The 124006-nt window shown below is 44.7% G+C and overlaps 4 protein-coding genes and 1 long non-coding RNA gene across 7 annotated transcripts; 2 read left to right on the top strand and 3 right to left on the bottom strand.

The window, feature by feature from the left end:
* Positions 1-10440: 10440 nt before the first annotated feature.
* On the top strand, positions 10441-23975 carry LOC115117719 (uncharacterized). Its single transcript, XR_003861727.2, has 2 exons — positions 10441-10679; positions 23661-23975. It is a non-coding gene; the product is annotated as an uncharacterized LOC115117719 (long non-coding RNA).
* On the bottom strand, positions 17127-89738 carry scp2a (sterol carrier protein 2a). The gene is made up of 16 exons (XM_065013736.1): positions 89520-89738; positions 88608-88662; positions 88326-88397; positions 87733-87864; positions 86300-86364; positions 81775-81901; positions 81538-81601; positions 81283-81369; positions 80912-81062; positions 80670-80817; positions 31546-31653; positions 25424-25577; positions 24478-24571; positions 23895-24024; positions 21504-21583; positions 17127-18836 (listed from the first exon to the last, which is right to left on the bottom strand). Exons 1-16 carry the CDS (start codon positions 89694-89696, stop codon positions 18741-18743), a joined length of 1740 nt encoding a protein of 579 aa, XP_064869808.1. The 5' UTR covers positions 89697-89738; the 3' UTR covers positions 17127-18740.
* A 292-nt stretch (positions 89739-90030) lies between these two features.
* On the bottom strand, positions 90031-92500 carry czib (CXXC motif containing zinc binding protein). The gene is made up of 8 exons (XM_029643252.2): positions 92446-92500; positions 92275-92358; positions 91662-91718; positions 91478-91559; positions 91296-91327; positions 90985-91062; positions 90551-90616; positions 90031-90413 (listed from the first exon to the last, which is right to left on the bottom strand). Exons 1-8 carry the CDS (start codon positions 92449-92451, stop codon positions 90336-90338), a joined length of 483 nt encoding a protein of 160 aa, XP_029499112.1. The 5' UTR covers positions 92452-92500; the 3' UTR covers positions 90031-90335.
* Positions 92501-93532: 1032 nt separating this feature from the next.
* On the bottom strand, positions 93533-108784 carry uck2b (uridine-cytidine kinase 2b). Its single transcript, XM_029643251.2, has 8 exons — positions 108629-108784; positions 99320-99385; positions 98983-99076; positions 96791-96887; positions 96113-96255; positions 95530-95627; positions 95370-95418; positions 93533-95167 (listed from the first exon to the last, which is right to left on the bottom strand). Exons 1-8 carry the CDS (start codon positions 108731-108733, stop codon positions 95028-95030), a joined length of 792 nt encoding a protein of 263 aa, XP_029499111.1. The 5' UTR covers positions 108734-108784; the 3' UTR covers positions 93533-95027.
* A 6006-nt stretch (positions 108785-114790) lies between these two features.
* LOC115114759 (zinc finger protein 236-like) lies at positions 114791-120356 on the top strand. Of its 3 annotated transcripts, XM_029643249.2 has the most exons (5): positions 114791-115385; positions 115978-116550; positions 116762-117076; positions 117179-117589; positions 118195-120356. In XM_029643249.2, the coding sequence occupies exons 1-5, from the start codon at positions 115124-115126 to the stop codon at positions 119139-119141; spliced, it is 2508 nt and encodes an 835-aa protein (XP_029499109.1). In that variant the 5' UTR covers positions 114791-115123; the 3' UTR covers positions 119142-120356. The 3 variants fall into 3 exon arrangements, with proteins under 3 accessions (XP_029499109.1, XP_029499108.1, XP_029499107.1); XM_029643248.2 differs by having other exon boundaries at positions 116762-117505; XM_029643247.2 differs by having other exon boundaries at positions 116762-117589.
* The last annotated feature ends 3650 nt before the right edge of the window (positions 120357-124006 follow it).

Raw genomic sequence — 124006 nt, 5'->3', positions numbered from 1 at the left:
ACTACTTTTGACCAAGGCTCTTGTCTAAAGTAATGCACTATATAGACAATAGGGTGCCATTTGCTACACAACCCAATTCAGTAGTCCTTAAGTGATTCCCTTAGTCTTAACACCAGCCTGCCCTGGTTCTCTTCTTCCCAGATCATAGATCAGATCCCACAAGTTCCCCTTATCCGTTAATCGTTAACATTAAGGTGACCTAAGTCTGGTAGCCTGGGACTGAGAGGATGGACTAAACGGTCACTGAGCCAGGCCACACGGCCACCACAGCTGCTAAATGGCACCAGTTGGCACCATTGGATGGAGGAAGGGAGGGGTAGATATAGGAACGGGTGGAGGGAGATATTAAGAGCACAGGCTGTATCAGGCAGAAGGTGCGGCCCCGGTGGGGTTGGGTTGAGGGTGGAGGTGGGATAAGCGTAGGGGGTAAAAAATAAAGTACGGCATAATGAGATGAACGCACAAAATTGAAATGACAAATGCATTCAAATGTCATTCAAAATGTTTTCTAATTCGGATAATCTAGAAACAGTGTTTTTTTTATTTTGTTCTGTTGGTTTTGCTTTACCAAAAAGCCTGAGGCTTAACCCCAATGACTGTATATATGAATCATAGACGGTTTCTGAGGGGAGAACGGCTCATAACAATGGCCAGAACGGGGCAGATGGAATGGCATCAAACACATAGAAACCATGTGTGTGATGCATTTGATCCCGTTCCACTGATTCCACTCCAGCCATTACCATGAGTCCGTCCTCCCCCGTTTAAGGTGCCACCAACCTCCTGTGATATGATTGGACAAAGCCATCAATCACTTGACACCATTTGTTCCTATGTGAAGACTCAATAGCGCATTGAAGCCAAATGAAGTTGGTTAAGATTACAGCTCATGGAGACATAACATGTGCCGTTTGAGCCGTTTGAGCTTATCCAGGAAGTGATGTTACAGGCTAACTCAGTGCTGCCCCTCTCATTGATTTACTCAAGTTGAAGTTTGACCGTAGTACCACAAGTTGCAATTAGCAACCAAATGATCCTCTTCTGTGTGCGATTTTTAAACAATTGGTTCAAGGACATACATCTGGTGTATTAGAAATAATTATTGGTACCATGATTGTCTTTAAAAAAATAATTTTTATAAACATGAAGATTGACCCCAAAGATGGCCATTCTGGTGAGTATGCAGGCCTGGGACATTTTCAGGTTCCAGGAATTGTGTTCAGAGCCTTGTGACATCGGACCGTGCAATATCATGCTGAACATGAGTTGATGACAGTGGATGACTCATGGCATGGCAATGAGCCTCAGGATCTCGTCACGGTATCTCTACATTCAAATTGCCACCGATAAAATGCAATCGTGTTCTTTGTCTGTAGTTTATGCCTGCCAATACCATAACACCACCACCACCTTGGGGCACTCTGTTCACAACGTTGACATCAGCAAACCGCTCGCCTGCACGATGCAATACACACTGTCTGCCATCTGCCTGGTATAGTTGAAACTGGGATTCATCCATGAAGAGCACATTTCTCCAGTGTGCCAGTGGCCATCGAAGGTGAGCATTTGCCCACTGAAGTCGGTTACGACGGAGAAAAGCAGTCAGGTCAAGACCCTGGTGAGGACGAGGTCAAGACCCTGGTGAGGACGAGGTCAAGACCCTGGTGAGGACGAGGTCAAGACCCTGGTGAGGACGAGGTCAAGACCCTGGTGAGGACGAGATCAAGACCCTGGTGAGGACGAGGTCAAGAACCTGGTGAGGACGAGATCAAGACCCTGGTGAGGACGAGGTCAAGACCCTGGTGAGGACGAGGTCAAGACCCTGGTGAGGACGAGGTCAAGACCCTGGTGAGGACGAGATCAAGACCCTGGTGAGGACGAGGTCAAGACCCTGGTGAGGACGAGGTCAAGACCCTGGTGAGGACGAGGTCAAGACCCTGGTGAGCAGAAATGATTTGGTTGTGCAAATCCACAGTTTCATCAGCTGTCCGAGCGGCTGGTCTCAGACGATCCCGCAGGTGAAGAAGCTGGATGTGGAGGTCCTGGGCTTGCGTGGTTAAATGGGGTCTGTGGTTGTGAGGCCGGTTGGATGTAGTGACAAATTCTCTAAAACCATGTTGGAGGCAGCTTACGGTAGTGAAATTAACATTAATTCCTGCAGTCAGCATGCCAATTGCACAGTCCCTCAAAACTCGAGACATCTGTGGCCTTGTGTTGTGTGACAAAACTGCACATTTTAGAGTGGTGTTTTAGAGTCCCCACAACAAGGTGCACCTGTGTAATGATCATGCTGTTTAATCAGCTTCTTGATATGCCACACCTGTCCGTTTTCTTTATTTACTTTCCCCACAGCCAGCATTAGCATTGCTACTAGTGAAACAATGAGAGTGGTATGGCCTATTGCAGGATGCTCCCAAAAGCATGCCCAAATCCTCATTCACTTCAAACCAAATGTTATAGCACCCAAATACCATAACACGTTGCATGTATAGAACATTGGAGGATATTATAGGAATTCTGGTATTTATTTAACATTTCCCATTTTTTTTTTAAATGTCTTGCGAACATATTTGGCAAATTTTGATATGCACAAAAATAAGGTCATTTGTGTATTGGACAAATCAAATCATATTTTATTTGTCACATACGGCGAATACAACAGGTGTAGACTTTACCGGGAAATGCTTCCTGACAATCCTTTAACCAACAATGCAGTTAAGAAAAATAAGTATTTACTAAATAAAATAAAATAAATAAAAGAGGAACAATAAAATAACAGTAGCGAGACTATATACAGGGGTACTGGTACAGAGTCAATGTGGAGACTATATACAGGGGTACTGGTACAGAGTCAATGTGGAGGCTATATACAGGGGTACTGGTACAGAGTCAATGTGGAGGCTATATACAGGGGTACTGGTACAGAGTCAATGTGGAGACTATATACAGGGGTACTGGTACAGAGTCAATGTGGAGGCTATATACAGGGGTACTGGTACAGAGTCAATGTGGAGGCTATATACAGGGGTACTGGTACAGAGTCAATGTGGAGGCTATATACAGGGGTACTGGTACAGAGTCAATGTGGAGGCTATATACAGGGGTACTGGTACAGAGTCAATGTGGAGGCTATATACAGGGGTACTGGTACAGAGTCAATGTGGAGGCTATATACAGGGGTACTGGTACAGAGTCAATGTGGAGGCTATATACAGGGTACTGGTACAGAGTCAATGTGGAGGCTATATACAGGGTACTGGTACAGAGTCAATGTGGAGGCTATATACAGGGGTACTGGTACAGAGTCAATGTGGAGGCTATATACAGGGTACTGGTACAGAGTCAATGTGGAGGCTATATACAGGGTACTGGTACAGAGTCAATGTGGAGGCTATATACAGGGGGTACTGGTACAGAGTCAATGTGGAGACTATATACAGGGGTACTGGTACAGAGTCAATGTGGAGACTATATACAGGGGTACTGGTACAGAGTCAATGTGGAGCTATATACAGGGGTACTGGTACAGAGTCAATGTGGAGGCTATATACAGGGGTACTGGTACAGAGTCAATGTGGAGGCTATATACAGGGGTACTGGTACAGAGTCAATGTGGAGGATATATACAGGGGTACTGGTACAGAGTCAATGTGGATGCTATATACAGGGGGTACTGGTACAGAGTCAATGTGGAGGCTATATACAGGGGTACTGGTACAGAGTCAATGTGGATGCTATATACAGGGGTACTGGTACAGAGTCAATGTGGAGGCTATATACAGGGGTACTGGTACAGAGTCAATGTGGAGGCTATATACAGGGGTACTGGTACAGAGTCAATGTGGAGGCTATATACAGGGGTACTGGTACAGAGTCAATGTGGAGACTATATACAGGGGTACTGGTACAGAGTCAATGTGGAGGCTATATACAGGGTACTGGTACAGAGTCAATGTGGAGGCTATATACAGGGGTACTGGTACAGAGTCAATGTGGAGGCTATATACAGGGGTACTGGTACAGAGTCAATGTGGAGGCTATATACAGGGGTACTGGTACAGAGTCAATGTGGAGACTATATACAGGGGTACTGGTACAGAGTCAATGTGGAGACTATATACAGGGGTACTGGTACAGAGTCAATGTGGAGACTATATACAGGGGTACTGGTACAGAGTCAATGTGGAGACTATATACAGGGTACTGGTACAATGTGGAGACTATATACAGGGGGTACTGGTACAATGTGGATGCTATATACAGGGGTACTGTTACAATGTGGAGGCTATATACAGGGGGTACTGGTACAGAGTCAATGTGGAGGCTATATACAGGGGTACTGGTACAGAGTCAATGTGGAGACTATATACAGGGGTACTGGTACAGAGTCAATGTGGAGGCTATATACAGGGGTACTGGTACAGAGTCAATGTGGAGACTATAAACAGGGGGTACTGGTACAGAGTCAATGTGGAGACTATAGGGTACAGGGCTATATACAGGGGGTACTGGTACAGAGTCAATGTGGAGACTATATACAGGGGTACTGGTACAGAGTCAATGTAGAGGCTATATACAGGGGGTACCGGTACAGAGTCAATGTGGAGGCTATATACAGGGGGTACCGGTACAGAGTCAATGTGTAGGGGCACCGGTTAGTCGAGGTAATTGAGGTAATATGTACATGTAGGTAGGGGTAAAGTGACTATGCATAGATAATAAACAGTGAGTAGCAGCAGTGTAAAAACACAGTCATAACATGGTATAGAAAAGTTACAGCTTAGGCCGAGTACATGGGGAGCTGTATCTCTGAAGATGATCAGTCTATCTGGTCAAAATCACTGACACAGGTCCCCGGCACAGGTAACTCCTCCCTCTGGTGGTACTGGTACCTCCTCCCTCTGGTGGTACGGTTACCTCCTCCGTCTGGTGGTACGGTGAACTCCACCCTCTGGTGGTACGGGTACCTCCTCCGTCTGATGGTACGGTTACCTCCTCCGTCTGGTGGTACGGTTACCTCCTCCGTCTGGTGGTACGGTTACCTCCTCCGTCTGGTGGTACGGTTACCTCCTCCTTCTAGTGGTACGGTTACCTCCTCCGTCTGGTGGTACGGTTACCTCCTCCTTCTGGTGGTACGGTTACCTCCTCCGTCTGGTGGTACGGTTACCTCCTCCGTCTGGTGGTACGGTTACCTCCTCCGTCTGGTGGACAGTTACTGGTTACCTCCTCCGTCTGGTGGTACGGTTACCTCCTCCGTCTGGTGGTACGGTTACCTCCTCCGTCTGGTGGTACGGTTACCTCCTCCGTCTGGTGGTACGGTTACCTCCTCCGTCCGGTTACCTCCTCCGTCTGGTGGTACGGTTACCTCCTCCGTCTGGTGGTACGGTTACCTCCTCCGTCTGGTGGTACGGTTACCTCCTCCTTCTGGTGGTACGGTTACCTCCTCCGTCTGGTGGTACGGTTACGGTACGGTTACCTCCTCCGTCTGGTGGTACGGTTACCTCCTCCGTCTGGTGGTACGGTTACCTCCTCCGTCTGGTGGTACGGTTACCTCCTCCGTCTGGTGGTACGGTTACCTCCTCCGTCTGGTGGTACGGTTACCTCCTCCGTCTGGTGGTACGGTTACCTCCTCCGTCTGGTGGTACGGTTACCTCCTCCTTCTGGTGGTACGGTTACCTCCTCCGTCTGGTGGTACGGTTACCTCCTCCTTCTAGTGGTACGGTTACCTCCTCCTTCTAGTGGTACGGTTACCTCCTCTGTCTGGTGGTACGGTTACCTCCTCTGTCTGGTGGTACGGTTACCTCCTCCGTCTGGTGGTACGGTTACCTCCTCCGTCTGGTGGTACGGTTACCTCCTCTGTCTGGTGGTACTGGTACCTCCTCCGTCTGGTGGTAAGGATACCTCCTCCCTCTGGTGGTACGGTTACCTCCTCCGTCTGGTGGTACGGTTACCTCCTCCCTCTGGTGGTACGGTTACCTCCTCCTTCTAGTGGTACGGATACCTCCTCCCTCTGGTGGTATGGTTACCTCCTCCGTCTGGTGGTACGGTTACCTCCTCCTTCTGGTGGTACGGTTACCTCCTCCTTCTGGTGGTACGGTGAACTCCTCCCTCTGGTGGTACGGGTACCTCCTCTGTCTGGTGGTACGGTGAACTCCTCCCTCTGGTGGTACTGGTACCTCCTCCGTCTGGTGGTATGGGTACCTCCTCCTTCTGGTGGTACGGGTACCTCCTCCTTCTGGTGGTACGGTGAACTCCTCCCTCTGGTGGTACGGATAACTCCTCCTTCTGGTGGTACCGGGAAACTACTACCTCTGGTGGTACGGCAACCTCCACCCTCTGGTGGTACGGTTAACTCCTCCCTCTGGTGGTACGGCACCCTCCACCCTCTGGTGGTACGATTAACTCCTCCCTCTGGTGGTACGGTTACCTCCTCCGTCTGGTGGTACGGTTACCTCCTCCGTCTGGTGGTACGGTTACCTCCTCCGTCTGGTGGTACGGTTACCTCCTCCGTCTGGTGGTACGGTGAACTCCTCCCTCTGGTGGTACGGTGAACTCCTCCCTCTGGTGGTACGGTGAACTCCTCCCTCTGGTGGTACGGTGAACTCCTCCCTCTGGTGGTACGGTGAACTCCTCCCTCTGGTGGTATGGGTACCTCCTCCGTCTGGTGGTACGGTTACCTCCTCTGTCTGGTGGTACGGATACCTCCTCCGTCTGGTGGTACGGTTACCTCCTCCGTCTGGTGGTACGGATACCTCCTCCTTCTGGTGGTACGGTTAACTCCTCCCTCTGGTGGTACGGATAACTCCTCCTTCTGGTGGTACCGGGAAATTACTACCTCAGGTGGTACGGCAACCTCCACCCTCTGGTGGTACGGTTAACTCCTCCCTCTGGTGGTACGGCACCCTCCACCCTCTGGTGGTACGATTAACTCCTCCCTCTGGTGGTACGGTTACCTCCTCCGTCTGGTGGTACGGTTACCTCCTCCGTCTGGTGGTACGGTTACCTCCTCCGTCTGGTGGTACGGTTACCTCCTCCGTCTGGTGGTACGGTGAACTCCTCCCTCTGGTGGTACGGTGAACTCCTCCCTCTGGTGGTACGGTGAACTCCTCCCTCTGGTGGTACGGTGAACTCCTCCCTCTGGTGGTACGGTGAACTCCTCCCTCTGGTGGTATGGGTACCTCCTCCGTCTGGTGGTACGGTTACCTCCTCTGTCTGGTGGTACGGTTACCTCCTCCGTCTGGTGGTACGGTTACCTCCTCCGTCTGGTGGTACGGATACCTCCTCCTTCTGGTGGTACGGTTAACTCCTCCCTCTGGTGGTACGGCACCCTCCACCCTCTGGTGGTACGGTTAACTCCTCCCTCTGGTGGTACGGCACCCTCCACCCTCTGGTGGTAAGGTTAACTCTTCCCTCTGGTGGTACGGTTACCTCCTCCATCTGGTGGTACGGTTACCTCCTCCCTCTGGTGGTACGGCACCCTCCACCCTCTGGTGGTACGGTTAACTCTTCCCTCTGGTGGTACGGTTACCTCCTCCGTCTGGTGGTACGGATACCTCCTCCCTCTGGTGGTACGGTTAACTCCTCCCTCTGGTGGTACGGTTAACTCCTCCCTCTGGTGGTACGGCACCCTCCACCCTCTGGTGGTACGGTTAACTCCTCCCTCTGGTGGTACGGTTAACTCCTCCCTCTGGTGGTACGGTTACCTCCTCCGTCTGGTGGTACGGATACCTCCTCCCTCTGGTGGTACGGTTAACTCCACCCTCTGGTGGTACGGCTAACTCCAACCTCTGGTGATGCGGTAGATTGAAAGGTACAATCTATCAAATTACTATAGGCAGAATTAGGTGTTTTTGATGGTGGTCAAAATGACTTCAAAGGACTTGAATTTGATACAGAGACTAAACAATGATTTTGATTGTCAAATCATGAACATTTTGAAGAATTGAATAAACCACCTTTGGGCTATGATAAAAAATATGCCTCTGGGGTGAAAATGATCCCAGTTGGTAGTATGAGGGAAAGAGATTCTCCGGCACTTTTGTATACTTTTTAGACAGTAGTTCTGAAAGTAGCGCACATGAGTCAAAAGTGGCCACAGCTGGCCTTTCCCTTTGGTACCTGGGTTCCTAATTAGCCTCTCTGGGATAGGCGGGACGCAAATGTCCCACCTGGCCAATTGCCAGGGAAAATGCAGAGCGCCAAATTCAAATAAAATACTATAAAATTCAAACTTTCATTAAATGACACATGTAAGAAAATAATTAAAGCTACACTCGTTGTGAATCCAGCCAACATGTCAGATTTCAAAAAGGCTTTTCGGCGAAAGCATAAGAAGCTATTATCTGATGATAGCGTAACAGTAAACAAAGAGAGAATAGCATATTTCAACCATGCAGGCACCACACAAAACGCAGAAATAAAATATAAATCATGCATTACCTTTGACGAGCTTCTTTTGTTGGCACTCCAATATGTCCCATAAACATCACAAATGGTCCTTTTGGTCGATTAATTCCGTCGATATATATCCAAAATGTCCATTTATTTGGCACATTTGATCCAGAAAAAAACAGCTTCCAAATTTGCGCAACGTCACTATTAAATATCTCAAAAGTTACCTGTAAACTTTGCCAAAACATTTCAAACTACTTTTGTAATACAACTTTAGGTATTTTTAAACGTTAATAATCAATCAAAATGAAGACGGGTCTATCTGTCAATACAGGATCACAAACTAACGCCACTTTTTTAGTCTTGCGCAACTCTCAAACAGTACACATAACGTTACCCTGATCCAATATGGCCGTACTTCTTCATTGCACAAAGGAATAACCTCAACCTATTTCCAAAGACTGTAACATCCAGTGGAAGCGGTAGGAACTGCAAACAAGTGCCTTAGAAATCTAGTTCCCCAATGAAAACTCATTGAATTGACAGTGACCTCAAAAAAAATTCTGAATGGTTAGTCCTCGGGGTTTTGCCTGTTACATACTCACAGACATGATTCAAACAGTTTTTGAAACTTCAGAGTGTTTTCTATCCAAATCTACTAATAATATGCATATCTTGTATTTTTGGCATGAGTAGCAGGAAGTTGAAATTGGGCACGCTATTTATCCAAAAGTGAAAATGCTGCCTCCTATCCTATCCCAAAGAGGTTTGGGTGATTGCAAAGTACTTGAGGACACCCACATTGTTTGTTGAAGTAGGTAAACATACTCATTCCATTTCTTGTGTGTGTGTGTGTGTGTGTGTGTGTGTGTGTGTGTGTGTGTGTGTGTGTGTGTGTATGTAAAGTTGACTGAAGTTTGTGAACAAACTCATTCAATTGATTTTTCTCTCCCTGTCTGTTACATGTTGAGTGAATTGTCCTTGGTCTGTGGGCGTTGTCAGACTGTGTCCCTTACGTCCAGGGTCAATGTCCATGAACAGACAAGGGCTGATGCCCTTAATACATCTGAAGGCCTTGACTAGACATTTATTTCTTAGGGGAGAGGAGGGGGTGGGGGGTTGAGTGTGTGTGTGTGTGTGTGTGTGTGTGTGTGTGTGTGTGTGTGTGTGTGTGTGTGTGTGTGTGTGTGTGTGTGAGTGAGAGTGAGAGTGAGAGAGAGAGAGAGAGAGAGAGAGAGAGAGAGAGAGAATGCGTTCTGGACAAGGACTAATCTCATTACACTGGCCAATTTCCAAACCTATTTTTAGAAAACAATCAAATCAGATTTGGCATCCTACTTAAGATTGGGCTTCGCTCGCTTTGGTCATTTTGACCAAAATCAAATGAAAAAAACTAAAAAAACTCAAATGAATAAAAAAAATACAAGTTCTGATCTCTACGCATCTATGTAACCATCTGCCTCTCCTGAGGAACTCTATTTGCACTAAGCTTGGTGGGCTACATTCATATTGTCATACATTCTTTCTTATCCCGGGATTCACGGTAATACCAAGGGGCGCTAAAAATGCAAGAAAATACCATTTAGCCTCTATTACCAGAATACAGAAGAAAAAAAATGAATCGAAAAGGAACAAACAAATGGCAGAGACAGACAAATCCAGCTCATAAAGTTATACAAGTATAGTTAGTAGCTACCGGATGTCATTTTCGGTGAGTGTGGACATTTACAAGAGAAAGTGAAGGAAAGCAATTGTGCAAATCATCACCTAATGTGCGCCGCGCAAATGACTCGCCGATAAATATTGAACGCTATGGACTCACCAGCTCACTTTCTCCAGGTGCAGAACTGACCCAGCATCGTACGGTTTTGGCCGGTGTAGGCCGTCATTGTAAATAAGAATTTGTCTAGTTAAATATAGGTTAGATTGAATTCTCCTGTTGTGCTATTTACAAACAAACACGTGACTGGCTCAACTCTTTTGGGGAAGTAGGATTCTAGAATGAAATACACTTATTCATGTTACGATACTAGAATTGGGGAAGTACGGTGTAGGATTCTAGAATGAAATACACTTATTCATGTTACGATACTAGAATTGATTGATTACTTTACATTTAATGAATGTATATATTAAGAACTGGATAAGAACTAGGTGTACGGAAAGTTACTGAGTGAGACAAGGGGGGAAGCAGGAAGTTTATATTCTGTCAAACATGTTATTGTTAAATCTCATGGATCCTATGGAGAGAGGCAAAGGGCAAAAGTCTGGATTCAGCCACTGATAAGGTAGGACTGTGGAGTAGTACATAGTGCCCTGGTCTGAAGTAGTACACTATAGAGGGAATAGGGTGCCAGCCCTGGTCTAAAGTAGTACACTATAGAGGGAATAGGGTGCCAGCCCTGGTCTAAAGTAGTACACTATAGAGGGAATAGGGTGCCATAGAGCACTGGTCTAAAGTAGTACACTATATAGGGAATAGGGTGCCAGCCCTGGTCTAAAGTAGTACACTATAGAGGGAATAGGGTGCCAGCCCTGCTCTAAAGTAGTACACTATATAGGGAATAGGGTGCCAGCCCTGGTCTAAAGTAGTACACTATATAGGGAATAGGGTGCCAGCCCTGGTCTAAAGTAGTACACTATATAGGGAATAGGGTGCCAGCCCTGGTCTAAAGTAGTACACTATATAGGGAATAGGGTGCCAGCCCTGGTTTAAAGTAGTACACTATATAGGGAATAGGGTGCCAGCCCTGGTCTAAAGTAGTACACTATATAGGGAATAGGGTGCCATAGAGCTCTGGTCAAAAGTAGTGCACTACATAGGGAATAACGTGTCAATTGGTATGCAGAAAGTTCCGTCTTTGTAGAAAACCAATCATGTCCTGAGAGAAAGATCAACATGACATTTGACCCTTAAAGATACCTATGTACAACAAATCAAATCAAAGTTATTTGTCACATACACATGGTTAGCAGATGTTAACGCGAGTGTAGCAAAATGCTTGTGCTTCTAGTTCCGACAATGCAGTAATAACCAACGAGTAATCTAACCTAACAATTTCACAACAACTACCTTATAGACACAAGTGTAAAGGGATAAAGAATATGTACATAAAGATATATGAATGAGTGATGGTACAGAACGGCATAGACAAGATGCAGTAGATGGTATCGAGTACAGTATATACATATGAGATGAGTATGTAAACAAAGTGGCATAGTTTAAAGTGGCTAGTGATACATGTATTACATAAAAATGCAGTAGATGATATAGTGTACAGTATATACATATACATTTGAGATGAGTAATGGAGGGTATGTAAACATTATATTAAGTAGCATTGTTTAAAGTGACTAGTGATACATTTTACATAAATTCCCATCAATTCCCATTATTAAAGTGGCTGGAGTTGAGTCAGTGTGTTGGCAGCAGACACTCAATGTTAGTGGTGGCTGTTTAACAGTCTGATGGCCTTGAGATAGAAGCTGTTTTTCAGTCTCTCGGTCCCTGCTTTGATGCACCTGTACTGACCTCGTCTTCTGGATGATAGCGGGGTGAACAGGCAGTGGCTCGGGTGGTTGTTGTCCTTGATGATCTTTATGGCCTTCCTGTGACATCGGGTGCTGTAGGTGTCCCGGAGGGCAGGTAGTTTGCCCCCGGTGATGCGTTGTGCAGACCTCACTGACGTCGGGATAATGCATGTTTTCATGTCAAACATTGACGTCAGGATAATGCATGTTCTCATGTCAAACCATTGATGTTAGGATAATGCATGTTCTCATGTCAAACCATTGACGTCAGGATAATGCATGTTTTCAAGTCCATTTAGACAGAGAATCTAAAGCCTATCAGTCTAATTCAAGTGTTTGAACTTCTAACGCGGCTGCATTGGATTTGTGGGATTAAAGTTGGGTCTGGTTTTGTTACATTATTCACACCCTTGGACTTCTTACACATTTTGTTGTGTTACAGCCTGAATTTAAAATGTGTCAGTGGTCTACACGCAATAACGTCAAAGCGGAATTATGTTTTTATAAAAAAAGAAAAAAAGAATAGCTGAAATATCTTGAGTCAATAAGTGTTCAACATATTTGTTATGGAAAGCCTAAATAAGTTCAGGAGTAAACATGTGCCGAACAAGTCACATAATAAGATACATGGACTCACTGTGTGCAATAAGTGCTTAACATAGTTTTTGAATGACTACCTCATCTCTGTACCTCGCACATACACAATTATCTGACCAGTCGAGCAGAGATTTTCAAACACAGATTCAAACACAAATACCAGGGAGGTTTTCCAATGCCTCACAAAGAAGGACACCTATTGGTTGATGGGTAAAAAAAACATACCTTGAATATCCCTTTGAGCATGGTGAATCAATACACCCAGTCACTACAAAGATAAAAGCGCCTTTCCTTACTCAGTTGCTGGAGAGGAAATAAACCACTCAGGGATTTCACCAGAAGGCCAATGTTGACTTTAAAACAGACTTAAATTGCTGTGTTGGGAGAAAACTGAGGACGGATCAATATTGTAGTTACTCTACTATACTAACCTGAATACAAAGTGTTGTGTTTGGGGCTAATCCAATACAACACATTACTGAGTACGACTCTCCATATTTTCAAGCATAGTGGTGGCTGCATCATGTTATGGGTATGCTTGTAATCGTGAAGGACTGCAGAGTTTTTTCAGGATAAAAAAGAAACGGAATGGAGCTCTGCACAGGCAAAATCCTAGAGGGAAACCTGGTTCAGTCTGCTTTCCACCAGACACTGGGAGATGAATTTACCTTTCAGCAGGACAATAACTTAAAAAACAAGGCCAACTCTACACTGGAGTTGCTTACCAAGAAGACAGTGAATGTTCCTGAGTGGCCGAGTTCCAGTTTTGACTGAAATCTGCTTGAAAATCTATGGCAAGACATGAAAGTAGTTGTCTAACAATGATCAACAACCAATTTGACAGAGCTTTAATAATTCTGAAATGAACAATGGGCAAAATGTTGCGCAATCCCAGAGTAAAAAGCTCTTAGAGAATTACCCAGAAAGACTTACAGCTTGAATCACTATCAAAGGTGATTCTAACACGTATTGGGAAAGGGGGGGTACCTAGTCAGTTGTCAAACAATGTATTCAACTGAAATGTGTCTTCTGCATTTAACCCAACCCCCCCCCTGACCCCTCTGAGGGGGGCTGCCATAATGGACATCCATGTCTTCGGCGCCCGGGGAAAAGTGGTTTAACTGCCTTGCTCAGTGGCAGAATGATAGATTTTTACCTTGTCAGCACGGAGTTTCAAGCCAGCAACCTTCCAGTTACTGGCCCAACGCTCTAACCACTAGTCTACCTGCCGCCCTATTGCCTCAGGAGGTTGAATACTTAATTTATTGACTTTGTGTTGATCGTTGACCCCCCAAAAAAAGACAAATCCATTTTAATCCCACTTTTGGGAGAAGACAAAAAGTGGAAAAAAGTGGAGGGGCGTGGATACTTTCTGAAGGTGCTGTAGACGTGTCAGGAACACGGGGAACTGTGGAGGGGCGTGGATACTTTCTGAAGGTGCTGTAGACGTGTCAGGAACACGGGGAACTGTGGAGGGGCGTGGATACTTTCTGAAGGTGCTGTAGACGTGTCAGGAACACGGGGAACTGTGGAGGGGCGTGGATACTTTCTGAAGGTGCTGTAGACGTGTCAGGAACACGGGGAACTGTGGAGGGGCGTGGATACTTTCTGAAGGTGCTGTAGCCGTGTCAGGAACACGGGGAACTGTGGAGGGGGCGTGGATACTTTCTGAAGGTGCTGTAGACGTGTGAGGAACACGGGGAACTGTGGAGGGGCGTGGATACTTTCTGAAGGTGCTGTAGACATGTCAGGAACACGGGGAACTGTGGAGGGGCGTGGATACTTTCTGAAGGTGCTGTAGACGTGTGAGGAACACGGGGAACTGTGGAGGGGCGTGGATACTTTCTGAAGGTGCTGTAGACGTGTCAGGAACACGGGAACTGTGGAGGGCGTGGATACTTTCTGAAGGTGCTGTAGACGTGTCAGGAACACGGGGAACTGTGGAGGGGCGTGGATACTTTCTGAAGGTGCTGTAGACGTGTCAGGAACATGGGGAACTGTGGAGGGGCGTGGATACTTTCTGAAGGTGCTGTAGACGTGTCAGGAACACGGGGAACTGTGGAGGGGCGTGGATACTTTCTGAAGGTGCTGACGTGTCAGGAACACGGGGAACTGTGGAGGGGCGTGGATACTTTCTGAAGGTGAACGTGTCAGGAACACGGGAACTGTGGAGGGGGCGTGGATACTTTCTGAAGGTGCTGTAGACATGTCAGGAACACGGGGAACTGTGGAGGGGCGTGGATACTTTCTGAAGGTGCTGTAGACATGTCAGGAACACGGGGAACTGTGGAGGGGCGTGGATACTTTCTGAAGGTGCTGTAGACGTGTGAGGAACACGGGGAACTGTGGAGGGGCGTGGATACTTTCTGAAGGTGCTGTAGACGTGTCAGGAACACGGGGAACTGTGGAGGGGCGTGGATACTTTCTGAAGGTGCTGTAGACGTGTCAGGAACACGGGGAACTGTGGAGGGGCGTGGATACTTTCTGAAGGTGCTGTAGACGTGTGAGGAACACGGGGAACTGTGGAGGGGCGTGGATACTTTCTGAAGGTGCTGTAGACGTGTGAGGAACACGGGAACTGTGGAGGGCGTGGATACTTTCTGAAGGTGCTGTAGACGTGTGAACACGGGGAACTGTGGAGGGGCGTGGATACTTTCTGAAGGTGTAGACGTGTGAGGAACACGGGGAACTGTGGAGGGGCGTGGATACTTTCTGAAGGTGCTGTAGACGTGTCAGGAACACGGGGAACTGTGGAGGGGCGTGGAACTTTCTGAAGGTGCTGAGACGTGTGAGGAACACGGGGAACTGTGGAGGGGCGTGGATACTTTCTGAAGGTGCTGTAGACGTGTGAGGAACACGGGGAACTGTGGAGGGCGTGGATACTTTCTGAAGGTGCTGTAGACGTGTCAGGAACACGGGGAACTGTGGAGGGGCGTGGATACTTTCTGAAGGTGCTGTAGACGTGTGAGGAACACGGGGAACTGTGGAGGGCGTGGATACTTTCTGAAGGTGCTGTAGAAGGGGCGGGGAACTGTGGAGGGGCGTGGATACTTTCTGAAGGTGCTGTAGACGTGTCAGGAACACGGGGAACTGTGGAGGGGCGTGGATACTTTCTGAAGGTGCTGTAGACGTGTCAGGAACACGGGGAACTGTGGAGGGGCGTGGATACTTTCTGAAGGTGCTGTAGACGTGTGAGGAACACGGGGAACTGTGGAGGGGCGTGGATACTTTCTGAAGGTGCTGTAGACGTGTCAGGAACACGGGAACTGTGGAGGAAGGTGTAGCGTGTCAGGAACACGGGGAACTGTGGAGGGGCGTGGATACTTTCTGAAGGTGCTGTAGACGTGTGAGGAACACGGGGAACTGTGGAGGGGCGTGGATACTTTCTGAAGGTGCTGTAGACGTGTCAGGAACACGGGGAACTGTGGAGGGGCGTGGATACTTTCTGAAGGTGCTGTAGACGTGTGAGGAACACGGGGAACTGTGGAGGGGCGTGGATACTTTCTGAAGGTGCTGTAGACGTGTCAGGAACACGGGGAACTGACATTAAAGCAAGAGACAGAACACATTGTCCTCAATAAACATGCATAGGTTTTAAATGCAGTATATATCGATATGCAGACTGGAAGAGGCTTACTACACAAGCACAAAGCCATTTTCAAAATGGAACACACTTCCATTTTTAGTGCACAACTTTTTTTGGTCAATCCCTAAACTGTAGTTCCCTAGGTTTAATCAGAGAAGACAGAGGAAAGGGATTTCATTACTATGCATTACACCTTTAACAACAACAAAATGACCTCTGAACAGAAAAATTGTTAAGGAAAACGTAAGACAACTTATGAACAAAGTAAACGGTCTGTGTACATATGTCTGGATAATTGGTTTGCTCAAAACACCTCTGGTCAATCATTTCAGGTTTCAGAAGTTTATTCGCCACCTGCACAGGATACAACAGGTGTAAAACAGTACAGTCAAATTCTTACTTGAGATCTTTCACAACAATGCAGTGAATTTGTGAAGCAAACACACGATTAATAGTTTCATCTGTATGTTAAACGCTCTCTCAGGCTGTACTCGCTCAGCCCTACGGGCCATGGTCAAAGGTAGCACGCCAAATAGGGAATAGGGAGCCACTTGGGATAGGGAATAGGGAGCCACTTGGGATAGGGAATAGGGAGCCATTTGGGATAGGGAATAGGGAGCCATTTGGGATAGGGAATAGGGATCCATTTGGGATAGGGAATAGGGATCCATTTGGGATAGGGAATAGGGATCCATTTGGGATAGGGAGCCACTTGGGATAGGGAATAGGGAGCCATCTGGGATAGGGAATAGGGAGCCACTTGGGATAGGGAATAGGGAGCCATCTGGGAGAGGGAATAGGGAGCCACTTGGGAGAGGGAATAGGGAGCCACTTGGGAGAGGGAATAGGGAGCCACTTGGGATAGGGAATAGGGAGCCACTTGGGATAGGGAATAGGGAGCCATTTGGGATAGGGAACAGGGAGCCACTTGGGAGAGGGAATAGGGAGCCATTTGGGATAGGGAATAGGGAGCCATCTTCTCATTCACATCTTTGAAAGTTAATTAATGAAACACTCAGTCTTCTGGTCAATATAGCTGTTATTTATTTAGTAAAAATCAATTGCATTCATTCAGTCACTCACACACACACATTCTACAGAAAAGCATTTCCTCAAATCAGGTCTTATCGGACTGTCATATTAATCAGAGCTGTCAGTTTCATAGAGACACCAGAGGCACATAAAGTGGTGTTCTGTATTATTATAAAATAGTCCACCATGTTACATTATTATTAAACATTATTTACTACACAAACATAAAATATTGTATACATTTATTTACTGCAATGACAGTGTTATTATTATGTGGCGGGAGAGTCACCGCTCTCGCAGCAAACGCATGGCATATGGGACACAACCACCTGGTCACTGTGGTATTAAACGACTGAACAGCAGTGCCAGAGATCAAACCAGATTAGTTGGGTCTTAAAGATGATCATTTGCTTTTCTTGACAAAGCAACAGCCTCATAAGCTGTTTATAAGATGGCCGTCAAGAGTCCCCCAAAAAAACTTCAATTGCTTTTCACAACCGTCACAATCTCTCTTCCTCCTGTTTGTCACAGCAGCTCAGAGCAGAATATTGTGACATAACAGTTAAGGCATTATTCCAGTTCTGTGTGTGTATGTGTGTGTCTTCACATTGGTTGGTTGAAACATGAGGAACCCATAAATCATGAGGAAAATGTGAATTAAATATAAATATTATCTCATTATCAATTATGTTACAGGACACTTGAGGAAGTTAGAATCTTGGGACATTGGGGTTGTTTTCTCAACTAATTATCTAGTGTAGAATTTCAAAGATAGATAGTGAGAGGGATCAATAGAGAAAGAGAGAGGCTAAATTAAGAGTGAATGTGAAAGGTTGTGGAGGAGAGATGGAATGAGATGATAGAGAGAGGAGGAGAGGTCAGAGAGGAGGAGAGGTCAGAGAGATCAGAGAGAGGAGGAGAGGTGAGAGAGGAGGTCAGAGGAGGAGAGGAGGAGAGGTGAGAGAGGAGGAGAGGAGGAGAGGTGAGAGAGGAGGTCAGAGAGGAGGAGAGATGAGAGAGGAGGAGAGGTCAGAGAGGAGGAGAGATCAGTGAGGAGGAGAGGTCAGAGAGGAGGAGAGGTCAGAGAGAGGGAGAGGTCAGAGAGGAGGAGAGGTTAGAGAGGAGGAGAGGTGAGAGATGAGGAGAGGTCAGAGAGGAGGAGAGGTGAGAGATGAGGAGAGGAGAGAGATGAGGAGAGGGTGAGGAGGGGGAGAGACAGGTGAGAGAGAGGTGAGCGAGGGGGAGAGAGCTGAGAGGAGGGGTGAGAGAGGTTAGAGAGAGGTGAGAGAGAGATGAAAGGAGGGGTGAGAGAGGTTAGAGAGAGCTGAGAGGAGGGGTGAGGAGGGGTGAGAAAGGGGTGAGAGGAGGGGTGAGAAAGGGGTGAGAGGAGGGGGTGAGAGGAGGGGTGAGAAAGGGGTGAGGGGTGAGAGGAGGGGTGAGGGGTGAGGTGAGAAAGGGGTGAGAGGAGGGGTTAGAAAGGGGTGAGAGGAGGGGTGAGAAAGGGGTGAGAAAGGGGTGAGAGGAGGGGTGAGAGGAGGGGTGAGAGAATGTGCATAACTGCTACATATGGCAGGAGTTCCAGAGCTGAGGGTCTATCAGCCAATCACAGCTTGGCTTTGGCTGGCACCAGCTGCAGACTCTGAAGCTTCATGGCCATGCCCATGTTTCCTGCGATCTTCAGCTTGCCCTGGAAGAATGCCTGCAGCGGACAGGTAGGAGAGAGAAATGATCAATCAGAGGACAATGGGTTAAAACACAGGAAAGTCAACTACTGCTCATGATCCAAGTTTTAAAGGGTTCAGATTACCCAGTTGCAGGATTGACACAGTTCACTGAAAACTGGGACACGGGGGGGGGGGGGGGATAGAGCGGGAGGGGCTGGCAGTGTTCGGGAACGGCTCTGCTCTGACATGAACCAACTGGAGGCATGCCTGCCTGCATTTCAGCGGTTCAGATCAAATCCAATGCATAAACGGTGACGAGATTAATGGCCCAGATCTAAACCCCCTAAAACAACCATAACATTGCAGGATTCATCCTTGTGGAAGTATGTGTATGATGTCTGTTAACTGGTACAACAAGAGGTTTCTAACCTCAAGTGTCTTTCGTGGTTAAATAAAGGTTCAATTCAATTTGTTTTCCAACTCCTTCAATTCTGCTCGCTGATGCTGACTCTCACAAATAAAAGCTCTGACGAAGACTAAGAGTCCGACGCATAAGCTTGAATAAAACAAGTGATACTAAGAAGGTTTCTCTTTCCTTTGGGTAAATGAACGAAGGGAAAACCCAAAGGACTGTGTTCAGTGTTGCTGAAAGGATCAATTAAACCAAATGAATCAATGGCCCCAGGTGTGTGGGTGGGAAGTGGGCCTAGATTTAGCCAGGAAAGAAAATCGGCCGTCCACTATCATTAATCACATTCTTCCCTGTTGAATTTCTCCTCCCTTTGTATTACTTTTGTCTCAATTGCGAAATGTTGGATTGGAAAATATATTTCTATATTTCCCTGCTGTGTCATCTCCCTTTCTCCTCAACGTCAGAAAATGGATCATGGGAATCAGTTATAGTCGGATCCTCCAGCCAACCTGGGGACGAGGTTAGTTCAATAACAATACATCTCATCGCTCTCAGGTCTTTGAAGTCCTTTATATCTGAACGGAGGTCTGAAACCACACCTGGCCCCTGTGGTACCTGGGTTCCTAACAGAGGTCTGAGAACACACCTTTCCCTGTGGTACCTGGGTTCCTAACAGAGGTCTGAGACCACACCTTTCCCTGTGGTACCTGGGTTCCTAACAGAGGTCTGAGAACACACCTTTCCCTGTGGTACCTGGGTTCCTAACAGAGGTCTGAGAACACACCTTTCCCTGTGGTACCTGGGTTCCTAACAGAGGTCTGAGACCACACCTTTCCCTGTGGTACCTGGGTTCCTAACAGAGGTCTGAGACCACACCTTTCCCTGTGGTACCTGGGTTCCTAACAGAGGTCTGAGAACACACCTTTCCCTGTGGTACCTGGGTTCCTAACAGAGGCCCCAATTGACCTCTGATTTTGAAGACTTTGCGTGATTGCAAAGTACTTGATGACACCCACACTGTTTGCTGAAGTAGGTAAACATACTCATTCTATTTCTTGTGTGTGTGCGTGTGTGTGTGTGCATGTAAAGTTGACTGAAGTTTGAACAAACTCATTCAATAGATTTTTCTCTCCCTGTCTGTTACATGTTGAGTGAATTGTCCTTGGTCTGTGGGCGTTGTCAGACTATGTCTCTTACGTCCAGGGTCAATGTCCATGAACAGACAAGGGGCTGATGCCCTTAATACATCTGAAGGCCTTGACTAGACATTTATTTCTTAGGGGAGAGGAGGGGGGGTTGAGTGAGAGCGAGAGAGAGCGAGAGGAGACCCACCCTATGCCATAACAGAATGCACTCTGGACAAGGACTAATCTCATTACACTGGCCAATTTCCAAACCTATTTTTAGAAAACAATCAAATCAGATTTGGCATCCTACTTAAGATCGGGCTTCGCTTCGCTTTGGTCACTTTGACCAAAATCAAATGAATAAAAAGAACATTTAATTTAAAAAAAATACTTACAAGATTCATAAAAGCTGATCTCTACGCATCTATGTAACCATCTGCCTCTCCTGAGGAACTCTATTTGCACTAGGCTTGGTAGGGAGGAGGGAGGAATTCAGCTCAAGGTCAGGTCAGATGAAGTGAGAAGGAACAGCCCTTGTTGCCCGCTTGCTCAGTTTGGCCGGGCGGCCAGCTCTAAGAACAGTCTGTGGTTCCTAACTTCCATTTAAGATTGATGGAGGCCACTGTCTTCTTAGGGACCTTCAATGCTGCAGAAATCTTTTGTTACCCTTCCCCAGATCTGTACCTCGACACAATTCTGTCTCAGAGCTCTACAGACAATTCCTTCGACCTCGTGGCTTTGTTTTTGCTGACAAAGATTGTCAACGGTGGGACCTTATATAGACAATTGTGCTTACCACAGTTGCACTCCAATCAAGTTGAAGAAACACCAAGGATGATCAATAGGAACAGGATGCACCTGAGCTCAATTTCGAGTCTCATAGCAAAGGGTCTGAATACTTATGTAAATAAGGCATTTCTGTTTGTATATTTTGTATAAATGTGTATAAAACTGAACAAGAGGACAATAGTATTGGGCTTCATCCAAAATGGCACCCTATTAGCATAGAGATCTGATAAAAAGCATTTTGCTACACTCGCATTAACATCTGCTAACCATGTGTATGTGACAAATACAATTTGATTTGAAAAGGCTGTGCACTATATAGGGAATATGGTGCCATTTGGGACACAGCCTTATTCATTGTTGTTTTAAGGACTCACCGTCTGTGGATTCATCTTGCCTGTCATCAGCTTCATTAAGTCTTCATCTCCCATGGTGATAGTGCAGTCAGCCTTCTTATCTGAATGGAGGAGAGAATTCAATGAAATACTGCCCTACAAAAACCTTCCTTCAATTATACTGCCCTACAAAAACCTTCCTTCAATTATACTGCCCTACAAAAACCTTCCTTCAATTATACTGCCCTACAAAACCTTCCTTCAATTATACTGCCCTACAAAACCTTCCTTCAATTATACTGCCCTACAAAACCTTCCTTCAATTATACTGCCCTACAAAAACCTTCCTTCAATTATACTGCCCTACAAAACCTTCCTTCAATTATACTGCCCTACAAAAACCTTCCTTCAATTATACTGCCCTACAAAAACCTTCCTTCAATTATACTGCCCTACAAAAACCTTCCTTCAATTATACTGCCCTACAAAAACCTTCCTTCAATTATCCTGCCTTACAAAAACCTTCCTTCAATTACCCTGCCCTACAAAAACCTTCCTTCAATTATACTGCCCTATAAAAACCTTCCTTCAATTATACTGCCCTACAAAAACCTTCCTTCAATTATACTGCCCTACAAAAACCTTCCTTCAATTATACTGCCTTACAAAAACCTTCCCCTTCCAACAGCGAGGGGCAACTGAATGTAATCTTCACAAAAAAATGTCATGGTTAAAAACATTTCTACCCTTTATCTATGGATAAGAGAAGAGTGTTGACATGTTATGCTCGACCCCCTCAGTTTGTTTTAACTTTAGCAACCCATCGGGCACAGACATCAGTTCAGTGTTTAGTTTTGAATTCAATGTGAAAACAACAAAACAATGTCACCATGTCATTTGATTTCAATTCAAAAGTTGGGTGAAAAAGACTAAATGCCCTGAAGTTGATGACTTTTTTGGGGAAATCCAATCAGTTTTCCATTTTGATTCCATTGTCATCATCACAATGACTTTTTTGGGGGGTTGAAATGACGTGGAAACACTGATTTGACCTGTTTTCGCCCTGTTGGAAGTCTTTATTCATATAAAATAAATATATGATCTAATTGAATTTTCCACGTGGTCTATATTAACCGGCACATCATTTTGGGGCGGCAGGGTAGCCTAGTGGTTAGAGCGTTGGACTAGTAACCGAAAGGTTGCAAGTTCGAATCCCCGAGCTGACAAGGTACAAATCTGTCGTTCTGCCCCTGAACAGGCAGTTAACCCGCTGTTCCTAGGCCGTCATTGAAAATAAGAATTTGTTCTTAACTGACTTGCCTAGTAAAATAAAGGTAAAAAAAAAAAAAAAAAAAATAGAACAGGATTTTAAAATTCAACATTGTTGCACAATTTCTACTTAAAATATCAAAAGGCATGCAGAAGGCACAACTTTGTAGAACAACGCTGTTTACGAACAGAAAAAGAGGAAGTAAGCTCTATAGTTTCTCCCCCATCTCCAGTTTCTTGTTGATCGGAACCATTCCAGAATACAATCAACTATATACTGCAAAATACATGGGATCCTTGACTTCATGTTAACTTCAATGCCCAACACCTTAATCATTGGGACTGCGCTATTCATGGTTCAATAACATGATAGACTACTGTCCATGTTGTTAAGAAGGGAACAAGTTGTCATTCCAGTACCAGGGACAGGATGAAGTGTACTGTGCTGTGCTCTACTTCACACACACCTCCCACTTCAACCACGGAAGTTGCTTTTATGAAATGTCCGCTGCTCTTTAGAGACCATTCAACGTACTATTGGGGCAATGTCCCAAATGCCACCCCATAGTGCTCAACAGTAGTGCTCCATATAGGGAATATGGTGCGATTAGGACGCTACCTTGCTTTCTATAAAACGTCCTAACAAGTGAGATAGGTTTGATAACAGGAAAGGCTCAGAGGAAGGCCAAGTTTTTAAAGGTTTTTCAACAGAGCTGAGTGGAAGAAAAGGACATTACTCCAGACAGCCATAATGGAAGCAATTTAAAAGTTCTCTGTGTGTGTGTGTGTGTGTGTGTGTGTGTGTGTTTTCTAAAGGAAGCAATTTAAAAGTTCTCTGTGTGTGTGTGTGTGTTTTCTAAAGGAAGCAATTCAAAAATTGTGTGTGTTTGGCATTTGAATAAAAATCCTTCTTTGTCTTTTGCATTACAGAACTGCTCCCTCAGAAGACAGACCGCCCATCCTTCAGTCATTTATATTCTGCAGACAACCATCTCCTCAGACGGAAAGTCCTTCTGTTTTTTTTGTTGTTGTCAGGAAATCTAATATGTCAGAGTCTCAGCCAAGATCATCGATCTCCTCCAATACCTCTAATGCTCACATTGATAAAAACACTGAACATTAAAACACAAAGACCAGATCATCTGATGACAGACAGACACACACCAGCGTCGTTGCTCACGGAGCCGTGTCCATTCTTCGCGTCTACGACCCACAGAGCCTCTTTCCCCTCGGGTCCATCTGTCACCTTGAAGGCAAAAACTCCTCCAATCTTCTTCACAACGTCTACTCCTTCCTGCAGACAAACCCGATGTGACATCAGAGCAGAGAGAGATGGACTGTTATGGCTCTGCGTTCTGTTGGGTTGTGTGAGGTTCATGTGGCAGCGGAGGCTAACGTCGGGTTAAAGTTACCTAAATATATACGAGTTGACGGACTCCATAAATCACATAGCTAGCTAGTGGTACTGGGTTCTGAGACTACCTTGACATTGGTCTCTGGTGACAGACTGTTAAACAGAGATAACCTTATAAAGGCATTATTATAATACAAAAAGCTTTATAGTTAAATAAGTTAAATAACATTCAAATGTGGCACTTAATTGATGCGACAACAAGCAGCAATGACACCGCAGAGTGAGACTGAGGTGAAGCAGTCGTCAGCACCCACACAGAACATGAACACATTTGGACTTTGTATAGGAGGATATAAATGATGAACAGGAAGTCAGTTTGTCCAAGTGGTGTACCTCCTGTAGTTTGTTCTCTATCTCCTGGAAGACAGAATAGACTCTGAAGCCCTCCAGACGTTCTGCTCTGGTGGGGACAGCCGCTATCTGGGACCTAGAAACACACACAGGAACAGAACACGGCTTCAGTTAAGAGTGCGTTCTCAGAGAGAAAAGAGAGGCTAGTAAAAACGCGTGTGTGTGTGTGTGTGTGTGTGCAACATCATCATTGAAGGACAGTCACAATGTAAACGTGTGTGCGCTTGTGTGCAAATGTGTGTGTGTGTACCAATGTTGAAAGGAGTATGGTTCAAGGCCATACTACAGTATCTTTACTTAATCTGTTCCAACACAGAAGATTAAAGTACATGCTGTGGCCACGTCCCAAACACAGAAGGTTATAGTACATGCTGTGGCCACGTCCCAAACAAAACCCTATTCCCTATTAACGGAATTACACCGAGACTCCGATGTGTCACTTTAAAAATGTTTGCCAAAAAACAAAACATTGATTTCAACGTTTAATAAAAACAAACAACTCTATGCACAATGACTACTTTGAACAATTTACACAGTCAAATGTTTTTATAAAAACATTTACTGGAAAAGTTTGATTTTGTTACCAGACTTTTGGATCTGTGTTTTTGTCATATTTTCTGTGTAAATTGTTCTAAGTAGTCCTTGTGCATAGAGTTGTTTGGTTTGTTAAACATGGAAAGAAAGTTTTATTTATTGTACATTTTAAAGTGAGAAATCTGAGTCTCGGCGTAATTCCGTTGCCATGAAATTGCCCCCCCCCCCCCCATACACAAAAAATAAATAAACTGGTTTCTATTATTTTAAACATACGATTTCTGCAAGGATCTGACGGATAACGCCTAGTTATTTAGTTATTTAGTAAATCACCTCAGTTGTGTGTTTCTCACCTAGTCCGTTAATTAGTACATTTGTAGACAGATAGACTCACCTGGCGTCCTGAGGGAACCCCATCCTGTAGAGAGTGACGACCACAGCTCCTCCCAGGCCGATGTTGTGCTGTAGGGCCACCTTCGCCCCCGGGACCTGCCTCCTCTCAGCCTGGCCTCTCAGCTGCCAGCACAGCTCCGCACACTGGGCCAGACCTGAGCAAGCACAGAGAGAGAGAGAGAGCGGGGAGGTCAATGACACATACACAGAGAGATCAGAACAGACAACTGGGCCAGACCTGACTAATCAACCACAGAGAGAAATTAAGGCCAACACAATAGAACAGACCTGAGCAATAACAGAAACCGATAGGGTCAATGCACTGAGTCAATCCCAGAGATCAGAACGCTCAGCAAGACCAGAGTAATCAACAAGAACAAAATGAGAGAGAGAGGTCAGAACACTGGGCCAGACCTGACACATCAACAACCGAGAGGGGAGGTTAATACTGAACCAGACCGGAGTAATACACCACAGAGAGACGAAGGTCAGTCACAGAATTACATGTAGAGCTCTAGGATGTCTGTGAGGTCAGAACACTGGGCCAGACCTGACACATCAACAACCGAGAGGGGAGGTTAATACTGAACCAGACCGGAGTAATACACCACAGAGAGACGAAGGTCAGTCACAGAATTACATGTAGAGCTCTAGGATGTCTGTGAGATCAGAAAACTGGGCCAGAACTGACAAAATCACAGGTCAACGCACTCTACAGCTATATAAGCGTTATATAAGAAAGTCATCATGCTAACAACCAGAGGGATTGGAAAGCCTACTATAATATCTACTTGGACAACAAACTGAACATCACATGTAAGTCTTCATATTTGAAAGGTCTCAATTAACAGATTGATTTCCTATCATAGATTATGGATTTCCCATTTGTCCTTCCTTCCTTCCTTCTGAGCGCACACACACACAACGCGCACACACACACACACAACGCGCGCACACACACACAACGCGCGCACACACACACACAACACACACACACACACACACACACACACACACACACACACACACACACAGCCTGTAAGTGCTAATGCTGGATTGCTAAATCTAACCAGATGGACAACAGGCATTTGAACCCAGAGTGTGGCTGAGGCAGGATGTAATTTCACAAATTAAAAATAACCTTAGGTCCCTGACACAACACATTGCTGGCCCTATAAAAACACAACGACCTTCCATTTTTCTTTTCTAATTCCTACATTGAAAAATGACCACATAGGGCCTCCATTACAGACATTTATAATCCTCTCCGATTTAACCAGGTCGGGTCATCGTGGTCAAAATCTCACTCTCGCTAGCGTTCCAATGCACTTAATTTCCATCAACTCTTGCCTGCCACATCAAAGAGGGTGACAAGTTAACACCCCTCCCTAATCTTGCTGGCCGTGACTCCTAGGTTAACATTCCAGCACATAATAAACCCCAGGAAGAGTAGCTGCTGCCTTGGCAGGAACTAATGGGGATCCAATATAAACCCCAGGAAGAGTAGCTGCTGCCTTGGCAGGAACTAATGGGGATCCAATATAAACCCAAGGAAGAGTAGCTGCTGCCTTGGCAGGAACTAATGGGGATCCAATATAAACCCCAGGAAGAGTAGCTGCTGCCATGGCAGGAACTAATGGGGATCCAATATAAACCCCAGGAAGAGTAGCTGCTGCCTTGGCAGGAACTAATGGGGACCAATATAAACCCCAGGAAGAGTAGCTGCTGCCTTGGCAGGAACTAATGGGGATCCAATATAAACCCAAGGAAGAGTAGCTGCTGCCTTGGCAGGAACTAATGGGGATCCAATATAAACCCCAGGAAGAGTAGCTGCTGCCTTGGCAGGATCTAATGGGGATCCAATATAAACCCCAGGAAGAGTAGCTGCTGCTTTGGCAGGAACTAATGGGGATCCAATATAAACCCCAGGAAGAGTAGCTGCTGCCTTGGCAGGAACTAATGGGGATCCAATATAAACCCAAGGAAGAGTAGCTGCTGCTTTGGCAGGAACTAATGGGGATCCAATATAAACCCCAGGAAGAGTAGCTGCTGCCTTGGCAGGAACTAATGGGGATCCAATATAAACCCCAGGAAGAGTAGCTGCTGCCTTGGCAGGAACTAAATGGGGGTCCAATATAAACCCCAGGAAGAGTAGCTGCTGCCTTGGCAGGAACTAATGGGGATCCAATATAAACCCCAGGAAGAGTAGCTGCTGCCTTGACAGGAACTAATGGGGATCCCAATATAAACCCCAGGAAGAGTAGCTGCTGCCTTGGCAGGAACTAAATGGGGGTCCAATATAAACCCCAGGAAGAGTAGCTGCTGCCTTGGCAGGAACTAAATGGGGATCCAATATAAACCCCAGGAAGAGTAGCTGCTGCCTTGGCAGGAACTAATGGGGATCCAATATAAACCCCAGGAAGAGTAGCTGCTGCCTTGGCAGGAACTAATGGGGATCCAATATAAACCCCAGGAAGAGTAGCTGCTGCCTTGGCAGGAACTAATGGGGATCCAATATAAACCCCAGGAAGAGTAGCTGCTGCCTTGACAGGAACTAATGGGGATCCAATATAAACCCCAGGAAGAGTAGCTGCTGCCTTGACAGGAACTAAATGGGGATCCAATATAAACCCCAGGAAGAGTAGCTGCTGCCTTGGCAGGAACTAAATGGGGATCCAATATAAACCCCAGGAAGAGTAGCTGCTGCCTTGGCAGGAACTAAATGGGGATCCAATATAAACCCCAGGAAGAGTAGCTGCTGCCTTGGCAGGAACTAATGGGGATCCAATATAAACCCCAGGAAGAGTAGCTGCTGCCTTGACAGGAACTAAATGGGGATCCAATATAAACCCCAGGAAGAGTAGCTGCTGCCTTGGCAGGAACTAATGGGGATCCATAATAAACCCCAGGAAGAGTAGCTGCTGCCTTGGCAGGAACTAAATGGGGATCCAATATAAACCCCAGGAAGAGTAGCTGCTGCCTTGACAGGAACTAAATGGGGATCCAATATAAACCCCAGGAAGAGTAGCTGCTGCCTTGGCAGGAACTAAATGGGGATCCAATATAAACCCCATGAAGAGTAGCTGCTGCTTTGACAGGAACTAATGGGGATCCAATATAAACCCCAGGAAGAGTAGCTGCTGCCTTGACAGGAACTAAATGGGGATCCAATATAAACCCCAGGAAGAGTAGCTGCTGCCTTGACAGGAACAAAATGGGGATCCAATATAAACCCCAGGAAGAGTAGCTGCTGCCTTGGCAGGAACTAAATGGGGGTCCTTAATAAATACAGTATAGTGGCTATAGCAACTCCCTTGTTGTGTTCCACAGTGGGATTCAAATGGATTCAATTGTCTTTTTTTTTGTCAACGATCTACATACAATCCTCTATAATTTCAAAGTGGAAGAATAATGTTTAAAAGTATAGAATTTATAAATAATGAAAAAACCTTCATTATATAAGTATTCAACATCTGAGTCAATACCTTTGTGATTCAATTGTGAGTTCTTTTTGTCAACAGCTTTGGCAGTGATTACAAGTCATTCTATAATTCTCATAAAGCTTTGGAAGAATAATGTTTACAGTATGAGTCATTCTATAAGCTTTGGCAGTGAAAGCCTGAGTCATTAATGAAAACTTTCAGTGATTACAGCTGTGAGTCACATCTGAGTCAATACCTTTGGCAGTGATTACAGCTGTGAGTCACTCTGGGTAATTCTCATAACAGCTTTGGCAGTGATTACAGCTGTGAGTCATTCTGGGTAATTCTCATAACAGCTTTGGCAGTGATTACAGCTGTGAGTCATTCTGGGTAAGTCTCATAACAGCTTTGGCAGTGATTACAGCTGTGAGTCATTCTGGGTAATTCTCATAACAGCTTTGGCAGTGATTACAGCTGTGAGTCATTCTGGGTAAGTCTCATAACAGCTTTGGCAGTGATTACAGCTGTGAGTCACTCTGGGTAATTCTCATAACAGCTTTGGCAGTGATTACAGCTGTGAGTCATTCTGGGTAATTCTCATAACAGCTTTGGCAGTGATTACAGCTGTGAGTCACTCTGGGTAAGTCTCATAACAGCTTTGGCAGTGATTACAGCTGTGAGTCATTCTGGGTAAGTCTCATAACAGCTGTGAGTCACTCTGGGTAATTCTCATAACAGCTTTGGCAGTGATTACAGCTGTGAGTCATTCTGTCTCATAACAGCTGTGGGTAAGTCTCATAACAGCTTTGGCAGTGATTACAGCTGTGAGTCATTCTGGGTAAGTCTCATAACAGCTTTGGCAGTGATTACAGCTGTGAGTCACTCTGGGTAATTCTCATAACAGCTTTGATTACAGCTGTGAGTGATTACAGCTGTGAGTCATTCTGGGTAAGTCTCATAACAGCTTTGGCAGTGATTACAGCTGTGAGTCACTCTGGGTAAGTCTCATAACAGCTTTGGCAGTGATTACAGCTGTGAGTCACTCTGGGTAATTCTCATAACAGCTTTGGCAGTGATTACAGCTGTGAGTCATTCTGGGTAAGTCTCATAACAGCTTTGGCAGTGATTACAGCTGTGAGTCATTCTGGGTAAGTCTCATAACAGCTTTGGCAGTGATTACAGCTGTGAGTCACTCTGGGTAAGTCTCATAACAGCTTTGGCAGCGATTACTATACTTGCCCTTTATTATTTTCGTAATTCTTCAAGCTCTGTCAAGATGTTGGGGATCATGGCTAGACAGCAATTTTCAAGTCTTGCCATAGATTTTTATGCAGATTTAATACAAACAGGTTACTTGGCCACCCAGAACACTTCACTGTCTTCTTGGTAAGCAGCTCCAGCGTAATTGTGGCTTTGTGTTGAAGGTTATTGTCCTGCTGAAAGATTAATTTGTCTCCCAGTGTCTGGTGGAAAGCAGACTGAACCAGGTTTTCCTCTAGGATTTGGCCTGTGCTTAGCTCCATTCTGTTTCTTTTCATCCTGAAAAACTCCCCAGTCTTTGCCGATGACAAACATACCCATACTATGATGCAGCCACCAACATACTTGGAAATAAGGAGGCAGTTACTCAGTGATGCGTTGGATTTACCCCAAACATTAGGCTTCGCATTTAGGCCAAAACGTATATTCCTTTGCTGTATTACTTTAGTGCCTGGTTGCATACATAAGCATGTTTTGGAATATTTATATGATGTATATTTTTATTCTTCTTTTCACTCTGTCATTTAGGTCATTATTGTGGAGTCACTACAATGTTGTTGATCCATCCTCAGTTTTCTCCCATTACAGACATTGGAACTCTGTAGTGGTTTTAAAAATCACCAAAAGCCTCATGGTGACAACCCAGTTTCCTTCCTGTCCTGCAGCTCAGTTCAGAAGGACGACGGTATCTTTGTATATGGGTGGTTTAATACATCATCGACAGCATAAATATTAACTTGACCATGCTTAAAGATAATCAGTGTCTGATTTGTAATTGTTACCCATCTACTAATCACCACCTTTCTGTATGAGGCTTTCGGAAAGCTCCCTGGTCTTGGTTGAATCTGCGCTTGAAATTCAATACTTGACGGAGGGATTTTACAGATGTTGTATGGGGGACAGAGGAAGGGTTAGTTATTAAAAACTCATGTCAACTCCTATTATTTCACACAGAGTGAGTCCATGTTACATAGTAGCAACACAAAACATGGTACAGACATTATTTGGCACAGACAACAGCACAAAGGGCAAGAAGGTAATGACAGGAATCAACCTAGCACACAGTTCAATATCCTCCTGGGACTACTCAGGATGTCACGTCCTGTCTGTGTGTTACAGGCAAAGCGTGGATAAAGGCTTTTGTGGGAGTTACTGACTTTCTCAGGAGACTACTGCCCTCTGGTGGTCATGACTGAAATACAGTCACATCACACATTCAGATTCCATCTTAATCTATAATGTAGCTTTTTCAACATTAATTTGTTGCATACAAAATTAGTTGTTGGATTAGGAGGATGATGAAGTCACTGGGTCAGCAGGAGATGGTTGGTGTTGTTTACCTGTAGCTCATAGAGGGGTCAAGGGTTACGAGGTCAGGGGTTATGGGGTGACGGCGAGAAGGGTCAGGGGTTAGAGGTCACTTGGTCATAGTTATTATTACCTGTGGCTCCCAGAGGGTGTCCTTTAGAGATGAGTCCTCCGCTGGGGTTGACCACCCACTGGCCTCCGTACGTGTTGTCTCCTCTGTCTATCAGCTCTCCAGCCTTACCTAGGAACATAGAACACTGATACATTAAATAATATAATACCTTTGATCTTTAAAGCACTTTTCATGTTGGCCTACAGGCAGACAGTCACAAAGTGTGGTACAAAGGTAAAACAGAACGGAACGCTAAGGGAACACAACCAGGGGGTAAAACTCAGAATGCTAAGGGAACACAACCAGGGGGTAAAACTCAGAATGCTAAGGGAACACAACCAGGGGGTAAAACTCAGAATGCAAAGGGAACACAACCAGGGGGTAAAACTCAGAATGCAAAGGGAACACAACCAGGGGGTAAAACTCAGAATGCAAAGGGAACACAACCAGGGGGTAAAACTCAGAATGCAAAGGGAACACAACCAGGGGGTAAAACTCAGAATGCTAAGGGAACACAACCAGGGGGTAAAACTCAGAATGCAAAGGGAACACAACCAGGGGTAAAACTCAGAATGCAAGGGAACACAACCAGGGGTAAAACTCAGAATGCAAAGGGAACAAAACCAGGGGGTAAAACTCAGAATAAGGGAACACAACAAAGGTAAAACACAACCAGGGGGTAAAACTCAGAATGCTAAGGAACACAGGGGTAAAACTCAGAATGCAAAGGAACACAACCAGGGGTAAAACTCAGAATGCTAAGAGGGAACACAACCAGAGGGTAAAACTCAGAATGCTAAGGGAACACAACCAGGGGTAAAACTCAGAATGCTAAGGGAACACAACCAGGGGTAAAACTCAGAATGCTAAGGGAACACAACCTGGGGGTAAAACAGAACGGGAATGCAGAACACAACCAGGGGGTCAAACTCAGAATGCTAAGGGAACACAAAGGGGGTAAAAACAGAACTAAGGAAACAGAATGCTAAGGGAACACAACCAGAGGGTAAAACTCAGAATGCTAAGGGAACACAGGGGGTAAAACCAGAAGAGGGTAAAACTCAGAATGCTAAGGGAACACAACCAGGGGTAAAACTCAGAATGCAAAGGGAACACAACCAGGGGTAAAACTCAGAATGCAAAGGGAACACAACCAGGGGTAAAACCAGAATGCAAAGGGAACACAACCAGGGGGTAAAACTCAGAATGCTAAGGGAAACAACCAGGGGTAAAACCAGAATGCAAAGGGAACACAACCAGGGGTAAAACTCAGAATGCAAAGGGAACACAACCATGCGGGAATGCAAAGGGAACACAACCAGGGGTAAAACTCAGAATGCTAAGGGAACACAACCAGAGGGTAAAACTCAGAATGCAAAGGGTAAAACAGAATGGAACCAGAGGGAACAAACTCAGAATGCTAAGGGAACACAACCAGGGGTAAAACTCAGAATGCAAAGGGAACACAACCAGGGGTAAAACTCAGAATGCAAAGGGAACACAACCAGGGGGTAAAACTCAGAATGCTAAGGAACACAGCCAGGGGTAAAACTCAGAATGCTAAGGAACACAACCAGGGGTAAAACTCAGAATGCTAAGGGAACACAACCAGGGGGTAAAACAGAACAGAATGCCAAGGGAACACAACCAGGGGGTAAAACTTAGAATGCAAAGGGAACACAACCAGGGGGTAAAACTCAGAATGCTAAGGGAACACAGCCAGGGGGTAAAACTCAGAATGCTAAGGAAACACAGCCAGGGGGTAAAACTCAGAATGCTAAGGAAACACAACCAGGGGGTAAAACTCAGAACGCTAAGGAAACACAGCCAGGGGGTCAAACTCAGAACGCTAAGGGAACACAGCCAGGGGGTCAAACTCAGAATGCTAAGGAAACACAGCCAGGGGGTCAAACTCAGAATGCTAAGGGAACACAACCAGGGGGTAAAACTCAGAATGCTAAGGGAACACAACCAGGGGATAAAACAGAACGGAATGCTAAGGGAACACAGCCAGGGGGTCAAACTCAGAATGCTAAGGGAACACAACCAGGGGGTAAAACTCAGAATGCTAAGGAAACACAGCCAGAGGGTAAAACTCAGAATGCTAAGGGAACACAACCAGAGGGTAAAACTCAGAATGCTAAGGGAACACAACCAGAGGGTAAAACTCAGAATGCTAAGGGAACACAACCAGGGGGTAAAACTCAGAATGCTAAGGGAACACAACCAGGGGGTAAAACTCAGAATGCAAAGGGAACACAACCAGGGGGTAAAACTCAGAATGCTAAGGGAACACAACCAGAGGGTAAAACTCAGAATGCTAAGGGAACACAACTAGAGGGTAAAACTCAGAATGCTAAGGGAACACAACCAGGGGGTAAAACTCAGAATGCTAAGGGAACACAACCAGGGGGTAAAACTCAGAATGCTAAGGGAACACAACCTGGGGGTAAAACAGAACGGGAATGCAAAGGGAACACAACCAGGGGGTCAAACTCAGAATGCTAAGGGAACACAACCAGGGGGTAAAACTCAGAATGCTAAGGAAACACAGCCAGAGGGTAAAACTCAGAATGCTAAGGGAACACAACCAGAGGGTAAAACTCAGAATGCTAAGGGAACACAACCAGAGGGTAAAACTCAGAATGCTAAGGGAACACAACCAGGGGGTAAAACTCAGAATGCTAAGGGAACACAACCAGGGGGTAAAACTCAGAATGCAAAGGGAACACAACCAGGGGGTAAAACTCAGAATGCAAAGGGAACACAACCAGGGGGTAAAACTCAGAATGCAAAGGGAACACAACCAGGGGGTAAAACTCAGAATGCAAAGGGAACACAACCAGGGGTAAAACTCAGAATGCAAAGGAACACAACCAGGGGTAAAACTCAGAATGCAAAGGGAACACAACCAGGGGTAAAACTCAGAATGCAAAGGGAACACAACCAGGGGTAAAACTCAGAATGCAAAGGAACACAACCAGGGGTAAAACTCAGAATGCTAAGGGAACACAACCAGGGGTAAAACTCAGAATGCAAAGGGAACACAACCAGGGGTAAAACTCAGAATGCTAAGGGAACACAGCCAGGGGGTAAAACTCAGAATGCTAAGGAAACACAGCCAGGGGGTAAAACTCAGAATGCTAAGGAAACACAGCCAGGGGGTCAAACTCAGAATGCTAAGGGAACACAACCAGGGGATAAAACAGAACGGAATGCTAAGGGAACACAACCAGGGGGTAAAACTCAGAATGCAAAGGGAACACAACCAGGGGGTAAAACTCAGAATGCTAAGGGAACACAGCCAGGGGGTAAAACTCAGAATGCTAAGGAAACACAGCCAGGGGTAAAACAGAATGCTAAGAAACACAACCAGGGGGTAAAACTCAGAATGCTAAGGAAACACAGCCAGGGGGTCAAACTCAGAACGCTAAGGGAACACAGCCAGGGGGTCAGAATGCTAAACACAGCCAGGGGGTCAAACTCAGAATGCTAAGGGAACACAACCAGGGGGTAAAACTCAGAATGCTAAGGGAACACAACCAGGGGATAAAACAGAACGGAATGCTAAGGGAACACAGCCAGGGGGTCAAACTCAGAATGCTAAGGGAACACAACCAGGGGGTAAAACTCAGAATGCTAAGGAACCACAGCCAGAGGGTAAAACTCAGAATGCTAAGGGAACACAACCAGAGGGTAAAACTCAGAATGCTAAGGGAACACAACCAGAGGGTAAAACTCAGAATGCTAAGGGAACACAACCAGGGGGAAAAACTCAGAATGCTAAGGGAACACAACCAGGGGGTAAAACTCAGAATGCTAAGGGAACACAGCCAGGGGGTAAAACTCAGAATGCTAAGGAAACACAACCAGGGGGTAAAACTCAGAATGCTAAGGGAACACAACCAGGGGGTAAAACAGAACGGAATGCCAAGGGAACACAACCAGGGGGTAAAACTCAGAATGCAAAGGGGTAAAACTCAGAATGCTAAGGGAACACAGCCAGGGGGTAAAACTCAGAATGCTAAGGAAACACAGCCAGGGGGTAAAACTCAGAATGCTAAGGAAACACAACCAGGGGGTAAAACTCAGAATGCTAAGGAAACACAGCCAGGGGGTCAAACTCAGAACGCTAAGGGAACACAGCCAGGGGGTCAAACTCAGAATGCTAAGGAAACACAGCCAGGTGGTCAAACTCAGAATGCTAAGGGAACACAACCAGGGGGTAAAACTCAGAATGCTAAGGGAACACAACCAGGGGATACAACAGAACGGAATGCTAAGGGAACACAGCCAGGGGGTCAAACTCAGAATGCTAAGGGAACACAACCAGGGGGTAAAACTCAGAATGCAAAGGGAACACAACCAGGGGGTAAAACTCAGAATGCTAAGGGAACACAACCAGAGGGTAAAACTCAGAATGCTAAGGGAACACAACCAGGGGGTAAAACTCAGAATGCTAAGGGAACACAACCAGGGGGTAAAACTCAGAATGCAAAGGGAACACAACCAGGGGGTAAAACTCAGAATGCTAAGGGAACACAACCAGAGGGTAAAACTCAGAATGCTAAGGGAACACAACCAGAGGGTAAAACTCAGAATGCTAAGGGAACACAACCAGGGGGTAAAACAGAACGGGAATGCAAAGGGAACACAACCAGGGGGTCAAACTCAGAATGCTAAGGGAACACAACCAGGGGGTAAAACTCAGAATGCTAAGGGAACACAACCAGGGGATAAAACAGAACGGAATGCTAAGGGAACACAGCCAGGGGGTCAAACTCAGAATGCTAAGGGAACACAACCAGGGGGTAAAACTCAGAATGCTAAGGAAACACAGCCAGAGGGTAAAACTCAGAATGCTAAGGGAACACAACCAGGGGGTAAAACTCAGAATGCTAAGGGAACACAACCAGGGGGTAAAACTCAGAATGCTAAGGGAACACAACCTGGGGGTAAAACAGAACGGGAATGCAAAGGGAACACAACCAGGGGGTCAAACTCAGAATGCTAAGGGAACACAACCAGGGGGTAAAACTCAGAATGCTAAGGGAACACAACCAGGGGGTAAAACAGAATGGAATGCTAAGGGAACACAACCAGGGGGTAAAACTCAGAATGCAAAGGGAACACAACCAGGGGGTAAAACTCAGAATGCAAAGGGAACACAACCAGGGGGTAAAACTCAGAATGCTAAGGGAACACAACCAGGGGGTAAAACTCAGAATGCAAAGGGAACACAACCAGGGGGTAAAACTCAGAATGCTAAGGGAACACAGCCAGGGGGTAAAACTCAGAATGCTAAGGAAACACAACCAGGGGGTAAAACTCAGAATGCTAAGGGAACACAACCAGGGGGTAAAACAGAACGGAATGCCAAGGGAACACAACCAGGGGGTAAAACTCAGAATGCAAAGGGAACACAACCAGGGGGTAAAACTCAGAATGCTAAGGGAACACAGCCAGGGGGTAAAACTCAGAATGCTAAGGAAACACAGCCAGGGGGTAAAACTCAGAATGCTAAGGAAACACAACCAGGGGGTAAAACTCAGAACGCTAAGGAAACACAGCCAGGGGGTCAAACTCAGAACGCTAAGGGAACACAGCCAGGGGGTCAAACTCAGAATGCTAAGGAAACACAGCCAGGGGGTCAAACTCAGAATGCTAAGGGAACACAACCAGGGGGTAAAACTCAGAATGCTTAGGGAACACAACCAGGGGGTAAAACTCAGAATGCTAAGGAAACACAGCCAGAGGGTAAAACTCAGAATGCTAAGGGAACACAACCAGAGGGTAAAACTCAGAATGCTAAGGGAACACAACCAGAGGGTAAAACTCAGAATGCTAAGGGAACACAACCAGGGGTAAAACTCAGAATGCTAAGGGAACACAACCAGGGGTAAAACTCAGAATGCAAAGGGAACACAACCAGGGGTAAAACTCAGAATGCTAAGGGAACACAACCAGAGGGTAAAACTCAGAATGCTAAGGGAACACAACTAGAGGGTAAAACTCAGAATGCTAAGGGAACACAACCAGGGGGTAAAACTCAGAATGCTAAAGGAACACAACCAGGGGGTAAAACTCAGAATGCTAAGGGAACACAACCTGGGGGTAAAACAGAACGGGAATGCAAAGGGAACACAACCAGGGGGTCAAACTCAGAATGCTAAGGGAACACAACCAGGGAGTAAAACAGAATGGAATGCTAAGGGAACACAACCAGGGGGTAAAACTCAGAATGCAAAGGGAACACAACCAGGGGGTAAAACTCAGAATGCAAAGGGAACACAACCAGGGGGTAAAACTCAGAATGCAAAGGGAACACAACCAGGGGGTAAAACTCAGAATGCTAAGGAAACACAGCCAGAGGGTAAAACTCAGAATGCTAAGGGAACACAACCAGAGGGTAAAACTCAGAATGCTAAGGGAACACAACCAGGGGGTAAAACTCAGAATGCTAAGGGAACACAACCAGGGGGTAAAACTCAGAATGCTAAGGAAACACAGCCAGGGGGTAAAACAGAACGGGAATGCAAAGGGAACACAACCAGGGGGTCAAACTCAGAATGCTAAGGGAACACAACCAGGGGGTCAAACTCAGAATGCTAAGGGAACACAACCAGGGGGTCAAACTCAGAATGCTAAGGGAACACAACCAGGGGGTAAAACAGAATGGAATGCTAAGGGAACACAACCAGGGGGTAAAACTCAGAATGCAAAGGGAACACAACCAGGGGGTAAAACTCAGAATGCTAAAGGAACACAACCAGGGGGTAAAACTCAGAATGCTAAGGGAACACAACCTGGGGGTAAAACAGAACGGGAATGCAAAGGGAACACAACCAGGGGGTCAAACTCAGAATGCAAAGGGAACACAACCAGGGGGTAAAACTCAGAATGCTAAGGGAACACAACCAGGGGGTAAAACTCAGAATGCAAAGGGAACACAACCAGGGGGTAAAACTCAGAATGCTAAGGAAACACAGCCAGGGGGTCAAACTCAGAACGCTAAGGGAACACAGCCAGGGGGTCAGAATGCTAAACACAGCCAGGGGGTCAAACTCAGAATGCTAAGGGAACACAACCAGGGGGTAAAACTCAGAATGCTAAGGGAACACAACCAGGGGATAAAACAGAACGGAATGCTAAGGGAACACAGCCAGGGGGTCAAACTCAGAATGCTAAGGGAACACAACCAGGGGGTAAAACTCAGAATGCTAAGGAAACACAGCCAGAGGGTAAAACTCAGAATGCTAAGGGAACACAACCAGAGGGTAAAACTCAGAATGCTAAGGGAACACAACCAGAGGGTAAAACTCAGAATGCTAAGGGAACACAACCAGGGGGTAAAACTCAGAATGCTAAGGGAACACAACCAGGGGGTAAAACTCAGAATGCTAAGGGAACACAACCAGGGGGTAAAACTCAGAATGCTAAGGGAACACAACCTGGGGGTAAAACAGAACGGGAATGCAAAGGGAACACAACCAGAGGGTAAAACTCAGAATGCTAAGGGAACACAACCAGGGGGTAAAACTCAGAATGCTAAGGAAACACAGCCAGGGGGTAAAACAGAACGGGAATGCAAAGGGAACACAACCAGGGGGTCAAACTCAGAATGCTAAGGGAACACAACCAGGGGGTCAAACTCAGAATGCTAAGGGAACACAACCAGGGGTAAAACAGAATGGAATGCTAAGGGAACACAACCAGGGGGTAAAACTCAGAATGCAAAGGGAACACAACCAGGGGGTAAAACTCAGAATGCAAAGGGAACACAACCAGGGGGTAAAACTCAGAATGCTTAGGGAACACAACCAGGGGGTAAAACTCAGAATGCTAAGGAAACACAGCCAGAGGGTAAAACTCAGAATGCTAAGGGAACACAACCAGAGGGTAAAACTCAGAATGCTAAGGGAACACAACCAGAGGGTAAAACTCAGAATGCTAAGGGAACACAACCAGGGGGTAAAACTCAGAATGCTAAGGGAACACAACCAGGGGGTAAAACTCAGAATGCAAAGGGAACACAACCAGGGGGTAAAACTCAGAATGCTAAGGGAACACAACCAGAGGGTAAAACTCAGAATGCTAAGGGAACACAACTAGAGGGTAAAACTCAGAATGCTAAGGGAACACAACCAGGGGGTAAAACTCAGAATGCTAAAGGAACACAACCAGGGGGTAAAACTCAGAATGCTAAGGGAACACAACCTGGGGGTAAAACAGAACGGGAATGCAAAGGGAACACAACCAGGGGGTCAAACTCAGAATGCAAAGGGAACACAACCAGGGGGTAAAACTCAGAATGCTAAGGGAACACAACCAGGGGGTAAAACTCAGAATGCAAAGGGAACACAACCAGGGGGTAAAACTCAGAATGCTAAGGAAACACAGCCAGGGGGTCAAACTCAGAACGCTAAGGGAACACAGCCAGGGGGTCAGAATGCTAAACACAGCCAGGGGGTCAAACTCAGAATGCTAAGGGAACACAACCAGGGGGTAAAACTCAGAATGCTAAGGGAACACAACCAGGGATAAAACAGAACGGAATGCTAAGGGAAGGGGGTAAAACTCAGAATGCAAAGGGAACACAACCAGGGGTAAAACTCAGAATGCTAAGGGAACACAACCAGAGGGTAAAACTCAGAATGCTAAGGGAACACAACCAGAGGGTAAAACTCAGAATGCTAAGGGAACACAACCAGGGGTAAAACTCAGAATGCTAAGGAACACAACCTGGGGGTAAAACTCAGAATGCTAAGGGAACACAACCAGGGGTAAAACTCAGAATGCTAAGGGAACACAACCAGGGGGTAAAACTCAGAATGCTAAGGGAACACAACTAGAGGGTAAAACTCAGAATGCTAAGGGAACACAACCAGGGGTAAAACTCAGAATGCTAAGGGAACACAACCAGGGGTAAAACTCAGAATGCTAAGGGAACACAACCTGGGGGTAAAACAGAATGGAATGCAAAGGGAACACAACCAGGGGTCAAACTCAGAATGCTAAGGGAACACAACCAGGGGTAAAACACAGAATGCTAAGGAAACACAGCCAGAGGGTAAAACTCAGAATGCTAAGGGAACACAACCAGGGGTAAAACTCAGAATGCTAAGGGAACACAACCAGGGGGTAAAACTCAGAATGCTAAGGAACACAACCAGGGGGTAAAACTCAGAATGCTAAGGGAACACAACCAGGGGTAAAACTCAGAATGCAAAGGGAACACAACCAGGGGGTAAAACTCAGAATGCAAAGGGAACACAACCAGGGGGTAAAACTCAGAATGCAAAGGGAACACAACCAGGGGTAAAACTCAGAATGCAAAGGAACACAACCAGGGGGTAAAACTCAGAATGCTAAGGGAACACAACCAGGGGTAAAACTCAGAATGCAAAGGGAACACAACCAGGGGTAAAACTCAGAATGCTAAGGAACACAGCCAGGGGTAAAACTCAGAATGCTAAGGAAACACAACCAGGGGTAAAACTCAGAATGCTAAGGGAACACAACCAGGGGTAAAACAGAACGGGAATGCAAAGGAACACAACCAGGGGGTCAAACTCAGAATGCTAAGGGAACACAACCAGGGGGTAAAACTCAGAATGCTAAGGGAACACAACCAGGGGGTAAAACAGAATGGAATGCTAAGGGAACACAACCAGGGGGTAAAACTCAGAATGCAAAGGGAACACAACCAGGGGGTAAAACTCAGAATGCAAAGGGAACACAACCAGGGGGTAAAACTCAGAATGCAAAGGGAACACAACCAGGGGGTAAAACTCAGAATGCAAAGGGAACACAACCAGGGGGTAAAACTCAGAATGCAAAGGGAACACAACCAGGGGTAAAACTCAGAATGCAAAGGGAACACAACCAGGGGTAAAACTCAGAATGCAAAGGAACACAACCAGGGGTAAAACTCAGAATGCTAAGGGAACACAACCAGGGGTAAAACTCAGAATGCAAAGGGAACACAACCAGGGGGTAAAACTCAGAATGCTAAGGGAACACAGCCAGGGGGTAAAACTCAGAATGCTAAGGAAACACAACCAGGGGGTAAAACTCAGAATGCTAAGGGAACACAACCAGGGGGTAAAACAGAACAGAATGCCAAGGGAACACAACCAGGGGGTAAAACTTAGAATGCAAAGGGAACACAACCAGGGGTAAAACTCAGAATGCTAAGGAACACAGCCAGGGGTAAAACTCAGAATGCTAAGGAAACACAGCCAGGGGTAAAACTCAGAATGCTAAGGAAACACAACCAGGGGGTAAAACTCAGAACGCTAAGGAACACAGCCAGGGGGTCAGAATGCAAACACAGCCAGGGGGTCAAACTCAGAATGCTAAGGGAACACAGCCAGGGGTCAAACTCAGAAACAGGGGGTAAAACAGAATGCTAAGGGAACACAACCAGGGGTAAAACTCAGAATGCTAAGGGAACACAACCAGGGGTAAAACTCAGAATGCTAAGGAAACACAGCCAGGGGTAAAACTCAGAATGCTAAGGGAACACAACCAGGGGTAAAACTCAGAATGCTAAGGGAACACAACCAGAGGGTAAAACTCAGAATGCTAAGGGAACACAACCAGGGGTAAAACTCAGAATGCTAAGGGAACACAACCAGGGGTAAAACTCAGAATGCAAAGGAACACAACCAGGGGTAAAACTCAGAATGCTAAGGAACACAACCAGAGGGTAAAACTCAGAATGCTAAGGGAACACAACTAGAGGGTAAAACTCAGAATGCTAAGGGAACACAACCAGGGGTAAAACTCAGAATGCTAAGGGAACACAACCAGGGGTAAAACTCAGAATGCTAAGGAACACAACCTGGGGGTAAAACAGAACGGGAATGCAAAGGGAACACAACCAGGGGTCAAACTCAGAATGCTAAGGGAACACAAACCAGGGGTAAAACTCAGAATGCTAAGGAAACACAGCCAGGGGTAAAACTCAGAATGCTAAGGGAACACAACCAGGGGGTAAAACTCAGAATGCTAAGGAACACAACCAGAGGGTAAAACTCAGAATGCTAAGGGAACACAACCAGGGGTAAAACTCAGAATGCTAAGGGAACACAAAGGGGTAAAACTCAGAATGCAAAGGGAACACAACCAGGGGTAAAACTCAGAATGCAAAGGGAACACAACCAGGGGTAAAACTCAGAATGCAAAGGGAACACAACCAGGGGTAAAACTCAGAATGCAAAGGGAACACAACCAGGGGTAAAACTCAGAATGCAAAGGGAACACAACCAGGGGTAAAACTCAGAATGCAAAGGGAACACAACCAGGGGGTAAAACTCAGAATGCTAAGGGAACACAACCAGGGGTAAAACTCAGAATGCAAAGGGAACACAACCAGGGGTAAAACTCAGAATGCAAAGGGAACACAACCAGGGGTAAAACTCAGAATGCAAAGGGAACACAACCAGGGGTAAAACTCAGAATGCAAAGGGAACACAACCAGGGGTAAAACTCAGAATGCTAAGGGAACACAACCAGGGGTAAAACTCAGAATGCTAAGGGAACACAACCAGGGGTAAAACTCAGAATGCTAAGGGAACACAACCAGGGGTAAAACAGAATGGAATGCTAAGGAACACAACCAGGGGTAAAACTCAGAATGCAAAGGGAACACAACCAGGGGTAAAACTCAGAATGCAAAGGGAACACAACCAGGGGTAAAACTCAGAATGCAAAGGAAACACAACCAGGGTAAAACTCAGAATGCTAAGGAAACACAGCCAGGGGTCAAACTCAGAATGCTAAGGGAACACAACCACAGCCAGGGGTAAAACTCAGAATGCAAAGGGAACACAACCAGGGGTAAAACTCAGAATGCTAAGGGAACACAACCAGAACGGGTATGGAACACAGCCAGGGGTCAAACTCAGAATGCTAAGGGAACACAACCAGGGGTAAAACTCAGAATGCTAAGGGAACACAGCCAGGGGTAAAACTCAGAATGCTAAGGGAACACAACCAGGGGTAAAACTCAGAATGCTAAGGGAACACAACCAGGGGTAAAACTCAGAATGCTAAGGAACACAACCAGGGAAAAACTCAGAATGCTAAGGGAACACAACCAGGGGTAAAACTCAGAATGCTAAGGGAACACAACCAGGGGTAAAACTCAGAATGCTAAGGAAACACAACCAGGGGGTAAAACTCAGAATGCTAAGGGAACACAACCAGGGGTAAAACAGAACGGAATGCCAAGGGAACACAACCAGGGGTAAAACTCAGAATGCTAAGGGAACACAACCAGGGTAAAACTCAGAATGCTAAGGAAACACAGCCAGGGGTAAAACTCAGAATGCTAAGGAAACACAACCAGGGGTAAAACTCAGAATGCTAAGGAAACACAGCCAGGGGTCAAACTCAGAACTAAGGGAACACAGCCAGGGGTCAAACTCAGAATGCTAAGGAAACACAGCCAGGTGGTAAAACTCAGAATGCTAAGGGAACACAACCAGGGGTAAAACTCAGAATGCTAAGGGAACACAACCTGGGGATACAACAGAACGGAATGCTAAGGGAACACAACCAGGGGTCAAACTCAGAATGCTAAGGGAACACAACCAGGGGTAAAACTCAGAATGCAAGGGAACACAACCAGGGGTAAAACTCAGAATGCTAAGGGAACACAACCAGAGGGTAAAACTCAGAATGCAAAGGGAACACAACCAGGGGGTAAAACTCAGAATGCTAAGGGAACACAACCAGGGGTAAAACTCAGAATGCAAAGGAACACAACCAGGGGGTAAAACTCAGAATGCTAGGGAACACAACCAGGGGTAAAACTCAGAATGCTAAGGGAACACAACCAGGGGTAAAACTCAGAATGCTAAGGAACACAACCAGGGGTAAAACAGAATGGAATGCAAAGGGAACACAAACCAGGGGTCAAACTCAGAATGCTAAGGGAACACAACCAGGGGTAAAACTCAGAATGCTAAGGGAACACAACCAGGGGGTAAAACAGAATGGAATGCTAAGGGAACACAGCCAGGGGGTCAAACTCAGAATGCTAAGGGAACACAACCAGGGGTAAAACTCAGAATGCTAAGGAAACACAGCCAGAGGGTAAAACTCAGAATGCTAAGGGAACACAACCAGGGGTAAAACTCAGAATGCTAAGGGAACACAACCAGGGGTAAAACTCAGAATGCTAAGGAACACAACCTGGGGTAAAACAACGGGAATGCAAAGGGAACACAACCAGGGGTCAAACTCAGAATGCTAAGGGAACACAACCAGGGGTAAAACTCAGAATGCTAAGGGAACACAACCAGGGGTAAAACAGAATGGAATGCTAAGGGAACACAACCAGGGGTAAAACTCAGAATGCAAAGGAACACAACCAGGGGCAAAACTCAGAATGCAAAGGGAACACAACCAGGGGTAAAACTCAGAATGCTAAGGGAACACAACCAGGGTAAAACAGAATGCAAAGGGAACACAACCAGGGTAAAACTCAGAATGCTAAGGGAACACAGCCAGGGGTAAAACTCAGAATGCTAAGGAAACACAACCAGGGGTAAAACTCAGAATGCTAAGGGAACACAACCAGGGGTAAAACAGAACGGAATGCCAAGGGAACACAAACCAGGGGTAAAACTCAGAATGCAAAGGGAACACAACCAGGGGTAAAACTCAGAATGCTAAGGAACACAGCCAGGGTAAAACTCAGAATGCTAAGGAAACACAGCCAGGGGTAAAACTCAGAATGCTAAGGAAACACAACCAGGGGTAAAACTCAGAATGCTAAGGAACACAGCCAGGGGGTCAAACTCAGAATGCTAAGGAACACAGCCAGGGGTCAAACTCAGAATGAAACACAGCCAGGGGGTCAAACTCAGAATGCTAAGGGAACACAACCAGGGGTAAAACTCAGAATGCTTAGGGAACACAACCAGGGGTAAAACTCAGAATGCTAAGGAACACAGCCAGAGGGTAAAACTCAGAATGCTAAGGGAACACAACCAGAGGGTAAAACTCAGAATGCTAAGGGAACACAACCAGAGGGTAAAACTCAGAATGCTAAGGGAACACAACCAGGGGTAAAACTCAGAATGCTAAGGGAACACAACCAGGGGTAAAACTCAGAATGCAAAGGAACACAACCAGGGGTAAAACTCAGAATGCTAAGGGAACACAACCAGAGGTAAAACTCAGAATGCTAAGGGAACACAACAGGGGTAAAACTCAGAATGCAAAGGGAACACAACCAGGGGTAAAACTCAGAATGCAAAGGAACACAACCAGGGGTAAAACTCAGAATGCTAAGGGAACACAACTGGGGGTAAAACAGGGGAATGCAAAGGAACACAACCAGGGGTCAAACTCAGAATGCAAAGGGAACACAACCAGGGGTAAAACAGAATGGAATGCTAAGGGAACACAACCAGGGGTAAAACTCAGAATGCAAAGGGAACACAACCAGGGGTAAAACTCAGAATGCAAAGGGAACACAACCAGGGGTAAAACTCAGAATGCAAAGGGAACACAACCAGGGGTAAAACTCAGAATGCTAAGGAAACACAGCCAGGGGTAAAACTCAGATGGAATGCTAAGGGAACACAACCAGGGGTAAAACTCAGAATGCTAAGGGAACACAACCAGGGGGTAAAACTCAGAATGCTAAGGGAACACAACCAGGGGTAAAACTCAGAATGCTAAGGAAACACAGCCAGGGGGGTAAAACAGAACGGGAATGCAAAGGGAACACAACCAGGGGTCAAACTCAGAATGCTAAGGGAACACAACCAGGGGTCAAACTCAGAATGCTAAGGGAACACAACCAGGGGTCAAACTCAGAATGCTAAGGGAACACAACCAGGGGTAAAACAGAATGGAATGCTAAGGGAACACAACCAGAGGGTAAAACTCAGAATGCTAAGGGAACACAACCAGGGGTAAAACTCAGAATGCTAAAGGAACACAACCAGGGGTAAAACTCAGAATGCTAAGGAACACAACCTGGGGTAAAACAGAACGGGAATGCAAAGGGAACACAACCAAGGGGTCAAACTCAGAATGCAAAGGGAACACAACCAGGGGGTAAAACTCAGAATGCTAAGGGAACACAACCAGGGGGTAAAACTCAGAATGCAAAGGGAACACAACCAGGGGGTAAAACTCAGAATGCTAAGGAAACACAGCCAGGGGGTCAAAAAACTCAGAACAGCTCAGAATGCTAAACACAGCCAGGGGGTCAAACTCAGAATGCTAAGGGAACACAACCAGGGGGTAAAACTCAGAATGCTAAGGGAACACAACCAGGGGATAAAACAGAACGGAATGCTAAGGGAACACAGCCAGGGGGTCAAACTCAGAATGCTAAGGGAACACAACCAGGGGGTAAAACTCAGAATGCTAAGGAAACACAGCCAGAGGGTAAAACTCAGAATGCTAAGGGAACACAACCAGAGGGTAAAACTCAGAATGCTAAAACACAACCAGAGGGTAAAACTGCTAAGGGAACACAACCAGGGGTAAAACTCAGAATGCTAAGGGAACACAACCAGGGGGTAAAACTCAGAATGCTAAGGGAACACAACCAGGGGGTAAAACTCAGAATGCTAAGGGAACACAACCAGGGGGTAAAACAGAACGGGAATGCAAAGGGAACACAACCAGGGGTAAAACTCAGAATGCTAAGGGAACACAACCAGGGGTAAAACTCAGAATGCTAAGGAAACACAGCCAGGGGGTAAAACTCGGAATGCAAAGGGAACACAACCAGGGGTCAAACTCAGAATGCTAAGGGAACACAACCAGGGGTCAAACTCAGAATGCTAAGGGAACACAACCAGGGGGTAAAACAGAATGGAATGCTAAGGAACACAACCAGGGGTAAAACTCAGAATGCAAAGGGAACACAACCAGGGGTAAAACTCAGAATGCAAAGGGAACACAACCAGGGGGTAAAACTCAGAATGCAAGGGAACACAACCAGGGGTAAAACTCAGAATGCTAAGGAAACACAGCCAGGGGTAAAACTCAGAATGCTAAGGGAACACAACCAGGGGTAAAACTCAGAATGCTAAGGGAACACAACCAGAGGGTAAAACTCAGAATGCTAAGGGAACACAACCAGGGGGTAAAACTCAGAATGCTAAGGAACACAACCAGGGGTAAAACTCAGAATGCAAAGGAACACAACCAGGGGTAAAACTCAGAATGCTAAGGGAACACAACCAGAGGGTAAAACTCAGAATGCTAAGGGAACACAACCAGAGGGTAAAACTCAGAATGCAAAGGAACACAACCAGGGGTAAAACTCAGAATGCTAAGGGAACACAACCAGGGGGTAAAACTCAGAATGCAAAGGGAACACAACCAGGGGGTAAAACTCAGAATGCAAAGGGAACACAACCAGGGGGTAAAACTCAGAATGCTAAGGGCAGGGGTAAAACTCAGAATGGAAACAGGGGTAAAACTCAGAATGCTAAGGAAACACAGCCAGGGGGTCAAACTCAGAATGCTAAGGGAACACAGCCAGGGGGTAAAAAGCCAGGGGTCAAACTCAGAATGCTAAGGGAACACAACCAGGGGGTAAAACTCAGAATGCTAAGGGAACACAACCAGGGGATAAAACAGAACGGAATGCTAAGGGAACACAGCCAGGGGGTCAAACTCAGAATGCTAAGGGAACACAACCAGGGGGTAAAACTCAGAATGCTAAGGAAACACAGCCAGAGGGTAAAACTCAGAATGCTAAGGGAACACAACCAGAGGGTAAAACTCAGAATGCTAAGGGAACACAACCAGAGGGTAAAACTCAGAATGCTAAGGGAACACAACCAGGGGGTAAAACTCAGAATGCTAAGGGAACACAACCAGGGGGTAAAACTCAGAATGCTAAGGGAACACAACCTGGGGGTAAAACAGAACGGGAATGCAAAGGGAACACAACCAGGGGGTCAAACTCAGAATGCTAAGGGAACACAACCAGGGGGTAAAACTCAGAATGCTAAGGGAACACAACCAGGGGGTAAAACTCAGAATGCTAAGGGAACACAACCAGGGGTAAAACTCAGAATGCAAAGGGAACACAACCAGGGGGTAAAACTCAGAATGCAAAGGGAACACAACCAGGGGGTAAAACTCAGAATGCAAAGGGAACACAACCAGGGGGTAAAACTCAGAATGCAAAGGGAACACAACCAGGGGGTAAAACTCAGAATGCAAAGGGAACACAACCAGGGGGTAAAACTCAGAATGCAAAGGGAACACAACCAGGGGGTAAAACTCAGAATGCAAAGGGAACACAACCAGGGGGTAAAACAGAATGGAATGCTAAGGGAACACAACCAGGGGGTAAAACTCAGAATGCAAAGGGAACACAACCAGGGGGTAAAACTCAGAATGCAAAGGGAACACAACCAGGGGGTAAAACTCAGAATGCAAAGGGAGCACAACCAGGGGGTAAAACTCAGAATGCTAAGGAAACACAGCCAGAGGGTAAAACTCAGAATGCTAAGGGAACACAACCAGAGGGTAAAACTCAGAATGCTAAGGGAACACAACCAGAGGGTAAAACTCAGAATGCTAAGGGAACACAACCAGGGGGTAAAACTCAGAATGCTAAGGGAACACAACCAGGGGGTAAAACTCAGAATGCTAAGGAAACACAGCCAGGGGGTAAAACAGAACGGGAATGCAAAGGGAACACAACCAGGGGGTCAAACTCAGAATGCTAAGGGAACACAACCAGGGGGTCAAACTCAGAATGCTAAGGGAACACAACCAGGGGGTCAAACTCAGAATGCTAAGGGAACACAACCAGGGGGTAAAACAGAATGGAATGCTAAGGGAACACAACCAGGGGGTAAAACTCAGAATGCTAAGGGAACACAACCAGGGGGTAAAACTCAGAATGCAAAGGGAACACAACCAGGGGGTAAAACTCAGAATGCTAAGGGAACACAACCAGAGGGTAAAACTCAGAATGCTAAGGGAACACAACTAGAGGGTAAAACTCAGAATGCTAAGGGAACACAACCAGGGGGTAAAACTCAGAATGCTAAAGGAACACAACCAGGGGGTAAAACTCAGAATGCTAAGGGAACACAACCTGGGGGTAAAACAGAACGGGAATGCAAAGGGAACACAACCAGGGGTCAAACTCAGAATGCAAAGGGAACACAACCAGGGGGTAAAACTCAGAATGCAAAGGGAACACAACCAGGGGGTAAAACTCAGAATGCAAAGGGAACACAACCAGGGGTAAAACTCAGAATGCTAAGGAAACACAGCCAGGGTAAAACTCAGAACGCTAAGGAACACAGCCAGGGGGTCAGAATGCTAAACACAGCCAGGGGGTCAAACTCAGAATGCTAAGGGAACACAACCAGGGGATAAAACAGAACGGAATGCTAAGGGAACACAGCCAGGGGGTCAAACTCAGAATGCTAAGGGAACACAACCAGGGGGCTAAGGAAAAAAGCCAGAGGGTAAAACTCAGAATGCTAAGGGAACACAACCAGAGGGTAAAACTCAGAATGCTAAGGGAACACAACCAGAGGGTAAAACTCAGAATGCTAAGGGAACACAACCAGGGGGTAAAACTCAGAATGCTAAGGGAACACAACCAGGGGGTAAAACTCAGAATGCAAAGGGAACACAACCAGGGGGTAAAACTCAGAATGCTAAGGGAACACAACCAGAGGGTAAAACTCAGAATGCTAAGGGAACACAACTAGGGGTAAAACTCAGAATGCTAAGGGAACACAACCAGGGGGTAAAACTCAGAATGCTAAGGGAACACAACCAGGGGGTAAAACTCAGAATGCTAAGGGAACACAACCTGGGGGTAAAACAGAACGGAATGCAAAGGGAACACAACCAGGGGGTCAAACTCAGAATGCTAAGGGAACACAACCAGGGGGTAAAACTCAGAATGCTAAGGGAACACAACCAGGGGGTAAAACTCAGAATGGAACACAACCAGGGGGTAAAACACAGAATGCAAAGGGAACACAACCAGGGGTAAACTCAGAATGCTAAGGGAACACAACCAGGGGGTAAAACTCAGAATGCTAAGGGAACACAACCAGGGGGTAAAACTCAGAATGCTAAGGGAACACAACCAGGGGGTAAAACTCAGAATGCTAAGGGAACACAACCTGGGGGTAAAACAGAACGGAATGCAAAGGGAACACAACCAGGGGTCAAACTCAGAATGCTAAGGGAACACAACCAGGGGTAAAACTCAGAATGCTAAGGGAACACAACCAGGGGGTAAAACACAGAATGCAGAATGCAAAGGAACACAACCAGGGGTAAAACTCAGAATGCAAAGGGAACACAACCAGGGGTAAAACTCAGAATGCAAAGGGAACACAACCAGGGGTAAAACTCAGAATGCAAAGGGAACACAACCAGGGGTAAAACTCAGAATGCAAAGGGAACACAACCAGAGGGTAAAACTCAGAATGCAAAGGAACACAACCAGGGGTAAAACTCAGAATGAACACAACCAGGGGTAAAACAGAATGCTAAGGGAACACAACCAGGGGGTAAAACTCAGAATGCTAAGGGAACACAACCAGGGGTAAAACTCAGAATGCAAAGGGAACAAACCAGGGTAAAACTCAGAATGCAAAGGAACACAACCAGGGGGTAAAACTCAGAATGCTAAGGAAACAAGCCAGAGGGTAAAACTCAGAATGCTAAGGGAACACAACCAGGGGTAAAACTCAGAATGCTAAGGAACACAACCAGGGGTAAAACTCAGAATGCTAAGGAAACACAGCCAGGGGTCAAACTCAGAATGCACAAGGGGAACACACAGCCAGGGGGTCAAACTCAGAATGCTAAGGGAACACAACCAGGGGATAAAACAGAACGGAATGCTAAGGGAACACAGCCAGGGGGTCAAACTCAGAATGCTAAGGGAACACAACCAGGGGGTAAAACTCAGAATGCTAAGGAAACACAGCCAGAGGGTAAAACTCAGAATGCTAAGGGAACACAACCAGAGGGTAAAACTCAGAATGCTAAGGGAACACAACCAGAGGGTAAAACTCAGAATGCTAAGGAACACAACCAGGGGTAAAACTCAGAATGCTAAGGGAACACAACCAGGGGGTAAAACTCAGAATGCAAAGGGAACACAACCAGGGGGTAAAACTCAGAATGCTAAGGGAACACAACCAGAGGGTAAAACTCAGAATGATAAGGGAACACAACTAGAGGGTAAAACTCAGAATGCTAAGGGAACACAACCAGGGGGTAAAACTCAGAATGCTAAGGAACACAACCAGGGGTAAAACTCAGAATGCTAAGGGAACACAACCTGGGGGGTAAAACTCAGAATGAATAAAGGGAACACAACCAGGGGTAAAACTCAGAATGCTAAGGGAACACAACCAGGGGTAAAACTCAGAATGCTAAAGGAACAAAACCAGGGGGTAAAACTCAGAATGCTAAGGGAACACAACCAGGGGGTAAAACAGAACGGAATGCAAAGGGAACACAACCAGAGGGTAAAACTCAGAATGCTAAGGAACACAACCAGAGGGTAAAACTCAGAATGCTAAGGGAACACAACCAGGGGTAAAACTCAGAATGCTAAGGAACACAACCAGGGGTAAAAAAACTCAGAATGCTAAGGGAACACAACCAGGGGTAAAACAGAACGGAATGCAAAGGAACACAAACCAGGGGTCAAACTCAGAATGCTAAGGGAACACAACCAGGGGGTAAAACTCAGAATGCTAAGGGAACACAACCAGGGGTAAAACTCAGAATGCTAAGGGAACACAACCAGGGGGTAAAACTCAGAATGCTAAGGGAACACAACCAGGGGTAAAACTCAGAATGCAAAGGGAACACAACCAGGGGTAAAACTCAGAATGCAAAGGGAACACAACCAGGGGTAAAACTCAGAATGCAAAGGAACACAACCAGGGGGTAAAACCCAGAATGCAAAGGGAACACAACCAGGGGTAAAACTCAGAATGCAAAGGGAACACAACCAGGGGTAAAACTCAGAATGCTAAGGGAACACAACCAGGGGTAAAACAGAATGGAATGCTAAGGGAACACAACCAGGGGTAAAACTCAGAATGCAAAGGGAACACAACCAGGGGGTAAAACAGAATGCAAAGGGAACACAACCAGGGGGTAAAACTCAGAATGCAAAGGGAACACAACCAGGGGGTAAAACTCAGAATGCTAAGGAAACACAGCCAGAGGGTAAAACTCAGAATGCTAAGGGAACACAACCAGAGGGTAAAACTCAGAATGCTAAGGGAACACAACCAGAGGGTAAAACTCAGAATGCTAAGGGAACACAACCAGGGGTAAAACTCAGAATGCTAAGGGAACACAACCAGGGGTAAAACTCAGAATGCTAAGGAACACAGCCAGGGGTAAAACTCGGAATGCAAAGGGAACACAACCAGGGGGTAAAACTCAGAATGCAAAGGGTCAAACTCAGAATGCTAAGGGAGACACAACCAGGGGTAAAACTCAGAATGCTAAGGGAACACAACCAGGGGGTAAAACAGAATGGAATGCTAAGGGAACACAACCAGGGGGTAAAACTCAGAATGCTAAGGGAACACAACCAGGGGGTAAAACTCAGAATGCAAAGGGAACACAACCAGGGGGTAAAACTCAGAATGCTAAGGGAACACAACCAGAGGGTAAAACTCAGAATGCTAAGGGAACACAACCAGGGGGTAAAACTCAGAATGCTAAGGGAACACAACCAGGGGGTAAAACTCAGAATGCTAAGGGAACACAACCAGGGGGTAAAACTCAGAATGCTAAGGGAACACAACCTGGGGGTAAAACAGAACGGGAATGCAAAGGGAACACAACCAGGGGGTCAAACTCAGAATGCAAAGGGAACACAACCAGGGGGTAAAACTCAGAATGCTAAGGGAACACAACCAGGGGGTAAAACTCAGAATGCTAAGGGAACACAACCAGGGGGTAAAACAGAATGGAATGCTAAGGGAACACAACCAGGGGGTAAAACTCAGAATGCAAAGGGAACACAACCAGGGGGTAAAACTCAGAATGCAAAGGGAACACAACCAGGGGGTAAAACTCAGAATGCAAAGGGAACACAACCAGGGGGTAAAACTCAGAATGCAAAGGGAACACAACCAGGGGTAAAACTCAGAATGCTAAGGGAACACAACCAGGGGTAAAACTCAGAATGCTAAGGGAACACAACCAGGGGTAAAACTCAGAATGCAAAGGGAACACAACCAGGGGGTAAAACAGAATGGAATGCTAAGGGAACACAACCAGGGGTAAAACTCAGAATGCAAAGGGAACACAACCAGGGGTAAAACTCAGAATGCAAAGGGAACACAACCAGGGGTAAAACTCAGAATGCAAAGGAGCACAACCAGGGGGTAAAACTCAGAATGCTAAGGAACACAACCAGGGGGTAAAACTCAGAATGCTAAGGGAACACAACCAGAGGGTAAAACTCAGAATGCTAAGGGAACACAACCAGAGGGTAAAACTCAGAATGCTAAGGGAACACAACCAGGGGGTAAAACTCAGAATGCTAAGGGAACACAACCAGGGGGTAAAACTCAGAATGAAACACAAGGGGGAACGGGAACAAAGGAACACAACCAGGGGTCAAACTCAGAATGCTAAGGGAACACAACCAGGGGTCAAACTCAGAATGCTAAGGGAACACAACCAGGGGTAAAACTCAGAATGCTAAGGAACACAACCAGGGGGTAAAACAGAATGGAATGCTAAGGGAACACAACCAGGGGTAAAACTCAGAATGCTAAGGGAACACAACCAGGGGTAAAACTCAGAATGCAAAGGGAACACAACCAGGGGTAAAACTCAGAATGCTAAGGGAACACAACCAGAGGGTAAAACTCAGAATGCTAAGGGAACACAACCAGGGGTAAAACTCAGAATGCTAAGGGAACACAACCAGGGGTAAAACTCAGAATGCTAAAGGAACACAACCAGGGGTAAAACTCAGAATGCTAAGGGAACACAACCTGGGGGTAAAACAGAACGGAATGCAAAGGGAACAAACAGGGGTCAAACTCAGAATGCAAAGGGAACACAACCAGGGGGTAAAACTCAGAATGCTAAGGAAACACAGCCAGAGGGTAAAACTCAGAATGCTAAGGGAACACAACCAGAGGGTAAAACTCAGAATGCTAAGGGAACACAACCAGGGTAAAACAGAATGCTAAGGGGTAAAACTCAGAATGCTAAGGGAACACAACCAGGGGTAAAACTCAGAATGCTAAGGAAACACAGCCAGGGGTAAAACAGAACGGGAATGCAAAGGGAACACAACCAGGGGTCAAACTCAGAATGCTAAGGGAACACAAAGGGGTCAAACTCAGAATGCTAAGGGAACACAACCAGGGGTCAAACTCAGAATGCTAAGGGAACACAACCAGGGGTAAAACAGAATGGAATGCTAAGGGAACACAACCAGGGGTAAAACTCAGAATGCTAAGGGAACACAACCAGGGGGTAAAACTCAGAATGCAAAGGGAACACAACCAGGGGTAAAACTCAGAATGCTAAGGGAACACAACCAGGGGTAAAACTCAGAATGCTAAGGAACACAACCAGGGGTAAAACTCAGAATGCTAAGGGAACACAACCAGGGGGTAAAACTCAGAATGCTAAGGGAACACAACCAGGGGGTAAAACTCAGAATGCAAAGGGAACACAACCAGGGGTCAAACTCAGAATGCTAAGGGAACACAACCAGGGGTAAAACTCAGAATGCTAAGGGAACACAACCAGGGGTAAAACTCAGAATGCTAAGGGAACACAACCAGGGGTAAAACTCAGAATGCTAAGGAAACACAGCCAGGGGTCAAACTCAGAATGCTAAGGGAACACAACCAGGGTCAGGTAAAAACAGGGGGTCAAACTCAGAATGCTAAGGGAACACAACCAGGATAAAACTCACGGAATGCTAAGGGAACACAGCCAGGGGTCAAACTCAGAATGCTAGGGAACACAACCAGGGGTAAAACTCAGAATGCTAAGGAAACACAGCCAGAGGGTAAAACTCAGAATGCTAAGGGAACACAACCAGAGGGTAAAACTCAGAATGCTAAGGGAACACAACCAGGGGTAAAACTCAGAATGCTAAGGGAACACAACCAGGGGTAAAACTCAGAATGCTAAGGGAACACAACCAGGGGTAAAACTCAGAATGCAAAGGGAACACAACCAGGGGTAAAACTCAGAATGCTAAGGGAACACAACCAGAGGGTAAAACTCAGAATGATAAGGAACACAACTAGAGGGTAAAACTCAGAATGCAAAGGAACACAACCAGGGGTAAAACTCAGAATGCTAAGGGAACACAACCAGGGGTAAAACTCAGAATGCTAAGGGAACACAACCAGGGGTAAAACTCAGAATGCAAAGGGAACACAACCAGGGGTAAAACTCAGAATGCAAAGGGAACACAACCAGGGGTAAAACTCAGAATGCAAAGGAACACAACCAGGGGTAAAACTCAGAATGCTAAGGGAACACAACCAGGGGTAAAACTCAGAATGCTAAGGGAACACAACCAGGGGTAAAACTCAGAATGCTAAGGGAACACAACCTGGGGGTAAAACAGAACGGAATGCAAAGGGAACACAACCAGGGGGTCAAACTCAGAATGCTAAGGGAACACAACCAGGGGGTAAAACTCAGAATGCTAAGGGAACACAACCAGGGGGTAAAACAGAATGGAATGCTAAGGGAACACAACCAGGGGGTAAAACTCAGAATGCAAAGGGAACACAACCAGGGGGTAAAACTCAGAATGCTAAGGAAACACAGCCAGGGGGTAAAACTCAGAATGCTAAGGAAACACAACCAGGGGGTAAAACTCAGAATGCTAAGGAAACACAGCCAGGGGGTCAAACTCAGAACGCTAAGGGAACACAGCCAGGGGGTAAAACTCAGAATGCTAAACACAGCCAGGGGGTCAAACTCAGAATGCTAAGGGAACACAACCAGGGGGTAAAACTCAGAATGCTAAGGGAACACAACCAGGGGATAAAACAGAACGGAATGCTAAGGGAACACAGCCAGGGGGTCAAACTCAGAATGCTAAGGAAACACAGCCAGAGGGTAAAACTCAGAATGCTAAGGGAACACAACCAGAGGGTAAAACTCAGAATGCTAAGGGAACACAACCAGGGGGTAAAACTCAGAATGCTAAGGGAACACAACCAGGGGGTAAAACTCAGAATGCTAAGGGAACACAACCAGAGGGTAAAACTCAGAATGATAAGGGAACACAACCAGAGGGTAAAACTCAGAATGCTAAGGGAACACAACCAGGGGGTAAAACTCAGAATGCTAAGGGAACACAACCAGGGGGTAAAACTCAGAATGCTAAGGGAACATAACCAGGGGGTAAAACTCAGAATGCAAAGGGAACACAACCAGGGGGTAAAACTCAGAATGCAAAGGGAACACAACCAGGGGTAAAACTCAGAATGCTAAGGGAACACAACCAGGGGGTAAAACAGAATGGAATGCTAAGGGAACACAACCAGGGGGTAAAACTCAGAATGCTAAGGGAACACAACCAGGGGGTAAAACTCAGAATGCAAAGGGAACACAACCAGGGGGTAAAACTCAGAATGCTAAGGGAACACAACCAGAGGGTAAAACTCAGAATGCAAAGGGAACACAACCAGGGGGTAAAACTCAGAATGCTAAGGGAACACAACCAGGGGGTAAAACTCAGAATGCTAAGGGAACACAACCAGGGGGTAAAACTCAGAATGCTAAGGGAACACAACCTGGGGGTAAAACAGAACGGAATGCAAAGGGAACACAACCAGGGGGTCAAACTCAGAATGCTAAGGGAACACAACCAGGGGGTAAAACTCAGAATGCTAAGGGAACACAACCAGGGGGTAAAACAGAATGGAATGCTAAGGGAACACAACCAGGGGGTAAAACTCAGAATGCAAAGGGAACACAACCAGGGGTAAAACTCAGAATGCTAAGGAAACACACAGGGGGTAAAACAGAATGCTAAGGGAACACAAACCAGGGGTAAAACTCCAGAATGCAAAGGGAACACAACCAGGGGGTAAAACTCAGAATGCTAAGGGAACACAACCAGAGGGTAAAACTCAGAATGCAGGGAACACAACTAGGGGTAAAACTCAGAATGCTAAGGGAACACAACCAGGGGGTAAAACTCAGAATGCTAAGGAACACAACCAGGGGGTAAAACTCAGAATGCTAAGGGAACACAACCAGGGGGTAAAACTCAGAATGCAAAGGGAACACAACCAGGGGGTAAAACTCAGAATGCTAAGGAAACACAGCCAGAGGGTAAAACTCAGAATGCTAAGGGAACACAACCAGAGGGTAAAACTCAGAATGCTAAGGGAACACAACCAGAGGGTAAAACTCAGAATGCTAAGGGAACACAACCAGGGGGTAAAACTCAGAATGCTAAGGGAACACAACCAGGGGGTAAAACTCAGAATGCTAAGGAAACACAGCCAGGGGGTAAAACAGAACGGGAATGCAAAGGGAACACAACCAGGGGTCAAACTCAGAATGCTAAGGGAACACAACCAGGGGGTCAAACTCAGAATGCTAAGGGAACACAACCAGGGGGTCAAACTCAGAATGCTAAGGGAACACAACCAGGGGGTAAAACAGAATGGAATGCTAAGGGAACACAACCAGGGGGTAAAACTCAGAATGCTAAGGGAACACAACCAGGGGGTAAAACTCAGAATGCAAAGGGAACACAACCAGGGGGTAAAACTCAGAATGCTAAGGGAACACAACCAGAGGGTAAAACTCAGAATGCTAAGGGAACACAACTAGGGGTAAAACTCAGAATGCTAAGGGAACACAACCAGGGGTAAAACTCAGAATGCTAAAGGAACACAACCAGGGGGTAAAACCAGAATGCTAAGGGAACACAACCTGGGGGTAAAACAGAACGGGAATGCAAAGGGAACACAACCAGGGGTCAAACTCAGAATGCAAAGGGAACACAACCAGGGGTAAAACTCAGAATGCTAAGGGAACACAACCAGGGTAAAACTCAGAATGCAAAGGGAAAACCAGGGGTAAAACTCAGAATGCTAAGGGAACACAGCCAGGGGTCAAACTCAGAATGCTAAGGGAACACAACCAGGGGGGGCTAAAACTCAGAATGCTAAGGGAACACAAAGGGGGAACGGAACTAAGGGAACACAGCCAGGGGGTCAAACTCAGAATGCTAAGGGAACACAACCAGGGGGTAAAACTCAGAATGCTAAGGAAACACAGCCAGGGGTAAAACTCAGAATGCTAAGGGAACACAACCAGAGGGTAAAACTCAGAATGCTAAGGGAACACAACCAGGGGTAAAACTCAGGAACACAACCAGGGTAAAAAGGGAACACAACCAGGGGGTAAAACTCAGAATGCAAAGGGAACACAACCAGGGGTAAAACTCAGAATGCTAAGGGAACACAACCAGAGGGTAAAACTCAGAACACAACCAGAGGGTAAAACTCAGAATGCTAAGGGAACACAACCAGGGGTAAAACTCCAGAATGCAAAGGGAACACAACCAGGGGTAAAACTCAGAATGCTAAGGGAACACAACCAGGGGTAAAACTCAGAATGATAAGGGAACACAACCAGGGTAAAACTCAGAATGCTAAGGAACACAACCAGGGGTAAAACTCAGAATGCTAAGGAACACAACCAGGGGTAAAACTCAGAATGCTAAGGGAACATAACCAGGGGTAAAACTCAGAATGCAAAGGGAACACAACCAGGGGTAAAACTCAGAATGCAAAGGGAACAAACAGGGGTAAAACTCAGAATGCTAAGGGAACACAACCAGGGGTAAAACAGAATGGAATGCTAAGGGAACACAACCAGGGGTAAAACTCAGAATGCTAAGGGAACACAACCAGGGGTAAAACTCAGAATGCAAAGGGAACACAACCAGGGGTAAAACTCAGAATGCTAAGGGAACACAACCAGAGGGTAAAACTCAGAATGCAAAGGGAACACAACCAGGGGTAAAACTCAGAATGCTAAGGGAACACAACCAGGGGTAAAACTCAGAATGCTAAGGGAACACAACCAGGGGTAAAACTCAGAATGCTAAGGGAACACAACCTGGGGTAAAAAACAGAACGGAATGCAAAGGGAACACAACAGGGGGTCAAACTCAGAATGCTAAGGGAACACAACCAGGGGTAAAACTCAGAATGCTAAGGGAACACAACCAGGGGTAAAACAGAATGGAATGCTAAGGGAACACAACCAGGGGTAAAACTCAGAATGCAAAGGGAACACAACCAGGGGTAAAACTCAGAATGCTAAGGAAACACAACCAGGGGGTAAAACTCAGAATGCTAAGGGAACACAACCAGGGGTAAAACTCCAGAATGTAAACACAACCAGGGGGTAAAACTCAGAATGCTAAGGGAACACAGCCAGGGGTAAAAAAACTCACAGGGGTAAAACTCAGAATGCTAAGGGAACACAACCAGGGGTAAAACTCAGAATGCTAAGGGAACACAACCAGGGGTAAAACTCAGAATGCTAAGGGAACACAACCTGGGGTAAAACAGAACGGAATGCAAAGGAACACAACCAGGGGTCAAACTCAGAATGCTAAGGAACACAACCAGGGGTAAAACTCAGAATGCTAAGGAACACAGCCAGAGGGTAAAACTCAGAATGCTAAGGGAACACAACCAGAGGGTAAAACTCAGAATGCTAAGGGAACACAACCAGAGGGTAAAACTCAGAATGCTAAGGGAACACAACCAGGGGTAAAACTCAGAATGCTAAGGGAACACAACCAGGGGTAAAACTCAGAATGCTAAGGAAACACAGCCAGGGGTAAAACAGAACGGAATGCAAAGGGAACACAACCAGGGGTCAAACTCAGAATGCTAAGGGAACACAACCAGGGGTCAAACTCAGAATGCTAAGGGAACACAACCAGGGGTCAAACTCAGAATGCTAAGGGAACACAACCAGGGGTAAAACAGAATGGAATGCTAAGGGAAACAACCAGGGGGTAAAACTCAGAATGCTAAGGGAACACAACTAAAACTCAGAATGCAAAGGGAACACAACCAGGGGTAAAACTCAGAATGCTAAGGAACACAACCAGGGGGTAAAACTCAGAATGCTAAGGGAACACAACAGGGGTAAAACTCAGAATGCTAAGGGAACACAACCAGGGGTAAAACTCAGAATGCTAAAGGAACACAACCAGGGGTAAAACTCAGAATGCTAAGGGAACACAACCTGGGGTAAAACTCGGGAATGCAAAGGGAACACAACCAGGGGGTCAAACTCAGAATGCAAAGGGAACACAACCAGGGGGTAAAACTCAGAATGCTAAGGGAACACAACCAGGGGGTAAAACTCAGAATGCAAAGGGAACACAACCAGGGGGTAAAACTCAGAATGCTAAGGAAACACAGCCAGGGGGTCAAACTCAGAACGCTAAGGGAACACAGCCAGGGGGTCAGAATGCTAAACACAGCCAGGGGGTCAAACTCAGAATGCTAAGGGAACACAACCAGGGGATAAAACAGAACGGAATGCTAAGGGAACACAGCCAGGGGGTCAAACTCAGAATGCTAAGGGAACACAACCAGGGGGTAAAACTCAGAATGCTAAGGAAACACAGCCAGAGGGTAAAACTCAGAATGCTAAGGGAACACAACCAGAGGGTAAAACTCAGAATGCTAAGGGAACACAACCAGAGGGTAAAACTCAGAATGCTAAGGGAACACAACCAGGGGGTAAAACTCAGAATGCTAAGGGAACACAACCAGGGGGTAAAACTCAGAATGCAAAGGGAACACAACCAGGGGGTAAAACTCAGAATGCTAAGGAACACAACCAGGGGTAAAACTCAGAATGCTAAGGGAACACAACCAGGGGTAAAACTCAGAATGCTAAGGGAACACAACCAGGGGTAAAACTCAGAATGCTAAGGGAACACAACCAGGGGTAAAACTCAGAATGCTAAGGGAACACAACCAGGGGTAAAACTCAGAATGCTAAGGGAACACAACCAGGGGTAAAACTCAGAATGCTAAGGGAACACAACCAGGGGTAAAACTCAGAATGCAAAGGGAACACAACCAGGGGTAAAACTCAGAATGCTAAGGGAACACAACCAGGGGTAAAACTCAGAATGCTAAGGGAACACAACCAGGGGTAAAACTCAGAATGCTAAGGGAACACAACCAGGGGTAAAACTCAGAATGCAAAGGGAACACAACCAGGGGTCAAACTCAGAATGCTAAGGGAACACAACCAGGGGTAAAACTCAGAATGCTAAGGGAACACAACCAGGGGTAAAACAGAATGGAATGCTAAGGGAACACAACCAGGGGTAAAACTCAGAATGCAAAGGGAACACAACCAGGGGTAAAACTCAGAATGCTAAGGAAACACAGCCAGGGGTAAAACTCAGAATGCTAAGGAACACAACCAGGGGTAAAACTCAGAATGCTAAGGAAACACAGCCAGGGGTCAAACTCAGAATGCTAAGGGAACACAGCCAGGGGTAAAACTCAGAATGCTAAGGGAACACAGCCAGGGGTCAAACTCAGAATGCTAAGGGAACACAACCAGGGGTAAAACTCAGAATGCTAAGGGAACACAACCAGGGGTAAAACTCAGAATGCTAAGGAAACACAGCCAGGGGTAAAACTCAGAATGCTAAGGAAACACAGCCAGGGGGTAAAACTCAGAATGCTAAGGGAACACAACCAGGGGTAAAACTCAGAATGCTAAGGGAACACAACCAGGGGGTAAAACTCAGAATGCAAAGGGAACACAACCAGGGGGTAAAACTCAGAATGCTAAGGGAACACAACCAGAGGGTAAAACTCAGAATGATAAGGGAACACAACCAGGGGTAAACTCAGAATGCTAAGGGAACACAACCAGGGGTAAAACTCAGAATGCTAAGGGAACACAACCAGGGGTAAAACTCAGAATGCTAAGGGAACACAACCAGGGGGTAAAACTCAGAATGCTAAGGGAACACAACCAGGGGGTAAAACTCAGAATGCAAAGGGAACACAACCAGGGGGTAAAACTCAGAATGCTAAGGGAACACAACCAGGGGGTAAAACAGAATGGAATGCTAAGGGAACACAACCAGGGGGTAAAACTCAGAATGCTAAGGGAACACAACCAGGGGGTAAAACTCAGAATGCAAAGGGAACACAACCAGGGGGTAAAACTCAGAATGCTAAGGGAACACAACCAGAGGGTAAAACTCAGAATGCAAAGGGAACACAACCAGGGGGTAAAACTCAGAATGCTAAGGGAACACAACCAGGGGGTAAAACTCAGAATGCTAAGGGAACACAACCAGGGGGTAAAACTCAGAATGCTAAGGGAACACAACCTGGGGGTAAAACAGAACGGAATGCAAAGGGAACACAACCAGGGGGTCAAACTCAGAATGCTAAGGGAACACAACCAGGGGGTAAAACTCAGAATGCTAAGGGAACACAACCAGGGGTAAAACAGAATGGAATGCTAAGGGAACACAACCAGGGGTAAAACTCAGAATGCAAAGGGAACACAACCAGGGGTAAAACTCAGAATGCTAAGGAAACACAGCCAGGGGTAAAACTCAGAATGCAAAGGGAACACAACCAGGGTAAAACTCAGAATGCTAAGGAAACACAGCCAGGGGTCAAACTCAGAATGCTAAGGGAACACAACCAGAGGGTAAAACTCAGAATGCTAAGGGAACACAACCAGGGGTAAAACTCAGAATGCTAAGGGAACACAACCAGGGGTAAAACTCCTAAGGGAACACAACCAGGGGTAAAACTCAGAATGCTAAGGAAACACAACCAGGGGTAAAACAGAACGGGAATGCAAAGGGAACACAACCAGGGGTCAAACTCAGAATGCAAAGGGAACACAACCAGGGGTAAAACTCAGAATGCTAAGGGAACACAACCAGGGGGTCAAACTCAGAATGCTAAGGAACACAACAGGGGTAAAACAGAATGCTAAGGGAACACAACCAGGGGTAAAACTCAGAATGCTAAGGGAACACAACCAGGGGTAAAACTCAGAATGCTAAGGGAACACAACCAGGGGTAAAACTCAGAATGCTAAGGGAACACAACCAGAGGGTAAAACTCAGAATGCTAAGGGAACACAACTAGAGGGTAAAACTCAGAATGCTAAGGGAACACAACCAGGGGGTAAAACTCAGAATGCTAAAGGAACACAACCAGGGGGTAAAACTCAGAATGCTAAGGGAACACAACCTGGGGGTAAAACAGAACGGAATGCAAAGGGAACACAACCAGGGTCAAACTCAGAATGCAAAGGGAACACAACCAGGGGTAAAACTCAGAATGCTAAGGGAACACAACCAGGGGTAAAACTCAGAATGCTAAGGGAACACAACCAGGGGGTAAAACTCAGAATGCTAAGGAAACACAGCCAGGGGGTCAAACTCAGAACGCTAAGGGAACACAGCCAGGGGGTCAGAATGCTAAACACAGCCAGGGGGTCAAACTCAGAATGCTAAGGGAACACAACCAGGGGATAAAACTCGGAATGCTAAGGGAACACAGCCAGGGGGGTCAAACTCAGAATGCTAAGGAACACAACCAGGGGTAAAACTCAGAATGCTAAGGAAACACAGCCAGAGGGTAAAACTCAGAATGCTAAGGGAACACAACCAGAGGGTAAAACTCAGAATGCTAAGGGAACACAACCAGAGGGTAAAACTCAGAATGCTAAGGGAACACAACCAGGGGTAAAACAGAATGCAGGGAACACAACCAGGGGGTAAAACTCAGAATGCTAAGGGAACACAACCAGGGGTAAAACTCAGAATGCTAAGGGAACACAACCAGAGGGTAAAACTCAGAATGATAAGGGAACACAACCAGGGGTAAAACTCAGAATGCTAAGGGAACACAACCAGGGGGTAAAACTCAGAATGCTAAGGGAACACAACCAGGGGTAAAACTCAGAATGCTAAGGGAACACAACCAGGGGTAAAACTCAGAATGCAAAGGGAACACAACCAGGGGTAAAACTCAGAATGCAAAGGGAACACAACCAGAGGGTAAAACTCAGAATGCAAAGGAACACAACCAGGGGGTAAAACTCAGAATGCTAAGGGAACACAACCAGGGGTAAAACTCAGAATGCTAAGGGAACACAACCAGGGGTAAAACTCAGAATGCTAAGGGAACACAACCAGGGGTAAAACAGAACGGAATGCTAAGGGAACACAACCAGGGGTCAAACTCAGAATGCAAGGGAACACAACCAGGGGTAAAACTCAGAATGCTAAGGGAACACAACCAGGGGTAAAACAGAATGGAAACTAAGGGAACACAACCAGGGGGTAAAACTCAGAATGCAAAGGGAACACAACCAGGGGTAAAACTCAGAATGCTAAGGAAACACAGCCAGGGGTAAAACTCAGAATGCTAAGGAAACACAACCAGGTAAAACTCAGAATGCTAAGGAAACACAGCCAGGGGGTCAAACTCAGAATGCTAAGGAACACAGCCAGGGGTAAAACTCAGAATGCTAAACACAGCCAGGGGTAAAACTCAGAATGCTAAGGGAACACAACCAGGGGTAAAACTCAGAATGCTAAGGGAACACAACCAGGGATAAAACAGAACGGAACAAGGGAACACAGCCAGGGGTCAAACTCAGAATGCTAAGGAAACAAGCCAGAGGGTAAAACTCAGAATGCTAAGGGAACACAACAGAGGGTAAAACTCAGAATGCTAAGGGAACACAACCAGGGGTAAAACTCAGAATGCAAAGGGAACACAACCAGGGGTAAAACTCAGAATGCTAAGGAACACAACCAGAGGGTAAAACTCAGAATGATAAGGGAACACAACTAGAGGTAAAACTCAGAATGCTAAGGGAACACAACCAGGGGTAAAACTCAGAATGCTAAGGGAACACAACCAGGGGTAAAACTCAGAATGCTAAGGGAACATAACCAGGGGTAAAACTCAGAATGCAAAGGGAACACAACCAGGGGTAAAACTCAGAATGCAAAGGGAACACAACCAGGGGTAAAACTCAGAATGCTAAGGGAACACAACCAGGGGTAAAACAGAATGGAATGCTAAGGGAACACAACCAGGGGTAAAACTCAGAATGCTAAGGGAACACAACCAGGGGTAAAACTCAGAATGCAAAGGGAACACAACCAGGGTAAAACTCAGAATGCTAAGGAACACAACCAGAGGGTAAAACTCAGAATGCAAAGGGAACACAACCAGGGGTAAAACTCAGAATGCTAAGGGAACACAACCAGGGGTAAAACTCAGAATGCTAAGGGAACACAACCAGGGGTAAAACTCAGAATGCTAAGGGAACACAACCTGGGGGTAAAACAGAACAGAATGCTAAGGGAACACAACCAGGGGTCAAACTCAGAATGCTAAGGGAACACAACCAGGGGTAAAACTCAGAATGCTAAGGGAACACAACCAGGGGTAAAACAGAATGGAATGCTAAGGGAACACAACCAGGGGTAAAACTCAGAATGCAAAGGGAACACAACCAGGGGTAAAACTCAGAATGCTAAGGAAACACAGCCAGGGGTAAAACTCAGAATGCTAAGGGAACACAACCAGGGGTAAAACTCAGAATGCTAAGGAAACACAGCCAGGGGTCAAACTCAGAACGCTAAGGGAACACAGCCAGGGGTCAGAATGCTAAACACAGCCAGGGGTCAAACTCAGAATGCTAAGGGAACACAACCAGGGGTAAAACTCAGAATGCTAAGGGAACACAACCAGGGGATAAAACAGAACGGAATGCTAAGGGAACACAGCCAGGGGTCAAACTCAGAATGCTAAGGAACACAACCAGAGGGTAAAACTCAGAATGCTAAGGGAACACAACCAGAGGGTAAAACTCAGAATGCTAAGAGGGTAAACTCAGAATGCTAAGGGAACACAACCAGGGGTAAAACTCAGAATGCTAAGGGAACACAACAGCCAGGGGTAAAACTCAGAATGCAAAGGGAACACAACCAGGGGTAAAACTCAGAATGCTAAGGGAACACAACCAGAGGGTAAAACTCAGAATGATAAGGGAACACAACCAGGGGTAAAACTCAGAATGCTAAGGGAACACAACCAGGGGTAAAACTCAGAATGCTAAGGGAACACAACCAGGGGGTAAAACTCAGAATGCTAAGGGAACATAACCAGGGGTAAAACTCAGAGGGAACACAACCAGGGGTAAAACTCAGAATGCAAAGGGAACACAACCAGGGGTAAAACTCAGAATGCTAAGGGAACACAACCAGGGGTAAAACTCAGAATGCTAAGGGAACACAACCAGGGGTAAAACTCAGAATGCTAAGGGAACACAACCAGGGGTAAAACTCAGAATGCAAAGGGAACACAACCAGGGGTAAAACTCAGAATGCTAAGGGAACACAACCAGAGGTAAAACTCAGAATGCAAAGGGAACACAACCAGGGGTAAAACTCAGAATGCTAAGGGAACACAACCAGGGGTAAAACTCAGAATGCTAAGGAACACAACCAGGGGTAAAACTCAGAATGCTAAGGAACACAACCTGGGGTAAAACAGAACGGAATGCAAAGGGAACACAACCAGGGGTCAAACTCAGAATGCTAAGGGAACACAACCAGGGGGTAAAACTCAGAATGCTAAGGGAACACAACCAGGGGTAAAACAGAAGAATGCTAAGGGAACACAACCAGGGGTAAAACTCAGAATGCAAAGGAACACAACCAGGGGTAAAACTCAGAATGCTAAGGAAACACAACCAGGGGTAAAACTCAGAATGCTAAGGAACACAACCAGGGGTAAAACTCAGAATGCTAAGGAAACACAGCCAGGGGTAAAACTCAGAATGCTAAGGAACACAGCCAGGGGTAAAACTCAGAATGCTAAACACAGCCAGGGGTCAAACTCAGAATGCTAAGGAACACAAAGGGTAAAAACACAACCAGGGGTAAAACTCAGAATGCTAAGGGAACACAACCAGGGGTAAAACAGAATGCAAAGGGAACACAACCAGGGTAAAAAACAACCAGGGGTCAAACTCAGAATGCTAAGGGAACACAACCAGGGGTAAAACTCAGAATGCTAAGGGAACACAACCAGAGGGTAAGGGAAAACTCAGAATGCTAAGGAACACAACCAGAGGGTAAAACTCAGAATGCTAAGGGAACACAACCAAGGGTAAAACTCAGAAGGGAACACAACCAGGGGTAAAACTCAGAATGCTAAGGGAACACAACCAGGGGAAAAACTCAGGTAAGGGAAAAACCAGGTAAAACTCAGAATGCAAAGGGAACACAACCAGGGTAAAACTCAGAATGCTAAGGGAACACAACCAGAGGGTAAAACTCAGAATGCTAAGGGAACACAACCAGGGGTAAAACTCAGAATGCTAAGGGAACACAACCAGGGGTAAAACTCAGAATGCTAAGGAACACAACCAGGGGGTAAAACTCAGAATGCAAAGGGAACATAACCAGGGGTAAAACTCAGAATGCTAGGGAACACAACCAGGGGTAAAACTCAGAATGCTAAGGGAACACACCAGGGGTAAAACTCAGAATGCTAAGGGAACACAACCAGGGGTAAAACTCAGAATGCAAAGGGAACACAACCAGGGGTAAAACTCAGAATGCTAAGGGAACACAACCAGGGGTAAAACTCAGAATGCAAAGGGAACACAACCAGGGGTAAAACTCAGAATGCTAAGGGAACACAACCAGGGGTAAAACTCAGAATGCTAAGGGAACACAACCAGGGGTAAAACTCAGAATGCTAAGGGAACACAACCAGGGGTAAAACTCAGAATGCTAAGGAACACAACCAGGGGTAAAACAGAATGCTAAGGAACCGGAAAAGGGAACACAACCAGGGGGTCAAACTCAGAATGCTAAGGGAACACAACCAGGGGTAAAACTCAGAATGCTAAGGGAACACAACCAGGGGTAAAACAGAATGGAATGCTAAGGAACACAACCAGGGGGTAAAACTCAGAATGCAAAGGAACACAACCAGGGTAAAACTCAGAATGCTAAGGAAACACAGCCAGGGGTAAAACTCAGAATGCTAAGGGAACACAACCAGGGGTAAAACTCAGAATGCTAAGGAACACAACCAGGGGTAAAACTCAGAATGCTAAGGAACACAACCAGGGGTAAACACAGCCAAAACTCAGAATGCTAAGGGAACACAACCAGGGGTAAAACTCAGAATGCTAAGGGAACACAACCAGGGGTAAAACTCAGAATGCTAAGGGAACACAACCAGGGGTAAAACTCAGAATGCTAAGGAACACAACCAGAGGGTAAAACTCAGAATGCTAAGGGAACACAACCAGGGTAAAACTCAGAATGCTAAGGGAACACAACCAGGGGTAAAACTCAGAATGCTAAGGGAACACAGGGGGGTAAAACTCAGAATGCTAAGGAACATAACCAGGGGTAAAACTCAGAATGCAAAGGGAACACAACCAGGGGGTAAAACTCAGAATGCAAAGGGAACACAACCAGGGGTAAAACTCAGAATGCAAAAGGAACACAACCAGGGGTAAAACTCAGAATGCTAAGGGAACACAACCAGAGGTAAAACTCAGAATGCTAAGGGAACACAACCAGGGGTAAAACTCAGAATGCTAAGGGAACACAACCAGGGGGTAAAACTCAGAATGCTAAGGGAACACAACCAGGGGTAAAACTCAGAATGCTAAGGGAACACAACCAGGGGTAAAACTCAGAATGCTAAGGGAACACAACCAGGGGTAAAACTCAAACTAAGGAACACAACCAGGGTAAAACTCAGAATGCACAAGGTAAAACAGAACTAAGGGAACACAACCAGGGGTCAAACTCAGAATGCTAAGGAACACAACCAGGGGTAAAACTCAGAATGCTAAGGAACACAACCAGGGGTAAAACAGAATGGAATGCTAAGGGAACACAACCAGGGTAAAACTCAGAATGCAAAGGGAACACAACCAGGGGTAAAACTCAGAATGCTAAGGAAACACAACCAGGGGTAAAACTCAGAATGCAAAGGAAACACAACCAGGGGTAAAACTCAGAATGCTAAGGAAACACAGCCAGGGGTCAAACAGAACGCTAAGGGAACACAGCCAGGGGTAAAACTCAGAATGCTAAACACAGCCAGGGGTCAAACTCAGAATGCTAAGGAACACAACCAGGGGTAAAACTCAGAATGCTAAGGGAACACAACCAGGGGATAAAACAGAATGCTAAGGGAACACAGCCAGGGTCAAACTCAGAATGCTAAGGGAACACAACCAGAGGTAAAACTCAGAATGCTAAGGGAACACAACTCAGAGGTAAAACTCAGAATGCTAAGGAACACAACCAGAGGGTAAAACTCAGAATGCTAAGGGAACACAGCCAGGGAAAAACTCAGAATGCTAAGGAACACAGCCAGGGTAAAACTCAGAATGCAAAGGGGAACACAACCAGGGGTAAAACTCAGAATGCTAAGGGAACACAACCAGGGGTAAAACTCAGAATGCTAAGGGAACACAACCAGGGGATAAAACAGAACGGAATGCTAAAGGAACACAGCCAGTCAAACTCAGAATGCTAAGGAACACAACCAGGGGTAAAACTCAGAATGCTAAGGAACACAACCAGGGGTAAAACTCAGAATGCTAAGGAACACAACCAGAGGGTAAAACTCAGAATGCTAAGGAACACAACCAGAGGGTAAAACTCAGAATGCTAAGGGAACACAACCAGGGGTAAAACTCAGAATGCTAAGGGAACACAACCAGGGGTAAAACTCAGAATGCTAAGGGAACACAACCTGGGGTAAAACACGGAATGCAAAGGGAACACAACCAGGGGTCAAACTCAGAATGCTAAGGGAACACAACCAGGGGTAAAACTCAGAATGCTAAGGAACACAAAGGGTAAAACACAACCAGGGGTAAAACTCAGAATGCAAAGGGAACACAACCAGGGGTAAAACTCAGAATGCTAAGGGAACACAACCAGGGGTAAAACTCAGAATGCAAGGGAACACAACCAGGGGTAAAACTCAGAAAACTAAGGGAACACAACCAGGGGTAAAACTCAGAATGCAAAGGGAACACAACCAGGGGTCAAACTCAGAATGCTAAGGGAACACAACCAGGGGTAAAACTCAGAATGCTAAGGGAACACAACCAGAGGTAAAACTCAGAATGCAAAGGAACACAACCAGGGTAAAACTCCAGAATGCTAAGGGAACACAACCAGGGGTAAAACTCAGAATGCAAAGGAACACAACCAGAGGGTAAAACTCAGAATGCTAAGGGAACACAACCAGAGGGTAAAACTCAGAATGCTAAGGGGACACAACCAGAGGGTAAAACTCAGAATGCTAAGGAACACAACCAGGGGTAAAACTCAGAATGCTAAGGAAACACAACCAGGGGTAAAACTCAGAATGCTAAGGAACACAAGCCAGGGGTAAAACTCAGGAACACAACCAGGGTAAAACTCAGAATGCTAAGGGAACACAACCAGGGGTAAAACTCAGAATGCTAAGGGAACACAGCCAGAGGGTAAAACTCAGAATGCTAAGGAAACACAGCCAGGGGTCAAACTCAGAATAAGGGCACAGCCAGGGGTCAGGCTAAACACAGCCAGAGGGTCAAACTCAGAATGCTAAGGAACACAACCAGGGGTAAAACTCAGAAACTCAGAATGCTAAGGGAACACAGCCAGGGGGTCAAACTCAGAATGCTAAGGAACACAACCAGGTAAAACTCAGGTAAAACTCAGAATGCTAAGGGAACACAACCAGGGGTAAAACTCAGAATGCTAAGGAACACAACCAGAGGGTAAAACTCAGAATGCTAAGGGAACACAACCAGGGGTAAAACTCAGAATGCTAAGGGAACACAACCAGGGGTAAAACTCAGAATGCTAAGGAACACAACAGGGGTAAAACTCAGAATGCTAAGGGAACACAACCACAGAATGCAAGGGAACACAACCAGGGGTAAAACTCAGAATGCTAAGGGAACACACCAGGGGTAAAACTCAGAATGCTAAGGGAACACACCAGAGGTAAAACTCAGAATGCTAAGGGAACACAACCAGGGGGTAAAACTCAGAATGCTAAGGGAACACAACCAGGGGTAAAACTCAGAATGTAAGGGAACAAACTCAGAATGCGGAACACAGGGTAAAACTAAGGGGTAAAACACAGCCAGAGGTAAAACTCAGAATGCTAAAGGAACACAACCAGAGGGTAAAACTCAGAATGCTAAGGGAACACAACCAGGGGTAAAACTCAGAATGCTAAGCCAGGGGGAACACAACCAGGGGGTAAAACTCAGAATGCTAAGGGAACACAACCAGAGGGGTAAAACAGAATGCTAAGGGAACACAACCAGGGGGTAAAACTCAGAATGCAAAGGGGTAAAACACAACCAGGGGTAAAACTCAAACTCAGAATGCAAAGGGAACACAACCAGGGGTAAAACTCAGAATGCTAAGGGAACACAACCAGGGGTAAAACTCAGAATGCTAAGGGAACAAGGGAACACAACCAGGGGTAAAACTCAGAATGCAACCAGGGGTAAAACTCAGAATGAGGAACACAACCAGTAAAACAGGGTAAAACTCAGAATGCTAAGGGAACACAACCAGGGGTAAAACTCAGAATGCTAAGGGAACACAACCAGGAGGGTAAAACAGAATCAGAATGAACACAACCAGGGGTAAAACTCAGGGGAGGGAACACAACCAGGGGTAAAACTCAGAATGCTAAGGGAACACAACCAGGGGTAAAACTCAGAATGCTAAGGGAACACAACCAGCCAGGGGTAAAACTCAGAATGTAAAACTCAGAATGCTAAGGGAACACAACCAGAGGGTAAAACTCAGAATGCTAAGGGAACACAACCAGGGGTAAAACTCAGAAGGGTAAAACTCAGAATGCTAAGGGAACACAACCAGGGGTAAAACTCAGAATGCTAAGGGAACACAACCAGGGGTAAAACTCAGAATGCTAAGGAAACACAACCAGGGGTAAAACTCAGAATGCAAAGGGAACACAACCAGGGGTCAAACTCAGAATGCTAAGGGAACACAACCAGGGGGTCAAACTCAGAATGCTAAGGGAACACAACCAGGGGTAAAACTCAGAATGCTAAGGGAACACAACCAGGGGTAAAACTCAGAATGCTAAGGGAACACAACCAGGGGTAAAACTCAGAATGCAGGGGTAAAACTCAGAATGCAAGGGAACACAACCAGGGGGTAAGGGAAAAACTCAGAATGCTAAGGAACACAACCAGGGGTAAAACTCAGAATGCTAAGGGAACACAACCAGGGGGTAAAACTCAGAATGCAAGGGAACACAACCAGGGGTAAAACTCAGAATGCAGGGGTAAAACTCAGAATGCTAAGGGGAACACAACCAGGGGTAAAACTCAGAATGCTAAGGGAACACAACCAGGGGTAAAACAGAATGCTAAGGAACACAACCAGGGGGTAAAACTCAGAATGCTAAGGGAACACAACCAGGGGGTAAAACTCAGAATGCAAAGGGAACACAACCAGGGGTAAAACTCAGAATGCTAAGGGAACACAACCAGGGGTAAAACTCAGAATGCAAAGGGAACACAACCAGGGGTAAAACTCAGAATGCTAAGGAAACACAGCCAGGGGTCAAACTCAGAAATAAGGGAACACACAAGGGGGTCAGAATGCTAAACACAGCCAGGGGTCAAACTCAGAATGCTAAGGGAACACAACCAGGGGTAAAACTCAGAATGCTAAGGGAACACAACCAGGGATAAAACAGAACGGAATGCTAAGGGAACACAGCCAGGGGGTCAAACTCAGAATGCTAAGGGAACACAACCAGGGGTAAAACTCAGAATGCTAAGGAAACACAACCAGAGGGTAAAACTCAGAATGCTAAGGGCAACCAGAGGGTAAAACTCAGAATGCTAAGGAACACAACCAGAGGGTAAAACTCAGAATGCTAAGGGAACACAACCAGGGGTAAAACTCAGAATGCTAAGGGAACACAACCAGGGGGTAAAACTCAGAATGCAAAGGAACACAACCAGGGGTAAAACTCAGAATGCTAAGGGAACACAACCCAGGGGGTAAAACTAAAACTCAGAATGCTAAGGGAACACAACCAGGGGTAAAACTCAGAATGCAAAGGAACACAACCAGGGGTAAAACTCAGAATGCAAAGGGAACACAACCAGGGGTAAAACTCAGAATGCAAAGGGAACACAACCAGGGGTAAAACTCAGAATGCAAAGGGAACACAACCAGGGGGTAAAACTCAGAATGCAAAGGGAACACAACCAGGGGGTAAAACTCAGAATGCAAAGGGAACACAACCAGGGGGTAAAACAGAATGGAATGCTAAGGGAACACAACCAGGGGGTAAAACTCAGAATGCAAAGGGAACACAACCAGGGGGTAAAACTCAGAATGCAAAGGGAACACAACCAGGGGGTAAAACTCAGAATGCAAAGGGAACACAACCAGGGGTAAAACTCAGAATGCTAAGGAAACACAGCCAGAGGGTAAAACTCAGAATGCTAAGGGAACACAACCAGAGGTAAAACTCAGAATGCTAAGGGAACACAAACCAGAGGGTAAAACTCAGAATGCTAAGGGAACACAACCAGGGGTAAAACTCAGAATGCTAAGGGAACACAACCAGGGGTAAAACTCAGAATGCTAAGGAACACAACCAGGGGGTAAAACAGAACAGAATGCAAAGGGAACACAACCAGGGGTCAAACTCAGAATGCTAAGGGAACACAACCAGGGGTCAAACTCAGAATGCTAAGGAACACAACCAGGGGTAAAACTCAGAATGCTAAGGGAACACAACCAGGGGTAAAACAGAATGGAATGCTAAGGAACACAACCAGGGGTAAAACTCAGAATGCTAAGGAACACAACCAGGGGTAAAACTCAGAATGCAAAGGGAACACAACCAGGGGTAAAACTCAGAATGCTAAGGAACACAACCAGAGGTAAAACTCAGAATGCTAGGGAACACAACCAGGGGTAAAACTCAGAATGAACACAAAGGGTAAAACAGAATGCTAAAGGAACACACCAGGGGTAAAACTCAGAATGCTAAGGAACACAACCAGGGGGTAAAACTCAGAATGCAAAGGGAACACAACCAGGGGGGTAAAACTCAGAATGCTAAGGAAACACAACCAGGGGTCAAACTCAGAACGCTAAGGGAACACAAGGGGTCAGAATGCTAAACACAGCCAGGGGTCAAACTCAGAATGCTAAGGGAACACAACCAGGGGTAAAACTCAGAATGCTAAGGGAACACAACCAGGGGATAAAACAGAACGGAATGCTAAGGGAACACAGCCAGGGGTCAAACTCAGAATGCTAAGGGGTAAAACAGAATGCTAAGGAAACACAGCCAGAGGGTAAAACTCAGAATGCTAAGGGAACCAGAGGGTAAAACTCAGAATGCTAAGGAACACAACCAGAGGTAAAACTCAGAATGCTAAGGGAACACAACCAGGGGTAAAACTCAGAATGCTAAGGGAACACAACCAGGGGTAAAACTCAGAATGCTAAGGGAACACAACCAGAATGGGAACACAACCAGGGGGTCAAACTCAGAATGCTAAGGGAACACAACCAGGGGTAAAACTCAGAATGCTAAGGGAACACAACCAGGGGGTAAAACAGAATGGAATGCTAAGGGAACACAACCAGGGGGTAAAACTCAGAATGCAAAGGGAACACAACCAGGGGGTAAAACTCAGAATGCAAAGGGAACACAACCAGGGGGTAAAACTCAGAATGCAAAGGGAACACAACCAGGGGGTAAAACTCAGAATGCAAAGGGAACACAACCAGGGTAAAACTCAGAATGCAAAGGGAACACACCAGGGGTAAAACTCAGAATGCAAAGGGAACACAACCAGGGGTAAAACTCAGAATGCTAAGGGAACACAACCAGGGGTAAAACTCAGAATGCAAAGGGAACACAACCAGGGGGTAAAACTCAGAATGCAAAAGGGAACACAACCAGGGGTAAAACTCAGAATGCAAAGGGAACACAACCAGGGGTAAAACTCAGAATGCAAAGGAGAACACAACCAGGGGTAAAACTCAGAATGCTAAGGAAACACAGCCAGAGGGTAAAACTCAGAATGCTAAGGGAACACAACCAGGGGTAAAACTCAGAATGCTAAGGGAACACAACCAGAGGGTAAAACAGAATGCAGGGAACACAAAGGGGGTAAAACAGAACTAAGGGAACACAACCAGGGGTAAAACTCAGAATGCTAAGGAAACAACACAACCAAAGGGGTAAAACTCAGAATGCTAAGGGAACACAACCAGGGGTCAAACTCAGAATGCTAAGGAACACAACCAGGGGTCAAACTCAGAATGCTAAGGGAACACAACCAGGGGTAAAACTCAGAATGCTAAGGGAACACAACCAGGGGTAAAACTCAGAATGCTAAGGAACACAACCAGGGGTAAAACTCAGAATGCAAAGGGAACACAACCAGGGGTAAAACTCAGAATGCTAAGGGAACACAACCAGAGGGTAAAACTCAGAATGCTAAGGAACACAACTAGAGGGTAAAACTCAGAATGCTAAGGGAACACAACCAGGGGTAAAACTCAGAATGCTAAGGGAACACAACCAGGGGTAAAACTCAGAATGCTAAGGGAACACAACCTGGGGGTAAAACAGAACGGGAATGCAAAGGGAACACAACCAGGGGGTCAAACTCAGAATGCAAAGGGAACACAACCAGGGGTAAAACTCAGAATGCTAAGGGAACACAACCAGGGGTAAAACTCAGAATGTAAAACTCAGAATGCTAAGGAAACACAGCCAGGGGGTCAAACTCAGAATGCTAAGGGAACAAAGCCAGGGAATGTAAACACAAACCAGGGGTCAAACTCAGAATGCAGGGATAAAACAGAAGGAACACAACCAGGGGTCAAACTCAGAATGCTAAGGGAACACAACCAGGGGTAAAACTCAGAATGCTAAGGAACACAGCCAGGGGTAAAACTCAGAATGCTAAGGGAACACAACCAGGGGGTAAAACTCAGAATGCTAAGGGAACACAACCAGAGGGTAAAACTCAGAATGCTAAGGGAACACAACCAGGGGTAAAACTCAGAATGCTAAGGGAACACAACCAGGGGTAAAACTCAGAATGCAAAGGTAAAAACACAACCAGGGGGGGGAACACAACCAGGGGTAAAACTCAGAATGCTAAGGAACACAACCAGGGGTAAAACTCAGAATGCTAAGGGAACACAACCAGGGGTAAAACTCAGAATGCTAAGGGAACACAACCAGGGGTAAAACTCAGAATGCTAAGGGAACACAACCAGGGGTAAAACTCAGAATGCTAAGGGAACACAACCAGGGGTAAAACTCAGAATGCTAAGGGAACACAACCAGGGGTAAAACTCAGAATGCAAAGGGAACACAACCAGGGGTAAAACTCAGAATGCTAAGGGAACACAACCAGGGGGTAAAACTCAGAATGCTAAGGAACACAACCAGGGGGTAAACAGAATGGAATGCTAAGGAACACAACCAGGGGTAAAACTCAGAATGCTAAGGGAACACAACCAGGGGGTAAAACTCAGAATGCAAAGGGAACACAACCAGGGGGTAAAACTCAGAATGCTAAGGGAACACAACCAGAGGGTAAAACTCAGAATGCAAAGGGAACACAACCAGGGGGTAAAACTCAGAATGCTAAGGGAACACAACCAGGGGGTAAAACTCAGAATGCTAAGGGAACACAACCAGGGGGTAAAACTCAGAATGCTAAGGGAACACAACCTGGGGGTAAAACAGAACGGAATGCAAAGGGAACACAACCAGGGGGTCAAACTCAGAATGCTAAGGGAAAACAACCAGGGGGTAAAACTCAGAATGCTAAGGGAACACAACCAGGGGGTAAAACAGAATGGAATGCTAAGGGAACACAACCAGGGGGTAAAACTCAGAATGCAAAGGGAACACAACCAGGGGGTAAAACTCAGAATGCTAAGGAAACACAGCCAGGGGGTAAAACTCAGAATGCTAAGGAAACACAACCAGGGGGTAAAACTCAGAATGCTAAGGAAACACAGCCAGGGGGTCAAACTCAGAACGCTAAGGGAACACAGCCAGGGGGTAAAACTCAGAATGGTAAACACAGCCAGGGGGTCAAACTCAGAATGCTAAGGGAACACAACCAGGGGGTAAAACTCAGAATGCTAAGGGAACACAACCAGGGGATAAAACAGAACGGAATGCTAAGGGAACACAGCCAGGGGGTCAAACTCAGAATGCTAAGGAAACACAGCCAGAGGGTAAAACTCAGAATGCTAAGGGAACACAACCAGAGGGTAAAACTCAGAATGCTAAGGGAACACAACCAGAGGGTAAAACTCAGAATGCTAAGGGAACACAACCAGGGGGAAAAACTCAGAATGCTAAGGGAACACAACCAGGGGGTAAAACTCAGAATGCAAAGGGAACACAACCAGGGGGTAAAACTCAGAATGCTAAGGGAACACAACCAGAGGGTAAAACTCAGAATGATAAGGGAACACAACTAGAGGGTAAAACTCAGAATGCTAAGGGAACACAACCAGGGGGTAAAACTCAGAATGCTAAGGGAACACAACCAGGGGGTAAAACTCAGAATGCTAAGGGAACATAACCAGGGGGTAAAACTCAGAATGCAAAGGGAACACAACCAGGGGGTAAAACTCAGAATGCAAAGGGAACACAACCAGGGGGTAAAACTCAGAATGCTAAGGGAACACAACCAGGGGGTAAAACAGAATGGAATGCTAAGGGAACACAACCAGGGGGTAAAACTCAGAATGCTAAGGGAACACAACCAGGGGGTAAAACTCAGAATGCAAAGGGAACACAACCAGGGGGTAAAACTCAGAATGCTAAGGGAACACAACCAGAGGGTAAAACTCAGAATGCAAAGGGAACACAACCAGGGGGTAAAACTCAGAATGCTAAGGGAACACAACCAGGGGGTAAAACTCAGAATGCTAAGGGAACACAACCAGGGGGTAAAACTCAGAATGCTAAGGGAACACAACCTGGGGGTAAAACAGAACGGAATGCAAAGGGAACACAACCAGGGGGTCAAACTCAGAATGCTAAGGGAACACAACCAGGGGGTAAAACTCAGAATGCTAAGGGAACACAACCAGGGGGTAAAACAGAATGGAATGCTAAGGGAACACAACCAGGGGGTAAAACTCAGAATGCAAAGGGAACACAAAGGGAACACAACCAGGGGTAAAACAGAATGGAATGCTAAGGGAACACAACCAGGGGTAAAACTCAGAATGGAATGCTAAGGGAACACAACCAGGGGTAAAACTCAGAATGCTAAGGAAACACAGCCAGGGGTAAAACTCAGAATGCTAAGGAACACAGCCAGGGTAAAACAGAATGCTAAGGGGTAAAACTCAGAATGCTAAGGAAACACAGCCAGGGGGTCAAACTCAGAACGCTAAGGGAACACAGCCAGGGGGTCAAACTCAGAATGCTAAACACAGCCAGGGGGTCAAACTCAGAATGCTAAGGGAACACAACCAGGGGGTAAAACTCAGAATGCTAAGGGAACACAACCAGGGGATAAAACAGAACGGAATGCTAAGGGAACACAGCCAGGGGGTCAAACTCAGAATGCTAAGGAAACACAGCCAGAGGGTAAAACTCAGAATGCTAAGGGAACACAACCAGAGGGTAAAACTCAGAATGCTAAGGGAACACAACCAGAGGGTAAAACTCAGAATGCTAAGGGAACACAACCAGGGGAAAAACTCAGAATGCTAAGGGAACACAACCAGGGGTAAAACTCAGAATGCAAAGGAACACAACCAGGGGTAAAACTCAGAATGCTAAGGGAACACAACCAGGGGTAAAACAGAATGGAATGCTAAGGGAACACAACCAGGGGTAAAACTCAGAATGCAAAGGGAACACAACCAGGGGTAAAACTCAGAATGCTAAGGAACACAACCTGGGGTAAAACAGAACGGAATGCAAAGGGAACACAACCAGGGGGTCAAACTCAGAATGCTAAGGAACACAACCAGGGGTAAAACTCAGAATGCTAAGGGAACACAACCAGGGGGTAAAACAGAATGGAATGCTAAGGGAACACAACCAGGGGGTAAAACTCAGAATGCAAAGGGAACACAACCAGGGGGTAAAACTCAGAATGCAAAGGGAACACAACCAGGGGGTAAAACTCAGAATGCAAAGGGAACACAACCAGGGGGTAAAACTCAGAATGCAAAGGGAACACAACCAGGGGGTAAAACTCAGAATGCAAAGGGAACACAACCAGGGGGTAAAACTCAGAATGCAAAGGGAACACAACCAGGGGGTAAAACTCAGAATGCAAAGGGAACACAACCAGGGGTAAAACTCAGAATGCAAAGGGAACACAACCAGGGGTAAAACTCAGAATGCAAAGGGAACACAACCAGGGGGTAAAACTCAGAATGCAAAGGGAACACAACCAGGGGGTAAAACTCAGAATGCAAAGGGAACACAACCAGGGGGTAAAACTCAGAATGCTAAGGGAACACAACCTGGGGGTAAAACAGAACGGAATGCAAAGGGAACACAACCAGGGGGTCAAACTCAGAATCCTAAGGGAACACAACCAGGGGGTAAAACTCAGAATGCTAAGGGAACACAACCAGGGGGTAAAACAGAATGGAATGCTAAGGGAACAAAACCAGGGGGTAAAACTCAGAATGCTAAGGGAACACAGCCAGGGGGTAAAACTCAGAATGCTAAGGGAACACAACCAGAGGGTAAAACTCATTATGTTTATGTATGACATGAGATCAAATAAGCACACAGATGGCCTCTCATTCAAAAACATATATGAATAATTCAACTATAGTAAAACATTGAACTGAACAAATCAGAAACAGTGAAAAACAAATAAAAGGCAATTCTATATATTATTTTAAATTAAAAAAACATTCTAGAGAATTAACAATGCTACTTTTATGTGGCTAGAAATAGGCGGTAGATTGGTAGGGTCAGACTCACCCTCTGGGCACAACCCCAGAGCCTCGTACGTGATCAGCTCGTTGGCAGAGAAACAGTCATGTAGCTCGATCACATTGACGTCACTGGGTTTCAGGCCCGCCGTCTCAAAACACTTCTTGGCTGCCAGGGAGGTCATGTCGTATCCAACCTAACAGCAAACAACACAATAAGTCACTACCTTTTTGTTGTTCTGCATTTAAAAGTTGTTGGATACTTTTGAACAGCTTTATGTCCCCTCTCACCATCTTCATGCAGCTATTGTCTTCGAAGGTAGTTGCGAGGTCCGTGACCATCTCCTGGGCTAAGATCTCCACCGCCTGGTGCTCTAGACCATGGCGCCTCACAAAGCCCTCACTGGCCAGGACAGCTGCCCCTGCACCGTCAGAGGTAGGACTGGGGGGACGACGACAAAAATGTTAGTGTCCCATCGATACTTTTTCCTGCCAGAGTGCAAAAGCCCCCAAAGCAACACCCTGGTCCTTAACACCAAAATGTTTAATTGTAATCAAATAAAGCCAAACTCTATAGAGGTGGAGGTCAGGGAGGGCTGCCCCACTCTGCCTATCCTCTGGTAGGGGAAACACTGCCCCAGAGAGATAGTGGGACTCCTTACCAACACTGGAGAAGAGTAAGGAACTCAAACACCTTCCTAGACTGTTTGACCTGGTCCAGACTGTACTCATCCTGGAACTGAGAGTACCTGTTAACACACACACACACACACACACACACACACACACACACACACACACACACACACAGTGGTCATGCAGTGGCAGGAAAACATTGATCTTTGGATTGGTCAAAGAAGGTCATTTCTAATGACCAGGCCTTCTGTGTGTTAAAGAGTTGATGGTTGCAGTCTTACGGGTTGTTGGTGGAATGCTTGTGGTTCTTCCATGCGATTTTAGCAAAGTGCTCTGGTGTAGTACCTGGAAGAGTCCCGGGAATTAATACACTTAACTATTCAATGACAGACTTCCCAGAGTTCCACAGTCACACACTACATGGTGTATCATCCAGATGAAAGAAAAGGCTGAGAACAACACCAACAACACACTTCATAAGGTACTGTACACCTGTGCACGCACACCATCATGTTTACCGTATTTCTCCATGTGTTCTCTGCCCGCGTTGCCAAACATCTGTGGTGCTGCCGGGGCTGCTGCCATCCCATATGTGTTGAACATCACCTCCATATGCTTGTCCATGGGGTTAGTCCTGTCCATGAACTACAATACACTGGGTTAGTCCTGTCCATGGGGTTAGTCCTGTCCATGAACTACAATACACTGGGTTAGTCCTGTCCATGGGGTTAGTCCGGTCCATGAACTACAATACACCGGGTTAGTCCTGTCCATGGGGTTAGTCCGGTCCATGAACTACAATACACCGGGTTAGTCCTTTCCATGGGGTTAGTCCAGTCCATGAACTACAATACACTGGGTTAGTCCTGTCCATGAACTACAATTCCCCGGGTTAGTCCTGTCCATGGGGTTAGTCCAGTCCATGAACTACAATACACCGGGTTAGTCCTGTCCATGGGGTTAGTCCTGTCCATGGGGTTAGTCCTGTCCATGAACTACAATACACTGGGTTAGTCCTGTCCATGAACTACAATTCCCCGGGTTAGTCCTGTCCATGGGGTTAGTCCAGTCCATGAACTACAATACACCGGGTTAGTCCTGTCCATGAACTACAATACACCCGGTTAGTCCTGTCCATGAACTACAATACACCGGGTTAGTCCTGTCCATGAACTACAATACACGGGGTTAGTCCTGTCCATGAACTACAATACACTGGGTTAGTTAGTCCTGTCCATGAACTACAATACACTGGGTTAGTTAGTCCTGTCCATGAACTACAATACACCGGGTTAGTCCTGTCCATGAACTACAATACACCGGGTTAGTCCTGTCCATGAACTACAATACACCGGGTTAGTCCAGTCCATGAACTACAATACACCGGGTTAGTCCTTTCCATGGGGTTAGTCCAGTCCATGAACTACAATACACTGGGTTAGTCCTGTCCATGAACTACAATTCCCCGGGTTAGTCCTGTCCATGGGGTTAGTCCAGTCCATGAACTACAATACACCGGGTTAGTCCTGTCCATGGGGTTAGTCCTGTCCATGGGGTTAGTCCTGTCCATGAACTACAATACACTGGGTTAGTCCTGTCCATGAACTACAATACACTGGGTTAGTCCTGTACATGAACTACAATACACTGGGTTAGTCCTGTCCATGGGGTTAGTCCTGTCCATGAACTACAATACACTGGGTTAGTCCTGTCCATGGGGTTAGTCCTGTCCATGAACTACAATACACTGGGTTAGTCCTGTCCATGAACTACAATACATTGGGTTAGTACTGTCCATGAACTACAATACACTGGGTTAGTCCTGTCCATGACTAACCCAGTGTATTGTAGTTCATGGACAGGACTAACCCAGTGTATTGTAGTTCCTGTCCATGAACTACAATACACTGGGTTAGTCCTGTCCATGGGGTTAGTCATGTCCATGAACTACAATACACTGGGTTAGTCCTGTCCATGAACTACAATACACTGGGTTAGTCCTGTCCATGAACTACAATACACCGGATTAGTCCTGTCCATGAACTACAATACACTGGGTTAGTCCTGATCATGAACTACAATACACTGGGTTAGTCCTGATCATGAACTACAATACACTGGGTTAGTCCTGATCATGAACTACAATACACCGGGTTAGTCCTGTCCATGAACTACAATACACTGGGTTAGTCCTGTCCATGAACTACAATACACTGGGTTAGTCCTGTCCATGAACTACAATACACTGGGTTAGTCCTGTCCATGGGATTAGTCCTGTCCATGAACTACAATACACCAGATTAGTCCTGTCCATGAACTACAATACACTGGGTTAGTCCTGTCCATGAACTACAATACACTGGGTTAGTCCTGTCCATGAACTACAATACACTGGGTTAGTCCTGTACATGAACTACAATACACTGGGTTAGTCCTGTCCATGGGGTTAGTCCTTTCCATGAACTACAATACACTGGGTTAGTCCTGTCCATGGGGTTAGTCCTGTCCATGAACTACAATACACTGGGATAGTCCTGTCCATGAACTACAATACATTGGGTTAGTCCTGTCCATGGGGTTAGTCCTGTCCATGAACTACAATACACTGGGTTAGTCCTGTCCATGAACTACAATACACTGGGTTAGTCCTGTCCATGAACTACAATACACTGGGTTAGTCCTGTCCATGAACTACAATACACTGGGTTAGTCCTGTCCATGAACTACAATACACTGGGTTAGTCCTGTCCATGAACTACAATACACTGGGTTAGTCCTGTCCATGAACTACAATACACCGGGTTAGTCCTGTCCATGACCTACAATACACCGGATTAGTCCTGTCCATGAACTACAATACACCGGGTTAGTCCTGTCCATGAACTACAATACACCGGGTTAGTCCTGTCCATGAACTACAATACACCGGGTTAGTCCTGTCCATGAACTACAATACACTGGGTTAGTCCTGTCCATGGGGTTAGTCCTGTCCATGAACTACAATACACTGGGTTAGTCCTGTCCATGAACTACAATACACCGGGTTAGTCCTGTCCATGAACTACAATACACTGGGTTAGTCCTGTCCATGGGGTTAGTCCTGTCCATGAACTACAATACACTGGGTTAGTCCTGTCCATGAACTACAATACACTGGGTTAGTCCTGTCCATGAACTACAATACACCGGATTAGTCCTGTCCATGAACTACAATACACTGGGTTAGTCCTGATCATGAACTACAATACACTGGGTTAGTCCTGATCATGAACTACAATACACTGGGTTAGTCCTGATCATGAACTACAATACACTGGGTTAGTCCTGATCATGAACTACAATACACTGGGTTAGTCCTGATCATGAACTACAATACACTGGGTTAAGTCCTGTCCATGAACTACAATACACTGGGTTAAGTCCTGTCCATGAACTACAATACACTGGGTTAGTCCTGTCCATGAACTACAATACACTGGGTTAGTCCTGTCCATGAACTACAATACACTGGGTTAGTCCTGTCCATGAACTACAATACACTGGGTTAGTCCTGTCCATGAACTACAATACACTGGGTTAGTCCTGTCCATGGGGTTAGTCCTGTCCATGAACTACAATACACTGGGTTAGTCCTGTCCATGACCTACAATACACCGGATTAGTCCTGTCCATGAACTACAATACACCGGGTTAATCCTGTCCATGAACTACAATACACCGGGTTAGTCCTGTCCATGAACTACAATACACCGGGTTAGTCCTGTCCATGAACTACAATACACCGGGTTAGTCCTGTCCATGAACTACAATACACTGGGTTAGTCCTGTCCATGGGGTTAGTCCTGTCCATGAACTACAATACACTGGGTTAGTCCTGTCCATGAACTACAATACACTGGGTTAGTCCTGTCCATGAACTACAATACACTGGGTTAGTCCTGATCATGAACTACAATACACTGGGTTAGTCCTGATCATGAACTACAATACACTGGGTTAGTCCTGATCATGAACTACAATACACTGGGTTAGTCCTGTCCATGAACTACAATACACTGGGTTAGTCCTGTCCATGAACTACAATACACTGGGTTAGTCCTGTCCATGAACTACAATACACTGGGTTAGTCCTGTCCATGAACTACAATACACTGGGTTAGTCCTGTCCATGGGGTTAGTCCTGTCCATGAACTACAATACACTGGGTTAGTCCTGTCCATGACCTACAATACACCGGATTAGTCCTGTCCATGAACTACAATACACCGGGTTAATCCTGTCCATGAACTACAATACACCGGGTTAGTCCTGTCCATGAACTACAATACACCGGGTTAGTCCTGTCCATGAACTACAATACACCGGGTTAGTCCTGTCCATGAACTACAATACACTGGGTTAGTCCTGTCCATGGGGTTAGTCCTGTCCATGAACTACAATACACTGGGTTAGTCCTGATCATGAACTACAATACACTGGGTTAGTCCTGATCATGAACTACAATACACTGGGTTAGTCCTGATCATGAACTACAATACACTGGGTTAGTCCTGATCATGAACTACAATACACTGGGTTAGTCCTGTCCATGGACTACAATACACTGGGTTAGTCCTGTCCATGAACTACAATACACCGGATTAGTCCTGTCCATGAACTACAATACAACGGGTTAGTCCTGTCCATGAACTACAATACACCGGGTTAGTCCTGTCCATGAACTACAATACACTGGGTTAGTCCTGTCCATGGGGTTAGTCCTGTCCATGAACTACAATACACTGGGTTAGTCCTGTCCATGAACTACAATACACTGGGTTAGTCCTGTCCATGAACTACAATACACCGGATTAGTCCTGTCCATGAACTACAATACACTGGGTTAGTCCTGTCCATGAACTACAATAAACTGGGTTAGTCCTGTCCATGAACTACAATACACTGGGTTAGTCCTGTCCATGAACTACAATACACTGGGTTAGTCCTGATCATGAACTACAATACACTGGGTTAGTCCTGATCATGTACTATGATTGGTCTTACCTTTGATGACAAGGAGCCTCTCTCCATCTTTTCAAAGCCAAGGGCTAGTGCACAGTCAACCAGACCTACAGTCAGCAAAAGAAGGCATATGTTTAGGTCCAGCATAAGACGGATCATAGTCGATGAGCATGCATCCTACTTCAGTTTGATTCCAGGACATGGCATCACTAGGGTCAGGAGTTTGTCCTGAACATGTGACCAGAGCAGGGAAAGGACTCGTAGTCCTAGGACTCAATCCTGCCCCCCTCTATCTCAGTCCCACTCACCTCTCTGTGTCCCATCCAATGACGTCCAGAGAAGAGAAAAAAAAGTATGTGGACACCTGCTCGTCGAACATCTCATTCTGAAATCATGGGCATTAATATGGAGTTGCTCCTCCCTTTGCTGCTATAACAGCCTCCACTCTTCTGGGAATGCTTTCCACTAGATGTTGGTAGATTGCTGCGGGGACTTGCTTCCATTCAGCCACAAGAGCATTAGTGAGGTTGTGCACTGATGGTGGGTGATTAGGCCTGGCTCGCAGTCAGCGTTCTAATTCAGGGAAGAGCCTTCCCCAAGGCTCCCCAAACTGTTGCCAAAATACATCATTGTATGCTGTAACGTTAAGATTTCCCTTTACTGGAACTAAGAGGCCTAGCCCGAACCATGAAAAACAACCGCAAACCATTATTCCTACTCCACCAAACTTTACAGTTGGCACTATGCGTTTGGGCAGGTAGCGTTCTACTGGCATCTGCCAAACCCAGATTCGTCCGTCGGACTAGCAGATGGTGAAGCGTGATTCATCACTACAGAGAATGTGTTTCCACTGCTCCTGAGTCCAATGGTGGCGAGCTTTACACCACTTCAGCCGACGCTTGGCACTACACATGGTAATCTTAGGCTTGTGTGCGCTGCTCGGCCATGGAAACCCATTTCATGAAGCTCCTGACAAACAGTTCTTGTGCTGACGTTGCTTCCAGAGGCAGTTTGTAACTCAGTAGTGAGAGTTGCAACAGAGTACAGACCATTTTTACTCGCTATGCGCTTCAGCACCCGGGGTTCCGTTCTGTGAACTTGTGTGGTCTACCACTTTGCAGCTGAGCCGTTGTTGCTCCTAGACATTTCTACTTCACAATAACATCACTTACAGTTGACCGGGGCAGCTCTAGCAGGGCAGAAATTTTGCGAACTGACTTGTTGGAAAGGTGGTATCCTATGATAGTGCCACGTTGAAAGTCACTGAGCTCTTCAGTAAGGACATTATATTGCCAATGTTTGTCTATGGAGATTGAACAACTGTGTGCTCGATTTTATACACCTGTCAGTAATGGGTGTGGCTGTAATAGCCGAATCCACTAATTTCAAGGGGTGTCCACATACTTTTGTATATATAGAGTACTCTGTGTGTAACACAGATATGATTAATATGTCTATGGTCAAGTCCCACTCACCTCCCTGGATTAGCTGTCGGGCCATGAACAGGGCAGTGGAGCCTGTGGAGCAGTTGTTGTTGACGTTGATGATGGGGATCCCTGACAGGCCAAGGCTGTGGTAGATGGCCCTCTGGCCACAGGTAGAGTCACCTGAAAAATAATGATAATAATATGGTCATTTACATTGACAGTAACACAAGTGGAGTCACCTCAGACATGATGAGACACACAGATGGACAGACATCTTAAAGGGATCTTGTTTTAAAAGCAATAGTTCATCACTAGACAGTTCTCTTCATGACACAGACACAGGTCAGCTCAGGTGAATGATTGCATTGTGTTATAATATCTTACAGGCCTATACAACAGCATAGCTTATTACTAGGCCGATACGACATCATAGCTTATTACTAGGCCTATATGACATCATAGCTTATTACTATACGACATCATAGCTTATTACTAGGCCTATATGACATCATAGCTTATTACTAGGTGGACACTTACAACACTTTTGGAATGAATTTGAAGGCAACTCACAAGGCATTTAATATGCCTAAAAAAATACTTTTAACGGACAGTTAACATTATAATCAATGACAGTCTCTTACCATACACATAGCCCACACAGGCTTGCTCTATAGCAGAGTAGGGGACTCCAGCATCAGACAACGCCCTCTCGCCTGAGTCATAAGAACATGATTATAAGACACAACAGGGAACAATGGGCATCACTCAAAATGTTGCATGTTGAATGGGACTATTATATGACATGTACAACACAGGGTATTATAACCAGGTAGTATCCAGGTGACTATAGCTCAAGGTGTATCCAGGTGAATGTAGCAATGTTGGCAAGTACAGGACAGGTACAGTAATGAAATGAAAACCACCTGCTATCTTTGCCATGTCGGGATAATCAAAGTCTTCTTTTCCTGGCTTCTCAAACTGCAAAGACAAAACACAGGAGAGGGTTCTGGATCAAATCTCAGACTGGGGATAACAGTTCAACTACTACACAGACAGAGCTCTGGGTCAACATGACTGCTGTGTACTTGAGCAAGGCACTTTGCCCGTAAACTGCACGGTATTATGGCTGACAACCCCTGTGTGTGTGGGGGGGGAGAGAGTGAGTGAGTGTGAGAGAGAGAGAGATCTGAAAAGGCAATGGACAAAGAAAGTATTCTTCTAATTCTGACTGCACAGGAGGGGCGTCCTTCTGCTGCATGCAATGCAGCTAGTGTTTATCTAGCTATCGGTGTGTGCAATGCATCCATGACCCTTGGCACAATTAGCCTATGACCATGGAGTATTGGACTTTCAGATTAGACTGGGTTTTAAAATGCCACGTATGGCAATTTCATTTTAGCTAGGAAGCAAATACATTTCCAAGCCATAATTCACAATACAATTGTAAACATTGTTAACCTAATATAGTTGTTATTCAATGTTTCGTGTTAGCTAACTAGGATAGCTTGAAAGCTAGCTGAAATTAGCTACCTTACTGTAGTTACCCAGATAGCTAGCAACACCAACATGAACAGCTGACAAAAGTCTTAAATCTCGCGTTATATGTTTAGCCAACAGTAGTTGCTTAGCCTATGTTAATTATCGAAAGAAATGACAAGCTACTGTAGCTACCTACGTTTTTTGGAAATGCTGCTAACCAACATGACAGGTAAAACGTTAGCTAGCTAAGGACAACGAGCTAGCTCTTTTCTAAAGTCTTTCAATACTAGATAGCAATCCAGCTAGCACGAATGCTATTCGAAATGCAACCATCTATAACCAATAGCAAGATTTACCTTTGTCATTCCCACTCCAATGACGAATACTCTGTTCTTTTGAGGAGCCATTCTGGTTGTTGTGCTGAAACGAGTGCTTCCAAGAGGGAAGAGTGACAATACGGATGATAACCGTTCACCGAACTGAGAAGTCAAAGTACTACGAAGGAGTTTCCGTGGAACGTGTGAACGCAGCATAACTCCTTGCCTGTAATGATGCTAGCTTTCTATACCCATATTAACGTTACACAATACAGTGACATCTTAATGAAGTCAGTTGGAAGTGTGTCCAGTTGTGTAAACAATGGTTGAACTCTGGCCAAATACGTTATAGCGAGATAATGTTTTACTATTGACTGTATTAAAAAGTGCGTTTAAGAGCAAAGTACTGTGCTATTTTTGACAATAACAACAAACTTTCAAAAACAGTGGCAGTCATACATGGTTGAGTTTAATCACTACTTCTTGTGACCGAAGTGCCTCAGATTTACTCAATTCATTCTGATACAGATCATTCCAGGCAGAGAAAACCTTAAAACCACATTATCAGTTTATTTTATTTTATTCATGATCTTTATTGGGGTAGTGACAAAAGGAAAGGCATGGTCACATATCTCATTCAATCCAGGATGGGCATTCCACCCAATCAATCCTCAAATGCTTCTTGCTTGTCACAAACCAAACAGCACTGCATTATAACTGTCAACAGCACTGCATTAGCATTGGATGTGTCTGATACCGACAGCCATTTCAGTCAGTTGATGAGTGGATATCTGGCCAGTGTGTTTACATCCCGTCACCTGGGCTAGCTGGTCGTACAAAGCGCTTGACCGTAACTCAACACTTGATGAACTGGTGTGTGACCTCATAGATGCCCACTGACTCACTGGCCTTCTCGTCATAGTCTGTCCAGTCCTGATATGGAGAAGAAGTATTAAAAATGCTGTTCTTGAACTGAAAATAACTATTGTATTGGGTACTGGAAACTATTCTTGTAATCAATGTTCACATTTACTATGTTGACCTACTGGCCATAGATCAAAAATACTAACTTTTTCCAGTAGGGTGATTTCAGGAAACTTGGTCCCTGACTCAGCTCCCTCTGCAGCAAAGCCCGCCTGTTGTGTTTCAAGGTCAAAGTAATGTGATGTTAGAGACAGGGGACAAGGTTGAGGTGTTGTAGTATTGTAAAGCACATATTTTAGCTGACTTTATTGTTCTTTCAGCAGTATTACAAGTTCTTAAGAACATTTGTCATTAAACTGTTACAAAACAATACTAAATAAAGAAAATGTCAAGGTTTCAGAAATGTCTATGCTAAACATTTGGAATCTGTTTTTGAATGGTAGAGTGGATCCAATTGTTATACTTTATCAGAATAGTCAGGAAGGGAGAAAACAAATCCCCTGATGCTATATAATCTGTGCTTCTACAACCTTAGCTGAGATTTGACAACATACAGTACAGAAGTGTGCTCTGTTCTCACTTGTGGTTGGAAGTCTACCGGCTCCAGGCCTCGACACTCAAACTGCACCATGGTCTTAAACCTCTCACTATCCTCAGCCTTCACAGCAGCAGCACCATGAGGAAGAGACAAGAAGGCGTGAGTGGCTGAAATAAATAAATACTCTTGTGTTTTAAAGATGTACTGTTCTGTAGCAGAACACTTCAAGTGTCAGCAGCAACAGAGTGGTAGGATAAAATAGGCAGTATTATTACTAAACATTTCCCACCTTCAATTGTAGTCAAGCCAAGGATCAATTGAGAGGTAAGCTTCACAATAAGTACTGTACTCACGTTGTACGGGGTGATTGTGTCTCTCATGATATCTGTGAACACACATAAACATATGAACATCATGGCAGAAACAAGGTGGAGCTGTTGCTTACCTCTATCCAGTCATCTCAGATCCCCCAAAGGAAAGTGAAATGGCTGAATGTATGAAACAACTTATGTGTAATACTTCTCTGTTTGCTTACCAATAGAATTCTCCCTGGCGCAGAGTTTACACTTCTGCACCATGCTGGCACTCCCTCTTCCTCCTTTAAGTGGTACACTGTCCTAGGGAAACAGTCAGTCACTGCAAAGTGTGGAATATCCATCACCATATCAAATGTGATTTTGAATAATAAGACACATTGATAAAAATTCACCTTTACTCACCATAAGGTTGATATACTGCCATTTCTCTGGGATCTCACCACAATTGGCACATTTTAACTGTGACAAAAGTACGTATGTTACGGTATTTGTCACAAATGGCACCCTATTCCCTATGTAGTGCACTACTTTATACTACAGCCCTATACCCTATGTAGTGCACTACAGCACTATTCCCTATGTAGTGCACTACTTTTGATCAGGGCACATGTTCTGGTAAAAAAAATGTAGTGTACTTTATAGAGAATAGTCTGTCAACCAGGGAAGCATACATTGTGTGTAGTCATGGCATACACATTCTATTCTAATCCTAATTCTATGGGTTACTGGGAGTCCACAACACTACATCAGCAATGCTTTTGTATTGTTACCTACCGTTAGCTGCCTAACGTTACACGTCACATGCGTATTGTTTACTGACTAAAAACTAGCAATGTTTTGAAAATTTCGTCACAGGAGTACCTTTCATAGTTTGTCGTGCTGTAAATGTCTTGTTTATGTAGTGATACAACTTTTCACCATTTGACAAATTCGCTTATTGTGTGTCATGATAAATATAACGTTATAGCTCATCGTAAAATGGCTAGCATCAGCTGGTTAGCAAATTCTTAGTTACCTTTAGAAACCATCGGAAGTCTTCACCTTCTGGCCGCACATTTGTGACATTTTCCAAAGTGGCTTTGAACTGCAGCCCAATTTTCTATGAAACATATAACACGCATTTAATTCATGGTAATGTAAATATTGTTGAAAGCGTGCATGCTCTGAATGATGTGGCCTCACTTACCACCATCTTGACACTCTAGTACATTTGCGTAAACACTCGTTTCAAAATACGCAAGCGTAGCTACGTCAAGGCACGCTTTTACGCATAGTCAAGAATCAATCAGTTAAGGATATTTTGTATAGAAAAAAAAAAGCATTTATGTTTTAAGAACTGGTTCAATAATCATATCCAGCTGGTGAGTCAACTTTTTAATGCAGAAGCATTGTTACTCAATTATGAGGATTTCTTTTTATATCGTTATAATATCCCTGTAACACCTAGACAGTTGAGTCTGATGCTATTCCATCTGGAACTCTCATGTTATTTAGAGGTATAGCCAGACCTCCTCACCTTCTTAACCTTCCCTCGCTTAATCCAGTTGATTCTCAAATAGGGAAACTGTTTCTCCTTGCTCCGTCAGAACAGATCTATACGTGCTTTATTTTAAAGGGATATTGTATCCATTCCTTATGTCACAATTTACTGGAATACATTGGTCACTAATATCTGTTGGGAAAAAGTCTGGTTATTACCACACAAATACCTACTTGCTAACAAGGTCAAAGATGTCTCTTTCAGAATGATCCATAAGTATTACCCTGCGAATCACTACCTGAAGAAACTCCAAAAAGACATTGACTGTACTTTTTGTGTTGAGCATCAAGAAACAGTTTCACATTGTCTACATGTAAAAAAAATATGGAAAGATTGTTTTATAATTGTTAATATCCTTGATTACTTTTTTTTTTAATGGGAGAATGTGCTGCTCGGTTTCCTTAACCATAAGGATAAAGAATTTTTTTTTAACCTCAAATCTAATTGTGCTAATGGAAAAATGTCATATTCATAAATGTAAATTCACTAATAAAAAAAACTTCTCTATAAGAAATTGAAGCAGTACATTAAGACCAGTCTACATTCTTCCAATAAGAAAGCTGTTAAAACAATCAATGTGTGTTTTTCTTTTAAGGTCTTTGTATAATCTGTAATTTGTTGTACCCCCACATGTTATCATTGTCTAGTTGTATACTTCTTGTATGTATACTGGTTTTTCTACATTAAAAACAATTAATCAGCTGTTGCAGGAGTAAGTCAAACACACATGCAGTTTAATGTACCATTTTGCAGTGTGCTTTTATTGTTCCAATCATCCAACGTTTCTACATCAATCCAACATCCAGACAAATTTTATGGTAAATATTAAGTCACAATTCAGCAACTGTATGCTTACTAAATACAACACTTGGGATATGCAAGCCATTTTACAGAAATGGACTAATTGAAAATAATAGTATTGTGTATTGTGGTTCAATTCAGCAGCGAAAAGGCATTGTGCTGGTTTCATGTTTTCAAGTCTTGTCAGAAAAATAATGATTCAGGTGTATGTATGGCTGTTATGGGACCCATCCCTCAGTTTGACAAATAATATCTCTGCACTTCAAATGGTACTCTGTCAACCTGAGAAAACAGTTTTAGGAAAATATTAGGAATGAACAATTACTAAATGACTAGGGGAAATTAAACTCCAATAGGTTTATTTCTTCAAAATGTTAAATTAATTCTGCTTCAAGATTAATTAGGGAAAAGCATTTTATGCAAATAGTTGAAGATCTTGTGCAAGTTCAATCAATTAACCGGACAATTTACATTTTGTGTTATAGCACTCATAACACTTTACTGTGTTGACAACGAGATTGTATTTGGCTTCCACCACCAGGAAATACACAAGATATCATGCAGGACGAGTCAGCCCAAGCTAACCATACCACCGGTGTCAGGTAAGTAACACCAAAATTGGGCTTCCATAATAAAGAACCCTTGTTTGAGAATATTCAACCTTTGTTACTACTTCTTTACTTACTTCAACCTACCTATTCTGTGTGGAATTTAGAATGTCATGGAGTTCAGAACTTCCCTCCTGTGGAGGTTCTGTAGCTTAACAAATGGTAGAGGGTAAGTGACAGGCAAAAGACAACTCAACTAGGGAACAGAACGGAACATACAGACTAGAAAAACACGATAAGACCAACAAAAAAAAGGGTAGGAAAAACCTATTTCAAGATTGTCAACGAGAACGAATAACGAGTGCAATCCTGAGTTTTCATTTCAACTTTGTCTAGTTTCATCCCCATTTCAAGGTCCAACATTTTTCTCAATGAGGAATTGGATCCCAGCCTGTGATTTTAGGGTTTAATTCTCATTGGACAACACCAGTTTCCACATTTGATTAAATCTGTCAAAAGCAAAGTATATGAAATACAAATTTGAAATAAACAGATGAAAACAAAAAAGGGGGTCATTCTTAACACATGATCTCATTGCAAAAACTGGAGGTTCTCTCCCCCCGCCTGAACCAAATCCAACAATTACAATAAAAGTACCTGTAATAACAGTAGTAGTAATAATAATAATAAGCATGGTAGTTACTCTTTGCCTGCGTCCCAATTCTCTACACTTCTCCTACAAGGACCAGAAGTGTGCAAGTGCACACTCTGGTAACAGTGTAGAGAATCAGGACGTAGCCTTCCTCCATCTTAAATACGGCAATGCCATTGGGAATTATGTACAGATCTAATCACACTCTGCCTCCAATACAAAGGAGGTCAATGAGGGCGACTGCTGGACTCTGAGGTCTGTCGTTGCCGGGCGGGCGTGCTGTGCCCGTTCATGCAGCCGCTGTGCCGCTTGGTCAGTCCGCCATTTAGAATGTCCTGGATGTGCTGTACTATCAGGTTTATTGCCACTGAAAAAGGGAACAGTGAAGTTAGGGTTACCATTGAACATTCACAAAAGGGGTATAAAACAAGGAAACTCCAGAGGGAAACGTCATGTAATGTGGCGGCTGCATAAGAGCCTTTCCTTACTTACCATAACCCTTCACTATATTGACAAAAAGGGGCAAAAAATATTGCATACAACCCAGAAGGGTATTAAAGGATCCTTACCCAAGTTATCTGCTCCACGAGGGATGATCACGTCAGCATACTTCTTAGTCTGGAAATAAACATTACAAGTACTACAATAACTACGCAAGTATTTGCAAAGATTATGGCTGGCTTCATTGACTAGCACACAATATAACGGGGACACAGAGCGGAAACTTACTGGAAGACAGAACTCCTCAAAAGCAGGTTTGACAAATGTGATGTATTGAGTAAGAACCTGCTCAAGGTCCCTGCCCCGTTCACCTATGTCTCTTAGCACTGGAAGAAATAAAACAGGTTGGAACACACACCCTAGAATTGGATCACACACACACACCCTAGAATTGGAACACACACACACCCTAGAATTGGAACACACCCACCCCCTAGAATTGGAACACACCCACCCCCTAGAATTGGAACACACCCACCCCCTAGAAGTGGAACACACACACACACCCTAGAATTGGAACACACACACACCCACCCCCTAGAATTGGAACACCCCCACCCCCTAGAATTGGAACACCCCCACCCCTAGAATTGGAACCCCACCCCCTAGAATTGGAACACCCACCCTAGAATTGGAACACCCACCCTAGAATTGGAACACCCACCCTAGAATTGGAACACACACACACCCACCCTAGAATTGGAACACAGAAGTGAAGAAGAGACACTGACACAGAGTCTGACTGGCAAGAGTTCGTACGACGTTTAACCTTATCCAGAAATACACAAGGAAGTGGAGTCAGCAAACACACCTCTGCGTGAAAGCCGCGTGTCTGCATCCGTGTCTACGAACAGTTTCATCTGGAACAGGTCTCTTATCTCCTGGGAGTAGAACATCAGGATGCCCTCGAACAGCACCACGTCAGCCGGGTACACAGTCACAAACTCATCCTTCCTGGAATCAAACAAGACACCATGAATATTTTTTAATTTTTTAAATCAGGATGACCCAACAGGACACAACATAAAATAAGAACGAACAGCCTGGTATTGTACAAACAGTTTGTATTGATACTTCCTAAGAAAACATCCTGTTAGAGACAACCAATGAGACAGATAAAATGGGATTGAATACACAACAACGCTGTATTAAAACAGACCACCTGCTCTACATGGCTGTTCTCAGTAGGTACTACCCGAACTTGACAAATAAGAATACTTGGGTTAGAAACATGTACAGTTATTGTTAGAATACAAACAAGAGTAGAGGGGTATACTATCAAGCAACAGCCAGCTAACCCTGATATAGAACTATTGATTTCCTGCTTCATTAAGAAAGCTACATTTTGGATATGTGATTTTGGTTGTTGAGTCAATTAGACCATGTCCAATTCAAGATAAGATATTTAGGAGAGTTAGCTGGCTAAGTTCTTGATCCTGCTTTGTAGTACGCCCCCCCCGGTGTGTGGACACCGCAACAAGGAGCTCACCTAGAATGGGTGAAAAAGTCGTACACAGGGATCTGTACGGTCTTCCCCTGCATGATCTGCCACAAAGTCTTCATGACCAGCTCATTGTCAAAGGCATCTGAAGAATGACAGTTTTGGAGAAAGAAAAATTCCATGCGATTCACAAGTAAAAACAACAGACAGAAATGGCTTAAGAGAAAGCAGGAGATTTAGTAAAAAAAATAATAATAAAATTGAAAAAAAGGTTTCACTTCCATTCCATTGGTAAAATAACAGACCATACATAGACCTCCATGTACCCATCTGCTGACAGTGGCCTCCACCAAACCCACATGTGAACACACACTAGACTAGTGTAATTGAGGAATCTCTGTGGAGTCTACTGGGTCACAGCTGTTATGGTCTGTCTCTCAGACCCTGGGTCTCCCCCAATAATATCTCCTGACAGTTCTTCACACAAATTTAAAAAGTATTGGATTGGAGGAGACGTGGGCTAGACTATGCCAGGCATCGCTCTTTTAAATCAGTGAGAGGAAATTAACACTTTAGGAGAAAGTGTTAATTGAGACCCCCGTGCAGCAGCTGAGAGAGACTCTGCTATTATAGATCTGCTGACTAGGAGTATGGCAGGAAGATGGGCTGAGTGTATGAGGGATGGATTGCCGACAGAGGCCAAAAATGGATCAGGTATGCGATGGTAAAAAACATGAATGCCTCAAATTTTATATGAAATGTGGCCATGGATCACATGATAAATTGAGTTGTTTGAAATATAATTAAAAAGGGTGAAACATTGTATCAACTGGGTCCGGCCCTGTAGACTATTCATACAAGGGATAAGAAGTAATCAGGTTGGCCTATTTTATGTCGTTTTCACTGGAAAGGGAGAGTACTGGAAATATTTTCCAAATACATTGAGGAACTATTGTCACTCACAGACTTTTACTTGCTGAAAAAATCACTTTGAGAAGCGCCACAGTTCATTGGGTGGTGGTGAGTTAAGCCAATAGGAAATATTAAATCAGATCCCCAAATGGGCACATTTATACAATTGCGCACAGGCCAGGTTGCCTAGGCCTACTTCTGTGTGTAATCGGGTACACGTCCTTACTCAACATTGACAGGAGTGCTCCAAACAAAAGACAATTAATAAATTGACCAAACTCAAAATGGAATGAAATAAACCAAAACTGGTTTCTCACAAGTGTAGCACCTGTCCCATGTAGCTAGCAGCCCCACCAGTCCCACGTAGCTAGCGGCCCCTCCGGTTCCATGTAGCTAGCGGCCCCACCAGTCCTATGCAGCTAGCGGCCCCACCAGTCCCACGTAGCTAGCGGCCCCACCTGTCCCACGTAGCTAGCGGCCCCACCTGTCCCACGTAGCTAGCGGCCCCACCAGTCCTACGCAGCTAGCGGCCCCACCTGTCCCACGTAGCTAGCGGCCCCACCTGTCCCACGTAGCTAGCGGCCCCACCAGTCCCACGTAGCTAGCGGCCCCACCTGTCCCACGTAGCTAGCGGCCCCACCTGTCCCACGTAGCTAGCGGCCCCACCTGTCCCACGTAGCTAGCGGCCCCACCTGTCCCACGAGCTAGCGGCCCCACCTGTCCCACGTAGCTAGCGGCCCCACCTGTCCCACGTAGCTAGCGGCCCCACCTGTCCCACGTAGCTAGCGGCCCCACCTGTCCCACGTAGCTAGCGGCCCCACCTGTCCCACGTAGCTAGCGGCCCCACCTGTCCCAGCTAGCGGCCCCACCAGTCCCACGTAGCTAGCGGCCCCACCTGTCCCACGAGCTAGCGGCCCCACCTGTCCCACGTAGCTAGCGGCCCCACCTGTCCCACGTAGCTAGCGGCCCCACCTGTCCCACGTAGCTAGCGGCCCCACCTGTCCCACGTAGCTAGCGGCCCCACCTGTCCCATGTAGCTAGCAGCCCTACCTGTCCCATGTAGCTAGCAGCCCCACCAGTCCTATGTAGCTAGCAGCCCCACCAGTCCTATGTAGCTAGCAGCCCCACCAGTCCTATGTAGCTAGCAGCCCCACCAGTCCTATGTAGCTAGCAGCCCCACCAGTCCTATGTAGCTAGCAGCCCCACCAGTCCTATGTAGCTAGCAGCCCCACCAGTCCTATGTAGCTAGCAGCCCCACCAGTCCTATGTAGCTAGCAGCCCCACCAGTCCTATGTAGCTAGCAGCCCTATGCGGACCCAACCCCATACCTGGGTGATCGAAGTTGAACTGGCCCTTGAGTGCTTTTGCCTTCTGTTCTGGAGTCAGCTCTCTGTAGAAACTGTCCTGGCTGAGGATGGCTACCTGGAAAACAACGACATAAGTCAGCACTACACTGAGGAAGCTAACCATCTCAGGTTGTATAATACTGGTATATATATAAAAAAAATAAAAAAAGAATAGGGATAGATTGGAGAGAGGTTGGCTACCTGGAAAAATAATGACGCAGATCGGTCAGGGCTGCACAGTGGAAGCTAAACCCTGAGTGCTATGGCTGTGAGCTACAGTGCAGAAAAACCAGGACTGGGGGGAGAGAATGGAATCTACCTGTCGCTGGTGGTGGTCGATTTCGTTCTGGCCCAAAAGCTCCATGATCTTCTCACACACCGACGACTGCAGAGACACAGAAGAACACAGGACGCATTTTACACTGTTGTAAAACAAACAATATTTGATAGGTTTATCGTGGACCTAAGCTTGTCGCCTGCCTTCCCGCCTTGGGGACAACGACTCCCATCGTTAGGGCGGAGACATGAACATCGTCACTATATACAGATCTCTGGTAGCAGTCACATTTCTTTACACAGTTGGAAGAGGGCATGATGCTGGTGTATTTTCACGTCCCATGTAACACAAGCAGTAAATGACACGACTTAGCTTCATTGTTTTCTGATACAGTCATTTATTTTCTTTCTCGTGTTTCACATAGCCAGCCACGGAATTGTGGTGCATAGTAGGCTATTTACTGTGCGTTGATTGACAACTGAACAGCAAGTGTTGACTAATTCTTTAAAATAAATAAATAAAGTGTTGAACTGACTGAATAAAGTCAGTCTTCTATATGCCTTTGGCATTCATAAAACGTAGTTCCATGGTATCGCGTCGGGACAAGTAAACCAAAGGGCTTCCTAGACGTCGGGGTTTGCCAAACAGTGATGCTAAAGTGAGTGCCTCGTCTGTAGCCTACCGGATCGTATCGGTGAGAGAGCCACTCATTTGGCCTATTTGCAGATAAATTATGAAAACATTCAATGAAGATAGTAAATGGTAATCTTAAACAAATCTACTTTGAAACAAGACTATACACCTCATACACATGGTTATGGGCTTTAAAAAAAAAAAAAAGGTACCTGTACCATGGTCAGAGATAGAGTTGAAATGTATTAAATTTTCAGTTCACACACAGAGAATACTAAAATACAAAAACCATGACAAACACTGTACTTAATAAAATATTTTACAAGTAATGGTTAATTAATTATTTAAAAATATTCATAACATTGTCATTTGACTGGAGGAAAGGGTTTTAAGCATCGTTATGGAGTTACATCCAATTGTTGTTTTTCTATTTAAAAGGTGTGCTTGAGCAAAAACCTGAGCAAAATGTAAACCTGGAAAAACAATACCTTTAAAACACTTTTACTCCCTTCTCCCCAATTTCATGATATCCAATTGCGATCATCTCATCGCTGCAACTCCCCTTCGGGCTCGGGAGAGGCGAAGGTCGAGTCATGCATCCACCGAAACATGACCCGCCAAAATGCAAAACTTAACACCCACCGTCTTATCCCGGGAGCCATCTGCACAATGTGTTAGGAAACACTGTTTCATTGACAACCAAAATCAGCCTGCAGGCACCCGGCCCACCACAAGGAGACGCTAGAGCGTAATCAGCCAAGTAAACCCTCCCCTAAGCCGGATGACATTGGGCCAATTGTGTGCCGCCGTATGGGACTCCCGGTTGTGACACAGCCTGTGATTGAACCCGGGTCTGTAGTGACGCCTCAGGCACTACGATGCAGTGCTTTACATCCGCTGCGCCACTCGGGAGGCCCTTAAATACATTTTTCAAGCAAATGTGGGCTATTTACTTCATTTTTAATAAAATACACAATTTGAAGAACAAACATTGCGGCAGTACCTCGTACACCAGTAGAAGACAGTATGTTCTACAATATGCTAGTTACTGTACAGAGTAGAGCATACTGTATGGTGTACTAGTTGCAGTATGTTCTGTGTACTGCACAGTGTGTTCTACAGTGTGCTAGTTAGAGTAACTAGTACTAGGGCTGTTACGGTGACCATATTACTGCCACACTGACGGTCACGAGTCGTGACTGCAGTCAAACTCCAGGTGACCGTTTAGTCTTCTCCAAGCTCTGATGCTGCTGATGGTCATTAGTAGCCTACCAAACCTGCTAACTGCCTGGTACTCAGAAGTCTATTGTACACAGAAGTCTGTGTATGCCTAACTGGCATACACAGGCGACGTGTGCATACACAGGCGACGTGTGCATACACAGGCGACGTGTGAGTTCAATTCTTTCCGAAACGTTCACCTTTATAATAAAGCATAACATTCATAATCACATTTGCAGTCACGGTAAAGAGAACTCGAGGCGTTTTCTATTAAGGTAAGTGAAAGTCACCTAGTAAAATACTAGAGTAAAAGTCTAAGTATTTGGTTTTAAACATACTTAAGTATCAAAAGTCAAATGTAATTGCTAAAATGTACTTATCAAAAAGTAAAAAATCCTTTCAAATTCCTTATATTAAGCTAACCAGGGGCACACCAACACACACAATTTACAAATGAAGCATTTGTGTTTAGTGAGTCCACCAGATCAGAGGCACTAGGGATGTTCTCTTGATAAGTGTATAAATTGGACCATTTTCCTGTCAAAATGTAACACGTACTTTTGGGTGTCAGAAAAAAAAAATGTATAGAGTAAAAAGTATATTATTTTCTTCAGGAATGTAGTGAAGTAAAAGTAGGCAAAAATATTAGGCTGCCCGACAAAATCTCGGTCATCAGAAAGTCTGGTCTTTCGACTAATCGATTGGTCAATTTAAAACTTTTCTACATAGACACTCCCTATGACTTTAATAAAATCAACTATATGAATTGAGCTTGTCTGATGAAATAAGACAAAGAGGGAGCCAGAGATCTAGATAATCTCCTCCCTCTCCTGCTGGCTTTCAGATTCTGCTATTACTCCAGACCTGCCAACCCTGTCCAATGTGGCAAATTGGAGATTCAACTCGCCCGCATAGCACACGTGAATTGGGGTTCATTCCCCGGACACTCGTGTGCGTGCCGTTTGTGAGTCTTGGTACAATTCTATAATTGCGATCAAGTCTATAAAAGTTTGGGATAATTTGAAGGCATTCCATTTACACATATGGTAAAAGTCACAAGAACTAAATAGAAAAAACAAAGAGCCTTTATTCTTGGAGTTTATTTTATTATTAAGTTATTTGTTTAGGTACAAAATGTACAAACGTCTAATGCACTTTTTCCTTTACTGATATGATAAGAACAAATGTTTAAAGCAGAGCATCAGTATCAAAGAAACATGTTATCCATAAAAACGAAAAGGCTATGATAGGAAACGGAGTGAGAACAAATCTTCTGGAGACCTTCAAAATGTTCCGAAAATCATTTCCTAGACAGATTTGCCTGATAGCTTGCAGATTTAGCCTTACGCATCAGGGTAGACTTATCTGTGTCTAACAGTTCCTCTGTCAATCATTGAAACTTTCTTGGTAACGAGGGCACTCAACGTGTCTGTACTGAGGGAGGCTCTGTACTGGGTTTTGTTCTTGGAAACGAGACTGAATATTCGTTTACAGTCTGCATTGCTGTGGAACATCAGCCGAAAGGTGGGAGTAGACCAGGCTGCCCCCCCCCCCTTCACTTGTGCCAATTTCTCTTCAGGCCTGATCCGTGTGCGCATGTTGACCAGACTCTGCTCAAAAGTTTATTTTTTTGTATTTGCATTGAATTTCTGTCACTAGCAAATGCTAGTGAACTGCTGGCACTTTAGAGCCCACTGAATGGCCATCTTATGTTCACTAACGTTAGCTTGAAACAATTAGTGTTTACCTTTCCACAACACACAAGAGTCGAAAAGGGATTTGTCCATGTGTTTTATGTACAGCTGACAGTCGGCAAACTCAGCATCACAACAAACAGGAGGGGCAGACACCGGGTAGCTACGTCAAATAATGACGTATTAATCTCCATGTCCGTTGACAAACTCTGTACATGTTTGTGTATTGCAGCTTGAAAATCGAGATGTTAGATTTACTCAGTGGATTTATTTTTTATTAAAATGTTTTACTTTTACACTTTTAACTCAGATCTCATACCTGCGTACATGGACAGAGAATTTAGTAGTTGGTACGCAAAATGCGTGCATGTTGGCAGGCCTGTTACTCTCCTGAAGTTGCCGGTAAAAGCTACAGGAGGAGTCGGCTACCTTTCTCAGGTGGAATGCCAATTTATCGGAACATTTCTACCGATCTGCGTGGCAGTTAGTTTTCATATGCACATTTTCACAGAGCAGGTTCATTTAATTTACAATAACGTCTTCATATCTTACAATGATTGTTGTGGTTAATCAAAATTCTATCCAAACCTAAATGAAAGTGACACCTAAAAAGCAACTTCTATTGCAAACTACAGTACCAGGCAAAAGTTTGGACATTCAAGGGTTTCTTTATTTGTACTATTCTCTACATTGTAGAATAATAGTGAAGACATCAAAACTATGAAATAACACATATGGAATCATGTAGACACCAAAAGAGTGTTAAACAAAAAATATATTTTATAATTTAGATTCTTCAAATTAGCCACCTCTTTGCCTCGACGACAGCTTTTTACAAGTAAATGTGGACAGTTCTCCCAACATCCGATGTGTTAGTCTTCACTTGTAGCCTATGAGACCCCATCATGTGACGGACATTGGCTAATAACTGAGAGGTGCTTCGTAGCACGCACCCAGGAGAAGGGAATTAAAATTCTTATATTCAACACAAGAGCACAACGGCCTCTGGCCGCAAATTGCATGTTTATTTTAGAGGGCATTACGGCCAGAGGGGATTCCGCCTGGATTCAAGGCATTATCAAGTGCTTGTCGAATTGTGAATTAGGCGCTGATGAAGTGTGTACAGCCTGCGCAAAAAACAAAGCCCCTGCCTTCCGTGCCACTTTTTCCAAATCATCATTGGAGTTGTATCATGCAGCCTTAGAATGTATTAAATTAAAACACAAAGCCCAATGTTTGTATCCCAACGGAAGTTTCATAAATAACTAAATAAAGCATATGAGGACCGGTTTCTTTGTTAACCGCTCAAAACAGAATAGCTGCACTCGTTTGGAATAAATATCCTTTCTATTTTATTCAGCTATGTTCAATTGTATTCTTCATACTAAAAAAAAGAATGCCACAGAATTCTAAGCAACTAACTCCAACTCAGAGTATGCTATTCTGTTCTGAAATAGACCACATTTCTTAATTTTTTGTTTCTAAAATAAATGGATTGTGATAGTGTAGGCTATATTAAACTGGCTTTATTAGACTGTCAATGTTCCTAAGGTCTGCATCAGTGGCTTGTAGACTGTGTGGAAGCCAGGAGATGCTAAATGTGTTTGTTAATTAACGGTCAATTACTGTGAGACCGCAGTTATTTGCTTGACAATCATTATCTGACAATTTCATGACCACCACAGCCTCACACAGTACCCCAGCAAAACATACTGTACCCAGTACCCCAGCGATACATACTGTACCCAGTACCCAGCGATACATACTGTACCCAGTACCCCAGCGATACATACTGTACCCAGTACCCCAGCGATACATACTGTACCCAGTACCCCAGCGATACATACTGTACCCAGTACCCCAGCAAAACATACGGTACCCAGTACCCCAGCAAAAACAGGGAGCACTATGGAAGTACCACCCTGGACCCAAGTGCCCTTCCCAGTGCCCAGGCCACCTGTCCTCACCGACACCCTCAAATGCCAGGATCTCCCATCTACCAGGCTGCCAGTGCTGACGGGGCATTCTCCTGACCTGCCACAGACTATGGTGCTTTTGTGTCCGTGAAAAAAAAGTGTCACAATGAAATCGGACGCCCACTCCGGAGACCATGTTGTTCAGCACTGCAGCACACAGACTAACCTAAAGCTCCTCATCTAAGAGCCTGTCAAACACGATGTAGCTTCTATATACAGACTATGATTTGGCCAGACAATACTACAGCGGGGCGTGTGTACAGTAAATATTACAGGCAGCAAGTCATCTCAGTTAGCAAATGCAAGCAGGCACAAGCCTGGATACCATTCAACCCGAGCCACATTGGTTCCAGTGCACTTACAGTAGGGTAATGTGACGTCATGTTCAGTACACCATGTTTGCTACACCACACTGCAGGTTATTACTGTTCGCTCACTACTTCCTCATAACTCCATGGGCCAGCAATCCCAAACCAACCCACTTCAGTCACACCCAACACCATGTACAGGGATTTTCAAGGAGCCAAACAGTGGCCCTATGCCAAAAGTTAACTTCATGTGTGGGTCAACCGAACAATAGGAACGGAGGAGGGTGAGGAAGGGGCCAGGGAATGGAAAGGACATTGAGTAGAAGCTTCCATCGAGTTCTTTTAAGAATTTTAACATTAGTTCATTTCACAAGCTTATTACATATGCCTTGTGATATACGACGCAAACTATTCATTTGCTTTCCAAACTACTGTTGGTATCAAGACTGGTATTTAATTGTGGTCTCAAACCAACAAGTACGAACAAATAGTGGAAAACTACAGGCCATACTAGGCTCAGTGTTAACACGGCATTATCAAATCACACAAAGCTATTAACTACATAGTGTGGTAACTACATACAAATCTTGACTGTGTCCTGTACTACTTTAAAAACGAACAATCAAGCTAACAAAATACATTTATTTGTAGCCTGGGTACAAGTAGAAAGTGAAGAGAATGTTATGCTTCGTTGTTAACGGATCTCTTTTAAAAAGAGTCATCATATTGCTGTCAAAAGCTGAAGGATTATCAAGATGAATATATTCTGCAATGGCATTGGATGTTTCCCCAAGCAACAGTTAAAAAGACGTAGACAGGGAATACTTAAAAAAAGAAAAATCAATCAAGGATGTTTAAATGTGCTTGATTTTGGTACATCCAACATTATTTAAGACTAGATGGATCAACAATTACATCAATTTAAGGATAGGATTTGTAATATTATTCCAATTCTAGTTCAAAAAAATTAAAAATTAAAAAGTTGGGAGTCATTGAATTTCTCCTCAAATGTAACTTCACTAAACTAAACAAGAATTACTATCCTGGTTAATATTTTCTCCCCTCATAGGTGTTTGAGTTGGAATAACAGAAAAATAATACATCTTCATTTTTTTCAAAGATGGTCAGAGAACGTTATTTTGTTAGTGACAATTATTTAATGACAAATGTACAACTGTATAATTCTGTTACATGGAATTCCGGGGATGGTACAGTACCAGTCAAACTATGAAATAACACATACGGAATCATGTGGTAACCGAAAGTGTTAAACCAAAATATATTTTTGATTGTAGATTCTTCAAAGTAGCCAGCCTTTGCCTTGACAGCTTTGCACACTCTTGGCATTCTTTCAGCCAGCTTCGAGGAATGATTTTCACACAGTCTTGAAGGAGTTCCCACATATGCTGAGCTGCTTTTCCGTCACTCTGCAGTCCAACTCATCTCAAACAATCTCAATTGAAAAACAAATGATGTCCCACTAAGCGCAAACCAGATGGGATGGTGCATCACTGCAGAATGCTGTGGTAGCCATGCTGGTTAAGTATGCCCTGAATTCTAAATAAGTCACCAACAGTGTCACCAGCAAAGCACACCCACACCTCCATGCTTCACAGTGGGTACCACAAATGCTGAGATCATCCGTTCACCTAGTCAGCGTCTCAAAAAGACACGGTGGCTGGAACCAAACATCTCTAATTTGGACTCAGACCAAAGGACAGATTTCCACCGGTCTAATGTCCATTACTTGTGTTTTTTGGCCCAAGCAAGTATTTTCCTGGTGTCCTTTAGTAGTGGTTTCTTTGCAGCAATTTGACCATCAAGGCCTGATTCACAGTCTCCTCTGAACAATTTATGTTGAGGTGTGCCTTACTTGAACTCTAAAGCATTTATTTGGGCTGCAATCTGAGGTGCAGTTAACACTAATGAACTTATCCTCTGCAGCAGAAGTAACTCTGGGTCTTCCTTTCCTGTGGCGGTCCTCATGAGAGCAAGTTTCATCATAGCAAGTGATGTTTTTTTGGACTGCACTTGAAGAAACTTTCAAAGTTCTTGACATTTTCCAGATTGACTGACCGTCATGTCTTAAAGTAATGTCATTTCTCTTTGCTTATTTGAGCTGTTCTTTCCATAATATGAACTTGGTCTTTTACCAAATAGGGCCATCTTCTGTATACCACCACTACCTTGTCACAACACAACTGATTGGCTCAAATGCAATAAGGAAATCGACTTTTAACAAGGACACCTGTTCATTGAAATGCATTCCAGGTGACTACCTCATGAAGCCGGTTGAGAACATGCCAAGAATTTCCAAAGCAGTCAAGGCAAGGGTTGGCTACTTTGAAGAAACTCAAATAAAAGTTGATTTGTTTAACACTTTTGGTTACTACATGATTCCATGTGTTATTTCAGTTGATGTCTTCACAATTATTCTACAATGTAGAAAACAGTACAAATTAAGAAAAACCTTGGAATGAGTAGGTGAGTTAACTTTTGACTGGTACTGTATATACCAATACGTTTTTTTATGCAATACCTTGCAGGTCTTTTAAGTCTTGTACAGGGAAATGGACTTGTCACTTATTAATAAGTGACTTGTACAGGGACATTATGTTCATTAGATGAAGAATTCAGTTCTGTGTGCGTCAAGCATATGTGCAAGAATAATTATATTAGGATAATATAAGATATGTACCGAGCCTGCTTTTCTTCCTGCAAAAGTATACTGGAATACATTTTTTTTTTAAAGTATTAGTAGCAACTGACGCCCGTTTCCCGCTTGCGCCCACGTCTGTTATTGTTATGTGGTTAATATTAGCTAGGCAGCTAAGCGTCAACAATAGATTCAACTGAAATAGCCAGAAGTCGTGTCCTCCGTCAATAAATAAGTCCAATAGTGGATAATAGCCACATTGTGTCGAATAGTTCGTCACTTTGACATTCGGAAGAGGGTACGAACCGTGGTCTTATTCGACTAACCCGCGGGGCTAGCTAGTTAAACAAATAACTTTAAACAAAAGAGTGATTTAGCTGGCTGTATGGCGCGATAGATACAAGCTACAAGCAGATCTCTATAGCTGTGTGTGCAACAAAAAGTAGCTAGCTAACGTTAGCTGTCTAGCCAGTCTACTTAATAACATAAATCTTAGCATGTAGTGCCGGGGATAAAATATAACGATTACAGTTTAGCTAATTTACTAACTAGAAACGGTTAGTTAATTATAGTTGGCTATCAAATCAACCAAATGTATTTGCCAACTAATTGTGTGTGTTGTGGAATTAGGCATCCTGGGGACAAGGGAAATATGATGCCAACGGATGAAGGAAACCACATGTAAAAGTTACAATCATTTAGCCAACTCGTTAATAAAATGCTGATTACTCAAGATTGGCAAGGGGTTGATGTCATTCAAACCAACAGTATGACATGAGCCACGCGGTCGACGAGTTTACGAGCGATTTGAACACATTCCATCAGTTTTAAAAACATACAATAGACAATATAACCTTGCTAACCTTGCCACTGGCAGTGCCTCCGGACACTCCGATAAGGAATGGTTGTCGGATAATGTTGTTATTTTCGGCATAGTCACTGAGATGTGTTTCAGTGTCCCCGGCCATGCTTGCAATAACGTGCCTACAACAACGCAGCTGGGAACAATAGTGTCCCGCTGAGCTCCTCCCATCATTTCCTTCACAAAATGTAACTTTTTTTGTTTTTTTATTACATTTTGTATTAAGGAATTTTTCAAATGTCCTGGTCTTGCACATAATGTGATTTGTATGTAAATTGATTCATAAAGCTGTATTATTTATATAAATTAATTGTATGTTTGCGCTTCATAAATGGTTAGTGCTATACAGAATCCTTGGAACTGCCCTACGCTAAAACTGTCCATTAATAAGTGACATATATATATATGGGCAAAACTTTGATTTTAGAAGTTGGGGGTGGGGGGGGCATACCTTATTTTTTATTATCCATTCGGAAAAACACTACAAACAGCCTACCCCACATCTGGGAGGCGCCCGCGTGGTCCTAAAGCACACCTGACAGCCTTTTTGTAATCACATTCCGATGGTAAAACGGGGGGCAGAAATTAAATGTCTTCACCGGGCGTGCTACCTTGTCCCGGACCTGCTGTTTTCGAATCTCTCTCTCTCTACCGCACCTGCTGTCTCTATCTCTGAATGATCGGCTATGAAAAGCCAACTGACATTTACTCCTGAGGTGCTGACCTGTTGCACCCTCTACAACACATATGTCAGAGTCAAGGCCCGCGGGCCACATCCGGCCCGCAAGAAGGTTTTTTACGGCCCCTGGGATGATCTTGATTTATTATTAGAACCGGCCCGCAGCAAGCCGGCAGCCCGCAGATCTTTTACACGCACCAATACTACATTTCCCACAATGCAAAGGTGACGCACCGAGCAGTAGGCTGCTTCATTTCAATATTTATTGGCACAGCAGTCGTCAGCATCACAGTAAAATTAACTTTCAGATACCCATCAAAAATGGCAAAACGGAAGGTGGATACTGAGAACCGGGGGTTTCAAACAAGGTGGGAGTCGGAGTATATGTTCACGAAGGTAGCTGGAAAACCTGTGTGTCTTCTGTGTGGAGAAAGTGTGGCGGTACTGAAAGAGTATAATCTGAGACGACATTATGAAACGAAACACGCGGACAAAAACAAGAATATGGACATGGAACAAAGGCTACAAAAGGCAGAGGAATTAAAACGAGGCCTCAAATCTCGACAGGCTCTGTTCAAAAGCCAAATCACAAGGCCAGGCTGCTGTCAAGGCCAGTTTTATTTTGGCAGAAGAGATCGCTAAATCAGCCCGGCCATTTACGGAGGGGGATTTCATCAAAAACTGCATGATTAAAGTTTGTGACAGAAGTTTGCCCAGAAAAAAGGCAACTCTTTTTAAATGTGAGTCTGAGCAGAAACACCATTGCCGAGAGAGTAGACCAGTTGTCCATCAATCTAAAAGAGCAGCTTGTGAAAAAGGGAAAAGATTTTATTGCATATTCCTTGGCTGTGGATGAGAGCACCGACATTTCTGACATTGCCCAGTTGTCAATTTTCATCCGCGGAGTGGACTCCAACCTAAGCGTGACAGAGGAGTTTTTGGCTTTACGTCCTATGCATGGCACAACTACGGGGCATGATTTGTATGAAGAGGTGTCAAGATGTGTAAATGAGATGGAGCTGCCTTGGGAAAAACTCGTGGGTTTGACAACCGACGGAGCACCTGCGATGTGTGGACACAGGAGCGGACTGGTGGCGAAGATACGGGAAAAGATGCAAGAGGAAAACGCGACAGGTGAGCTGACAGCTTATCATTGTATCATACACCAGGAAGCGTTGTGCGGTAAAGCCTTGAAAATGGAGCATGTAATGAGCATCATCACGCGCACAGTTAACTTTATCAGAGCCAAAGGTTTGAATCACCGCCAGTTCAAGGCATTTCTGACGGAGTTAGAAACGGAGCATGGTGATTTGCCTTATCACACAGAGGTGCGATGGCTAAGCCAGGAAAGGTGCTTCAAAGATGTTTTGAGCTTCGTGAGAGATTTGTCTGTTCTTGGACAGCAAAGGGAAAGACACAACACAACTCCGAGACGAAATGTTTCTGTGTGAAATGGCTTTTCTGTGTGACATTACGAGTCATCTGAATGCAATAAACTTGCAGCTGCAGGGTCGGGATCGTGTCATCTCTGATATGTACAGTACAGTGAAGGCATTTAAAACCAAACTGACTCTGTGGGAGACGCAGATGCGGAAAGAAAATTTGAGCCACTTTCCCAGCTGCCAGACCATGAAAGAGAAGCTCTCTACCAGTGCGTTCCGAGCACACAGTTGGCTGATAAAATAGGTATGCTTGCCGCTGACTTTCGACGCCGATTTGCTGACTTTGAAGCACAAAAAAGCAGGTTGGAACTGCTCGGTAACCCATTTGCTGTTGACGTGGAAAGCTCACCACCAAACCTCCAAATGGAGTTGATTGACCTCCAATGCAATGATGCACTGAGGGCAAAATATGCGGCAGTGGGTGCTGGAGTTCGCCCGTTTCCTCCCGGCACAATGCCCCAGCTGCGCATCCAGGCTGCTCAAACGTTGTCTATGTTTGGCAGCACATACCTGTGTGAACAACTGTTTTCTTTGATGAACCTGAACAAAACATCACACAGAAGTCGACTTACTGCTGAACACCTCCACTCAATTCTGAGGATTTCTTCAGCTCAGAGCCTTACCCCCGAACATTGATGAACTTGTGGAAAAGATGGGACACCACCAAGTATCACCCTCAACCTCAAACAAGTGAACATTACTGTGCAATCACATATTTAGAGTTTTTACTCAGTTCAAGTTTAAAAGTTAAAATTTAATATTTGTTTTCACTGCATGTTACTTCTCCTTAAACAAAGTGTTGTTTTTGATTAATAGATTTTGCACTTTATTTTTTGTATTTCAATCCAATTATATTTTAAAAATATTTCAGTTGAGTGGATGATAGAAAATTGCTATTATTGTTTTTTCTTTGAAGTAAATTTAGCCCACTTTTGCTAAAATAGAAAATATAGTCTACTGATGGTGCCTTGAATACCGGTTTCTTTCATTTAATGTTCATGTTATGGGGATATTTATATAAAGGAAATTTGTCTTTTGTGTCTGTTGAAAATTAAAGATTACTGACAGAGCCATAAGAAAATATTGCTTTATTTATCTGATCATATTGTAATATATTTGTTAGGTTTTCAGTAGGTTCAATTAGGTTCACTAGACTATATGCGTCATTTAAAAAATTTTCAATGAACATTCGAACAGTCCGGCCCTCGTCTTGTAGCTGATTTTTTTATTTGGCCCTCCGTCCATTTGACTTTGACACCCCTGCTCTACAACCACTGTGATTATTATTATTTGACCCTGCTGGTCATCTATGAACGTTTGAACATCTCGGCCATGTACTGTTATAATCTCCACTCGGCACAACCAGAAGAGGACTGGTCACATGCTGTCTGCCATGTACAGTTGAATCTGGGATTCATCCATGAAGAGCACACTCTCCAGTGGCCATCAAAGGCGAGCATTTGCCCACTGAAGTCGGTTACGACGCCGAACTGCAGTCAGGTCAAGACCCTGGTGAGAACGACGTCCAGGTAGATGAGCTTCCCTTAGACGGTTACTGACAGTATGTGCAGAAATTATTCGGTTGTCCAAACCCACAGTTTCATCAGCTGTCTGGGTGGCTTGTCTCAGACGATCCTGCAGGTGAAGAAGCCAGATGTGGAAGTCCTGGGCTGGCATGGTTACACGTTGTCTGTAGTTTTGAGGCCGGTTGGACGGACTGCCTAATTTGTTGGAGCCGGCTTATGGTAGAGAAATTAATTAAATTATCTGGCAACAGCTCTGGAGGACATTCCTGCAGTCAGCATGCCAATTTGCCTCTCCCTCAAAACTTGAGACATCTGTGGCATTGTGTTGTATGACAAAACTGAACATTTTACTGTGGCTTTTTATTGTCTACAGCACAAGTTGGACCTGTGTAATGATCATGCTGTTTAATCAGCTTCTTGATATGCCACACCTGTCAGGTGGATAGATTTTCTTAGCAAAGGAGAAATTCTCACTAACAGGGATATAAACACATTTGTGCAAAACATTTGAGATAACACAACAATTACCTGCTTATTTCATTTATTTAATAAACAAAGTTATACAACACCCAATGCCCCTGTGTGAAAAAGTAATTGTCCATTGACACTCAATAATAGTTTGTGCCACCTTTAGCTACAATGACTCCAACCAAACGCTTCCTGTAGTTGTTGATAAGTCTTTCAAGTCGCTGTGGAGGAATTTTGGCCCACTTCTCAATGCAGAACTGTTGTAACTCAGCGACATTTGTGTGTTTTCAAGCATGAACTACCCATGGCGTCCATTATGCCTGGTGAAAACCAAACACTGCATTCCACAGTAAGAACCTCATACTAACAGTCAAGCATGGTGGTGGTAGTGTGATGGTTTGGGGATGTTTTGCTGCCTCAGGACCTGGATGGCTTGCCTTAATAGAAGGAACCATGAATTCTGCTCTGTATCAGAGAATTCTACAGGAGAATATCAGGCCATCCATCTGTGAGCTGAAACGCAGCTGGGTCAAATTATTCAAAACACACAATGAAGTCTACATGAAATGGCTAAAAAGCAACACATTTGAAGTTCAGGAATGGCCTAGTCAAAGTCCAGACCTAATGCCAATTGAGAATTTCTTGCAGGACTTGAAACGAGCAGTTCATGCTTGAAAACCCACAAATGTCGTTGAGTTAAAGGGGCAATTACTTTTTCACACAGGGGTGTTGCATTACTTTTTTAAAAACAAAATAAATGAAATAGTAATATTTGTGTGTGTGTGTGTGTGGGGGGGGGGGGGGGGGTAAATGCAGGTTCCCTTTATCTAATATTAGGGTTTGGTTCAAGATCTGATAAAAAAAAGAATGCAAAAATATAGAAAATCAGATGGGGGAAAATACTTTTTCTTGCCACTGTATATATATATATATATACACACACTACCGTTCAAAAGTTTGGGGTCACTTAGAAAAGCCCTTGTTTTTGAAAGATAAGCACATTTTTGGTCCATTAAAATAATATCAAATGTGATGTCAGAGTTGGACATCCCAAGGATTCCTGATAGCAAGGACACTTCTTAAATGACGTAAAAACATCTAATCACACGTCTATAGCTTGAGGTAAATCAACCAATTACCGTCATAGTGTATATTCCTCCGACAGCCTAAATGGTTACATTTCCAGTTCGTGTATTTTGGGATTCAAAATAAAGTTTACCGGATATATTGTCTACCTGTACTGGGAAGGTTTAGGTTTCCAAAATATGAAATATTCATATATAAAGTATTAAAGATGTTGAACCTCTTTTCATGTTATTTCTCTTTGCCTCGTCAAAAAAAGTGACGCCAGATCTCAAATTCCGTTGCTCATAATCTTTTCTATTTACGGTTGACTATTTTCACCACTTCCGGCTATAACCCTATTTTAGTTTGTTGCATCAAAGATTGTCTATTATATTGACAAGATATTCGAGTTACCGCTCTAACAATGGAAATAAATGTCATCAAAGACGGAAGCAGGCAGGGGGAGGCGAGTTCAGGTGGGACCAGTCTAGCCAATGACAAGGCAGATACGCGTGTGAACAGACATGGAGATAGATAGAGGACTCAATTTTGTATCTGTGCCACTATATCATCTGTGACAGCATGGGCAGCACCATTTTTTAAATTGAACTTGGCATGCCAGTTAAGAACAATTCTTATTTACAATGACGGCCTACCCCGCCAAACCCGGATGACGCTGGGCCAATTGTACACCACCCTATGGGACTCCCAATCACGGCCGGTTGTGATACAGCCTGGAATCGAACCAGGGTCTGTAGTGACGCCTCTAGCACTGAGATGCAGTGCCTTAGACTGCTGAGTCACTCAAGAGCCATTTTCTTCTTCTTCATTGGCTGATTGCTCCCAACTAATAGGAATCCCCACCAAGTTGACTACATTAAAATTATTTGAAGCCCTTAATTGGCAACATTATATCCATGATGAGGCCTCTATCTAGCTCTATGACAACTCCGATATAGTCGATATTTCTAAATTGACGAAATGTCACATGCGTTTACTTATATCAGTGCATGCATAACAAGCTAACCATTACGACACGTCTATTGTATCAATATAGTATTGTATTTACCTCACATAGCAAATTAACAATTCCATTTTCCGTTGACCTCCATACAAACATTCCTCACGTCGTGGGCAGATTTTGGTTGGAGTAAAAGCTCTCGCTTCACCTTTTCCTCTCTGTAGCTGCACATATAACTACGCGATTCACATTGTTGCTAGCATATTTAAACCAAATTATTAGCATATTACTTAGATACAAAGTTTCAATCATCCGCAGAAGTCAGACTCTGTTTAGTTTTCGCAAACGTTTGAAAATGTTGAGCAGTGTTTCTCTCCGGGCTCAGATCGCTTCCATCATAGAGGTACTTTCTAAAACTGCAGTTTCAGAAATTAGCAAAGTAGTCGACGATGGCATAGTTGTGTTACGTGTGGAAATGTGTCGACGGGAAAATGAAATCAACGTCCTGAAAAATAATGTACAACAACTTGACAGCGAGCTTCGAAGAGCTCGAGGGATTAATGCTCGAAGACTCATTCATCATGGTCGATCAGTTGCTGCTGAGAATTTTAGGAGAGGTGGGTCGACGTAGTGGTACTAACTATTTTATAATCAATCAATAGTTATCAATAGCTAACTGTGCACGTGACGTAACATTAGTCAGCCAGAAATATTTGCAGGTAAACAATGTAGGCGTATGTAATCAGCCAACTCACGTTCACACTGCACTGTGCCCAGGGCTAACGTTAGGGCCCTACAACAGACGAGTGTGTCCTCGGGTCATATCTGTCTGTGCACAATGGGATGGGAGAGGAATAGCAATAACTATTATTATAACCAATTCAGTGGCCTTGTTGTTAGAGTGGAGGCCTACACCCTGAGTTTGGAAGGCTGGGGGTTCGACCACAGACTCTCTCTGCTTGACACTCAGCATTAAGGAGATGGATTTGGGAGTAAGGCCCTACAACAGACTAGTATCCTGTCCAGGGGGTGTACTTGTACATCCCGCTATAGAAACAGGAGGCATGTGAAATCAAATCATTATTATTACAAACCATTACACCCTTCTTTGACACAACTGCCCACAGCAACACATCCATTTAGATTACAATTAAAACAACCAATAAATGATTTTGATGACTGACATACCGTACTTATTCATTTCCACAGGGCCTGGTAAAAGTGGTACCACTTGTGAGGGGAAGACCTCGCTTGAAAAACTGCAGCCTGAGGAAGATTTTAATGAAAAGGATGAAGGAGTTGGACCTGCAGATGAGATTCTGGTGAAGACTGAGCCAGGAGGAGAGGGTCAACAGGAAGAGCAGACTACAGGGATAAAAGACAAGGAAGCGTCACGCAGTAGTGTTTTCTTTCCAGGGAAACCATATTTAGAGTCAGACGTCAGAGAGGATATGATTTTACAGCTCAGACAGCAACAACGTCATCGGCAGTCAGACGCGCTCAGGAGAACAAGCAACGGCACAGTACAGTCAAACCCAGACCCTCAATGTGTATTGGGTTCTGACCCAAATTATAATACGACAAGGAGAGCGAAAAACCGAATATTTTGCCAGGTTAAGAAACACTTCATTTGCACACTGTGTGGAAAGAGTTTTGAACGTTACGGCCATCTTGAAAGACATCTACGAATTCATACGGGTGAGAAACCGTATAGTTGTGACATATGTGGAAGGTGTTTCAATCAGAAGGGTAGCCTCAAAGGACATCTGAAGACTCACAGAGGTAAGAGATTAGAATCACTTATTAGGTTATAGGTCATAGACAATTCCATGTATGCATTACTTCTGACTAGGGCCCATAGGGTAGTGCATCATATAGGGAATAGGGATGGGACACACTCACTACATAATGACATCCAATATATTGGTTATTAATAGGACATAAACAATTCTATGCCTCATTGTTTTATTAATCAAATGTAATCTTTCCACAGTATCGATTGACGGACTAGCTAACAACGAAGATAAGCCTCTCCTGGATGGACGTCAGTCTGAGGAAGAGCAGATGAACGAGAAGGACGAAGTGTTCCAAACTGCTCCTCAGTTGCCCATGAAGTCTGAGCCAGGGGAAGAGAAAGATGCATTCCAGACACTAGATCATAAAGCAGGAGAACAGACTGCAGGGAGAGCAGAAGAGCAACTGGATGATGACTTGTCAACGTACGAGAGAGACGGCCGGCCGTGGATGTCCAGTTCACATGCAGACAACGATATGGAGACGAGTAATTCAGAATATTTCATCAGTTCAGGTCAGAACTCCCAGTGTCTCACTGATCACTCTCCTGTACCTCCCAGTTCAGGTCAGAACTCCCAGTGTCTCACTGATCACTCTCCTGTACTTCCTGTCCCAGGAAGGGTGGAGGCGTCATGTAGCAGTGCTTCATCTCCAGGGAAACCATATGTAGATGTCAGCGAGGATATGATTTTACAGCTCAGACAGCAACATTATGGACCTTCAGACACACTCTTGATAGCAAGTGACGGTACAGTACAGCCAAACTCGCAGGTCACGGACGGGGCTTCTCTGAACCATCCTCCCATCTTCTCCAGTTTTCCGGAAAGGAAGGTGAAAACCTTCCAAGGAGTCACCAAGGACAAGAAGTGCTTCATCTGCTCATTCTGTGGGAAGGTTTTTGAGCGTGTTGGTCATCTGGAAAGGCACCAGCGAATTCATACGGGTGAGAAACCGTATAGTTGTGACATATGTGGAAGGTGTTTCAACCAGAAGAGTAGCCTCAAAGGACATCTGAAGACTCACAGAGGTAAGAGACTAGAATCACTTATTAGGTTATAGGTCATAGACAATTCCATGTATGCATTACTTCTGACAAGGGCCCATAGGGTAGCCTCAAAGGACATCTGAAGACTCACAGAGGTAAGAGATTACAATCACTTATTAGGTTATAGGTCATAGACAATTCCATGTATGCATTACTTCTGACAAGGGCCCATAGGGTAGCCTCAAAGGACATCTGAAGACTCACAGAGGTAAGAGATTAGAATAATATTGATGTTTTCATACTTTTAATATGTGAAATGGTTAACTCTTAAATGCATAAATCAGTCAATTATTCTGTAATTAACAGACAGTATGTCCGTTATATAATTAAATAAGGCTGCATCCTTAATGGACCCTGTTCCCTTTATAGTGTACTGCTACTGACCAGGACCCCAAGGGCTCTAATCAATAGTAGTACACTACATACAGAATAGGGTGCCATTTTGGGATGGATACGAAGTGTTTTCCTGTTCTCTGTTGGGTTTAAGATGACATTAAACTGTTCATGTTGGATTATTTACATTGTTTGAATTGCCATGTTGTTCAAATCTATGCTAAAATACTTGATACTCTTTTCCTGTCAAGCAGACGATGCTGACATGCTAACGGGACAATCTCTGCATGATGATAAGAAGCCTGACTTTTATCCTAGACCCTCGGAGAACCCAGAGGAACCGAGGGATCAGCCCTCACCTGGTGAAGCACAGCCTAGCTCCGGGCACAGTGAGGAGGAGGGCAGGGGGCAGGGGTTGGTGGGGGAAGCAGAGGAAGAGAAGCAGTTTGAATCCCAGATACTCAGTCAGTCAGGACCTCAACACCAACAAAGCACAGAGCGACCAGATTACCAGGACGACCCAGAGTATGTCATGGATGAGAGGGAGAGTCAGCTGTGTAGATCTTTCACAGAGAGGCACAGTGATATGGAGTCTGGATCACTAAATCCAGGTTGCTCCTCCGATGCGACAAAGCAGCAGAACTCCCATCCTGTTTCACCCAGTGTCAAATACCATCACAGTCCTTTTGATGGACTGCACCACCACCACGGGTTCTATACGTCAGCTTCTAGAGAGGTGGAACTTCAACACTTGTCTTTTCAGGATGAGAAAGACAAGTTGGATGTGATTGAGCAAGAGCAGTATGCAGGGGTGGTTCTACATGCAAGGAACAGGGAGGATGGTGATGGAACAGTACTACCTAGGTTTCAGGACCGGGTACCACCGTCAGCACTACCTGTAGAGGAGGAAACGGCAATGAGAGCGTACATCACAGAACCAAACTACAGTCAAGAGGGGATTTTATTTGCCCTTGGCATAGACAGTTTTGACAGTACAGAGGGAACCAGTGCCACTACAGACGACACAAGAAATAGATGTTTCATATGCTCCTTTTGTGGAAAGAGTTTTGATCGCCATAGTCATTTTGAAAGACACCTGCACACTCATACTGGTGAGAAGCCCTACAGCTGTGAGATATGTGGTAAGACTTTCACCCAGAAGAGCAGCCTGAAAGCTCATCAGAGACTTCATACAGGTTAATCAAGGGCCAAAGAGTCTTATGTGTGTTCCAAATGGCACCCTATTCCTTATTTAGTGCACTACTTTTTAGGGTATGTATTGCCATTTGGGGGACACACTTACTGAAAGTTGTTTTGACCTCATCAAAACTCAATCAACACCAGTTAATGAGTATGGGACATTTGGCTGCTATTGTTGACATGTTGATGGTGTTGCAACAGTTTAGAAGTCAAACTAAATTGTGTCTTATTTGTTTGTTATGTCTTATTTGTTTGTTTGATATGGTCGTTTTGACTTTTAAATTATTTATATTTTTGACCTTTTAATTGAGAATCAATTCTCATTTACAATAGCGATATTCAAATGTTGGTGTTACGTAAAAAGGAACATTTGAGTAGTTCTTTGTTTCATGTCATCAGGTATCATCTCTCTCATAATGTAAAAGTGTTTTTAAGAAAAACTTTCCTGCATCAACCTTATGGATCATTGATCCAATTTAACATGTAAGCTACATATCCATTTGTGTTTGTTTGTGAAGACCTTGATGGTAGGGTTGCCTCTTTAACCCTTGATCATGACTCTGTTGCATTACATTACACATGAGTCATTGGAGTAAGCGTCTTCTGTTCGGGGAAGTTTTAAGAGCCCAGACATTTGGTCTGAACATTACCACGCGTCGCTTGTGGTACAGTTTTGGAAGCATAAGGATCATATCAGCGAGAAAATACATTTTTAAAAGTTAAATTGATACCTTTTTTATAGGGTTAGTGTTTCCACAAGGCTGATTAGTGATGATCTCCTAACACCTGTGTGTAAATGGATGCCACCACAAACACAGAAAAATACTGTCTTCTGCAACTGTAGAGGGTTTATGTATCTAGAACCAACTGCTGCAATTGAGAATAGATTCACATTTAGATGGCGTATTTGGCTGTTTTGGCTTCCAGACCCAATTCGCCTCTAAACAGAACATCCTTGGACAATAAGGAGTAAAGTTAGGCTGTTTTAGTTCATCATTGGGCTAGGTTGTAGTTCAAATGATTGAGTTTTTTACTCTAGCTATCTTAACCCAGGAAAATCAACCTCATTTATTTTTGCTTTGATTTATTTTTTTTTTTTGGGGGGGGGGGTTTCTGCTTGTGGATTTCTGAAATAAATGTAAAATTGTGAACGTCTCAATTTTGTGTGTTAATTGTTTTATTTAGTGACAGTAAAATAAAATGTTTTATAAGAGGATTCCTATTACTTTTCTTGTACTTACGGTAACAGAAATTTGGTGTTCACTTTTCTTGTACTTACGGTAACAAAAATTTGACTCATGTTTGAAAAGGTTTTGCCCACCTCCATTAAGGTGTTTTAAATGCCAATGAATGGGACATGTAGCGGCTCTGTGCAAAGGAAAGAAAATATATGGAGGGGAACAGGATTATGGTGAATGTGGGAACAATGTCAAGGTTAACTGTTGTAATTGTGGGGGGCACAGTGCATCATTTGGTCGATGCCAGGTGCAGAAAGTGGCTAGAGAGGCCCAAAGATATAAAATCATACATAATGTCTCTTAAGCAGAGGCTTCAAGGCAGTTTGGTGGAACTATTAGGCAGAATTATGGAGATGACAGGGTCAGTCCTGGAAGAAGTAGACCTACTGTAGGGAGTTATGTTGGTCCTGACACCATTACGAGGCCTGTTCTGAAAGCTTGCTCTCACAAATATGTCTTGTCAAAAGACACCTTGATAGTTAATCAGATTGACTTTATAGCCTTCATTGGAAAGGTTATCAACATGACTGCACTTGAGGAAAGAAGAACAGCCAAGTTGAAGGTTATTGTGGGAGCAGCAACAGTTTTTAGGAGTAACAGATGTTACTGTTGCCATGATTGTTGATATGTTGACTTTTAATCATTCTAATGATTGAATGTCTCAGTATAGTGATAGAGTCATGGTTTTTGTCATCCTTCAGTGGAATGCCAGAAGCCTTATTGCTAACAGTCAGGACTTTAAGAAGTATGGAATTGATTTAGAGATCAAACCTGATGTGATATGTGCTCAAGAAACGTGGCTTAGACCACATCTTGATTTTATTATTCCTGGTTATTGTTCAGTTGGATCTTATTGATCAATTGGACAGGGTGGGTGGTTGTGCTACATTCATAAGGGAAGGTCATATATATATGGTAATATACCTGTCCCATCTGAATACGAATGTGTGATAGTGGAAATCTACAGTGCAGGTAGTAATATTAAGTAGCAACATTTTTATAACCCTTGTCAACTATCTGGCGATGTTTGATGAAATATCTGGAGATTTGCGATCTAGAACGATACAGTGCATTCAGAAAGTATTCAGACCCCTTGACTTTTTCCACATTTTGTTAGATTACAGCCTTATTTTAAAATTGATTCATTATTGTTTTTGACCCTCATCAATCTTAACACAATACCTCATAATGACAAAGCAAAAACAGGTTTTTAGACATTTTTGCACATTTATTACAAAAAAAAAAAAAAAAATTAAGACATTTGCATAAGTATTCAGACTCTTAACTCATTACTTTATTGAAGCACCTTTGCCAGCGATTACAGCCTTGAGTCTTCTTGGGTATGATGCTACAAGCTTGGCACACCTGTATTTGGGGAGTTTCTCCCATTCTTCTCTGCAGATCTTCAAGCTCTGTCAGGTTGGATGGGGAGCGTCACTGCACAGCTATTTTCAGGTCTCTCCAGATATGTTTGATCAGGTTCAAGTCCTTTGATGAGTAAAAAAACAACACTTTTAGAGTAAGGCTGTAACGTAACAACATGTGGAAAAAGTCAAGGGGTCTGAATACTATATGAATGCACTGTATGAGCCAGTGAGTGGAGTGGGTGACAAAAGGAAGGTGGTTCCTTGGTGGATCAAAGAGTGCACTGCGGCTATTCATGAAAGAAATAGGGCTTACAGAGTGTTGCATAGGAATACAGTATTCAGACCCCTTGACTTTTTCTACATTTTGTTACGTTACAGCCTTGTTTTAAAATGGATTAAATAAAAAAATGTCCTCAATAATCTACACATAATACCCCATAATGACATCACAATACCCCATAATGACATCACAATAGCCCATAATGACAAAGCAAAAACAGGTTTTTAGAAATTTTTGCAAATGTATTCAAAATAAAACTTTACTTACATATTAAAAATAAAACCTAAGTATTCAGACCCTTTGCTATGAGACTCAAGCTCAGGTGCATCCTGTTTCCATTGATCATCCTTGAGATGTTTCTACAACTTGATTGGAGTCCACCTGTGGTAAATTCAATTGTTTGGTCATGATTTGGAAAGGCACACCTGTCTATATAAAAGGTCCCACAGTTGACAGTGTATGTCAAAGCAAAAACCAACCATGAGGTCGAAGGAATTGTCTGTATAGCTCTGAGACAGGGTTGTGTCGAGGTACAGATTTAGGGAAAGGTACCAAAAAAGTTCTGCAGCATTGAAGGTACCGAAGAACACAGTGTCCTCCGTCTTTCTTAAATGGAAGAAGTTTGGAACCACCAAGACTCTTCCTAGAGCTGGCTGCCTGGCCAAACTGAGCAATCAGGGGAGAAGGGCCATGGTCAAGGAGGTGACCAAGAACCCGATGGTCACTCTGACAGAGCTCTAGAGTTCCTCTGTGGAGATGGGAGAACCTCCCAGAAGGACAACCATCTCTGCAGCACTCCACCAGTACCTTTATGGTAGAGTGGCCAGACGGAAGCCACTCCTCAGTAAAAGGACAGCCTGCTTGGAGTTGGCCAAAAAGGCACCTAAAGGACTCTCAGACCATGAGAAACAAAATGATCTGGTCTGATGAAACCAAGATTGAAAACTTTGGCCTGAATGCCAAGTGTCATGTCTGGAGGAAACCTGGCACCATCCCTATGGTGAAGCATGGTGGTGGCACATCATGCTGTGGGGATGTTTTTCAGAGGCAGGAACTGGGAGACTAGTCAGGATCAAGGCAAAGATGAATGGAACAAAGTACAAAGAGATCCTTGATGAAAATCTGCACAGGCAGATGGGGCGAAGGTTCACCTTCCAACCGCACAAGGACCCTAAGCATCACAGCCAAGACTAATCGGAAGTGGCTTCAGGACAAGTATCTGAATGTCCTTGAGTGGCTCAGCCAGAGCCCTTACTTGAACCGGATCGAACATCTCTGGAGAGACCTGAAAATAGCCATCCAACCTGACAGAGCCTGACAGAGCTTGAAAGGATCTGCAGAGAAGAATGGGAGAAACTCCCCAAATACAAGTGTGCCAAGCTTGTAGCATCATACCCAAGAAGACTCGAGGCTGCAATCGCTGCCAATTGCATGCTCCCTCAAAACTTGAGACATCTATGGCATTTTGTTGTATGGAAAAAACGGCACATTTTAGTGACCTTTTATCATTCCCAGCACAAGGTGCACCTGTGTAATGATCATGTTGTTTAATCATCTTCTTGATAAGACACACCTGTCAGGTGGATGGGATTATCTTGGCAAAGGAGAAATGCTCACTAACAAGAATATCCTAAATTTGAGAGAAAAGCTTTTTGTGCACATGGAACATTTTGTGGGTCCTTTATTTCAGCTCATGAAACATGGGACAGTTTATATTTTTGTTCAGTGTATATAAGCAACGCAGGTGTGACATTTTAAATGCTCATGATAATGTGTATAAGAAAAGAGACACTGTTGACTCTTTGAATGCAGATTTTACCATATATGAGATGTGTTCTACAGCTGCACCATTGAGAGCATCCTGACTTGTTGCATCACCGTCTGGTATGGCAACAGCTTGGCCTCCGACCGCAAGGCACAACACAGGGTAGTGCGTACGGCCCAGTACATCACTGGGGCCAAGCTTCCTGCCATCCAGCAT

The sequence above is a fragment of the Oncorhynchus nerka genome, linkage group LG9b, assembly GCF_034236695.1.
Source record: "Oncorhynchus nerka isolate Pitt River linkage group LG9b, Oner_Uvic_2.0, whole genome shotgun sequence".
Lineage (NCBI taxonomy): Eukaryota > Metazoa > Chordata > Actinopteri > Salmoniformes > Salmonidae > Oncorhynchus > Oncorhynchus nerka.
This window is presented reverse-complemented; position numbering and strand designations above follow the sequence as displayed.

Excerpts from the sequence above, each read along its gene's own strand:
- czib (XM_029643252.2), bottom strand. Across the intron at positions 90,617-90,984 it reads CGGTAGACTTCCAACCACAA|GCGGGCTTTGCTGCAGAGGG; the intron begins GTGAGAACAGAG and ends GAAACACAACAG. Across the intron at positions 90,414-90,550 it reads AAATCACCCTACTGGAAAAA|GACTGGACAGACTATGACGA; the intron begins GTTAGTATTTTT and ends TCTCCATATCAG.
- uck2b (XM_029643251.2), bottom strand. The coding sequence starts at position 108,733 with ATGGCCGGGGACACTGAAACACATCTCAGTGACTATGCCGAAAATAAC. Across the intron at positions 99,386-108,628 it reads GAGGCACTGCCAGTGGCAAG|TCGTCGGTGTGTGAGAAGAT; the intron begins GTTAGCAAGGTT and ends GTGTCTCTGCAG. Across the intron at positions 99,077-99,319 it reads TCGACCACCACCAGCGACAG|GTAGCCATCCTCAGCCAGGA; the intron begins GTAGATTCCATT and ends GTTGTTTTCCAG.
- LOC115114759 (XM_029643247.2), top strand. The coding sequence starts at position 115,124 with ATGTTGAGCAGTGTTTCTCTCCGGGCTCAGATCGCTTCCATCATAGAG. Across the intron at positions 115,386-115,977 it reads TGCTGAGAATTTTAGGAGAG|GGCCTGGTAAAAGTGGTACC; the intron begins GTGGGTCGACGT and ends TCATTTCCACAG. Across the intron at positions 116,551-116,761 it reads ACATCTGAAGACTCACAGAG|TATCGATTGACGGACTAGCT; the intron begins GTAAGAGATTAG and ends ATCTTTCCACAG.
- scp2a (XM_065013736.1), bottom strand. The coding sequence starts at position 89,696 with ATGCTGCGTTCACACGTTCCACGGAAACTCCTTCGTAGTACTTTGACT. Across the intron at positions 81,602-81,774 it reads AGAACACATGGAGAAATACG|GTACTACACCAGAGCACTTT; the intron begins GTAAACATGATG and ends GGACTCTTCCAG. Across the intron at positions 31,654-80,669 it reads TCTGGGGTTGTGCCCAGAGG|GTAAGGCTGGAGAGCTGATA; the intron begins GTGAGTCTGACC and ends CTATGTTCCTAG.